Here is a 144,179-nt window from a genome sequence, read left to right as displayed (position 1 = left end):
GAGGAGGGCGTAAACTGTAGTTCCCCAGGCTTTTGGACACGGCTTTTGTTGAGGCGATTCAGAGAATGGTGAGGAGCACAAGAGAGCCAGTAGAATAGAGACAGAGCTGAGGTGGGAAGAAAAGATGGAGCAAGACATAGCAGTTGCTGTCCAGGCGCTGTGGCTCGTGCCTGTAATCCCAGCACTTTGGGAGGCCAAGGCAGGTGGATCACCTGAGATCAGGAGTTCGAGACAAGCCTTGCCAACATGGTGAAACCCCGTATCTACTAAAAATTCAAAAAAATTAGCTGGGCGTGGCAGCAAGTGCCTGTAAACCCAGTTACTTGGGAGACTGAGGCAGGAGAATTGCTTGAACCCAGGAGGTGGAGGTTGCAGTGAGCCAAGATTGCACCATTGCATTCCAGCCTGGGCGATAAGAGTGAAACTCCTTCGCAAAAAAAAAAAAAAAAAAAGTAAAACAAACAAACAAACAGAAAAAACAACATAGCAGCTGCTGCAGGAGTGAAATTTCAAAAAGTGGTGATGAGACATTTAGAAAGGGTGTATGATATGTAAATTTCTCTTTAGTCTACAAACAAAATTACAACGAAACTCTGCCTGATTAAATGTTGTGCTGGTTATTTGACTGTTTGCCTCCAGATCCATCCTTTGTGTCTGCTCTGGATATATGACTGTTGCAAGCTATGATACCCAGGCTCTCTTGACCACCTTTTTTAGCCTCGCTTAACCAGCGAGAGGTACTGTTGGAGATTGGAGGTTGGGAGGAAAGGGGAAGCCAAGGTATTTCTTGTCCTCTTTTTCTGCCATGGGAGCATATCTGGCAGCAGCTGCCCTCCTCTATGGCTCCGGCTCTTGCCTGAATATTTCTGTTAGAATGCTAGTGTCTATCAAGGGACCCCCAGATCCTTTGTCTTTCAGTCTTAAGGGTGGGTGGTGGCTTCCCACTTGCTAAGCTTTGGGATGCCTCATCTACCCTAGTGACTAGTTTAGCTCCTCTAACACCTTTGTAATTCATTCTCCATATTTAATGCCTTCTATTTAATAACCTGATGGGACGCTGATCAATACAGAGGAGAGGTACTTTTTTTCCTCTCCTGGTTTCTATAACGAGGAAATTCTCCATGCACATGTTTTATTTCCCTTAGCCCTTTTATTCATCCCACCCCTTGGGCTCTGGAGTGAGCAATTGGATGGTAATTTTGGAAGAATCGCTGAGCATGTTGGATCAACTTTGCTGCTTCCTACTGAGAGTGGGCATTCCAAGAATGCACAGTGTCTCCCTGTATTGCAAGTCTTGCCTGGGCAAGCCTGCTCTAGCCTAGCAAATGCCTGACTATGGGCAAGTCTGTCTAATTTTAGCCCACTTGACCACCAGACCTAAAACCTAGTCTTCCAGCCTGGCCTCTGCTGGTAACAAAGGTGATCCCCATTTGCTCTACCTTTATTTCTTCAACTTGTTCAGGATGCAAGTGAGCAAAAAGAGCGCCATTTATTGCAGCTCCCTCCTTCAGAGACTTTAACATTATTCATCAATTCTTTTGGAACTGGATTTCTGATTTTTTAAATATGCTACAGTAACAGAGAAGGCCTAAAGGTAGGGGGGGCTGGACTGAGCTGATGAGACAATGCTTCCCTCCTTAGCAATCTGGGACTCACCAGTTGAACCCACATGTAGGTCTAAGGATCAGCCCTGCTTATTGCTTACTTCCCAACTGCACGCTCTCACCCAACAGGACTACATTGGTGCCATTGAGCTAGAATATTATTCTCAATGGCCAGATGCTTTGACCAAAATTAACGTCTGCTCATGCAGTTGGAACCCTACCTTATGATGTTGCTGTTGGAAGTAAAGGCCTACTGTACTTCAGTGTCAGTAAGGTTGATTTCCAGTGTATTTCCTTATGATTTCTGGAAACACTGTCATCCCTAGCTCCCAAGGCAAGACCTTCCTCCCTCATGCAGAATTCTTCCATGGTCATCCCCATCATTCTTTCTGTAATCTGTCTGCTTTGGAACCACCTGGCATGATTTGAACACATGTATATATGTCTAGTCCCCTCAGATGTATGTGGCTGAGATTTTTTTCTCCCTAGGAGGCTCCTCAGATTCTATATAACTCAGGGGTTCAACGTATATACCAGGGGAGGGTTATCCCTACACTGCACTCTCCAGAAGCATCTAAGTCTCAGCTATGACCTTGTGCCTATATACACACACACACACACACATATATATATACATGTATTTTTTTTTTTGAGATGGAGTTTTGTTCTTGTTGCCCAGGCTGGAGTGCAATTGGCACAATCTCAGCTCACTGCAACCTCCACCTCCCAGGTTCAAGCGATTCTCCTGCATCAGCCTGCCAAGTAGCTGGGATTACAGGCACGTGCCACCACGCCCAGCTAATTTTTTTGTATTTTTAGTAGAAACGGGGTTTCACCATATTAGCCAGGCTGATGTCGAACCCCTGACCTCAGGTGATCTGCCTGCCTCAGCCTCCCAAAGTGCTGGGATTATAGGCGTGAGCCATTGTGCCCAGCGGCCAACATATATTTTAAAGGTTGAGCCCAAGGTAAAGAATCCTGCCTTCTAGACACTATTTTCTCCATTTTCTATTCTCTTTGACTAATTCCCATAAATGTAGTGGAGAAAACGTGAGTTATTGCAATAGTTAGACAAGAATGCCTTACAAAAGAGCACATTTCTGACAGGGTGTGGTGGCTCACGCCTGTAATCCCAGCACTTTGGGAGGCCAAGATCACCTGAGGTGAGGAGTTCAAGACCAGTCTGACAAATATGGAGAAACCCCCTCTCTACTAAAAAATACAAAATTTGCTGGGCGTGGTTGTGCATGCCTGTAATCCCAGCTACTTGGGAGGCTGAAGCAGGAGAATTGCTTGAACCCAGGAGGTGGAGGTTGCGGTGAGCCTAGATCGCGCCTCTGCACTCTAGCCTGGGCAACAAGAGGGAAACTGTCTCAAAAAAAAAGAAGAGCATATTTCTTCAGCTGTATTTGAATACCATGATGGGGTCAGGATTCTGGGACAAGAAGTAGCCAAACTGAGAAACAGATTAGGACCCTGCTGCAGAGGATGTACTTCAGCCCCAAGCCTGATGGAGTCAATGGAATTGAGGTCATTTATAACAATTCTACACAGAAACACTGCAGGTTGACTTAGAGCCACTTGCATTTCTAATGAAATTTCAGTGATAGGGAACCACTGAGCATGTGATGGATTCTTTCTTCCTTCTTTATTTTATCCTTGTGGAGCACCAGTGCGTGGCATCCAATATGGGAGTAACCAGTGACGAAGGAATCAATGAAGTTTTAGGGAATTTCCAAGCAGATCACATTGCTCTCATAAAGAAGGACAACCACATTTGGTGCAGCAGTTTAAGACCACTTATTTTTAAAATGCCGATTTAGCCCTTTTCTTCTTATTTCTTTTTTTTTTTTTTTGAGACTGAGTCTGGCTCTGTCGCCCAGGCTGGAGTGCAGTGGCCGGATCTCAGCTCACTGCAAGCTCCGCCTCCCGGGTTTACGCCATTCTCCTGCCTCAGCCTCCGGAGTAGCTGGGACTACAGGCGCCCGCCACCTCGCCCGGCTAGTTTTTTGTATTTTTTAGTAGAGACGGGGTTTCACCGTGTTAGCCAGGATGGTCTCGATCTCCTGACCTTGTGATCCGCCCGTCTCGGCCTCCCAAAGTGCTGGGATTACAGGCTTGAGCCACCGCGCCCGGCTCTTCTTATTTCTAAAACCCTAATTTTTCTTCTACCCTTTTGAATCTTTGTCCTTTTATGTTTACCACCTTTCTCCCTCTTATCTATGGACAACAAACTCCTTGTTATGTGACATGATTAAAGAAGATGGATTTTCTTTTTTTTTTTTTTTTTTTGAGACGGAGTCTCGCTGTGTCGCCCAAGCTGGAGTACAGTGGCCGGATCTCAGCTCACTGCAAGCTCTGCCTCCCGGGTTTTTACGCCATTCTCCTGCCTCAGCCTCCCGAGTAGCCGGGACTACAGGCGCCCGCCACCTCGCCCGGCTAGTTTTTTGTATTTTTTAGTAGAGACGGGGTTTCACCGTGTTAGCCAGGATGGTCTCGAACTCCTGACCTCGTGATCCGCTCGTCTCGGCCTCCCAAAGTGCTGGGATTACAGGCTTGAGCCACCGCGCCGGCCAGATGGATTTTCTTTTGATTAATGGATTCCAAAAAGAATGGAGCAATTCCTCCTGCTACTACCAACCTCCCTGTTCTTAAGCAAGTTGTTTAACCTCTCCAGGACTTATATTTCTCACTCTTAAGTGACATTAGTAAGAGGAATTCTATGGATCTCCTGAAAGGCATGAGTGGAAGATTAAAAAAAAAACAGTTGGAAACTTTCTTATTACCTGGTTGTGGTGATGCACACCTGCAGTCTCAGCTACTTACTCCGGAAGCTGAGGTGGAAGGATTGCTTGAGCCTGGGAAGTTGAGGCTTCAGTGAGCTGTAGTAGTGCCACTGCACTCTAGCCTGGGCAACAGAGTGAGATCAGAAAGAAGGAAGGAAGGAAGGGAGGGAGGGAGGGAGGGAGGGAGGAAGGAAGGAAGGAAGGAAGGAAGGAAGGAAGGAAGGAAGGAAGGAAGGAAGGAAGGAAACAAAACACTTTCTTGAAAGTTAAGCCAGGTGCAGAGGCTCACACTTGTGATCCCAGAACTTTGGGAAGTGGAGGCGGGGAGATGGCTTGAGGCCAGAAGTCCCAGACCAGCCTGGAAAACATAGCAAGTGGCTCCATCTCTACAAAATAAAGTCAGCAGAGTGTGGTGGTGTGTCTGTGTAGTCCTAGCTACTCAGGAGGCTGAGGCAGGAGGGTTGTTTGAGCTCAGGAGTTTGAGGCTGCAGTGAGCTAGGATTGCAACACTGCACTTCAGCTTGGGCAACAGAGGGAGAACCTGTCTCTAAAACAAAACAAAAAGAAAGGAAAAAGAAAGTTAAAAGTCCTGTATTTTATACATAGATCATTGTCACCAGTGTGATCACAAAGGGCCAAGTGTGATCACCAGTACAGTGAGAGCCAGATATAGTATGGTTTTCTTCTTTGAGGTCCATAGGCCCCCACAGTTCCTGTGTGTATATCTTGCTCATCAGAATCTTCTCCTTTGAATGAGAGACACAGAAAAACATATTCAAGAGAGAAATAGCGATGAAAAATGTGTGATTCTGATAATGGTTCAGGAAGGAAACACCTTTCTTTGGATGTAAATTGAGGTTACCTGGGAGCTGAGGAGAGAGGTTCCTGTGTGACTCCAAGATCTTTTGGGCAGGTTTGTGTGATGTGGCCTCGTCCTTATAGTAAGGAGGATAAGAACGACTGGGAAAGAAACATTAAAGATATGTGTGAGAGTGGGGAAATTGATGGTGTGATAATGATAATGACAGCTACTATTTATCTAATGGCTACCAAATGCCAGGCGCTTTACTCAGCTTTGTACTACATTCATCTCTCATCTTCCCACTGTACTATGCGTTAGGTGTTATGATTCTTTGCAGATCAGGGCATAGGTTGAGACAGGGTTGTTAACTTGCCCAAAGTCATAAAACTACTAAATGGCAGAACCATGATGAGCCCAGACGAATTTAACTGTTTTTGTTTTTTGCTTAGCTAGACTGATGTTTCTAAGTTCCAAGGGAAGGTGGGAGCCACCAATCTTTGAAAAGAAGAAAGAGGGGAAAAGAATGACAAGATGACGAGGACTCCAAGACATGTTCTAATGGCCTCCAGGCCTCCAGAGGGAAGGAGCTGAGTCTGTATTTTCACTGTCATATCCTCAGCACCCAGTCCAGTCCTGACAAAAGTTAAGTGCTCAATAAACATTCGTTGAGTGAGTAAATAAGTGAAGGAAAAAATAAATACATTGTCACAGAGACTTTTTGAAGGGTAGAGAAGAGAAAATGAGAAAGTTTGGGTTGATTTTGTATGTTGCATGTCTTTAGCAGAGATATGAAGGGGTGAAAAAAAGTAGGTAAGATTCTGAAAAGCCATTTGGGGAATGCAATAGAGAAGCCAACTAAAGATGAAAGCAGGAAGAGCTGATCAGTGACAATAACCCTCTGGAAGTTTGCATGAATTTGTCAATTATTTGTCTCTTGGTCAGGGGGCTATAGAAAGGGATTTAGAGTTTCTTTCTATTTCATGTAATAATCTGCTATCACTACCATTAATTTTTTTTTTTTTTTTTTGAGACCGGGTCTCTCACTCTGTCGCCTAGACTGGAGTGCAGTGACGTGGTGTCGGCTCACCTCAACCTGCACCTCCCAGGCTCAAGTGATTCTCCTGCCTTATCCTCCTTCTACCATTATTTCTTTCTTTCTTTCTTTCTTTTTTTTGAGATAGAGTCTCACGTTATTGCCCATGCTGGAGTGCAGTGACACAATAGCGGCTCACTGCAGCCTCCTGCCGCAGCCTCCTGAGTAGCTGGGATTACAGGCTCCCGCCACCATGCCCGGCTAATTTTTGTATTTTTAGTAGAGATGGGGTTGTGCCATGTTGGCCAGGCAGGTCTCAAACCTCTGACCTCAGGTGATTCGCCTGCCCTGGCCTCCCAAAGTGCTGGGATTATAGGCGTGAGCTACTGCGCCAGGCCCGAACTACCACTAATTTTTTTAAAAACCCACTAATTAAAAATCTGTCATGGCTGGGCACAGTGGCTCAGGCCTGTAATCCTAGCCCTTTGGGAGGCTGAGGTGGGCGGATCACCTAAGGTCAGGGGTTCAAGACCAGCCTGGCCAAACCCCATCTCTACTGAAAATACAAAACTTAGCCAGGTGTGGTGGTACGCACCTGTAATCCCAGCTAGTTGGGAGGCTGAGGTAGGATATTGCTTGAACCCGGGAAGCAGAGATTGCACTGAGCCGAGATCATGCCATTGCAATCAGCTTGGGTAACACAGCAAGACCCTGTCTCAAAACAACAACAACAAACCTGTCACATGCAACGTAATGCAACATATTTTATAAAATGAGGATTTGAGATTACAGTCTCAGTTAAGTGGTTGAAGAAACTCACAAGTAGTGCCCCAGAGTAATAGGAGTCAAATTAGGTGTGCTTTAAATGCACATCTTTAAATGTCTATTTAAATAATAATTATTGCTATATATAGTTTCAATTTCACTCATAAATATTTCAGTATATGTCTATAAATGGTACAGATTCTTTTTAAAAACATAACCACTGTATAATTTTCACACCAAAAAGAAATTAAGGCCGGGCACGGTGGCTCATACCTATAATCCCAATGACTTGGGAGGCTGAGGTGGGAGGATCACGTGAGCCCAAGAGTTCAAGATCAGCCTGGGCAAGATGGTGAGACTGTCTTGAAAAAAAGTTTTTAAAAATTAGCCAGGTATGGTGGTGTGTTCTTGTGGTCCCAGCTACTCAGGAGACTGAGATGGGAGGATTGCTTGAACCCAGGAATTTGGGGCTGCAGTGAGCTATGATCGTGTCTCTGCACTCCAGCCTGGACAATGGAATGAGACCCGGTCTCTAAAAGCAAATGAACAAACAAACAAAAAACCCAAAGAAACAAGAAATTAAAATGACTTTAATGACATCGAACATCCAGTGAATGCTCAAATTTTCCCAATGTTTATTTTTTAACAGATATTCTATCAAATCAGAATCCAAGTATGATGTACACATACAATGTAATTAGTTTATATGAATCTTTTTATCTATAAGTCCCCTCTCTCATTGTCTCTATTTATGTGTGATAGAAGTGAAGTCTTCCATCTGTTGAGTTCCCCAGTCTGGAGTTTGCTGATTGCATCCCCAGGTGTCATGTAACATGTTCCTCTGGTCTCTTGTGTTATCTGAAAACAGAATTTGATTCTAGAAACTTGAAGAGATTTGACTTTTCTAGCAAGAAACCTTCATAAGCTCCAGGTGCGGTGGCTCACGCCTGTAGTTACAGCACTTTGGGAGGCGGAGGTAGGCGGATTACTTGAGGTTAAGAGTTCGAGACTAGCCTGATCAACATGGTGAAACCCTGTCTCTGCTAAAGATACAAAAATTAGCTGGGCATAGTGGCAGGTGCCTGCAATCCCAGCTACTTGTGAGGCTGAGGCAGGAGAATCACTTGCACCTGGGAGGTGGAGGTTGCAGTGAACCGAGATTGCGCCACTGCACTCCAGCCTGGGTGACAGAGCAAGTCTCCATCTCACAAAAAAAAAAAAAAAAAAAAAAAAGAAAGAAAGAAAAATCCTTCATAAGAGGTAATGTATGCTTCTATCAGAAAGAACATAAAGCCTGGACATCTCTTTTTTGAGAAATTGGCATCCACTGATGGTCATGGTCTAGGTTTATTATTTCATCAGAGGCTGCAAAATGATAATACTCTATCACTCATTCATTTATTAGCTAAAATTCTCTTTAAGAGAGAGATTCTTCTCATCTACTAGTTACTCTGAGGTATAGTTTATATATGTAAACACAGGACAAATGTTTTACTCTTCCTTTTTAACTTTTTTTTTTGAGTGGGTTGGTTCTCTAGCATCTGCCAGAGGTTACCAGCAACAAGTACAGATTCTGTACACAGCCAAACTTCCTGGGATCAGAATCCCAATTTGGCCAGTTGCTAGCCAGATAATTGAGAGACAGGCTTTTTTTTTTTTTTTTTTTTTTTTTTTTTTTTTTTCATGTCTCTTGAATCATATGAGCTAGGCTTTTAAATCTTCTGAGTGTCACCTTCCCCATTTGTAAATTGGTGAACTCAGTGGTATCTTCATCCAAGGTTTATTTTGAGGATTAAATGAGAATATATGGAGAGAGAGCCTCATTTGAATATAAGCGTATGTTAGTGTTATATATATTAGAGAGAATATATGTGTGCATGTGTGTGTCTATATATGTTAAAGAAAGCCTTGGCACATAGTAACACTTATATTGAGCATATAGTAAGCCCAATGTAATATTGGCTGCCATTAGCGTTGTTATTATTGTTCTTTTAAGGTAGTCTTGGGTGGATTCTAGGCAATGGTATTTTGTGAAAAGACCCCAAGTGATTCTACCATGAAGCCAGGGTGGAGAATCACAATATTGTGAGGTTTAAAAAAATAATATTTACAAAGCAGGAGAATGAGATGACTCTAGTTGTGTTTTTTTAAAGCCAGCATGGAGATTGACCCTCTGCTCTTTCACTCACTAATAGTGTGAGCTTCTGCAAGTGAATTAACCTCTCTAAGCCTCAGTTTCTCCATCAGAAATAAGTCTAATAGTGCACAGCTCATAGAGCGGCTGCGAGGATTATCAGTTCTGCACAATGCCTGCCACAGAGTCAGTGCTCAGTAAGTGTTAGCTGCAATGTGTTGAAAAACTGCAGCACAGGCCAGAGTCTGTGTCCAAACGACACTTCTCTCTGTGCCTAAATTTTTCTCTCCATATAACTAGTGTGTTCTGCCTTTTCACCCTTTCTTTATTTAAAACAGAAAGGTAAGCACTAGGAATTTGAGAAAAATATATTCCACACAAACACATAAAATGGAAAGGTATCTGTGCTGGGTGTGATTAACAGCTGGGTGTTAACAGTAGTTCATGGTAGAACATTTTAATTTAAATGGTATTTTAAAGGGAGAATCTTCAAATTGGCTAAGCAAATAAATAAAGGCCACCTGAACAGCTCAGTGACCAAGTCCAGATGGATTTTCGGTTATCTTATTTGTACTTCCTGCTTTATCAAATGTTTCATCCCTCTTCCTGTTTCACAGCTTTAAGTCACTTCTTTTGTTGTTCTCTACACACTATAAATTCCGGGCATTTCATTCAAGATGCTGTGCTTTAAAAAGAAGGTATTTTGTTTTCGCAATATCCTAATTCATCATTCATAAAGACAACAGACAAGATAGTCTTTAAGACACAGATGTTAAGGAATGAATTATTGATCACACCATAAACAAGTTGAAAGATAAAACACATTAGACAAAGCAATTTTTTTTTCCGAAGCTTTCACACTCCAACCCTGGAGATCTAACAGTAATAGAGAAAAATACCGTATGTACAAGTAGGACCAACTGGAATAATCAGAGGCCATATTTTTTTTAAGGCAGTGGTTCCCAATCTTTCCAGCACTGAGATCCCCTTTTACGGTTTCCCCTCCCAAAGGGCTCTGTGTTTTGAAAAGCTGAATGCACCGGACTACATTTATCAATATTTAATTTCTTTCCCCATGTTTTATTAATCAAAGGCATCTGGAACTGTCAAGCAGAACACCCAATCAGTATGAGACAATCTGGGCGACTAGATTGAATCGCTATAATTCTAGCTAAAAGCAAGAAAATATTTGAACTCAAACCATCTTTAATCTGAAAATAGACATTGTATTTTCTCTCCTGGCGTTAAGAATGTGGATGACAATCCTGACATTCAGGGCCTTTCCATTTTTTGGTTCCAATCTAAAATTGGAACAAAAATTTTGGTAGCAGAATAATGGCTTCCCAAAGATGTCGTAATCTCAGGAGCCTATGAATATGTTGTTTCCTGACAAAAGGGAATAAAGGTTGCAGGTGGAATTAGGATTGCTAATGTAAAGTGAGATTACCCTGGATCATTGGTGGACCCAATGTAATTACAAGTGTCCTTAAACGTGGAAGCAGGAGGCAGAAGATGTGATGTGATGTGATGTGATGTGAGAAAGACTCCACCAGCCATTGCTGGCTTTGAAAATGAAAGGGAGTTACAAGCCAAGGAATGTGAGCAGCTTCTGCCTGCAAAAGGCAGAACAATGAATTCTCCTGTAGGGCCTGCGGGAAGGAACACAGCTCTGCTGATGCCTTGAATTTAGCCCAGGGAGGCCATTAGAGTTCTGACCTCCAGAACTGTACAATAATAAATGTGTGTTGTCTTAAGTCACTCAGCTTGTGGCGATTTGGTTGTTTTATTTATTTATTTATTTATTTATTTAGACGGAGTTCATTCTTGTTGCCCAGGCTGGAGTGCATTGGTGCAATCTTGGCTCACTGCAACCTCTGCCTTCCAGGTTCAAGCAATTCTCCTACCTCAGCCTCCCAAGTAGCTGGGATTACAGGTGGCCACCATCACGCCCAGCTAATTTTTTGTATTTTTTGTAGAGATGGGGTTTCCCCATGTTGGCCAGGCTGGTCTCAAACTCCTAACCTCAAGTGATCCACCCAGGTTGGCCTCCCAAAGTGCTGGGATTACAGGCGTGAGCCACTGCCCCCAGCCTTTTTTTTTTTTTTTTTTTTTTTTTGAGATGGTCTTGCTGTGTCATCCAGGCTGGAGTGCAGTGGTGCATCATAGCTCACTGCAGCCTCAACCTCCCAGGCCCAAGTGATCTTCTGGTCTCAGCCTCTCAAGTAGCTGGGACCACAGGTATGCGCCACAATGCTTGGCTACTTTTTAAAATTTTTGTAGAAATGGGGTTTCCCTATGTTGCCCAGGCTGATCTTGAACTCCTGGGCTCAAGCAATCTGCACGCTTCGGCCTCTCAAAGTGCTAGGATTACAGACATGAGCCACCACACCCAGCCAGTAATTTGTCACAGCAACCAAGAAAACGAATACATACCCTCTTTCCCCAAATGAGTTGACCTTTACTCCCCTCCACGGGCCTTTTGCTCTGGCCCAACTAACGTCTTCAGTGGTCCCTAGACATGCCTTTCTACCTAGTTCTAGATCCTTGTGTGTGCCCTCCTTCATTTGGCTATCCCGCCTCCTCATGTCGGCAGAGGCGAATTTGGTCCATCTTTCACCATGCAGCTCAGATGCCTCCTCTGCCACTGTTTCTACTGTTCCTGCATCTATCGGAGGCATGCATGCAATCTCTCCCTCCTTTGAAACTCCTGTAGTGCTGTAGCTGTCTCTTTGTCCTGCCACTTAATACATTTTCTCCTGGATTAGAGTTATTTGTGAACATGCTCTATCTTCTCTATCAGATTTAAGCTCCTTGATTATAAATCTAGTGTTTGATTCATCTCTAAATCTTCTATAAAGCTAAGCTTAATACATTATGTCCTATGAACTTAGCATATAATCTGAGTCCTTTATAAGTGTTCATATGTACATATATGTGTGTATGTATATAAGTATATGCCTATATGCAAATGGCGTTCTAGAACAAGCATATGCCTTTGCAGGAAGGAATAGAAGGAAAAAAAACCTAAGGTTTTCCACCAGCTGCCACACAAATGTTAAGCATAGGAGCATCATTATTTCAGACCATCTTGTGCAGTTGTCTGTTCATAAAACTGAGGTGGAACAATGAATAAGTAGAGGGAGTTTATTCCTTGTTGAAGAGTTCCATATTAAAAACGGGGAGCTGGATCAGAAACGCTCTGTGGACATGCACAGGATCTGAGCAAAGAGAGAAATTGAAGTATATGAGAAACAAGAAGGGGTTCTTGGGCCTAAGTTTTCATTTTGTTTGAGATCCAGCCACCAAAAATGAATGTGAAACATTTTTTTAATGTGGGTGTTTAAAATCTTTCTTTTTCGAAAGAAACTAAACAAGCGACAACATCCAAATGACTGACGGCATACCTGACTTTTTTTTTTCACGTTTCTTTTCTTTTTAATTATTTTATTTTACTCTTTACTTTTCTGTTAAGATTTTTTAAATTTTTTTTCATAAGTTATTGGGGTACAGGTGGTATTTGGTTACATGAGTAAGTTCTTTAGTGGTGATCTGTGAGATTTTGGTGCACCCAACACCCCAGCAGTATACACTGCACCATATTTGTAGTCTTCTATCCCTCGCCCCCTCCCACTCTTCCCCACAAATCCCCAAAGTCTATTGTATCATTCTTATGCCTTTGTGTCCTCATAGCTTCTTAGCTCCCACATGTCAGTGAGAACATACGATGTTTGGTTTTCCGTTCCTGAGTTACTTCACTTAGAATAATATTCTCCAATTTCATCCAAGTCACTGCAAATGCTGTAATTCATGCCTTTTTAGAGCTGCGTAGTATTCCATCATATATATATATATATACACACACACACACCACCGTTTCTTTATCCACTAATTGACTGATGGGCATTTGGGTTGGTTCCGTGATTTTGCAATTGTGAATTGTGCTGCTATAAACATGCGTATGCAAGTATCTTTTTCGAATAATGACTTTTTTTCCTCTGGGTAGATACCTAGCAGTGTATAGCTGGATCAAATGGTAGTTCTACTTTTGGTTCTTTAAGAAATTTTTACAGTTTTCCATAGCAGCTGTGCTAGTTTACATTGCCACCAGCAGTGTAGAAGTGTTCCCTGTTCACTGCATCCATGCGAACATCTACTGTTTTTAGATTATGTCCATTCTTGCAGGAGTAAGGTGGCATTGCATTGTGGTTTTGATTTGCATTTCCCTGATCATTAGCGATGTTGAGCATTTTTTCATGTTTGTTGTCCATTTGTATATCTTCTTTTAATAATTGTCCATTCATGTCCTTAACCCACTTTTTGATGGGATTGTTTGTTTTTTTCTTACTGATTTGTTCGAGTTCGTTGTAGATTCTGGAAATTAGTCCTTTGCCAGATGTATAGATTGTGAAGATTTTCTTCCACTCTGTGGGTTGTCTGTTTACTCTGCTGACTGTTCCTTTTGTCTTGCAAAAGCTCTTTAATTTAATTAGTTCCCAGCTATTTATCTTTGTTTTTGTTGCATTTGCTTTTGGGTTCTTGGTCATGAAATCCTTGCCTAAGCCAATGTCTAGAGGGTTTTTCCAATGTTATCTTCTAGAATTTTTATAATTTCAGGTCTTAGGTTTAAGTCCTTAATCCATCTTGAGTTGATTTTTGTATAAGGTGAGAGATGAGGGTCCAGTTTCATTCTCCTACAGGTGGCTAGCTAATTATCCCAGCACCACTTGTTGAATAGGGTGTCCTTTCCCCACTTTATGTTTTTGTTTGCTTTGTCAATGATCAGTTGGCTGTAAGTATTTGGGTTTATTTCTGTGTTCTCTATTCTGTTTCATTGGTTTATATGCCTATTTTTATACCAGTACTGCACTGTTTTAGTGACTAAAGCATTAGAGTATGGTTTGAAATCAGGTGGTGTGATGCCCCCAGATTTGTTCCTTTTGCTTAGTCTTGCTTTGGCTATGCAAGACTTTTGGTTCCATACGAATTTTAGAATTGTTTTTTCTAATTCTGTGAAAAATGATGGTGGTATTTTGATGGGGACTGTGTTGAATTTGTAGATTGCTTTTGGCAGTATGGTCATTTTCACAATGTTGATTCTACCCATCCATGAGAATGGGATGTGTTTCAATTTGTTGGTGCCATCTATAATTTCTTTGAGCAGTGTTTTATAGTTTTGCTTGTAGAAGTCTTTTGACTCCTTTGTTAGGTATATTCCTAAGTATTTTATTTATTTATTTATTTAGTGCAGCTATTGCAAAAGGGGTTGAGTTCTTGATTTGATTCTCCATTTGGTTGCTCTTGGTGTATACAAGAGCTACTGATTTGTGTACATTAATCTTGTATCCAGAAACTTTGCTGAATTCTTTTACCAGTTCTAGGAGCTTTCTGGAGGAGAACTTAGGGTTTTCAAGGTAAATGATCATATCATCAGCAAACAGTGACATTCTGACTTCCTCTTTACCGATCTGGATGCCCTTTATTTCTTTCTCTCGTCTGATTGCTCTGGCTAGAACTTCCAGGACTGTGTTGAAGAAGAGTGGTGAGAGTGGGCATCCTTATCTTGGTCCCAATTTCAGAGGAAATGCTTTCAACTTTTCCCCATTCAGTATTATGTTGGCTGTGGGTTTGTCACAGACGGCTTTTATTACATTAAGGTATGTCCCTTGTATGCCGTTTTTGCTGAGAGTTTTAATCATAAAGGGATGATAGGGCCGGGTGCAGTGGCCCATGCGTGTAATCCCAGCACTGAGGCGGGCAGGTCACCTGAGGTCGGAAGTTCGAGACCAGCCTGGCCAACATGGTGAAACCCCATCTGTATTAAAATTCAAAAATTAGCTAGGCATGGTGGCACACATCTGTAATCCCAGTTACTCGAGAAGCTTAGGCACAAGAATCGCTTGAACCCAGGAGGCAGAGATTTCAGTGAGCTGAGATTGTGCCACTGCACTCCAGCCTGGGCGACAGAGCGAGACTGTCTCAAAGGAAAAAAAAGGATGATGGATTTTGTCAAATGCTTTTTCTGCATCTATTAAAACGATTATGGGTTTTTGTTTTTAATTCTGTTTATGTGGTGTATCACATTTATTGACTTGCATATGTTAAACCATCCCTGCATCCCTGGTATGAAACCCACTTGATCATGGTGGATTATCTTTTTGATATGTTGTTGGATTTGATTAGCTAGTATTTTGTTCAGGAGTTTAGCACTATGTTCATCAAGAATATTGGTCCGTAGTTTTCTTTTTTGATTATATCCTTTTCTGGTTTTGGTATTAGGGTGATGCTGGCTTCATAAAATGAGTTAGGGAAGGTTCCTTCTTTCCTATCTTGTAGAATAGTGTCAAAAGGATTGATACCAATTCTTCTTTGAGTGTCTGGTAGAATTCTGCTGTGAATCCACCTAGTCCTGGACATTTTTTGTTGGTAATTTTAAAATCACCATTTCAATCTCACTGCTTGTTAGAGGTCTGTTCAGGGTATCTAATTCTTTCTGATTTAAGCCAGGAGAGTTGTATTTTTCCAGGAATTTATCAATCTCTTCTAGATTTACTAGTTTATGTGCGTAAAGGTGTTCATAGTAGCCTCGAATGATCTTTTGCATTTCAGTGGGGTCAGTTGTGAAATCTCCTGTATCATTTCTTAGTGAGGTTATTTGGATTTTCTGTCTTCTTTTCTTGGTTAATCTTGCTAATGGTCTATTGATTTTATTTATCTTTTCAAAGAATCAGCTTTCTGTTTCATTTATCTTTTGTATTGTTTCGTTTTGTTTCAATTTCATTTAGTTTAGCTTTGAACTTGGTTATTTCCTTTCTTCTGCTGGGTTTGGGTTTGGTTTGTTCTTGTTTCTCTAGTTCCTTGAGGTGCGACCTTAGATTGTCTGTTCATGCTCTTTCATACTTTTTGATGTAGGCGTTTAAGGCTATGAACTTTCCTCTTAGCACCACCTTTGCTGTATCCCAGAGGTTTTGATAAGTTGTGCCATTATTGTCATTCAGTTCAAGACTTTTTAAATTTCCACCTTGATTTTGTTTTTGACACAATGCTCATTCAGGAGCAGGTTATTTAATTTCCATGTATTTGCATGGTTTTGAAGGTTCCCTTTGGAGTTGATTTCCAGTTTTTTTCCACTGTGGTCTGAGAGAATGCTTGATATAGTTTCAATTTTCTTAAATTTATTGAGGCTCGTTTTGAGAGACAGGACTAGCTGGATTTCCTAGGCTGACTAAGAATCCCTAAGCCTAGCTGGGAAGGTGACCACCGCCACCTTTAAACACAGGGCTTGCAACTTAGCTCACACCCAACCAATCAGATAATAGAGAGAGCTCACTAAAATGCTAATTAGGCAAAAACAGGAGGTAAAGAAATAGCCAATCATCTACTGCCTGAGAGCACAGCAGGAGGGACATCGATGGGGATATAAACCCAGGCATTTGAGCCAGCAACAGCTACCCTCTTTAGGTCCCCTCCCTTTGTATGGGAGCTCTGTTTTCACTCTATTAAATCTTGCAACTGCACTCTCTTCTGGTCTGTGTTGTTACGGCTGGAGCTGAGCTTTCTCTCACCATCCACCACTGCTGTTTGCAGCCGTCGCAGACCTGCCGCTGACTTCCATCCCTCCGGATCCAGCAGGGTGTCCACTGTGCTCCTGATCCAGCAAGACGCCCACTGCCACTCCTGATCAGGCTAAAGGCTTGCCATTGTTCCTGCAGGGCTAAGTGCCGGGGTTCGTCCTAATCCCTAGTCACTGGGTTCCACGGTTCTCTTCCATGACCCACAGCTTCTAATAGAGCTATAACACTCACCGCATGACCCCAGATTCCATTCCTTGGAATCTGTATATATATATATCTGTATATCTATATCTACATATCTATATATCTATATCTATATCTACATTTATATCTATATCTATATCTATATATCTCAGGGTTTCTGCTGAGAAATCAGCTGTTAATCTGATAGGTTTTCCTTTCTAGGTTATCTAGTGCTTCTGTCTTACAGCTCTTAAAATTCTTTCCTTCATCTTAACTTTGGATAACCTGATGACAAGGTGCCTAGGCGAAGATCTTTTTGTGATGAATTTCCGATGTGTTCTTTGTGCTTCTTGTATTTGGATGTCTAGGTCTCTAGCAAGGCTGGGGAAGTTTTCCTCAATTATTCCCCCAAATATATTTTCCAAGCTTTTAGAATTCTCTTCTTCCTCAGGAACACTGATTATTCTTAGGTTTGGTCGTTTAACATAATCCCAGACTTCTTGGAGGCTTTGTTCATATTTTCTTATTCTTTTTTCTTTGTCTTTTTTGGATTGGTTTAATTTGAAGACCTAGTCGTCGGGCATGGCCCAACACTTTGGGAGGCTGAGGCGGGCAGATCACCCGAGGTCAGGAGTTTGAAACCAGCATGTCCAACATGGAGAAACCCCATCTCTACTAAAAATATAAAATTAGCCGGGCATGGTGTAATCCCAGCTACTTGGGAGGCTGAGGCAGGTGAATCGCTTGAACCTGGGAGGTGGAGGTTGTGGTGAGCGGAGATAGCACCGTTGCACTCTAGCCTGGGCAGCAAGAGGGAAAGAGCGAAACTCCGTCTCAAAAAAAAAAAAAAAAAAGACCTTGTCTTTGAACTCTGAATTTCTTTCTTCTACTTGTTCAATTCTATTGCAGAGACTTTCCAGAGCATTTCACATTTCTAAAAGTGTGTCCAAAGTTTCTTGAATTTTGTATTGTTTTTTCTCTAAGCTGTCTATTTCCTTGAATATTTCTCCCTTCACTTCTTGTATCATTTTTTGGATTTCCCTGCATTGGGCTTCAACTTTCTCTGGTCTCTCCCAGATTAGCTTAATAACTAACCTCCTGAATTCTTTTTCAGGTAAAGTAGGGATTTCCTCTTGGTTTGGATCCATTGTTGGTTAACTAGTGTGATTTTTGGGGGGTGTTGAAGGGCCTTGTTTTGTCATATTACAAGGATTGGTTTTCTGGCTCTTTCTCATTTGGGTAGGCTCTGTCAGAGGGAAGGTCTAGGGCTGAAGGCTGTTGTTCAGATTCTTTTGTCCCACAGGGTGTTTCCTTGATGTAGTACTCTCCCCCTTTTGCTACGGATGTGGCTTCCTATGAGCTGAACTGCAGTGATTGTTGTCTGTCTTCTGTGTCTAGCCACCCAGAAAGTCTACCCAGCTCTGGCCTGGTACTGGAGGTTGTCCGCACAGAGTCCTGTGATATGAACTGTCTATGGGTCTCTCAGCCGTGGATACCAGCACTTGTTCTGGTGGAGGTGGCAAAGGGTGCAATAGACTTACTGAGGGTCTTTAGCTTTGGTGGTTTAATGCTCTATTTTTGTGCTGGTTGGCCTCCTGCCAGGAGGTGGCACTTTCTAGAAAACATCAGCTGTAGTAGTGTGGAGAGGGACCAGTAGTGGGTGAGACCCTAGAACTCCCAAGATTATATGCCCTTTATCTTCCACTACCAGCATGGATAGGGAAGAACCATCAGGTGGGGGCAGGGCTAGGCACATGCTCAGACTCTGTTCAGGAGGCTCAGACTCTCTTTGGGCAGGTCTTGCTGTGGCTGCTGTGGGGGATGGGAATGAGATTCCCAGGTCACTGGAGTTGTGTACCTAGGAGGATTAGGGCTGCCTCTGTTGAGTCATGCGGGTTATCAGGGAAGTGGGGGAAGCTGGTAGTCACAGCCCTCACCCAGCTCTCATGCAAACCGAAGGGCTGGTCTCACTCCCACCATGTCCCCACCAACAGCCCTGAGTCTGTTTCCAGGCAGAGGGCGAGATGGGCTTTAAAACTTGCCCAAGGATATCTGCCTCAGCGGTGAAAGAAAAGGGCTTTAGTTCTTCCCCTGTGTGTGAAGTCTGCACACTGGATTCATGCCCTCCCCTGAGTTCTGGCCAGGAGGCTTCTCACCGTGTTTAAATTCGTAGAAATTTTGGCCAGAGCATTCCTTCTCCCTGTGGAGTTTTACCCCCTGCATCTCTGGCCACCCTCCCAATGGATCCCTGTGGTGCCAGGCAGGAATGGGCTACATGGGCACCCAGCGAGCTCCCAGGGCCTTTCTGCTGCTTCCTCTACCCCTGTTTTTCGCTTAGCTCTCTAACTTGACTCAGCTTCAGGCAAAGTCGAACTTCTCCCGCAGACCGACCTTCAGCTTCTCCAGTGGGTGTGTGTTCGGGAGAGGAGGCTCTCCCTTTCCCACTTCTGCAGTTGGGGCACTCACAGGATTTGGGGATCTCCTGGGTCCTGCAGGAGCAGGCTACTTCCTTCAGAGAGTCTGTGGATCCTCTCAGGATTGCTAGTTTGTTCTTGCAGTCGATCTGGAGCTAAAATTCACAATGCAAGCCTCTGCATGCTGCCCTGTCTGGAGCTGTAATCTAGTCCTGCCTCCCATCTGATATGATCCCAGGGGTGGCATACCTGACTTATGTATCTGCAATACAAGGCCATTTTTTAAAAATTGAAATGTTTTGGCTCTAAGATAAGCAGGTATTTTTGTAGCACCATAATTTCTGGTTCTGTGAAAATTTAAAAAAAAAAAAAAGGTTTTGTAAATATGTTGCCCATTAAAGCAATTATTCAGCTATTTTTTCACTTTTGTCTTTCTAAAATAAACATTAGTCCCAAGAATATACATCCTTCCAGAAACCATTTTGATCCTAGTACATTTTTAGTTCCTTTCCTCTCTGAGTCAGGAAATGATAGATCATGGATGCATTTTTAATTGTTTGTATTTATTGACTATTTACTATGTGCCAAAGATTATGCCAAGTGCCTTACAGATATTATGGCATTTTAAACTAACAATCCTGTGAGGTGTGTGTTTTTATTTTCATTTTAAAGTTTAGGTATCTGAGCCATAAAGAGTTTGAGGTTCTTGCAAAGCTCCCATTGCCAATAAAGGGGATAGACTCAATTTTCTCCAAGATGTGTGCATCCCCAAGCCCATGTTAACCTCGATACCATCCATACCCTCTCTGTGGGCTACATACCAGATAGCAGAGGCAGTTACATCACTCCTATATGCAGACGTCACCTTCTAACCTTAGATATTCAAATTTTAAGAAAACTCCAGAGCAGGACTTTTCAGTTTTTTTCAACAACAACTCATAATAATAATAATGATATTTTATTTCTAGTCACAGAATACACACATAAACACACACATGCACACACAAACACACACACATGCCATGGAATAGTATCATTATTACTTGATTTGTACTCTGATATTTTTATTCTGTTCCAGAGAAATTCTGGTCAGGATGCACTAAATTTATTTTTACAATTTACTAATGAAGCATTACTTTAATTTTGAAAACTACTGTACTAGTGCATAGCCAGTCTATCTTATAGTTACCTGTTTGAAGAGAGCTCTACCATCGTAGGCAAGTTATTTAATTTCTGAGTCCTCAGTTTTCTCATCTCCCAAATGAAAAGGCCGAACCAGATTAGTGATTTATTTATTTATTTATTTATTTATTTATTTATTTATTTTATTTTTTGAGATGAAGTCTCCCTCTATTGCCCGGGCTGGAGTGCAGTGGTGAAATCTTGGCTCACTGCAACCTCCGCCTCCTGGGTTCAAGTGATTCTCCTGCCTCAGCCTCCCGAGTAGCTGGGACTGCAGGCACGTGCCACCACACCTGGCTAGTTTTTGTATTTTTAGTAGAGACGGGGTTTCACAATATTGGCCAGGCTGGTCTCGCACTCCTGACCTCGTGATCCACCTGCCTTGGCCTCCCAAAGTTCTGGGATTACAGGCATGAGTCACCGCGCCTGGCATTAGTGATTCTTAATCCTGGTTGCACATTAGAAATACCTGGAGAACTTTTAGATACACTTGTCTCCAGGTTTTTGCCCTCAGAATTTCTGATTCTGAATCTGATTTAATGTTTTTAGGGTGGGGCCTGTGCACTGGTACTGTTTTTTTTTAACAAACATCTTAGTGATTCTGATGGAAGTGGTCTAAGAAATACTGCATCACATCATCTCAGCAACTGCTTATAGTTTCCACAGTCTGTAGCGCCTGGCACTGGGCCTGTGGTCAGTGCTCTGAAATGTGTGTTAAGTGACTGCACCAACCAGCCTGGTCACTCTGGCAGCCCTCTGCCAACACCCTGGGCTTCGTGCCATTTCCATCCATTCTTTGATCTCTTTTCTACCTTAGCTCAAATAAAGAATCACAATCTCCCCTCTCTCCTGCTCAATCCATAATTATGTCCTTAAATATTAAAATCACATTCAAACGGGATTGCTAATACTCTGAGAGGCAATTACATGGTAGTAGCTAAAACAATAGCATGAACTTGGAACAATCTTTAATCTTATTTGACAATTTTTTTTTTAATTTTAGTTTTTGAGATGGAGTTTTGCTCTTGTTGCCCATGCTGGAGAGCAATGGTGTGATCTCAGCTCATCGCAACCTCTGCCTCCTGGGTTCAAGTGATTCTCCCGCCTCAGGCTCCTGAGTAGCTGGGATTATAGGCATGCGCCACCACGCCCGGCTAATTTTGTATTTTTAGTAGAGACGAGGTTTCTCCATGTTGGTCAGGCTGGTCTCGAGCTCCTGACCTCAGGTGATTTGCCCACCTCAGCCTCCCAAAGTGCTGGGATTACAGGTGTGAGCCACCATGCCCAGCCCTATTTTTTGAGAGAGTCTCTTTTGTCCACTTTGGAATGCAGTGATGTAATCACAGTTCACTGTGGCCTCTATCTCTTGGGCTCAAGGGATCCTAATTAAAAAATAATCTTTTGTAGAGATGGGATCTCCCTATGTTGCCCAGATTGGTCTCGTACTCCTGGACTCAAGCAATCCTCCCACCTGGGCCTCCCAAAGTGCTCGGATTAACAGTGTGAGCCATTGCACCTGATGGACAAATATTTTTATAGTAGTAACTATGTGCCAGTCACAATTCTAAGGGCTTTATAAATATTACTTTAGTTGTCCATAATAATCCTATAAGAGATGCTATCATCCCTCTATTTTATGGATTAGGACTCTAAATCCCACTGCATTTTTGCTCAATGTTTTGCACTGATTTTACTCAATGTTTTGAAGGGCATTATGATTATTATTATTTTTAAAACAAAGGATGCTGCATGAAGTAAACAGAGAATTTCAGTTAATATTTTATGTGAGGCTTGAAATTAATTTAATCCTTGGAGTGGCTGCAGCAGGCAGACCTCCTATATATATGGGTTTCATTTCCACCATTACAGGTATTTCAGTGGAATTGTTTGAGAACCTGGTATTAAGGAATTACTCAATAAAGCACTTTTAATTTGATACCCTCCGATAAGGCCCAGTGTGGTGGCTCACGCCTGTAATCACAGCACTTTGGGAAGCCGAGGCGGGCGGATCACCTGAGGTCAGGAGTTCGAGACCAGCCTGGGAAACATGGCAAAATCCTGTCTCTACTACAAATACAAAAATTAGCCAGCTGTGGTAGCGGGAGCCTGTAGTCCCAGCTACTTGGAAGGCTGAGGCAGGGGAATGCGTGAACCTGGGAGGCGGAGGTTGCAGTGAGCCGAGATCGTGCCATTGCCCTCCAGCCTGGGTGACAGAGCAAGACTCCCATCTCAAAAAGAAAAAAAAAGAAAAATACACTCTGACAGCAATTTTCTTGAATACTCTTATAATAATGGTTTTCTTATTAAATCTTTTTATCTAGCCATGAACATTTTATGAAGTTCCCCATACAAAATCAACATTTTTTGTTGAGTTAACAAATATGTACTTGCCAATAAACAAATAAGAGACCAGTATATCATTTGTCAACTCAAAGATACACAAATAACTTCACCTTGATGTGTAAACATTTATTTATTGGTTGATTATAAAAGACACAATCCCAAAGTGAAGATGACTCAGCATGCAAACGAGTGTTTTTACCTTTTGCCTTTACTAACTGGCCCAATGGGCTAGGTTTATAAAGTATAGGGAGGCTAAAGATCACCTCTACCTGTCTTAGTTCTTAAGAAGGATCTTCAGCTGCATCTAGGAATCAAATTGACACAAGGCAGATTAACAGAACAAAGACATACAAGTTTTATTCTTCTTATTATCATTATTTTGAGACAGCGTCTCGATGTGTCACCCAGGCTGGAGGGCAATGGCGCGATCTCGGCTCACCGCAACCTCTGCCTCCCGGGTTCAAGCCATTCATTCTTGTCTCAGCCTCTCGAGTAGCTGGGCGTACAAGTATGTGCCACCAGCCCAGCTAATTCTTTGTATTTTTTTTAGTAGAGACGGGGTTTCACCATGTTGGCCAGGCTGGTCTCGAACTCCTTACCTCAGGTGATTCACTCATCTTGGCCTCCCAAAGTTCTGGGATTACAGGCATGAGCCACTGAGCCTGGCCCAGTTTTATTATTTTTACATGTGTACTTGGGGACCCTCACGAGAGTGAAGATCTGAAGAAATGGCCAAAGCAGAGAGCTTTTATATGTTTTAGAAAAAGAATCATAAATTTGTGAAGAGATGGGCCAGGGGCAGTAAATTCAAGGGGAGTCATTAGGAGACCTACGGGAGTGTGTAAAGCTAGTGGAAGACAAGGGTTTCTTCAATAAGTTAATTTGTACAGATCCATTGCAGCAGCAATTCCTAGTCTTTGGAGGTAAGGGTTATTTTCTTGCCACAGTGTGAGGAAGGCAATCTCCTCAGAGGAATTTTTATGGCTTGCCACATGAAGGAAAAGACAGATCAAATAATTCTTTCTGCAATTACAGTTTCTCAAGTGCTTGTAGCTTGAAATAATCAATGTATCAAATTGGCATATGTTGGGAGTGGATCATCCTTAACTCCTTCAAATGCCATACCTAATTCCCAATCTTTGGCTTCTTTCCATCCTTGAAACCAAGACCAGTTATCCTCTATGTGCAGATTCATCTCCACCATTGATGTACATCTCTGCTGTCTGTCCAGTTGTGAGCTTATTTCCCCATGCTGATAGTGGGCTTTTGGGTTGTTTCAAAGACCAACTTTTAAATAAAACCTCATTTCAGATGAGTGTCATGTCTTTTTCCCCTGCCTGGGTCATAGTCAATAGAGCCCCAACTAACTGGGAGGGGTAGTCTGAGGGTACAGTCCTGTTATACCCACTGTCATACTTCATGGTAGCCAGGCTTTCTGTAAGAAGTGTATCTTGGGGTAAACAAATAGCCCCAGTTGATGACAAAAAGAATATCTCTCTCTCTTTTTTTTTTTTCCCAAGATAGAGTCTCACTTTGCCGCTCAGGTTGCAGCGCAATGGCGTGATCTCCAATCACTGCAAACTCCGCCTCCTGGGTTCAAGGGATTCCTGTGCCTCAGCCTCTTGAGTAGCTGGGATTACAGGCGCCCATTACCATGCCCGGCTAATTTTTGTATGTTTAGTAGGGATAGGGTTTTGCCATGTCAGTCAGGCTGGACTTGAACTCCTGGCCTCAGGTTATCTGACTGCCTCGGCCTCCCAAAATGCTGGGATTACAGGCGTGAGCCACTGCGCCTGGCAAAAAATCTCTTTACAAGAGAATGGCAGCTAAGAAATGTATAAGGAATGGTAAAATGAGAAAAATGAACATTTTCCCACCCCTAATGAAGTCATTGTTTCAAACAAGAATGATCAATCGGTGCTAAAACAGTTATGTGAAAGAATAGGAAGCCAGGCGTGTTAGCTCGTACCTACAATTCCAGCTCCTCAGGAGGCTGAGATGGGAGTATCACTTGAGCCCAGGTATTTAAGACTAGCCTGGGCAACATGGCGAGACCTCATCTCTACTTTTATTTTTTTTTTAAAGATTGATGGAGAATTGAAATATGTATATGGTACCAATGTATCACCCCACAAGATGCTTGGTGGTTGCAACTGGACAAACGAAATTTTTTTTTTTTTTTTAGACAGAGTCTCGCTTTGTTGCCCAGGCTGGAGAGCAGTGGCGGGATCTCGGCTCACTGCAAGCTCCGCCTCCCAGGTTCACACCATTCTCTTGCCTCAGTCTCCTGAGTAGCTGGGACTACAGGTGTATGCCACCACCCCCGACAAATTTTTTGTATTTTTAGTAGAGACGGGGTTTCACCATGTTGGCCAGGATGGTCTCGATCTCCTGATCTTGTGATCTGCCTGCCTCGGCCTCCCAAAGTGCTGGGATTACAGGCGTGAGCCACCACGCCTTCCCCTAAACAAAACTTTTAAGTAGAGGCTTCTGGCTGTTTTCCTTTTTACTTGGTGATCAATCTTAGCATCTAATTCTGGGAAAACCATTCATGTGCCTCTGGTTGTGGTGCAATGCGAAGTACACTGTCTTTCCTATGAAATATCCTAGCAAAAATGTTTCACTTGAATCTAATCAAAACTTAAGATCTAACATTCACTTTATAAGAAATACAGGGGATAGGCCACGTGTGGTGGCTCACACCTGTAATCCCAACACTTTGGGAGGCTGAGGCGGGTGGATCACGAGGTCGGGAGTTCAAGACCAGCCTGGCCAAGATGGTGAAACCCTGTCTCTACTAAAAATACAAAAATTAGCCGGGTATGGTGGCAGGAGCCTGTAATATCAGCTACTTGGGAGGCTGAGGCAGAGAATTGCTTGAACCCAGGAGGCGGAGGTTGCAGGGAGCCAAGATCGCACCACTGCATCCCAGCCTGGGCAACAGAGTAAGACTGCATCTCAAAAAAAAAAAAAAAAAAAAAAAAAAAAAAAAGAAGAAGAAGAAATACAGGGGATAAAATAAAATTTAGATAACACCATGAAGAAATCATTAGACAAACCCAGAAAGTGGAATATTCTACAGGATAAGTCTTTTCAACAAGTTAATGTCTTGGAAAAAAGAAAAAAAAGACACAGTGGTGTTGGATTCTATTCTAGCTTAAAAGAGATCTGAGAGACATAAAAGCCAATGCAATGAGTGATTCTTTAGTGGATCCCAGTTTGAATAGATGCAGGAAACATTTCTGGGACTGAGTATCAGATAATATCAGCAACTTATGTCAATTTTGTTAGATATGATACTAATCCTGCAGTTATGTGGGAAAATGTCCTTATTTCCAACATATGAAATATTTATAGATGAAATATTATGAACTAATTTACTTTAAAATACTTCAGAAAAAAGATGAACTGGCAAAATGTTAACAATGGTTAAATCTGGGTTATGGCTACACGATTCTATGTTTTGTTTCTTTGGAAGAATAAAAAAAAGTGGTGGTTTTCAAAGTGTGGTCCTCCTCATCTGAGAACTTACTGGAAATGCAACTTCTAGCGCTCTACTCTAGACTGAGTCAGAAACTTGGGAAGTGGGGTGGTTGGGGGATAGCAGCAGTGTCCTAACAAGTCCACCCGGAGATTCTGATGCACAATAAATAGAGTTTGAGAGCCACCGCCTTAGGGCTGGTGCAGGTAGGGAAGAGTGGATGGTAGGGAAGGAATCAATCTGGTGGTGAGACATCATTATCCAGAGGAAATACAAAATCAAAGACTACTTGCCAAAAATTAGCCCATGCTACGTAGACATGGGAGTAAGAAGTAAAGACAAGTCCAGCTCAAGAAGCCAGCAAATGGTCAAGTCAAAGAGGTATCATGATTACAGGGCACAAGAGGGTACTTTGCCCAGAGTCTAGATGAGACTTGTCAGGTCACATGGGCTGGTTATGTCTTTTCTTCCAAGGATGTCTAGCTTATCTACAGGAGCTCCTGCTGGTGCTCTCCTTTTTCTAAGATAGGCCCTTTCCTAGGGACTGGAGTCTGCTCCTAACAACGTTGTTAAGTGTTGATAGAGTGTGCTGCTGTTGAATGACTCTCTCTGCTCAGCCTCGGAACACTGTTTATTCTCTACTTCCCAATTACCATGTTCCACTGGGATATGTCTTGGGATATTCTGTGACCCTGTGCCAAGCATTGAATACCTGGGCTGGAACACTTCTGCTGCACACCACACTCCACAGGCTGGACTGGAATTGGCCCAGAACTTATTATAAAGATTGGCTGTCTCCGTCTCCCATTTTAGAGGAAGATGAGGGCAATCATTTTTGGTCCAGTTTATCGTACTTCAGCTAATCAGCCATTTCCACACTTGTCCCAGGCTTACCTAACAAATATTAGCTCCTGTTTGGGCACTGCTACATCAGAAAAGGGCTTCATATATAAAATATCACTCACAAACCTTCTTTTCTCTTCACTTACCCTAACCATTTTATTTGGCATTCTCTAGACTACTATTTCCCAAAATACATTTTTAACAAGATGCTAAGGCTGGGCACGGTGGCTCATACCCATAATCCTAGCACTTTGGGAAGCCAAAAAGGGAAGATCACTTAAGGCCAGGAGTTCGAGACCAGCTTGGGTAACACAATGAGACCCCATTTCTAGAAAAATTAAAACAAGCCGGGCACAGTGGCTCACGCCTGTAATCCCAGCACTTTGGGAGGCCAAGGCGGGTGGATCACAAGGTCAGTAGATTGAGACCAGCCTGACCAACATGGTGAAACCCTGTCTCAACTAAAAATACAAAAATTAGCCAGGCCTGGTGGCAGGCGCCTGTAATCCCAGCTACTCCGGAGGCTGAGGAAGGATAATCACTTGAACCCGGGAGGTGAAGATTGCAGAGAGTCGAGATAGCACCACTGCACTCTAGCCTGGGCGACAGAGCAAGACTCAGTCTCAAAAAAAAAAAAAAAGAAAAGAAAAGAAAAATTAAAATAAACAAAAAAATAGTTGGGAGTGGCGCCTGTAGTCTCAGTTACTTGGGAGGCTAAGGCAGGAGGATCACTTGAGCTAGGAATTCACGGCTGCAGTTAGCCGTGATCATGCCACTGCACTCCAGCCTGGCGACAAGTGAGATCCTATCTCTAAAAATAATAAATAAATAAAGACACAATGTATGAAAATGGTTCTGGGTTAAATACATCTTGGGAATACTAAGTTAAACACACTTAGTCAAGTTTATTTCATGCAGAACTTCTCAGAGCCTCTAATCTATTAAAGGTCATTGTGAATTTCCACGTAAAGCAGTTATAGAAAGAATCCTTTTACAAACATCCTCGCCTATAGAATGCATATGGAGTAAAACCAAGGGGCAAAGTCACATGTTTTAGGAAATGTTTCTTTAAAGTTAAATGGGTAAAGTCTTGTGACAAAAACTACAGATGTTCCTCAACTTACAAAGGGGTTAAATCTTCCAATAAAAACTACAGATGCTCCTCAACTTACAAAGAGTTTATGATCCATCATAAGCTGAAAATATTGTAAATCAAAAATGCACTTAGTTCCCCTAAACTTCTGAGCATCATAGCTTAGTCAATCCTACCTTAAATGTGCTCAGAACAATTGTATTAGCCTACAACTGGGCAAAATCATCTGGCAACACAGGACACTGTAGAGTATCTATCAGTTGTTACCTTAGTGATGGCATGGCTGACTGGGAGCTGCTGTGGCTATGCTGCTCAGCATTGAGAGAGATCATTGGGCTTTTTGTTTTGTTTTTTTCAGAGAGGGTCTCACTCTGTTGCCCAGTCTGGAGTACAGTGGTATGATCATAGCTCACTGCAGTCTCCAACTCCTGGGCTCAAGCCTCAGCTCCTAACTCAGCCTCCTGAGTAGCTGGTACTACAGTTACTTGACACCATGCCTGGCTAATTGTTTAAAATTTTTTGTATAGAGATGGGGGGTCTCACTATGTTGATCAAGCTGGTCTCAAACCTGGGATCAAGCCTGCCAAAGTGCTGGGATTACGGACGTGAGCCACCACACTTGGCCTTTAGACCACTCTTTAATGAATGCATATTGCTTTCCCGCCATCGTAAATTTGAAGAATCGTACATTGAAAGTTCGTAAGTCAGAGACTGTTTGTATATCTATAAAATTAAGCATGCCACTGTTTATCTATAAAATTAAGCATGCCATGGTAGAGCTCTTTCTTGAGTTATGAGAATGAGAATATTATTCCTGGAGTTTATGGAAACAAACATACAATAGTTTAAAACAACGGTAATTTCTTTCTCTCACATTCACCTTTTTTTATTTTTTGAGACGGAGTCTTGCTCTGTCGCCCAGGCTGGAGTGCAGTGGGGCGATCTCAGCTCACTGCAAGCTCCGCCTCCCACGTTCATGCCATTTTCCTGCCGCAGCCTCCCGAGTAGCTGGGACTACAAGAGCCCGCCACCACGCCCAGCTAAGTTTTTGTATTTTTAGTAGAGATGGGGTTTCACCGTGTTAGCTAGGATGGGCTCGTCTCCTGACCTCGTGATCTGCCCGCCTCGGCCTCCCAAAGTGCTGGGATTACAGGCGTGAGACACCGCGCCTGGCCTCACATGCATCTTAATGATCTAAGTTTTTGAAACAACTTACCTTTGCAGAAGTCGTGAACATAAAATTGTCGAAGAGAGGGGCTGCCGCTTTGTACAACTCCATATTTAGCCGTGAATGTTGCCTCCTGGCAGCGAGAGCAAGAGCTGACCGTGGCTGACCGTGAAGGGCTGTTGTTAATCCTACTCTGGGAGGGAAGGTTTGTTTTGTTTTCAAATGCTGGACCTTGCTTTCTTTGTACATATGGAAAAATATTGTTACAGCTTTAAAATCTGGCCTTTGGTATAATATATTAGTATAGAATCCTGTGAGAAACATGCTGCTTCGCTGATGTCAATGTAATCATTAATTTTACTTTTCCAGGAAATTTAAGACGAGACTCAAGTATGTAAATCTGTGAGTGCTGTTGTTTCTTGAGGATGGAAAATAGGCCAAATGAACCCTGCATTCTAAACCTCAACAGTGGAGCAATAATTTCTCTCACGGATGCTGAATAGTTTTGGTTCTTTTTACCAGACAAGAGCTTGATTGCTTTGCTAGGTTTCCTCATTTAAGGAGCAAGGTGAAAATAGCAAATATGGGCAAAGAAGAAAGCCCTAGGCTGGAAGATAAAAGCCAGGATATGTATGAAATTAAAGGCAAGCATTCACTGAATGTGCTGTCTGAGTCTTACTCCCAGTGGGTGGAGGGGTGGGGTGGGGAAGAGGGCTAGCTAGCCAGCATAATTTAGGTAAAGTTGTGGGAATGTTCTGTAGACATTTTCTAAGTAATCAAATGCTGCTCAATTATTATTTTTTCACAATAGCTGTTTGGGCTGATGTTGCTCAATCTTAATACAAATTGCATTCTTAGTTGATTACTGAATGTGAGTGAATTATGTGCTTGAATATTTAACTAAAGCATAAATACTTGAAAACCTCTTTATCAGGCACTGTGCTAGTAGGCCTTGGGAAGTCCAGAGTAAACAAGACTCATGGAACTTTCATTCTAGTAGGGAGGCTAACAAGTAACTACTGAAGCCATTGCAGAGTGAGGTAAGCCATACAAAGAAAGTATAGAGTGCTATGACAGAACATCATGGTACTTTCAGATGAAATGGTCCTGAAAGGCCTTTTAGGAGGGAACTTGCAAAGTGAGAATGGAAGGATGAGTTAGGAATTAAAAGACCTAGGAAGTACGGCATATAGAACAATGCGGTAAAGGAAACAGCAAGTGCAAAGACCCAAGTTATAAAAGAGCTTGTTGTGCTGTATGAATGGAAAGAAGTCATGTGTGGTTCAAAGAATAAAGAGCAATAAAGAGAGTTCCAGAAGATGACATTGCCAGGGCAGGTAGAAGCCTGATCATGTTATACAGGTGAGGACATAGTAAGGGTTTTATTTTGGAGTGATGGATTTCAGGCTTCTGACTTCCAGAATTAGGAGATAAATGTGTTATTTTAAGTCACCAAGTCTGTGGTGTTTTTTTATTACAGCAGCCACAGGAAATTAATACACCTTTGAAGGAAAAGATTTCCCCTGTTCGAGTCTCCCTGCACTCCTACCCATCGGAGAGAAACAGAACTTTCTCTGTTGAGTAGTTGATGCAATTTCATCCATAATATTGTGGATTCACCATTGATTCAGCGTCTGATCCTCAGCACTGTATATCTAATAAGTCATTCTCCTTGGTTCATCAGGCATCATCAGATTAAGGATTCAGACGTACTGACCTAACTCACAAGAGAGAGTTATAAACCAGAACACCAATGTATTACCTTGTTCATGGGAATAGAAACGCTAAATGTGTCAGCTTACTCAGATCAGCAGCTAAACACTGTTTGGTGTTGACTGGGAAACATAAAGGCAGAATGAAGGCAGCTAGCTCGTCTTGATGGCAAATGTTACCAAATCTCATAGTCTGCTGCCCTAATCTCCATGGGATTAGAACATTTACATTGACCAGACAGGTTCTCTTTCACCTGACGATGCTGGGACATTCTGGCAAATTCTGACTCATCACTCCCTTTCTAGAATCCTTAAAGACCATCATCATGCTATTTCAATAATATTCCTTCAGATGTGTTACAAAGATTAAATGTTGATTTATGGTAACTCTAGAGATTTGGACTGTAGTCTCATCAGAAACATTTATTTATAAGCCATCTCTTTATTCACTCATTGATTCATCCAGAAATGCTATTCAGTATTTATTAAGTGCCAGGCGTTGTGCTAAGATTTGAGACACAGAGATAAGATAAAGGTCCCATTCTCCAAGAATCTTGTTTTTTTAATGGATTAAAAGCTGCTAATGTATTCCTTCTGTAGATATATATAATTTCACCAATTTCTTGTGACTTCATGAACCTAATTTTTGCAAGACAGCATGTCCTAATTCTTGTCAAATTTAGGGATGGTGGTATTGGGGAGCTACAAACCAGTCAAATCAATGCAATGAAAAATCCTATTATTTGAACAATTTTAATCACATCTGAATTTGACTGTTTTATCTAAGTATTAACATTTCATGGCCGGGCGCGGTGGCTCAAGCCTGTAATCCCAGCACTTTGGGAGGCCGAGACCGGCGGATCACGAGGTCAGGAGATCGAGACCATCCTGGCTAACCCAGTGAAACCCCGTCTCTACTAAAAAATACAAAAAACTAGCCGGGCGAGGCGGCGGGCGCCTGTAGTCCCAGCTACTCGGGAGGCTGAGGCAGGAGAATGGCGTGAACCCGGGAGGCGGAGCTTGCAGTGAGCTGAGATCCGGGCCACTGCACTCCAGCCTGGGCGACAGACCGAGACTCCGTCTCAAAAAAAAAAAAAACAAAAAAAAACCCACAAAAAAACATTTCACTAGTTGAGTGATACAGTGAGCCTAGCATTTAAACGGTCTTAGTTATGTTAACATTCTTAAAAACAGAGAAGTGGTGGCTGGGCCCGGTGGCTCAGTCCCAGCACTTTGGGAGGCCAAGGTGGGCGGATCACCTGAGGTTGGGAGTTTGAGACCAGCCTGACCAACAGAGAAACCTCGTCTGTACTAAAAATACAAAATTAGCCAGGAGTGGTGCTGCATGCCTGTAATCACAGCTACTTGGGAGGCTGAGGCAAGGGAGTTGCTTGAACCTGGGAGGAGGAGGTTGCGGTGAGCTGAGATCGTGCCATTGCACTCCAGCCAGAGCAACAACAACAAAATTCTGTCTAAACAACAACAACAACAACAACAACCCATCAGATCTGGTGAGACTCACTCATTATAATGAGAACAGCATAGGGGAAACCACCCCCACGATTCAATTACCTGCACATGGTTCCGCCCATGACACATGGGGATTATTACAATTCAAAATGAGATTTGGGTGGGGACACAGAGCCAAAACATACTGAGAACTAATTGTTTAATGGAGAGGCATCCATTAAATATAGACATGCAAAACCCACAACTACTTTTGTGCAACTTCTTTATTTCAATTTTAGTTTTACACAAAGGCAAAGAGAATAGGGAGTGGGGAGGCAGGAATAATGCTGGGTCAACCCCAGGAAGTGGGGAAGAGGCTGCAGCCAAGAAGAATGAGTCAGACTGCTCCTCCTTGGCTTTCTTGGTAACAGCAATGAACAAAAAGAAGACCAGGCATGGACTCCAGGCTTAAGTTAACAAGGTCAGTCTGTTCAGGCCAAGCAATGGAAAGGAAGTGTCAGATCTGTCCAATCCATGTTCCTAAAGAGGAAATAAGGCCTAGGTCCATCTATTGAGGCCTTGGCTCGGGGTTGGCTAGGGCCCTTCTCTTTGAAGGTCGAGGCTGCTGTCCCCAGGGCACATAGGGGCCACGGGGACGATACCTGCCAAAACCCCTATGGACCACAGGGGCAGGCCGCTGATAACGGGGTGTGGGGAAGAAGGGCATAGGCAGCTGGGGACCAATCGCAAAGTTGTCTTGGAAGAAGAAACCTGTATGGGCTGATGAGGGGACATCTGAATGGCAATAGAATTGATCTGACTGGAAAGTATGGTCTGATGAGAAACAGGCATCTGGGGGACCCTGTGGGAACCGGGGCATTCCCTGGTGAAGGGGAATGGGAGGAGGAGGCTGTGGGGGCAGGAGCGGGAGCAGCGGCAATTGCTGGGGTGGGAACCCAAGCAGGGGGCAGTATGTGGGGGAAGGTAAGGGTGGGGACAGAGGTAAGGCCGGGTGATTTCTGTTGCCCTGGGGCGGCCCTTCAACTCTCGGGCCAGGTTTTTTCTTCTTGATCCACTTTCCCACAGGATGGCGCTGGGGCAACTCCACACCCCAGGCGTCAGCCACATGGGCCAGCAGCAGCTGGGAGAGGCAGCGGTGCACGCGTCCATTCCAGTGCACCCCGTCGAAGTGCAGGTTCTCCCTCGCGTGGCGGAAGTAAAAATGCAAGTCCAGTACATCGAAGTTATATTTACGTGCCTCGGTGGCGCTATAGAAGTTGGCTTCGACCACTCTGTTTTTCAGGAAGGTGGCCTTCTGCTGCCGGAGCTCGGGCGGAAGAAAACTCGCGTTGACTTCCTCGCCCACAGGCATGGCCGTGTTCCACACCAGGAGGCAAGACTCCGGCAGCACCTGGCCCAGGCACCGGAACAGGTTCTCCAGGTTCTCCAGGTAGCTCCACCAGGAGTTCGAACCATACCTGGAGATGTCCCAGAGGCAGGAATTCATGATGACCAGGTCGGGGGCATGCTCGCCCGACTGCAGCTCTTTCAAGATGGTCTTGAGGTAGTCGGAGTACACGCGGGTGAGGAAGTAAAAACGCACCAGATGGTGGTCGGAGCGGAACTCGCGGACCTCACGGTAGTTACAGCCGTTGTGCATGTGGCCCCGCTGGCCTCCGTCCACCAGCTCATCTTGTTCGAAGTTCAGCTCCCCCTTTGCTTTGAGCTGCTGGGGAGTGAGCAGGCAGTCCTTCTGCAGCAGAAGTACCAGGTCCTTGTATACCGCCCTATGCACAGAGTCCCCCAGGATGACCACGAACTTATTGTGGAGCAGCTGCCGCACTTCGGAGGCCCTCAGGAGGATCATGACGCCCAGGGCGCACGGCCTAGCTCCTTCCCTTGCACAGGGTGGGTCTGCGGATGGCTAGGACAGAAGGAGAGAACGGCTGGGAGGGACTCACCTCTGGGCGGAGCGCCCAGTGCAGGTCGGGGGTAGGGAGACCATGGGGAAGGGGATGGCGCAGTGGCCTCTGCCCCGAGGGGGTGGACCTGGAATGCCCGCATAGCAGGCTCCACCAAGCCTGGACCTGGGAGATGGGCGAGAGAGCCAAAAGCCTTCTTTGTCTAGTCGCAGTTTCGGCCTGGGGCTTGACCTCTGAATGGCCTGAGGCTGCTGTTGGAGGCTCAGGTTCCACCTGGTGGGGAGGAGCCAAGTACGGATCCACCCTTCCTAGGGCTGAGAGTGCTAGCAGGATGCCTAGCCAAGAGCCTGGAAGCAGCCCAGAAGCCTAAGTGGAGATGGTTAGCTCTATGCCACTGTTAGATAATGAGGACCCCAAGTATGCAAGAACATGGAGAATGTTTGTGATGTAATGTTAAGTGGAAGAAGTTACATCCCATACTGAATGCTCCATCACTTAAACTATATAAAAGAGATATGCATAGATAACATTGAAAGGAAATATGTAAAAATGTATCTTCATAGAATAGGATTCTGGTTGACTTCCCTTCCCTTTTATTTTTGTAAATATCCTTTATAGTCTTAAATTGCTTGCTATAGCTTTAAAAGAATTAAATGAAATGCAACAGGTAACACAAGGAAAGAGTACCTGTGCTAGGTCAAGAACATAAAAACAGGCCGGCACAGTGGGATTATGCCTGTAATCCCAGCACTTTGGGAGGCCAAGGCGGGCGGATCACCTGAGGTCGGGAGTTTGAGACCAGCCTGACCAACACGGAGAAATCCCATCTCTTCTAAAAATACAAAATTAGCCGGGTGTGGTGTCACATGCCTGTAATCCCAGCTACTTGGGAGGCTGAGGCAGGAGAGTCGCTTGAACCCGGGAGGCAAATTTGCCAGTGAGCCGAGATCGTGCCATTGCACTTTAGCCTGGGCAAGAGCAAAACTCCGTCTCAGAAAACAAACAAAAACAAAAAACAAAACAAAAAAACCCGTAAAAACAGACTTATTTTATAAGGAAGTAGCTGTTTCTCATCAATAGGACTGAAAAAAATCAGGATAAAACGAAATAATTTGAATACGTTTCAGCTGTAATATTATTTGCTTTACATTTGAAGAGAATCGGAATATGCCACTCCAAAATGTGCACTTTAGCATGAGGATTATTTTGAGCAGAAAGCAACTGAAAATTGACAGATGCAGGAAGTTATCTGCCCTCCTTTTATCTGCCCTAGAATCAGGGCATATATTTCCCTTTGAGGAAGGTAAACACCCTTCCCCCAACCAGGGAAACAAGAGCAACTCTTATCAATCAGACAGGTTATCATCCTTTTCACCGAAGACAGGGAATAGACACCAAGATGATTTTTCATAATAGACCTTACTATAACAGCCCTTATCTTCCATGAGCTCCCCCCATTTATTTCCCAGTCACTTCCCCACAATTCATCATCCCTTAAAGCCCAAAGCCCTAAGTTTCACTGTTTTCTGGTGCACTCCCTGCCTGCCAATATTAATTTAAAAACTGTGGCTGGCGCGGTGGCTCACGCCTGCAAACCCAGCACTTTGGAAGGCCAAGGTGGGCGGGATCACTTGAACTCAGGAGTTCGAGACCAGCCTGGGCAACATGACGAAACGCCATCTCTATACAAAAATTAACCAGTCATGGTGGCGCACGGCTGAGGCGGGAGGATGGCTTGGGCTCAGGATGTTGAGGCTGCAGTAAGCAGTGTTCCAGCCACTTCACTCCCGCCTGGGCCACAAAGTGAGACCCTATCTCTAAATAAATAAATACATAAACAAATACAATGTCTAGATCTGTATCTTGGCAACACACACAAAATAAATAAAATTGTATGCCTTTTCTCCCGTTAATCTGTCTTTTGTTAGTTTAATCTGTATGCCCCCAGGTACTGAAGCTAAAAGAGTAGAGAAAAAGTTTTTTCTCTCCAGCACATTGGATGCAATGTTAAAAGCTGTGAAACTCATCCTCAAAACTTCAGATTATTTCAAGCTGCCATTTACAACTCATATCCACAGATGACTAAATAGTAGAAACACTAAAATACTGCTAGAGATTGCAAATGGGAGGAACATGGCATCCATTTCATCTACTTACACAAAGCCATGAAAATCCGGTGCAGCTTGAAACTTGTAAGATTTTATGCATTAGTAAACATTTTAATAGGTGTGGGTGGATAGCTATTATTAAACTACACATTCAAGTTTTAAAAGCTATATATCCTATTTTAGTTTTAAATGGATATAAACACAAAAATGAAAATATTAAAATAGGTAGAATATTGTTTCATAAGAGAACAGTTGAAAATATTGACATCTTCCCCACAAAGAATCTTCATTAAAATATTTTTGCTATCAGAATAAAAGTTTTGGCTGGGTGCGGTGGCTTATGTTTGTAATCGCAGCACTTTGGGAGACTGAGGCAGGAGGATTGCTTGAGACCAGGAGTTTGAAACCAGCCTGGGCAACATAGCAAGACCTTCATCTCCAAAAAAAAAGCAAAGAAAAACGAAACAAAACTGAAGCAAACTCCAAATCCCTTTGGGACTCAAGCATGTTCATTTCTTTAGATTCATGTATTCCTCCAACTCACACTTAATAAGTGCCTACCATATGCTCCACATAGGGAGCATAAAAATAAGTAAAATATGATCTTGCCCTCAAAAAGCAGACCAGAAATACTGGTTGATAGCTGTATTATCATGTAGAAAGTGGTAAGGGCCAAGAACTGTGAAAGTCTAGGGGTCTTTGGGAAACGTATTCCTTCCCACTCTAGACTCAAGTCTCCAAAGTGCAAAATGTGAAGACGGAAACCCTTTCCTTTTGTGTTTTCAGGGCTCCTGTGCCAGCCCAGCTCTCTGTGCCTTCTCTGGGCCAGCACTCTGGCCATAATCTGTGCCCTAATGCACCTCCCCGTTAACACAGTTCTGTCCGGAAGCTGGCAGATCTGATAATTATTCAGTGCTGTCTCTGCCACAGTGTTGCTTATGGAATCCCCTAATGCGCTCCTTCTCTGCCAGCCAAGTGCCCTAGACTTGGAAAGATATTAACTTCAAGTCCACTACTTAAAGACTGTCGGAGGCACTTAAGAGTTGAAGGAAACTAGCGTATGTCACCCCAAAATATGCCTCTCTGATATAAATATTTTTGAGCGAAGATGCTTGAGAATCAGCGGTGGCAGAAAGGGCCTCCAGATCTGCTCTTTCTTATCAAGCCATAAAAATTCCTGTGAAAAGGCGGCCTTCTCTGCACCAGAGCGAGAAGATAACCCTTGTTTCCAGTGATTTAAGAAGTGACCGCTGCAATGGAGCTGTATAAATAAACTGACCAAAAAAACCCCTTATCCTCCACTAGCTTTATACCCCCCTTCCATTTATCTCCTAGCGACTCTCCTGGAATTTACTACCCCTTGCTCATACCCCTTTGTCCTGTCATTTCTTCACAAATTGTGTAGTTCTTTGTCTAAAAGGTATAAAAGCTTTCTGCTTTGGCCATTTCTTGGGGTCTTCACTCTCTTAAGAGGGTCCCCATGTTCATGTAAAAAATTAATAAAACATACATGCTTTTCTTCTGTTAATCTGTCTTGCATTAATTTGGTTCCAAGCCCACCCGAAGACCCCACTTAAGAAGATCCACTTAAGAAGATAGCTAGAGGCTATCCATAGCCCCGTCTACAGAGTACTAGCAAAGAGCATTGTGTTTGGAATCATACTACCTGGGTTTGAATCCTAACTCTCCTATTTGCTAGCATTTTGAACTTGGGAAAGTTATTTAGCCTTTCTCTGCCCTAATTTTCCAGATCTGTAAAATGGACCTATTAGTAGACTTCATACATCTGATGTAAGGATTAAATGTAAACTGTTTATAATAATACCTAACGAGGCTGGGCACGGTGGCTCAAGCCTGTAATCCCAGCACTTTGGGAGGCTGAGACGGGCAGGTCACGAGGTCAGGAGATCGAGACCATCCTAGCTAACCCCGTGAAACCCCATCTCTACTAAAAAATACAAAAAACTAGCCAGGTGAGGTGGCAGGCGCCTGTAGTCCCAGTTACTCGAGAGGCTGAGGTAGGAGAATGGCATAAACCCAGGAGGCGGAGCTTGCAGTGAGCTGAGATCCGTCCACTGCATTCCAGCCTGGGCGACAGAGCGAGACTCCGTCTCAAAAATAAATAAATAAATAAAAATTAAAAAAAAAAAATAATAATGCCTAACGAGTAGTAAGTGCTGATAAGAGTTAGTTATTATTATTAAAAGTTGAGCATCCCTAATTCAAACTTCCAAAGTTCTTCCAAACCCAAAACTTTTTGAGAGCCAACATGATGCTCCAAGTTACACTGAACACATTACTTTTTCACTATATATATATATATATATTTTTTTTTTTTTTTTTTTGAGACGGAGTCTCACGCTGTTGCCCAGGCTGGAGTGCAGTGGCGCGATCTCGGCTCACTGCAAGCTCCGCCTCCTGGGTTCACGCCATTCTCCTGCCTCAGCCTCCTGAGTAGCTGGGACTACAGGCGCCCGCCACCGCGCCCGGCTAATTTTTTGTATTTTTAGTAGAGACGGGGTTTCACTGTGGTCTCGATCTCCTGACCTTGTGATCCGCCCGCCTCGGCCTCCCAAAGTGCTGGGATTACAGGCTTGAGCCACCGCGCCCGGCCTACTTTTTCACTATATTAATGGTATGTTGGCCAGGTGAGGAGGCTCACACCTGTAATCGCAGCGCTTTGAGAGGTCGAGGCAGGTGGATCACTTGAGACCAAGAGTTCAAGGCCAGTCTGGCCAACATGGTGAAATCCTGTCTCTACAAAAAATACAAAAATTAGCCAGGCATGGTGGCACATGCCTGTAATCCCAGCTACTCGGAGGCTGAGGCAGGAGACCCCTTGAACCTGGGAGGCGGAGGTTGCAGTGAGCTAAGATCGTACCACTACATTCCAGCCTGAGCGACAGAGTGAGTCTCTGTCTCAAAAAAAGAGAGAAAAGTATGTCATATTTTCTACTATTAAGTGCTTACGTGTTAATAAGTGTAAGAAAATGATTACTTGCTGGGCGCGGTGGCTCACGCCTATAATCCCAGCACTTTGGGAGGCTGAGGTGGGCAGATCATGAGGTCAGGAGATCGAGACCATCCTGGCTAACATGGTGAAACCCCGTCTCTACTAAAAGTACAAAAAAAAAATTAGCTGGGTGTGGTGGCGGGTGCCTGTAGTCCCAGCTACTCTGGCAGCTGAGGCAGGAGAATGGCATGAACCTGGGAGGCGGAGTTTGCAGTGAACCACGATGGTGCCACTGCACTCTAGCCTGGGTGACAGAGAGACTTCATCTCAAAAAAAAAAAAAAAAAGAGAGAAGAAAATGATTACTTGTCAGTTGCCTCTAAACATATAAACTGAGTCAGAAATGATGGTGACGTCAAACAATCACAGTCCACATGAGTGGTTAAGATTGTGACACTTTTGCTTTCTGATGGTTCAATGCACACAGACTTTGTTTCCTGCACAAAATTTAAAGTATTGTATAAAATTACCTTCAGGCTATGTGTATATGCTGTATATGAAACATAAACGAATTTTGTGTTTCCACTTGGGTCCCATCCCAGCCTATGTATGGGCATCCCCACATACATGCAAATATTCTGAAATCACCCAAAAATCTGAAATCCAAAACACTTTTGTTCTGATTTCTCTTCTTTTTCTTTTTTCCTTTTTTTTTTTTTTTTTTTTTTGAGGAGTTTCACTCTTGGTGCCCAGGCTGGAGTACAGTGGTGCAATCTCAGCTCACTGCAACCTCTGCCTCTTGGGTTCAAGCGATTCTCCTGTCTTAGCCTCCTGAGTAGCTGGGACTACAGGCATGCGCCCACCACGCCTAACTAATTTTTTATATTTTTAGTAGAGATGGGGTTTCACCATGTTGGCCAGCTGGTCTCGAACTCCTGACCTCAGGTGATCCGCCATCCTCAGCCTCCCACAGTGCTGGGATGACAGGTGTTAGCCACTTTTTATTCCAAGCATTTTGGATAAAGGATGTTCAACCCGTACTTAGGAAGTTTGAGAATACCAGGTTAATAATGAATAAAGGAGAGATTACAATATTTGTTCTGCTTGTTTGTCAGGGTTCTATGAAGATCAAATTAGATGATGCAAGTGAAATATTTTGGCTAAAACAAAATTAATGTTTATTGAACGCTACTAGATCCCAGGTGCTTTACCAACATTACCTTTGTTTTTTTGAGACGGAGTTTCACTCTTGTTGCCCAGGCTGGAGTGCAGTGGCACAATCTCGGCTCACTGCAACCTCCGCCTCCCAGGTTCAAGCAATTCTCCTGCCTCAGCCTCCTGGGTAGCTGGGATTACAGGTGCGCATCACCACGCCCAGCTAATTTTTGTAGTTTTTTAGTAGAGACAGGGTTTCACCATTTTGGCCAGGCTGGTCTCGAACTCCTGACCTCAGATGATCTGCCCGCCTTGGCCTCCCAAAGTGCTGGGATTACAAGCGTGAGCCACCACACCCAGCCCTTTATGAGATAACTCTTATTCCCATTTTACAGGGAAAGATATCGATGTGATAGAGCTAAGATTTAGTCCAAAGTCTATCTCTAATAGAAGAAGGATCTTTTCCTATCTTTTTCTTATTCATAGTCAGGCAACCCTCTCCTTTGCCCAGGAGAGGTGGTCACGAAGGGAGGGGATGGGTGGTGAATGAGTATAATCCCATATCCTAATCTCAAGCAGGAGACATAAAAGCACATAAAGACTTTGAATTCAGAAGAACCCAGGCAGGGTGAGGTGGCCACGCCTGTAATCCCAACACTTTGGGAGGCCAAGAAGGACAGATCACCTGAGGTCAGGACCAGCCTGGGCAACTTGGTGAAACCCTATCTCTACTAAAAATACTAAAAATGAGCTGGGTGTAGTGGCACACGCCTGTAATCCCAGCTACTCAGGAGGCTGAGGCATGAGAATTGCCTGAGTCCAGGAGGTGGAGGTTGCAGCAAGCTGAGATTGCACTACTGAACTCCAGCCTGGGCAACGGAGTGTGACTTTGTCTCAAAAAAAAAAAAGTAAAGAAAAAGCGAAGAAAAACCAAAACACAGTTCTATAGACTGACAACCTCATAGTGTCTGAGGACTTCTGGAGGTACTATATCCTAACCAGTTAACTTAACCCACCCAAATGTTGCTACAAGAGCTCAGGGCCAATATCTGACAAAAACATTTACCTGAGAATGTCTTCTTTTCTGAGTCAGAGTCTTGCTCTGTCACCCAGGCTGGAGTGCAGTGGTGAGATCTCACTCACTGAAACTTTTGCCTCTGAGGTTCAAGCAATTCTCGTGCCTTGGCCTCCAGATACTTGCAATTACAGGCACTTGCCACCATGCCCAGCTGATTTTTGTATTTTTAGTAGAGACGGGGTTTCACCGTGTTGGCCAGGCTGGTCTTGAACTCTTGGTCTCAAGCGATTCACTCATTTCACCCTCCCAAAGTGCTGGGATTACACGTGTGAACCACCGTGCCTGGCCTTATTATTCTTCTCTAATGGAACATGCAGCTATGATGGTGGGAAGGAAAGAGAGAGGAAAATGATTGGGAAGAAGTATTCCAGTTAGAACGCAAAATGGGGCCAGGCACGGTGGCTCTTGCTTGTAAGCCCAGCACTTTGGGAGGCCAAGGTGGGTGGATCACCTGGGGTCAGAAGTTCAAGACCAACCTGGCCAACATGCTGAAAGCCCCCCTCTCTACAAAAATACAAACATTAGGTGGGCATCATGGCAGGTGCCTGTAATCCCAGCTACTCGTGAGGCTGAGGCGGGAGAATCGCTTGAACCCTGGAGGCAGAGATTGCAGTGAGCTGAGATCTCACTGTCTTGCTGCTGCACTCCAGACTGGGTGACATAGCGAGACTCTGCCTCAAAAACAAAAACAAAAACACAAAAACAAACAAACAAACAAACCTGAAATGGAAATGAAATTCTTGATAAAGAGGAGCACTGTAACTGTAACAGGATTAATGAAATCTGACACCCTCAAGACTATCATTTTGGGAAAGAATCATTTAAGCTAAGAGACCAAGCATTAAAAATAAAACTTAACAAAACCAAAATGACACTTTTAGGGGAGTGAGTAGAGAAGAATAATTTGGAGACATAAACCTTTTCTGATTTTAAAAAAAGGTCGATAGCATCCATTTTCAGAGCTCTTTTTATTTATAAAAAATAAAACAAAAAAAGGATTTGAAATGGCCAGATCAGTGATCTTTATAGCCTAGGCATCTTTCTTTGCTTCAGATTTGATAAGCACACTTACTCATTTTGGTAGCTATTTTATAGATTCACTCATTCACTTAATAAAGATCACAGAGAGCCAAATAGTGCACTGGGTGCAAGGAGTAGGTATGAAAAGGCAATTTCAGCCAGGTGTAGTGGCTCCCACCTGTAATCTCAGCACTTTAGGAGGCCAAGGTGGGCGGATAACTTGAGATCAGGAGTTCAAGACCAGCCTGGCCAACATGTTGAAACCCCCGTGTCTACCAAAAATATAAAAAATTAGCCGAGTGTGGTCACGCGCCTGTAGTCCCTGCTACTCAAGAGGCTGAGGCAGGAGAATCGCTTGAATCCGGGAGGCGGAGGTTGCAGTGAGCGGAGATCGCACCAAGGCACTCCAGGCTAGACGACAAAGCGAGACAAGTATCAAAAACAGAGGCAATCTCGGCCGGGTGCTGTGGCACAGGCCTGTAATCCCAGTACTTTGGGAGGCCGAGGTGGGTGGATCACGAAGTCAGGAGATTGAGACCATCCTCGCTAACATGGTGAAACCCCGTCTCTACTAAAAATATTTTAAAAATTAGCCGGGTGTGGTGGCGGGCGCCTGTAGTCCCAGCTACTGTACTTGGGAGGCTGAGGCAGGAGAATGGTGTGAACCCGGGAGGCGGAGTTTGTAGTAAGCCGAGATCGTGTCACTGCACTACAGCCTGCGGGACAGAGCGATTCTCAGAAAAAAAAAAAAAAAAAAAAAAAAAAAGAGAGGCAATCTCTTCTCTCAAGAGGAGGGGTGGGAAAATCGGCACTTAAAGAGCAGGTTGCTAAAATTGATGTATGTAAATGAAGTACCTGAGACTGTTCGAAGAGTCTAAGCCAGAGGAGGGAGGTTTATGATCATTGCAACCTGATTCCAACTTCGAATTAAAACATAATTTTTTTTAAAGTTTCGAGATGATTTTAAAAATCATAGTTATGGCCGGGCACGGTGGCTCACGCCTGTAATCCTAGCACTTTGGGAGGCCCCGGCGGGCGGATCACAAGGTCAGGAGATCAAGACCATCCTGGCTAACACGGTGAAACCCCGTCTCTACTAAAAAAATACAAAAAAAATTAGCCGGGCGTGGTGGTGGGCGCCTGTAGTCCCAGCTGCTCGGGAGGCTGAGGCAGGAGAATGGCGTGAACCCGGAATTCAGAGCTTGCAGTGAGCCGAGATCGCGCCACTGCACCCCAGCCCGGGCTGCAGAGCAAGACTCTGTCTCCAAAAAAAAAAGAAAAAAAAAAAAATCATAGTTATAAATAGTTCCATGTTTTTTTCTGTTTTCAAAGTAAACTTTGGGCTGAGGCTAGCGCTGTCACAGAAATATGCATTAATAATGTCTACTACCACAATAAATTATGGTATCTTGTTTATATTTCCCTGTTTGGGGATAATTAATTTTTTAACAGCTTCATAAGCTATGAATTACAACTCATTGACTATTGCTTTACAATGATCACAAACCAAACACGTAGCATTTATCTTTCATTGAAGTTTTGTAATAATTATGTTGATTTTTTTCTTTTCTGATTGATCTTTAGTGACAAGAAGAGGTACATTGAAATAAGCCAGTTGCTTTAGAGATCCTGCAGAGAAGTTTTAAATCACAGAGACAGTTACTAACAATCAAGATGTTTTGATTCATTGTGGGAAGTACTTGTAACTATAAGTTTCTTGCATATGACTATCTTAATACAATACCGTACTGGGAATATTGGGGGATCCAACCAATAGTTTGAACTTTCCAAAATTCTGTTAAATTTTAGTGGACTGGATGGTACAGATAAGGGATTATTTTTAATGCGCTCACCTGTATAATTTATCTATCTATGTCTTGGCATTTGCTTAGTTTTCTAAGTGAATTTAAACTTGCCAAAAATTAAATTACATGCCAATACAGTTCTGAGAGAAAAAAGAAAAGCAAACAATTCGAACTTTTCTTTAGGAAAACTTATGTGGACTGGGGATTCTCTAGAGACTCATATTTTGATTTGAGGCCAGTCAGTGAACATCCATTGACACACACAACACCAAAGTGGAAGAAGTAATGCAGGCCTATTTTCAAAAGCGGCTTTAGGAGCAAAGGAAACATACAGAAAAGTACTGGGAGATGCTATGCTGTGGTAAGTAATGCAATAGAAAAATGATTGCCAGGCCAGGTGCAGTGGTTCAATTTTGTAATCCCAGCACTTTGGGAGGCCAAGATGGGTGGATCACTTGAGATAAGGAGTTCAACACCAGCGTGGCCAACATGGCAAAACCCTGTCTCTACTAAAAATACAAAAATTAGCTAGGCATGGTGGCACGCGCCTGTAATCCCAGCTTCTTGGGAGGCTGAGGCAGCAGAATTGTTTGAACCTGGGAGGTGGAGGTTGCAGTGAGCCAAGATTGTGCTACTGCACTGTAGCCTGGGTGACAGTGTGAGACTGTGTCAGAAAAAGAAAAAAAAAAGAAAGAAAAAGAAAAAGAATTGCCAAATAACCACTGGAAAGATTGTTAACTGATTTGAATTCCCTTTCTACATTGACCTCACTTGCTATGTAGGTCTCGGATCTGCAGTCCATTAATTAATTGAGTAAAAATGTAGAGAGCACCTGTGTCTATCTACAGCTATGACAGCTGTTACTGCACATTTGGCTCACACCCCTCAACATCGATCATGATTCCCCTATGAATCCCTGCATCATGAAACCACACCATAAGGCCTGTATTTCTAAGTTCGTTATCCAGGTAGTCCTTAAACACATCTAAAATCATGCAAGATAAGTGAAAAACGGAAACTAGAATAAAGATCTTCAAACTGGGCTCCATGTAATCACAGGTTTACTTTGTGGAGGCAGGAATCACTGTGGGTATATTCAGTTTGTATTTATATCATCCCTACCAGGCCACAATCTGAAATTTGTAATTCTTTTAAAATAAATTACCAACAGAAGAATCTCAAACACTTTGAGTCTGAAAATTACCAAGTTTAAAAATTCTTAAAGCAGCATATTTTCCCATAACAATAGTCTAATATAAACAACTCCTATGAATTACAGAAAGAAATGCAGAGGGCATTTTTATGAATGAAGTGGAGGTTCTTAATAAGTGATATACAGGTAACTTCTATAAAAACAAAAGATAAAACTATGGACCATTAATTCCAGTGACCTCACTTTTTTAAGCTTTTGTTTTATAGCCTTTTGTAAATATTCCCTAAAATAAATAATCAAAGCATTTCATAGACACAAAAGTACGATTTCAATCAAGTACAGTCTATAGTAAACATCTACATGATGGTCTTGCATCCATTATTCAAAGTATATTTGCTAACTTCCTACCTATTACCCCTTTAACACAAATGAAAGATACCGAAGGTGGTGATCTGGCTTTCAACTCCAGGCAAAGAAGCCAGACAGGGACTCTCTCCCTGGACAGCTGCGTGCTCTTGGGCCGGTTGCCCACAGTTTTGAACCAGTTTCCTCTTCTGTAAAAAGGGAACAATATTACCTACCTCGTTGAATAATAGTGAAGATGAAAAGAGATCTCATACATCAAGAGCCTAATACAAGGCCTGCCAGGCAGTAGGCCCTTCTAATCCTTTGACTCAGCAAGCCCTCCCACAATGATTCCAGAGAAAACACAGGCCTGCAGACAGAACCCTGCCTCGACTCCCTCCTCAAACCTTCAAATCCTCACCCCGCTTCCCACTCTTCTGCAAAGGCAGAGAGGTACCTTCTTAGGCGTAAAGCTTCCTCAGCAGCTCAGGGACTTTGCTCCCGGATATCCCCCAGTGAGGGGATAATTTGCATTCTGCATTTTCTTTACCCTACTTGGCTTGGATCCTTCTTTTTAGCATTAAACACATTCTAGCTTCTTGCTTTGAAAAACAAAGGAAACATCTTTGACTCCACCTCCAGGACAGTCCTATCTATTGCCTCCGCTCCAAGGCCACATTTAAAAACAAAACTTGCTTGCACTGACTGGGTCTAGGTCTGGGCCCCACCTCCCACTCACTCCTCCGTTTACTTCAATTTGGCTCTGACTGCATCAAAGCAAAGGAATGTTTGTTAGTAAATCGCCGATGATTTCCTTGTTGCTCCTTTCAGTGGTCACTTTTTGGTTCTTACAGTATGAGGGGTGGGGGCATGACTGACTGCTCCTTCTGAGAAACCCAGCCCTCAAGTCCACGTATCTGTGACACCCTTGCATGTTGTCCTTCCCTAGTATCTTTTGAGGGTTTGTCTTTCTCTTGCAGTTCCCCAAATGCCCCTAGTATCTTTTGAGGGTTTATCTTTCTCTTGCAGTTCCCCAAATGTTGGTCTTTCTCTCTCTCTCTCTTTTTCTTATTTCTCCCTCCCTTCCCGGTCTTTCTCAAGGCCCACTGAAGGGGTCCTTTCTTCTCTTCTTCAACATTCTTATCCTCGTGTGTCCACCCATTTTCAGAGTGTCAGGAAATGAGGTAACCATATGTCCCTATTTGCCCCAAACAGTTCTGGTTTCTGCCTGTTTTCTCAGAATGATTAGTAGCACCCCAAACCCTTAAGAGTCCTGGTTTGGATGGTAACAACGGACCATCCCCTTATCAATTCCTATTTGTATGCAGATGACTGAGAATTGGGGCAATAAAGCACATTGGCTGAGAGGGAGGGGCTCTGGGGTTGGCCCCTTGGGTTTAGATCCTGCTCCACTGCTTACTAGCCCTTGAGTCCCTGAGCCTATTAAGCAACCTCTCTGCCCTGAAGAAACCTCGTCAATAAAATGGGAACAATATAACTGCAGTTTTCCTAACAAGTGGGGGTTAAATGAACACATGTAAAGTTATTAGCATGACACCACCACATTTCTAAGTGCTCAGTGAATGTAGCTATTATCTTTGTCTCTAGCCCAGACCTGTCTCCTGAGTTTCATACATATTCAGGTGGAGAGAATAAAAAGTTCTCTGGGGTTGAGGGGTAGAGGGTAGGAAAAGCAGTCTATGCAGGCCCCTATCACTTCCCAATTCTTTTTTTTTTTTTTTTTTTTTTTTTTTTTTTTTTTAAGAGATAGAGTCTCACTCTGTCACCCAGGCTGGAGTGCCATGGTGCGATCACGGCTCACTGCAGCCTTTATCTCCCGGGTTCAAGCGATCCTCCTGGCTCAGCCTGCTGAGTAGTTGGGACCACAAGTGTGCATCCCATGCCTGGCTAATTTATTTTTTTATTTTTTTGTGGAGACAGGCTCTTGCTTTGTGGCCCAGTCTGGTCTTTTTTTTTTTTTTTTTTTTTTTGAGACTGAGTCTGGCTCTGTCGCCCAGGCTGGAGTGCAGTAGCCGGATCTCAGCTCACTGCAAGCTCCGCCTCCCGGGTTTACGCCATTCTCCTGCCTCAGCCTCTGCAGTAGCTGGGACCACAGGCGCCCGCCACCTCGCCCGGCTAGTTTTTTGTATTTTTTAGTAGAGACGGGGTTTCACCGTGTTAGCCAGGATGGTCTCGATCTCCTGACCTTGTGATCCGCCCGTCTCAGCCTCCCAAAGTGCTGGGATTACAGGCTTGAGCCACCGTGCCCGGCTCCAGTCTGGTCTTGAACTCCTGGTTTCAAGTAATCCTCCTGCCTTGGCCTCCCAAAGTGCTGGGATTACAGCCATAAGCCACCGCGCCCAGTCTCCGAATTCTCTAAACACTTATTTATCTTCCCATCAAACTATGGCTGAATTCCTCAAATAATTGTCTCTCCCAGTCTCCCAATTCTCTAGAGACTCATTTATCTTCCCATCAAACTATGGCTGAATTCCTCAAATAATTGTTTCGTGACCTTTGAACAGTCTCCCTAAAGGTAAATATTGCATTGACCAACAATGGGAATGATGGCAGCACATTCTCACCATGCAATTTCAGAGAGCTGCTGTATAATTTTGCTTGAAGCACTGGCTGGGAATACATAATTGGGTGGAAATAAACTTTACTTCTGAAATGTGTTGATAAAGTCATTTTTATTTTTGATGACTGGTTTTGTTTTAATTGTGAACAAATCCTTAAGCTGATCTGTATCCAGGCAATCATTTAAAATTTTTGATGTTGGCCGGGCGTGATGGCTCACCACCTGTAATTCCAGCACTCTGGGAAGCTGAGGCGGGAGGATCACTTGACCCAGGAATTCGAGACCAGCCTGGGCAACATGGTGATATCCCTTTCTCAAAAAAAAGAAAAAAAAAAAATTTTTGATGTCTAACGAATATTGGAAACAATATATATATTTTCAAGATATAGTTTAGGGAGGAGGGGAATGTTGCAATATATTTTGGGAAGCTGAGCACAGTGATCAATGTCACATTTGTTTTTGGCTTTATGGTTAAATATTTTACGTTCCCTCAATTTTTCTTAGTCTTTAAAAAGTTTGTCTTTGATTAAAACATTATTTTTTAAATGGTATAGTTTTAGTTTTATATGTTTTCTTACATAAAACTTCATCATCTAAGTTTTAAAATTTCAAATTCATTTAATATGTTAGCATAATTCTAACATTTTGCATTCTGTAAACTTTTTATATTTTGGGATATGATCCTTTCTTCTTGGGATCTTCTGAAAGACTGCAGGGAACGATAGGGTTTGTGTAAGCCCAGAGGCCTTTTTCTCATGTCTTTATCTTTGTTTCTATGACTCACCTTTGAATGTTCCCCCACACTTTCCTCTTACTAAAATTCTGTTCTTTCAGTAAGACTCAAGTTAAAAGACAATTTTGTCAGAGAGCCTTCCCTAATCTCCCAAGTAGAAAACTCTCTCCTTCCTCTGAGGGATGCCTCTACTTAACCTTTGGTTCTGTTTTGTTCTATAATTAACTGCCCATGTGCCATTCTATCCCACTCTATGCTAGTTCTGGATGGCAGAAGTGGGTCTTACCCATGTTTGTACCCCTCAGGGCCCAGTGCCTGTGCCTAATAATCATCTGCACTCACTGAGCACTCACTTTGTGACAGGCCTACTCCATTCTCATAACCCGGTGAGGGAGGAACCATTATTATCTCCATTTTATAGATGAGTAAACTGAGGCATGGAGAGGTAACATAAATTGCCTAAGGTTGGCTGGGCATGGTGGCTCACGCCTGTATTCCCAGTGCTTTGGGAGGCCGAGGTGGGTGGATCACCTGAGGTCAGGAGTTTGAGACCAGCCTGACCAACATGGTGAAACCCGGTCTCTACTAAAAATACAAAAATTAGCCCGGCGTCATGGCACACACCTGTAATCCCAGCTACTCAGGAGGCTGAGGCAAGAGAGTTGCTTGAACCCAGGAGGCAGAGGTTGCAGTGAGCCAAGATCGTGCCACTGCACTCCAGCTTGGACAACGGGAGACTCTGTCTCAAAAAATAAATTAAAAATAAATAAATAAATTGCCCAAGGTTGTCCAGCTAGTAAATGGCAGAACTATTCTTTTGACAATGTATCTTCTTCTCCTTGTTCTTTTTTTTTTTTTTTTTTTGAGGCAGGGTCTCACTTGGTTACCCAGGAATACAGTGGCATGATCACCACTACTGCAGCTTCCACGTCCCAGGCTCAATCAATTAATCCTCCAACCTCAGCCTCCTGGGTAGGTGGGCTCATGCCACCACAGTCATTAATGACAGTGAATCTTCCGAATAATTAGATAAGCTTAACGTTTCCTTTTGTTTCTTTAGGTGTAAGTATGGCTCCAAAGCCTGAGCTTTTAATCTCAGCTATAAATATTTGTTTAAATTAAGAGAAAAAAAAATAATCTTATCTAGATAGAAATATTTGCATGTAGCTTTCCTTGTTATTCTCTGTTGAAAAACAAAATAATATTTTGTGCACAGCTTTAAAATTTTCCGTGAGAAAACAAAGCAGGTGTGAAATAACTTAGTTCAATTTTCATCACTCTGTTAGCTAGTCTTCTTAAAAGCCAATGGAAAACCCAGTGCTGCACTAAAGCTATATTTGTGTTTCAAATGTTTAGGCTTATGCTGACTACTCTAGATTCTAACCAGTGGCTGAATTAAAAGTTCCCATGGATAAAACACAAGGGCGATGGGAGAGCTAATAATGACGAGTGCTTTCAACTGATGAACAGGTTGGATTGTGACAATTCTGCTCCAGGACTAGCTACAAAAGTCCATTTACTCAGAACAAGAACCCGGGGTTGAGTCAGCAGGCCTGGATTTCTTCCACCTCTAATGCTTACTTTATCTTTGTGCTGCTTAGTTTTTCACTTATTAAATAGGGGAAATAGCACCTATGCTCCTCTGAGGGGATTACACAAAAGAGTTTTAGAAATGGATATTGTTTTATTATTGTTGCTATCATTCTTGTTACCATTTTTGTAGTATTTAAATTCTACGTGTAATAGTGTTTCTATGGAAAAAGAAATTTTTTTCTTTTTGTTTTTTGAGATAGAGTCTCACTCTGTCGCCCAGGCTAGAGTGCGGTGATGTGATCTTGGCTCACTGCATCCAATGTCTCACGGGCTAAAATTATTCTCCTACCTCAATCTCCGGAATAGCTGGGATCACAGGCATTTGCCACCATGCCCAGATAATTGTTCTATTTTTAGTAGAGATGGAGTTTCACTGTATTGGCCAGGCTGGTCTCGAACTCCTGACCTCAGGTGATCCACCCACCTAGGCCTCTCAAAGTGCTGCGATTACAGGCCTGAGCCACCTTTTTCCATAGATAGCCCACCTATGGAAAACATTTTTTGAATTTAAAAATGAGATTATAAGAGCAAGTCTCAGCCAGGTAGAGTGGCTCACACCTGAAATCCCAACACTTTGGGAAGGCCACGGAGGAAGGATTGCTTGAGATCAGGAATTCAGGCCAAGCCTGGACAACAAAGCTACATCCGTGTCTCTACAAAAAAAACAAAAACAAAAACAATTAAAAATTAAAAATTAGCAGGATGTGGTGGCACACGCCTGTAGTCCCAGCTACTCAGGAGGAGGCTGAGGTGGAAGGATATCTTGAACCCAGGTGTTTGTAGCTGCAGTGAGTTGTGATGACACCACTGCACTCCAGCCTGGATGACAGAGCAAGACACCGTCTCTGCCTTGGCTTTTACTCACACTATGTTGTAGAGGATTCTGGAAACTTGAGTTCCCACTGCTTTGCCTGTTGGCAGTGCAACTGAGGACTCGCCAGTTTCAAGCTCCATGGCTTGGAGTGGAAGAAAGGACAAGCAAGGTCCAGGGACTAAGGAAGCTGAGGACCAAGAATCTGTGCTAGTGAAATGAATGTCCTATTTCCCAGGCACACCAATTAACTTCTCACATTAGGCCTTTCCCCAGGCCATGGTTTTCCCCACTTCAGTGCCAACACGGACCTAGGGGCTTTTCTCCCTGCTGCCATGTCCAGCCGAGTTTCCGCTTCTCTCTTCTCCTCCAGCTCCAAAAATAAGTCAACAGCTCTGCACTGCCTACCTTAGAGTTAACTGTGGAAATCAAATGAAATGCTGTGTAAACTCTACAAATGTTCACTGCTATTGTTATTCGGAGCAACCTTAACATATCTGGAAAGTGGGCTTAGTGGTTAAGGGAGATTTCTAGTTAAATGAAGCATTTAACTTATTATTTAGCAATATTAATTATTTAGTGGCATTATTTAGTATACCCTCCAAAATGTGTTTACATGTTTTACCAGTTTATCTCTTTATTCTTCTTAAGAACTCTAAGAAGGCCGCAGTGGCTCACGCCTGTAATCCCAACACTTTGGGAGGACAAGGGGGTCAGATCACTTGAGGTCTGGAGTTCAAGACCAGCCTGGCCAACATGGTGAAACCCTGTCTCTACTAAAAATATAAAAATTAGCTGGGCGTGGTGTTGTGTGCCTGTAATCCTAGCTACTTGGGAGGCTGAGGCACGAGAATCACTTTAACTCGGGAGGCGGAGGTTGCGGTGAGCTGAGATAGCGCCACTGCACTCCAGCCTGAGCAACAGAGTGAGACTCCGTCTCTCACACACACACACACACACACACACACACACACACACACACAAACCCTAAGAAATTCTTTCTTTTCTTTTCTTTCTTTCTTTCTTTCATCTCGCTCTGTTGCCCAGGTTGGAATTCAGTGGTGAGATCATAGCTCACTGCAGCCACTCTGCAGACTCAATCAATCCTCCCACTTCAACCTCCCTAGTAGCTGGGACTACAGGCCTGTGCCACCATGCCCGGCTAATTTTTATAGGTTTTTTTAGAGACAGGGTTTCATCATATTGTCCAGGCTGGTCTTGAACTTAGACTCAAATAATCCACCTGCCTTAGCCTTCCAAAGTGCTTGGATGACAGGTGTGGGCCACTGCACCTGGACTACATACTCTTAATTTTCTCCATTTTATACATTTAAAAATTAAGGCTAAAAGATCGAGTAATCTGCCCAAGGTCATCCATTTCATAAGAAGCAGTGCTGGAAGTAAAAACTGATGCCAAGCCTTTGTGGTCAACCACAACATACAAGATTTCAGACAACAAATGCCTCACGTCCCTTCTGCAGTTCACGACTAAATTGGTTGTTTCCTTTCACTGTCCATTTTAATAAATTTACTAGTTTATCAATCACTAATTTTTTGTTATTGCCAAGCACCAGTTGTCTCTTTAGCGTTACATGGGGTGGGCTGGAGGAGGCTAGGGTACTGATTCCTCTCTACAGTAAGTGCCCCAAAAATGACAGTCTCAAGAAAGGCTGGTCAGAAATGCCAACTTAATGTTTCAAATAAAATGGAAAAACTGAAAAGTACTTACTCATTAAAGTAACTGGTGATGTTTAAGCATCTCTCTCAGTTGATTCTAGATTCGTCCCTAGATAGCTTTCTTCCTCTCCTGTAGATCATTGTGGCCAGACGGGAGATCTCTGAGCTTGGGCTATAGGGGAAATAGGTTAGCCTTTGGGTGCTGCTATGCTTGCAAGCCAGCGTCTGGGGAGAAGATGACATTTCCGGTGGCATCTGGGGCAAATGACACGAGTCAGCATTTACTTCTTGGAAGCAGAAGACTAATGACCGAAGCTTCAAGACTTTGACATGTATGAAAACATGAAATGGTAAGTCAATACAAAGACAGCATCTTCCTGGAATTTGTTTTTGAGCTTGTTTTCATTTCACTTTTCTCAGTAATCTGGGTGTAGCTTATTTTGACTCTTCTTTTGATTAAACAATTCAGACCCTCGGCTCTTATTGTTCTTGCTGGTGTGGTGCGTTCACGGCTGAGGAGGTGGTCAGAAGAGGAAAGGAGGAAGTGAGAAGAAACACGGAAATGGTAAGAAGAACTCTACTTTTCTAACTAATATTTCGTAGTAGTAATCTTGTGTTTCTGTGCAATGTGTTACAGTTTACAAACCACTTTTATTTTTATTTATTTATTTTTTTTGAGATGGAGTTTCGGTCTTGTTGCCCAGGCTGCAGTGCAGTGGTGTGGTCTCGGCTCATTGCAACCTCTGCCTCCCAGGTTCAAGCAATGCTGCTTCAGGCTCCAGGAAGCTGGGACTACAGGCACCCATCACCACACCGGGCTGATTTTTGTGTTTTTAGTAGAGACGGGGTTTTGCCATGTTGGCCAGTCTTGTCGTGAACTCCTGACCTCAGGTGATCCACCCGCCTCAGCCTCCCAAAGTGCTGGGATTATAGGGGTAAGCCACCGCGCCAGGCCACAAACCGCTTTTAAATCCTTTCACTTCATCTCTCCACTGCCCTCTTGATGGAAAAATAGCCCAGTCCACACTACAGGAAACCACAGGCCTGAGCCCTGGCCTCAGCTAGATCCAGTATGTGGCAGAGCAAGACAAGAACTTTCTGCTTCCTCCCCTAGTGTTCCACTTGAAACCAGCAGGTAACTCAAGGGGACAGTGTGCTTAAAAGGGAGACTGTTCACCTGGCGCCGTGGCTCACGCTTGTAATCCCAGCACTTTGGGAGGCCGAGGCAGCTGGATCACCTGAGGTGAGGAGTTCGAGACCAGCTGGCCAACATGGTGAAACATTGTCTCTACTAAAAATACAAAAATTAGCTGGGCGTGGTGGCGGGTGCCTGTAATCCCAGCTACTCGGGAGGCAGAGGTTACAGTGAGCCGAAATCACCCCGCTGCACTCCAGTCAGGGCGACAAGAGCAAGACTCCATCTTTAAAAAAAAAAAAAGCGGGGGTGAGGAGGTGGTCTTCTGATCGATTAGATAAGTGTAGGCATTTGTTTTCTTTTGTCTGGAATAATATGATTTCGGGGAGGGGAATATCACTTTCCCTACAAATACCAAGATGAAAAAGAAAAGGAAATAATGAATCAGAAAAAAAAGAGAGAGAAAGAGAGAGAAAATGCATGATTACAGAAGATCCCAATGCATGACTACAGAAGATCAGAATGTGCCACCCCCAGGTTCCCGTAATCCCAGCTCCTTGGGAGGCTGAGGCAGGAGAATCGCTTCAACCCAGGAGGTGCAGGTTGCAGTGAGCTGAGATTGCACCATTGTACCTCAGCCAAGGCGACAGCAGGACTCCATCTCAAAAATAAAAAATATGCCACCCCAAAATATAGGTTATTTGGCGTATTTCGAGCTGATTATTCTGAGCAACTGCAGACACAGGGGTATCTCTGAAAAGCTGTCCTTTTGTAAAATAAATTTATATTTATAAAAGAAATCTACATTAGTCAAAGTATCTGTATCAGGAAGAGTCCTGCTCTCAGACAACTTTTATTACCTGGGAGACTTTTCATTTACATAACAAGACAACCTTTATTCACCATCCATTTCTTCTCATCACCCTCCTATAACTTGTCACTAGTTCTCTGCAAGCCCCAAGTCCCTATTCCTTCCTGTAGCTCAGGATAAGCTTCCATCATCTGGCCTTTCTTTGAGTCTCATGTTTTGTGGGATTCCAGTGTGTGTGCATATAATTAAAAATGTTTTCTCCTTTTCTTTTTTTTAATTGAGATTTGGTCTCATTATGTCGCCCAGGCTGGTCTTGAACTCGTGGGATCAAGTGATCCTCCCTTGATCCTCCCTTGATCCTCAGCTTCCCAAAGTGCTGGGATCACAGGCATGAGCCACTGAGCCTGGCCAAAAATGTTTTTTCTTCTGTTAATCTGTTTTGTGTCAATTTAATTTGTATCCCAGCCAAAGAACCTAGAAGTATGGAAGAAGCCATTTTCCCTCCCTTACAGTACAAAATAACTAACCAACAAGAGTAAGAGATTTCAAAACAGTCCTGAATTACATGCTCTGAAGACTTAGTTTATTTTTAATGGTATGCTATTTATGTAAACTGGATTATAATGTGACATAATTGTCTTTCCTTGAAAAATATCATTTTACTTTACATCACTGTCTACTCAGTGTGTGGCTTAAAATTAATTCCATACATTGTGCATTGTTTTCATCCTCTTGTCTATGGCCATCAATAATGTTATCTTGCATTTCCCCATGAATTTTAGTACAGTCATTACCATGAAATTTAATACAATCAAGGCAGAACCCAACTGATAGCCTTAATATTTTATAATTCAGAGTAATCTATTACATATCTTTGAAAATCTGCCATTATTTAGTTCTAGCAATTCTATAAATGAATTGCAAATCTTCCTAGTCCTGTAGATTTCAGCTGGTCTGTGCACTGTGAGAATAGAAGAACAATCTCTGTAATCATCCCAAGACCAGAGAACAGAGGAGCTATAATAATGCAAATGATAATTCCACTTATACTCTTTAAACTTAAAGTTGTTTGAGATCAACAGATTTTCAACTGATTTTCTGGCTTCCAAGAACTTATTATGCTCTATGTAGACAGCTACTATTGCTATTCTGGCTACTAGTGCTATTGTGGCCCTATTGCATGTTTCAAAGCTCAGTGAGCCATCTCTTTTTTTTTTTTACCCACCAAACTTGGCTTTTTCTTAAACAGTAATGACAACTTATGCACATATAATGTTTTACCCTGTGAATGTGCTTTCACACAGATATCCTTTAATATTAGCAGCTCGTTAGTAGTTATAGCCACAGAGAAATTTAAACTTTTCTTTATGCAAGCCATTATCGTTTTATCCACATTTTCTAACTTAAGGAATGCAATTATTTTTCTTATCTTCTTGGGAATCCTACAAGTGGGCCGGAAATCAGCCCATTAAATACATACATATATACATTAATTTCAGTTGGCTGGTGTGTGTATGTGCTTAAATCTATTCCCGGGCTGCCTTAAACAAATGGGCCAAATTTGGCAAATAACAAAACTATGCTTTTGCTTTGCTTGTCTGACTTAAACAGTCCACATATTTTTGATAAGTCCTCTTCCAAGCACTCACATTTAGTATTTTCAAGCACATATGAATAATGAATAATTTGTTTCCATTAGGGTACAAAATCTTCTCTGATAGCATATTAGGAACTTTGAGATTCTGGATTAAAACTCCTCATGAGTTCGATTTAGTAACAGAACTAAATTTTGCACTAAGTACGTGCAAACTTTGTGCTGATGAACAAGGCAATAGTTGTTGGGATTTGAGATGTTACAGATTGAGAAGAGCCAAATCAGTGATTTCACTATTCAGGATGGAGGGAATGAGAAATGTCAATTTATAAAAGATCCCATTCTGTCAGGATTTCTTAAACGTTTCCACAAAATTCTTAGAATTCTTATGTTTTATGCAAGTTCTGTATTCTGTTCCAGTGTAGCTTAGTGGTTCAGAACATGGCCTTTGCAGGCAGAAAAGCTGGAGTTCAGAGTCCCAAATTAATAACCCACAAGCTGTGTGACTTTGGGAAAGATACTCAACCCCTCTGGCCCACTTCTACTTGTGAAGTTTAAACATGCAAAGTGCTAAGCAGACTGCTTGGCACTTAGTAAATGCTCATTTTATTCCAGGGATTAGTATACATGCATCCATGCTTTAGTAATGCCAAATAGTTCTTTAAATGACTAACCACTAGAAAAAAATGTAAATACTGACAAGTACCTTGTTTGATGGGCACTGTTCCGTGGGCTGGTATGACACCATCACTGCAGGAAGAGACTGCGCAAGTGGAAGGGAGATGACAGAAATCATCGTTAGGTCAAGTTGAAGCTCGGGGAGATTGAGCAGCTGCCTCAATCACACAGGTTAACTACCGAGCTTGGACTAAAGACCAGGCTTCCTGGGTACCGGACTCATAGTTCCAAAGCCATAGTTCATGAATTTTTTTCTCTGTAAGAGAAAAGGCTGTAAGCTCTTTCACAGAGAATAATTTAATACCCTACAAGAATTGGGTCTTACATTATTTAGCAATGTCCCTTACCTTTAAACCACAGTTTAGTTTTCTAATTCCAGTTCTCCTTTTTTCTTTTTGTTTTTTTGAGACAGAGTCTTTCTCTGTCACCTATGCTGGAGTGCACTGCTGTGATCTCAGCTCACTGCAACCTCCACCTCCAGGCTCAAGTGATCCTCACACCTCAGTCCCCCACCTACCCCCAGTAGCTGGGACCACAGGAGTGAGCCACCACGCCCTGCTAATTTTTTGTATTTTTGGTAGAGATGGGGTTTCGCTGTGTTGCCCGGGCTGGCTTCGAACTCCTGGGCTCAAGCCTCCCAAAGTGCTGGGATTACAGACCTGAGCCACTATGCTCAGTTCTTTTTTTTTTTTTTTTTTTTTTGAGACAGAGTCTCAGTCTGTCTCCCACACTAGAGTGCAGTGGTACGATCTTGGCTCATTGCAACCTCTGCCTCCTAGGCTTAAGCAATTCTCCTGCCTCAGCCTCCTGAGTAGCTGTTATTATAGGCATGTGCCACTACACCTGGCTACTTATTTTTTTTTTAAGTAGAGTTGGGGGTTCACCATGTTGGCCAGGCTGGTCTTGAACTCCTGGTCTCAAGTGATTCACACGCCTCAGCTTCCCAAAGTGCTGGGATTACAGGCGTGAGCCACTGCGCCCGGCCATAAGGTTGTTTTGTCAAGGAAGATGGAAATAACTTAATATTTTTGGATGTGTGTTATTCTTCCTTTCTTACTTTATTAGATAAACATTCATCAAGTGTTCCCTTGGTCAGGCACAGTGCTTAGCACCTGAGATATGAGGTTGAGTAGGATATGGTCTTCTCTATGTCCTGTAGCTCGCAGTGCAGGGAGGGAAAAACACAGAAGCAGATAATTAGAATTCAATGTTGGGAGTGCATTGATGGCTTTATGTTAGAGTATCACCTCTATTACTGAAAAGGGACTTTTAAAATTCTACTGAAAATGTGAAAATGACTGAAAACAGCACCATAAAAAGTAGCTCCTAGTCATATTCTTTTCTGATGAGTATTTACTGTGTACATACGATTGGCCCACATTGCATCCTTTGTTTTATAAATTAATCGTATATCACTATTCTATTTTATTGGTAAAATAGTAGGCTTTTAAGTATTTTTCCCAATTATCACTTACAAAAATATTGTTACAGCTTACTTTTTTTGCTCTTCCTTTTTCTTTTAGGGTGCTCTTTTCCTTAACATAGTTTGTTGTTGCTTCTCTGAAATACATTTATTTATTTATTTTTTATTATTATTACTTTTTTCAGACGGAGTGTTGAAAGACTGGAGTGCAATGGTGTGATCTTGGCTCACTGCAGCCTCCACCTCCTGGGTTCAAGCGATTCTTGTGCCTCGGTCTCCCAAGTAGCTAGGATTAAAGGTATGCACCACCACGCCCAGTCAATTTTTGTATTTTCAGTAGAGGTAGGGTTTCACCATGTTGGCTAGGCTGGTCTTGAACTCCTGACCTCAGGTGATCTGCCTGCCTCGGCCTCTCAGAGTGCTGGGATTACAGGCATGAGCCACCAAGCCCGGCCTGAAATACATTTAAATAAATGAAGATGGAGAATCAGACATTAGTTTCATTTATCTGAATCTGGTGCAGTTTAATTAATCTATAATTGTAAATCTTAGAATCATATGTCAGTATTCTATTTTGTTAGTCATGATTTCTAAGTGTTACATAACTGTGGCCCCAGCCACTTTATATTTTGGTATCATGACAAAAGACTGATTGTGGTTATTTTCTACCTATGCATTTATTCTTAGTGATATATGCTGGTTAAATTATGGGATAGTTTAAAAATACATGACAAAAATAGCTAAGAGTAAAGAAATGTCTTTGTTTCTGGTTGAATAAAATGACTACGCAAGGTTCCAATTTAAAATAAATTCTAAACGAATCATGTTATTTTCCAAAACTGCTCCTCCTCTCAGAAAATGAAATCAATATCTACCCGGTTGCCCCAAGACAGAAATCTCAAGATCATCTGTGACTCCTTCCTCTTCATCTGCCACAAGTAGAGTAGCTTCTGTCTCCAAAGCCAATCTTTGATCAGTCCTCTTCCTATAGCCTCTAACTATAGCCTCTGCTTTAGTTCAAATCTAGAATCCTGCTGTGGTGGTGCTGTGGCTTCCAAGTTTATCTTCCCACTAATGTTCCTTTCTTCCTCCAATCCATTCTGTAAACCACAGTCTTGCTCTTTCTGAGACGCAGATCTTATAATTTTACTTCCCTTCATAGGCTGAATTTGACCTGCTAAATCATGTCAAAATTTTTCTGAAGATACCAGCCTTTCTGCCTTAATCAAACACGTTAGAAAATCCATAGCATTACTGGGAAAAAGCCTGAAGATCCCAAATTGATAAGGCATCTGGATTCCCTTTGATAACAGTATTCAATAACAATGAACACCTACTGAGTATACTATTCCAAGCATTTAAAGTGTATTAACTCTTTTTACAAAATCAACAATAATCATTATTGCTACCATTTATTGAGAGCCTACTTTACCAGGTGTCACATATTCATTTATTCATTATTGTTACCTTTTCTTTTTGAGACGAAGTCTTTCTCTGTTGTGCAGGCTGGAGTGCGATGGCATGATCTTGGCTCACTGTAACCTCCACCTCCCGGGTTCAAGTGATTCTCCTGCCTCAGCCTCCCGAGTAGCCGGGATTACAGGGATGTGCCACCACGCCCCAGTAATTTTTATATTTTTAGTGGAGGAGGGGTTTTTCTACGTTGGCCAGGCTGGTCTCAGGTGTTCCTCAGGTGTTCCTTCCGCCTTTGGGATTACAGGTGAGCCTGTTGTTACCTTTAAAACCACCCTGCGGGGTAGCTCTTACTGTCTCTGTGAGGAATACCAGAAAAGGGAAAGGACTTCCTGGAGGGCTGGTTCTGCCTCAAGCCAATCAGCTGACACTAAGCAGTGAAGCCAGAATCTGAGGTCTCTCTGCCTGCCCTGGTCTTTGCTCACCCTGACACCAGACACCTCACTGTGTCCTGAGCAGCACAGATGCCACACCCACAGTGTCACATAGAGAAGGGTGATGTAAATGAAAATGAAAACACTGTGACAAAGTCAAGGAGGGCATTTGTTTTTGTTGTTGTTGTTATTTTTGGTAGAGACAGGGTCTCACTATGTTGACCAGGCGAGGCTGGTCTCGAACTCCTGGGCTTAAGCAATCTGCCTGCCTCAGCCTCTCAAAATGTTGGGATTACAGCCATGAACCACTGCACCCGGCCAGTGTCAGGCTTTGTTCCCTACAAGTCAAATCAAAACAGCCAGCAAGCTGGGTTCCACCGGGTGGCTCACGCCTGTAAACCCAGCAGTTTAGGGGCCCAAGGTGGAAGGATTGCTTGAGCCCAGGAGTTTGAAACCAGTCTAGGCAACATAGCGAGACCCCGTCTATACAAAAATAAAAATAGGCTGGGCAGGGTGACTCATGCTTATAATCCCAGTACTTTGGGAGGCTGAGGGGGGGTGCATCACCTGAGGTCAGGAGTTCCAGACCAACCTGGCTAATATGGAGAAACCCTGTCTCTACTAAAAATACAGAAATTAGCCAAGTGTGGTGGTGCATGCCTGTAGTCCCAGTTACTCGGGAGGCTGAGGCAGGAGAATCGATTGAACCTGGGAGGTGGAGGTTGCTGTGAGCCGAGATCGTGATACTGCACTCCAGCCCGGGTGACAGAGTGAGACTCCGTCTCAAAAAAATAAAGTAAAAATAAAAAAGTAGCCGAGGGTGGTGGTGTGTGCTATACTTACCTACTCAGGAGGCTGAGGTGGGAGGATCACCTGAGCCCAGGAAGTCAAGTCTGCAGTGAGCTATGATTGTGCCACTGCACTCCAGCGTGGGAGAGGAGACCCTGTCTCAAAACAAACGAACAAACAAAAACCGAAATCACTAAGTTTATCCCCCAGCACCAAGTCTGTCCCTTAACAGTATGGCTGCTTTGAGTTCAGGCATGTGTCTAAGGCAGCTGCTTCAGAGACCTTGACACCTGGTGGAATCACAGAATGAAGACCCTGGGAAAATTTCTTATAGCTCATTTATTTAAAGCTTTACAATTGTTTACACTGCTCAGGAAAAAAAGAGAGAGAGAGAAAAAAAAAAAAAACCGAACAAACTATGGGTGTTCAGAGAGCTGTGTTAGCCCACAAAGTTCAAAGGAGAAACTGTCATTCACAGAGCTTGATTAACCAGATTTAAATTTCAGGAGGAAGTAAGCTATGAAAAATCTGTATCCTTTGCCTGTCATATGCCTAGTTTGTTAAAGAAAACTAGAGAAGGAGCTTGTTATTCTTTAAATAGAAAAGCTTTAAATCAAAAAAGCCCTGAAATGTTTTATCTGAATAAGTTCTCTCAGCAGGTGTCTTAAGAATAATTGATTCTAGTCAGGTCTTAGGGGCCAAGACCCAGATCACAAGGCTGGTGCAAGTTCTTCAAGTTGTGATTGTATCTGACGAAGAGGAATGCATACTTACATATTTGTGTAAGGAAGATTTCCTTATTGTCATTTCCTTCCATGACAATAGGTCCTGAAAGGATATTCCCTCAAGGCCCTGAGCTAGAGACCACAGGGTAACTCTACATGCTCTTCTCCTAATAAGATTTTGGTAACATCTGATTGTTTGCTAAAATCCCATCGAAGCCCCTTCCTGCTTGGTCCACAAAAGCAAAGAGGAAGGAAGGGACGTCAGTGGGCATACACACTGTCACCCATGCTAAGAGAAAAGGTAGTTGAGAGCTCTGCTTGCCCACACGCCCATCTGCTGGGTCATCCTTGTCCTATCAGGAGAGAAACAGCACTTCCTTTCCTCAGTGGGACTGGGAGGAGGCAGCAGCCTCAGGTAGCTGGAAGGTGTGCCCCTGGGCCTCAGACAGCTCAGGGGAGGTGGCACAGGGCTTTCTCTTTCATAGAGCTAATTAGGTTCTTATCTGTGCTACCAGATGAGCCCAGCTGCCAGCTCCTCACTTCATCTCAACCAATCCAACAGGCTAGTCAAACCAACACTGATATTATCCTAGCAATTTGTTTTACATATTTTGGACAAACATTTAAAGTAATTTAGTCCTCCATCTGTCACCTTCAGGCTAAAGCCCTTTATTTTCTTGGTGCATTGACCATGGGGTTCCATCTAGGTCCTGAAAGGATATTCCCTCAAGGCCCTGAGCTAGAGACCACAGGATAATTCTCTTCTCCTAATGAGATTTTGGTAACATCTGATTGTTTGCTAAAATCTCATTCAAAGCCCCTTCTACCTGGGCAGAGCCAGCCAAGTTGAGTTCAGCTTCAGTTGGATGCATATGTCAAAGTCCCTGGCCATTTGAATAGCCTTAACCTAAGGCAAGAGCAAATGCTGGCTAAACTATCTAATCACCATTTATTTATGTTGGTGGTGTTGGGATTTGAGAGCACAGAGTGGAAGGTAGAAACAGGGTAGTGTCTGTAAGTACTGTCAGGTCTATTTCCTCACTTTCCTTTTTAACATACAAGGTCCTTAAAAAAACCTTGGATTTTTTTTTTTTTTTTTTTCAGGGGCAAGGGAATGTAGAGATGGGGTTTCGCTATATTGACGAGGCTGGTCTCAAGTGATCTTCCTGCCTCAGTCCCCCAAAGAAAATCTAGGATTTAAAAAATGATCAATTCATATAAAGAGAGACTGAAAAAAATGGAAGTGAACTTTTGCCTTGTCCCCAGCAGGCTGAGGAATTACCAAGGAGGCAGGAGGTGGAGCAAAACACACTAAGCCTGATACCAATCATTGACAATATTATGGTTAGTACTTATTGAGTGCTGACTACGGTTGAAACTGCCCTTGCAAAATTATGATGGAGACAGTGAGAGATCTAACTTAACCAACGCTATCTTGCCTCTAACCTCCAAGCTGTCCTTGTTCATTCCTGGGTGTAGGCTGAACTAACTTTGGGAGAAATTTAGTTTATAGTTTAAAACAAAGATGATAACAGCCCTTTCCCAAAGCAGACCTCCTTCTTGTCTGGGGACTAGATGGCCTTCGTAGGATTAACATGAACCACAGATTAGAAGTTATGGATAGGAGTCATGCAGCTGGAGGCTCCAAGATTCTGACCCTCCCTAAACTGCTCCTACGATCAATGCTTGAGATATTTTGCAGACCCTGCATGTGATGGATCAGCTGACGCCATCCAGTTCGGTAAACTGGTTCATCTGATCTTGTGCCCTGCACCCAGGAACTGACTCAGCACAAGAAGACAGCTTTGACTCCTTCTGATTTCATCCCTAACCAATCAGCACTCCTAGCTCACCGGCTTCCTCCGACCCACCAAATTGTCCTTAAAAACTCTGCTCTCCAAATGCTGGGGGAGACTGATTTTCGTAATAATAAAACTCTGGTCTCCCACACAGTTGGCTCTTCGTGAATTACTCTTTCTCTATTCTAATTCCCTTACTTTGGTGAATTGGCTCTGTCTAGGTAGTGGGCAAGGTGAACCCCTTAGGCGGTCATATGGTTATTGACCCTTCTTTTTCCTTCCTTCCTTCCTCTCTCTCTCTCCCTCTTTTCCTCTGTCCTCTTCTCCCTCCTTCCCTCTCTTTATTTCTTTCCTCCTATTCATAAAAAACTATTGAAACTGCCTTTGCAAAAATTACAACTAAGAAAATTATGTCTGGGCCGGGCGCGGTGGCTCACGCCTGTAATCCCAGCACTTTGGGAGGCCGAGGCGGGCGGATCACAAGGTCAGGAGATCGAGACCACAGTGAAACCTCGTCTCTACTAAAAATACAAAAAATTAGCCGGGCGCGGTTGTGGGCGCCTGTAGTCCCAGCTACTCGGGAGGCTGAGGCAGGAGAATGGCGTGAACCCGGGAGGCGGAGCTTGCAGTGAGCCGAGATCGCGCCACTGCACTCCAGCCTGGGCTGGGCGACAGAGCGAGACTCCGTCTCAAAAAAAAAAAAAAAAAAAAAAAAAAAAAAAAAAAAAAAAAAAAAGAAAATTATGTCAGTGAAAGAAATCTGACCTAACTGACTCCACCTTGCTTCTAATTTCCAAGTTGTTACACCATTCCTGGGTATAGGCTAAACTAACTTTGGGAGGAACTTAGTTTATAGTATAACTTTGAAACAAAGACGATAACAGCGCTTTGCCAAAACAAACCACCTTCCTACCTGAATACTAGACTGCCTTTGCAGGACCACCACATTAGCTACCAGATTATAAATTATGGTTTAGGAGTCATGCAGCTGGAGGCTGCAGGATTCTGAATCTTTCCAAATTGCTCCTGGGGATAACATCACTATAATAAAACCTAAGATCAGTGCTTGAAGTATTTTGTAGACCCTGTACTCCATGGATCAGCTGGCACCACCCAGATCCATAAACTGGCTCATCTGATCTTGTGGCCTCCATCCAGGAACTGATTCAGTGCAAGAGGACAGCTTAGACTTTTCATGATTTCATCTCTGAACTGATCCATCAGCGCTCCCCACTTTCCAACCCCCTACCCATCAAATTATCCTTAAAATCTCTGATCCCTGAACTCTGGAGAGGCTGATTTGAATAATAATAAAACTTCAGTCTCCCATACTGTGGCTCTGCATGAATTACACTTTCTCTGTTGCAATTCCCCTGTCTTAATAAACTGCTTCTGTCTAGGCAGTGGGCAAGGAGAACCTGTTAGGTGATTACACTAGTGGCTAAATTAGTTTATGGTTACAGTATTTACATATAACCTCAATTACGAGGAAAATTAAATGATTATGGAGGTAACTGAACTAGAGTATACAGATTCTCTTATACTAAGAGTCACTGAGTATATAGTATTCATTGCTAAATTAGAAAGAAATGTTATGGCCCATCTGTAGACAATAAGGCAAATTCAGAGGAGTAATTAAGAGCCACCTGGAACCTTTACTTTTAGATGCATGACCTGTCTCCCCTGGTCTGTAGGGAGTGGAGGATTAAGGAAACAAGGCACAAGGTAGCCCTGGGAGTAAATTAACAGCATAATACACACTTCAAGAACACCCAGAGGTCTGTGAGTGAGACCAGGAGTTGCAAAGTTAAATGGCTGTAGGGACCAGACATGAGATATAAATGAGTAAATGAGCAGTGTTTGTTCTTTGTACATAGATTCACTTTGCATATTAAACATGGAAGAGTATCAGGAAGTGAAGGACCTCTTCAAGAAGAACTATAAACCACTGCTCAAAGAAATTAGAGAGGACACAAACAAATGGAAAAGCATTCCATGCTCATGGATAGGAAGAATCAATATCATGAAAATGACCATACTGCCCAAAGCAATTTATAGATTCAATGCTATTCCCATTAAACTACCATTGACATTCTTCATAGAATTAGAAAAAAAAAATTTAAAATTCATATGGGGTCTGGGCATGGTGGCTCACACTTGTAATTCCAGCACTTTGGGAGGCTGAAGCAGGCAGATCATTTAAAGGTCAGGAGTTCTAGACCAGCTTGACCAACATGGCTAAACCCTGTCTCTACTAAGAATACAAAAATTAGCCAGGCATGGTGGCACATGCCTGTAGTCTCAGCTACTTGGGAGGCTGTGGTGGAGGATCGTTTGAGCCTGGGAGGCGGAGGCTACTTTTAAAAAGTCAAAAAACAACAGATACTGGTGAGGTTGTGGGGAAAAAGAAATGCTTTTACACTGTTGGTGGGAGTATAAATTAGTTCAACCATTGTGGAAGACAGTGTGGCGATTCCTCAAAGAACTAGAGGCAGAAATACCATTAGACCCAGCAATCCCATTACTGGGTATATACTCAAAGGAATATAAATCATTCTATTATAAAGACACATGCATATGTATGTTCATTGCAGCACTATTAACAATAGCAAATAAATGAAATCCACCTAAATGCCCATCAGTAATAGACTGGATAAAGAAAATATGGTACATATCCACTGTGGAATACTATGCAGCCATAAAAAGGAATGAGATCATGTCTTTTGCAAGGACAGAGATGGAGTTGGAGGCCATTATTCTTAGCAAACTAATGCAGGAACAGAAAACCAAATATTGCATGTTCTCACTTATAAGTGGGAGCTAAATGTTAAGAACCCATGGATACCAAGGGTAGGGAACAACACACACTGGGGCCTGTCGGAGGGTGAAAGGTGGGAGGATGGAGAGTATTAGGAAGAATTGCTAGTGGATGCTGGGCTTAATACCTGGGTGATGGGATGATCTGTGCAGCAAATGACAATGGCACATGTTTACCTATGCAACGAAACTGCACATCCTGCATATGTACCCCTGACTTAAAAGTTGGAAATAAAAAATTTTTAAAAATTAAAAAAAGAAAAGAGAAGACTGGGCACGGTGGCTCATGCCTGTAATCCCAGCACTTTGGGAGGCCGAGGCAGATGGATCATCTGAGGTCAGGAGTTTGAGACCAGCCTGGCCAGCATGGTGAAACTCCATCTCTACTAAAAATACAAAAATTAGCAGGACGTGGTGGCTGGTGCCTGTAGTCCTAGTTACTCGGGGGGCTGAGGCAGGAGAATCTTTTGAATCCGAGAGACAGAGATTGCAGTGAGCCGAGATCATGCCACTTCACTCCAGCCTGGGCAACAGAGCTGGACTCTGCCTCAGAAAAAAAAAAAAAAGAAAAGAAAGAAAGAAAAGAGAAGTACTTCTTTATCACAAAGAATATACAGAGGTGAAAGTATGGTGGTAAATGAAAATTAATAGCCTCAGTGTTGGGAACAATTGGGATTAGTGAGGATTGTGGCAAACTGGAGACCACATGTATCATTTAAGAGCACAGTGGTCACTCTGCTCTAGCAGATTACTTCATGAGGGAATATGGCTTTAAATTGCCAAAATTCCAATTTTTCAAAAATAAAAAAACTGTGAATATATATGTTTGGTCAGGCGCGGTGGTTCACACCTGTAATCTCAGCACTTTGGGAGGCCAAGGCAGGCGGATCACAAGGTCAGGAGTTCAAGACCAGCCTGGCCAACATGGTGAAACCCCGTCTCTACTAAAAAATAAGTCAGGCATGATGGCAGGTGCCTATAATCCCAGCTATTCAGGAGGCTGAGGCAGGAGAATTGCTTGAACTTGGGAGGTGGAGGTTGCAGTGAGGTGAGATCGCACCACTGCACTCCAGCCTGGGTGACAGAGCGAGACTCAGTCTCAAAAAAAAAAAAAAAAAAGTATATATATGCACATATACATACATATATATATATATATATATATATATATGAGCTGTATCCCGATTTTTAAACATTTCCTCAAATAAAAAGGTACTGCATAGGTAAAACCAAACAGTTTTGCAGCTTTGCAATTTTTTTCTTTTTTCCTTTTTTTTTTTTACTTATGTCTAGACCTGAAGGAGTCAAATTCAGGCAAATATCTGGGAATCAGGGACCACACAGAATCAGATCAACCTGGGGCTGTGTGTAGAAGACATGTGAGCAGTGAGGACTGCAGAAGCTATGGAAGAACTAGAGACAGAAAGTTCTGAAACTATCTTCGCCTTAGGAACAGACTTTCTCTTCTAGCTGTAGCAAAAACCAGTAATGGTTTCCCAGGCAACATCCAGTCTGGCATAACCTGGAAGTTCATGTGTTTCTGCAATGCAGTATCATCTCCTGATGGGCAAATTTTGACATAATTTTCCAGACTTTTAACCAATCCAGGAATGGAAGCTTAGAATGTTCTACTGAGTATCAACTCCCTGTCGTGGCAAATATTAACCCTTCTGTTATGTGCAAAGAGCTCTTAATGAATTCTCATTATCTTAGTAGCACATTAGAATCAGGTTCTCAAAGCCTGAATGCTTCATAAGTATTCTCTAGGTGATATTTATATTTTATTTGTGGTGCTTACAATGAATATAGATAATTGTATATTTGTAACATCAATGTACTAACTAATGTGGTACTTGACCTAAATGGCTTTAAATATTTCTTCGTAATTGGGCAGAGCTTAGTGGCCTGTTTTCAGATAGATGCTCAGGTTTACACACACGACTCCTCAAAGACAGACTTAAAAATATTTGCTTCCAGGCCTGGTACGTTGGCTCACACCTGTAATTACAGCACTTTGGGAGGCCAAGGCGGGCAGATCACTTGAGCTCAGAAGTTCAAGACCAGCCTGGGCAACATGGTGAGACCCCCATCTCTACAAAAATACAAAAAATTAGCTCTGTGTGGTTGCGCACACCTGTAGTCTCAGCTACTCAGGAGGCTGAGGTGCTAGGATCACCTAACCCTGGGAGGTTGAGGCTGCAGCGAGCCAAGATTGCACCACTGCATTCCAGCCTGAATGATACAGTGAGACCTTGTCTTAAAAAAAAAAGAAAAAAAGAAAAAAAAATTCTTCCTTTATTAAGGAATAACAATAAAATACTGCTGGGTAGTGTCAATAACCATACTATCTGAAACTTTTTAAAAGCCTTTCAAATAACTTCAAACAAACATCTATATTGTTTTTTAGAACACTGGGGAAATAGAATTTAAATGAACAACTGTGTCTTTTAATCCACATTGCATATGTCTGTTATTATTTAAGTCTCATTATTATTTTTTCCACTTACTCTGCAGTGATCTGAACTGACATGGCCTAGCGTTACTGGTCCAGCAAAGCAGTGGAATTCTGTAAGCACACTGCACTAATATCAGCAAGGCATTTGGTGAGGGCATTTGCTGCCAAGTTTCGGAAATTATGATAGAGCTGCTACAAATATTCAAATGCAGGATTTGGGGTGGTCGTTAAGTCTTTAGCTCATTTGGATAAACGCCAACTCACTTGGGTAAATGGGAGTACTATTGCTGGATTCTATGTTAAGACTAAGTTTAATGTTGTAAGAAGCTGCCAATCTGTCTTTTGAAGTGGCTGTGGCGTTTTTCATTCCTACCAGCAACAAATGAGAGTTCTTGTTGCTCCACATCCTCACCAGTATTTGGTGGTGTCAGTGTTCTGATTTTCTAACCATTCTAATAGGGGTGTAATAGTACCTCATTGTTTTAGTTTGTAATTCCCTAATGACATATGATATTGAGTATTTTTTCATGTGCTTATTTGCCATCCGTCTGTCTTTTGGTGAGGTGTCTATTCAGGTCTTTTGTCCATTTTTTTTACTTGGGTTGTTTGCTTTCATATTGTTGAATATTAACACTTTACATATTTTGGATAGAACTTTTTTTTTTTTTTTTTTTGAGGCAAGATCTGTCTCTATAGCCCAGGCTGGAGTGCAGTGGTGTGAACTTGGCTTACTGCAACCTTCTAGGGCTCAAGTCATCCTCCCACCTCAGCCTTCTGAGTAGCTGGGACTACAGGCTTGTGCCACCATGCCTGGCTAATTTTCATATTTTTTTGTATTGTAGTGATGCAGTTTCACCATGTTGCCCAGGCTGATATTTTGGATAATACTTCTTAATCAGATGTATTTGCAAATATTTTCTCCCTGTCTGTGGCTTGCCCTTTTATTTGCTTAACAGTATCTTTTGCCAAGCTGAAATTCTTAGTTTTATTGAAGCCTCACTTATCAATTTTTCTTTCATGGATTGTGCTTTTGGTGTTGAATCTCCAAATTCGCAACTAAACACAGGTCATCTAGAGTTTCTCCTGTTATCTTTTAGGAGTTTTGTAGTTTTATATTTTACGTTTAAGTCTATAATCCACTTTGAGTTAATTTTTGTGAAAGGTGCAAAGTCTATGTTAGATTAATTTTTTTTCTTATTTTGCATGTGGATGTCCTGTTGTTCTAGAACCATTTGTTGAAAAGATTAGTCTTTCTCTATTGAATTGCCTTTGCTCCTTTGTCAAAGATCAATTGACTGTATTTATATAGGTTTATTGTTTTATTTGTCTTTTCCTTCACAAATGCCACACTGTCTTGATCATTATAGCTTTATAGTAACGCTTGATGCCAGATAGCGTCAGTCTTTCACCTCTGTTCTTTTACAATATTATGTTGGCTATTCTGGGTCTTTTGCATTTTCTTATAAACTTTAGAATAAAATTATTAATATTCATAAAATAACTCTCTGATATTTGAATGTGGATTGTGTTGAATCTATAGATCAAGTTATCAGGAAGAACTGGTAGCATGAGGAATTTGAGTCTTCCTATCCATGAGCATGAAAATAGCTCTTCATTTATTTAGTGATTTGATTTCTTTCCTCACAGTTTTGTAGTTTTCCTTATATAGGTCCCAAGATTTATACCTAAGTAATTTTTTGGTGCAAATATGAATGGTCTATTTTTGATTTCAAATTCCAGTTGTTCACTGCTTATATATAGGAAAGCAATTACATTTGTATACTAACTTTGTGTTACGTGATCTTGCTATAATTACTTACTATAATAGTTTCAGGATGGTTTTTTGCTGTTGTTGATTCTTTGGGATTTTCCTTCTTTTTCTTTTCTTTTCTTTTCTTTTCCTTTCTTTTCTTTTCTTTTTTCTTTTCCTTTTCTTTTTTTTGAGATGGAGTTTAGCTCTTGTTGCCCAGGCTGGAGTGCAATGGCACAATCTCAACTCACTGCAACCTCTGCCCCTTGGGTTCAAGAGATTATGCTGTCTCGGTCTCCCGAGTAGCTGGGATTACAGGCATGCACCACCATGTCTGGCTAATTTTTTGTATTTTTAGCAGAGACAGGGTTTCACCATGTTGTTCCCCGGGCTGGTCTCAAACTCCTGACCTCAGGTGATCCGCCTAGCTCGGCCTCCCAAAGTGCTGGAATTACAGGCGTGAGCCACTGCGCCTGGCTTCTTTGGGATTTTCTACATAATCACATCATCTGTGAACAAAGTTTTATTTCTTTCTTCCTTCTCAATCTGTTTACCTTGCTTTTTGTCTGTTTGTTTGTTTGTTTTTTGGTCTTATTGCATTAGTTAGGACTTCCAGTACAATGCTGAATAGAAGTAGTGAGAGGGAGGGGACACCCTTGCCTTGTTTTTGATCATAGGGAGAAAGAATCTAGTTTCCTAACATTAAGCATGATGTTAGGTATAGTTAGTTTGCAGTTATCCTTTATGAAGTTGAGATCCAGTTTCCCTCTGCTCCTAGTTTGTTTAGAGTTTTTTTTCTCTAAACTATGAATGAGTGCTGGATTTTGTCAAGTGCTTTTCTGCATCTGTTGATATGAGCATATAAATTTTTCTTCCTTAGCCTATTGGTATAATAAATTACATTAATTGATTTTCTAATCAATTGAACCACTCTGTATACCTGGAATAAAATACATTTGGTAGTGGTGCATAATTCTTATACATTGTCAGATTTCATTTGCTAACATTTTGTTGAGAATTTCTGGATTTATGATTGTGAAAGATATGAGTCTGTAGTTTTCCTTTCTTTTAATGTCTTTGTCTGGTTTTGGTATAGGATTAATGCTAGCCTCATAGAATGAGTTAAGTGTTTCCTTCACTTCTATTTTCTGGAAGAAATAGTAGAGAATTGGTATCATTTCTGCCTTAAATATTCAGTAGAATTAGCCAGTGAACCCATCTGGGCCTTGTACTTTCTGTTTTAGATGGTTATTAATTATCAGTTAAATTTCTTTAATATATTTTGGCTAATTCAGATTATCTGTTTCTCTTTGTGTGGGTTTCAGTAGACTGTGTCCTTCTAGAAAATGTTCTATTTTCATATAAATGATCATATTTGTGGGCATAGAGTTGTGACTAATATTCCTTTAATATTCTTTTAATGTCCATGGATCAGTAACAATGGCCCCTTTTTCATTTGATATTAGTAATTTACATCTTTTCCCTTTTTTTGTACGTCATTGTATTTTATTTTATTATTTATTTATTTATTTACTTTTTTGAGACGGAGTTTCACTCTTGTTGCCCAGGCTGGAGTGCAATGGTGTGATCTCGACTCACTACAACCTCTACCTTTTGGGTTTAAGCGATCCTCCTGCCGTAGCCTCCCGAGTAGCTGGGATTACAGGCGTCCACCACAATGCTCAGCTAATTTTTTGTATTTTTAGTAGAGATGGGGTTTCACCATGTTGGCAGGCTGGTCTCAAACTCCTGACCTCAGGTGATCCACCTGCCTCGGCCTCCCAAAGTGTTGGGATTACAAGCGTGAGCCACTGTACCTGGCTATCATTGTATTTTAATATGCTTTTTTTTTTTTTTTTTACAAGTGAGGGCAGATATGTTTTTATATCTTTTTTTATTTTCTTTCTTTTTTTTTTTTGAGACAGAGTCTTACTCTGTTACCCAGGCTGGAGTGCAGTGGTGCAACCTCGGCTCACTGCATCCTCTGCCTCCCAAGTTCAGGTGATTCTCCTGCTTCAGCTTCCTGAGTAGCTAGGATTACAGGTGCCTGCCACCATGTCCGGCTAATTTTTGTATTTTTAGTAGAGATGGGGTTTCACCATATTGGCCACACTGGTCTATCATCTGTTTTTTTTTTTTTTTTTTTTTTTTAATAAACTGTCAATTTGTGTACTTTGCCTACTTTTCTATTTTATCTAAAGAGTATTACATAATTAAGTGTATTAACATTTTGGCCTGCCATCCATGCTGCAAATGTTTTAATTTCAGCTTATTATTTTTCTGTTAATTTTATGTTCATATTTTTTCATATATAAACTTATTTATTTATTTATTTTTGAGATGGAGTCTTGCTCTGTTGCCCAGGCTGGAGTGCAGAGGCGTGATCTCGGCTTACTGCAACCTCTGTCTCCTGGGTTCAAGCAATTGCCCTACCTCAGACTCCCGAGTAGCTGGGATTACAGGTGCCTGCCACTACGCCCAGCTAATTTTTGCAATTTTAGTACAGACGGGGTTTCACCATGTTGGCCAGGCCGAACTCCTGGCCTCAGGAGATCCACCTGCCTCAGTCTCCCAAAGTGCTGGGATTACAGGCGTGAGCCACGGCGCCCGGCCCATATATAAATTTTAGATGAAGTTTTTCAGTGTTTTTAAATTGTTTCTTCCTTTGCTACTGTGCTAAATAATACCTAACATTTACTGAGCATTTACTGTATGTCAGGCAACATAGTGATTTATATGTATTATATAAGTTCAGCTTGAACGATCCTTGAGTTAGGTACTATTATCTCCATTTTATGGATCAGAAAACTGAGGCGCAAATAGGTTGAGTATCTTGTTTCTGGTAGGCACATCTAGTAAGTGGCAAGGCTGGGATTTGAAGCTAGTTGCTCTAATGCCAGACACTTAACTACAAAGTTCTACTGCCTCCTAGAAAAGCACTCTAAGTTGAAAATGATATTATTTACCTACTTTTTTATGGTTACATATTTTTAAAAAGTTACACACATAAACACTCTACTTTAAAAATGTCTATATATTCAAATTTCGTAACACAGTGTTATATGTAATAGTCTTTGCAAAGTTAAAGGAATTCATTTATTTTGGAACTGAAATTAATACATCACCTGGTTTGACTAATCTTTGGAAAATTCGGCTAATAGAATATTGGAAGGTGTGGGAAGAACTGTAATAGAGACCAGAAAACTAAGCAGTTTTTTAAAAATGCAATTATTAAGTTCAAGAAAAAAGCAAATGGTTAATAAAACATAACCATAACCAGTATACTGTAACATTAAGTTCTGACTGCTATCTGCATGGGCATAATAAAATGAATAATGAATATTTAACTATACATAAAAAGTGAATAGAGGATGAGGAAATGAAGAATGAAAAAGTGGGAACAGACAACTCTGGTAGACTCAGGTTTGATTTTCTTAGATCTTCCTGACTCACCTCAATATCTGATATTAAACTCTACTGGGGCTGTTGTGAGCAATCTTCTTGTTTCTGGCCCTTACTGCAGCATGTTACTTACAGGGACTATACCTTCCTTAACACATTACCCATCACTCCTCTACTCTACTATGGTGGGGTTTTTTTGGGTAGTTGCTGCCTGTAAGTGAATTTAGAAAGATAATCAGAGGAAGGAGGGTGGGTAGAGGGAAAATGAATAAATTTATAGTCACCAAGTATTAGATGGATTTGGATTGTACACATAATTAATACGGAGAAAAACTGTTTCATTTTCTCATGATCCTCATTTTCTCCCTCGAGACATAGCTGTCACTTCTAGAAATATTTCTTCTTTTCTTTTTTTTTTGAGATGGAGTCTTGCTGCATTGCCCAGGCTGGAGTACAGTGGCACGATCTCAGCTCACTGCAGCCTTTGTCTTCTGGGTTCAAGCGATTCTCCTATCTCAGCCTCTGGAGTAGCTGGGACTACAGGTGCGCACCACCACATCCGGCTGATTTTTGTATTTTTAGTAGAGACGGGATTTCACCTTGCTGGTAAGGCTGGTCTCGAACTCCTGACCTCATGACCCACCCGCCTCAGCCTCCCAAATGCTGGGATTACAGGCGTGAGCCACCACGGCTGGCCTACTTTTAGAAATATTTCTGAAGATGAATTCCAAAAGACTAAAACAGGCTTTACTTCCCCCCTCTCATACAAGAACACATTTCTTCATTTAACAAGTTAAATATATAATACTAATAAATAATTCACAATACTCAAAATGAAGATAATAACCTTAAAGCAGAGGAATTATGAAACAGGATAAGTGGCCAGTGTTGTTTCTGAACACAACAATTTCATTTACTATCTAATTTAGCCACATGGTACCTTTCTATTCCTCATTAAAACCCTGGCCACATATTGCTGCTTCTCCCATCTAAGGTCTGTTCTTTAAATAGCACATGGAACTCCTACTGGTGTGACCTTTCTTCTTGGCAGGTCGTCCGAGAATATTAACTGGAGTACTTTCTCCCACAGTTCCCAGAAGAGCAGGAGACCTCAATATTCTGAGAAGCTTCATTGTTGAAAGTCTAAGTAGTTTGCCAAAAATGACCGATTTTCTTTAAACTAAGGAAATTTCTCTTGTGTTTGCAATAAGTAGCTATCAAAGGGACATTTATGGTTCTAAATTAGTTTCAGTACCTGTAAAGAGACCCATCCCAGCCAGGCACAGTGACTCACACCTGTAATCCCAGCACTTTGGAAGTCCTAGGCGGGCGGATCATGAGGTCAGGAGTTCAAGACCAGCCTGACCAACATGGTGAATTAGCTGGGCGTGGTGCCACACACCTGTAATCCCAGCTACTCAGGAGGCCGAGGCAGGAGAATCGCTTGAACCCAGCAGGTAGAGGTTGCAGTGAGCTGAGATTATGCCACTGTACCCCAGCCTGGGCGACAGAGTGAGACTTCATCTAAAAAAAAAAACAAAAAAAACCTATCCCTGAGAGGAGGCAGGCAGTGGGGAGACAGATGTGTTTCGGGAGCATGGAGGGAAGTTATCTGAAAAATGCTGGCTGCAAAGGGCAAGCAGCCAGTCCTGCAGGGAGGTCTCAACACAGTATGACCAAGGGCCCTCTAGGTGGCAGAGCACAGCAAAAGCACAGCAAGAGCATGTGATATTTATTCAAAATCAAGGGAGGCAGGCAGGAAACCAGAATGCAGCTTAGTGAGGGCAAGAGCAAGGCAGGGCCCCAGTCCCAGCAAGACTGAGCAATGAAATGGCTTTAAAATAACAACAATCTGCAGTTATCAAAACTGGGGCCAAAATGGCAGACACCCTGAAATAAACTGGTGAAATGCAATCTTAAAACAGATGAACAAAAAATGAGCTAGAATCTTGGAGACTATTTGGTTGCCTCATATGATTTATAGGACTGGAGCAATGTTGCTGATCCTCATACTGAAATTTATGTCACAGGGAGAAAATATAATTCTAACTTACTAGAGAACCATGATTGAAGCTGCTCAGGGCTGAGTGTGCAGAAGTATATCTTTGTCTCTAAGGGAAATTGTAAGACAGGCTTGTAGTTTATAAAAGTCATCCATAATTTTTAATCTTTTGTTTTGGGGGTCAGCCAAAATCCTATACCCTAACTTTTGTTGTAATCCAGGTGAGTTAAGGCAGTAATCTGAATTACCATGGCGATTGAGGGTTGGGAAGAAGGTGATGGGTTGAAACAATGATTGGAGTGGAAAGGGGGAAGGGGGCAGGAATTGGGAGCAGGGAATTATTATAAGGAATGGTTCCCTGGTTTCTGCATTGGCTTGAACAACTGAGTGGACAGTTGTGCTCATAGGGAGCTGGGATGGTCAGATGCCTGAATGCAAAATCCAGTCTCACTTTGTACTTCCTGTGTGTACATGAGTCAATTACTTAACCTCTCCGAGGATATAACAAATTAGAGAGTTCATGTTTTGGTACATATCAGAGTCTACTAATTGTTAAGCCCTACGGTAAGTGCTGAGAGTAATCAGACAAATAGAATACAGCTCTTGAATTCATTGTTTGCAGTCAGCTAGGAGAGACATGCAAAAACAATTCACAAGACACAGTGTGAGAAGCGCTAAAATACCTGTGTGCATAAAGCATTCAGTGAGCCCAGAATAATGTACTCTGCTTGCAAATGTAGGGATAAGGAAGGTCTCATGTAGGTGTGAGGAAAGAAGAATGGACATTGGAGCTAGGCTTGAATGAATAGTTTCACCAAAATAAATTTTCTTTGTGATCTTAGACAAATTAATCTCTCCGAGCCTTAGTTTCCTCATTTGGGGTTAATGATAGTACTTGTCCCAAGGAAAGATGGTTAAATGAAATAATGCATGAAAAATGCTCAGCACAGTGCCTGTTACACAGCAAGAACTCCATGAATGTTCGCTATTTTTATTACCATTATTACTTTGGAGAGGCCTGGGAGTCAGTCAGCTCTGATGGACTCAGTGATGTATCAAACTCACAGCTAGTTAGTACCAGAGACTCGACCAGTATCCAGGCTGCCAATTTTATGCTCTAAAATGAAAGGAGAGCTCTGCCCTCATCCAATTCCACTTTTTCCACTGAAGGTTAAATTGGATTCTTTTATGTAAAGTGAACACTCCCAAGTGACTTTTCCCCAAGGAAAGTTTTGAATGAAATCATTTACCATTTGTATGAGCTCATATCCAAAATGAGCACCCACTTGGATAGAGCTGATCAGTCTGCAGTATACAATTTCACTTTGCTTACTGGGTATCTCTTTTTTTTTTTTTTTTGAGGGGGGAGGGCATCTCCAGTTTTTTCCAGGCTACGTATTTCTCCTATTTCAGCCTTTTAAACTCCCGTTCTCTGCAGCCTATTTCATTGACTTTCATATCAAAGGAAAGTGAAAGCAAAAATAGGTTTTACTTTTAGCAAAATGCATTTGCTGTCTGTTGTGATTTAGAAGCTCTTTGCTGGCACTATGGAAAGAGGCAAAAACAAAACAAAACAAAACAAAACAAAAAACAAACAAACAAAAAAACACAAACGTAGCCTCCATATCTGAAATAGTTAAAGCAAACCAGATCCATATGAAATAAGGAAACAGTAATTCTAGAACAATGTATAGATATTCTACAGTGATATGGGGTGGATTTGAATACATTTTTACAAAGAAGGCAAATTAAATTGATGTTCTACTGATTTGGAGCTAATGAGGATGTACAGAGAGAAAAAAACATCAATCATTTATGTGGCAAGCGCCGTGTTAGGTGCTCCCATAGAGTATCTGGAGAAAATGATGTCTGAATTAGCCCAAGAAAATGGTAAAGGACTCAGATTGGCAAAGAGAAAGGCAGGCAAGTGGTTCTCATTAGAATCACCAGGTTCTAAAAAAACACAACACAACAAAACCAAAGAAACAAAAAATCTCCAAAACTTTTGTGTCCAGGCTGCACCCTCAGCGATTCTGCCTCAGTTCCTCAAGGTGAGCAGCCCAGGTGTCCAGCTTTATGAAAGTTCCCTGGGGAATCTATTGTGCAACCTGGGCTGAAAACCTCTGCTTTAGAGCAAAGACTGAATGATGACTATGCCCAAGTCCTGGGTGGACAGAGGCAGGCCTGCGGTGAATATTTCTTCTTCCGGATTGCCATGGAAACATGACTTCCCCCAATTTGCCTAGGATAAGAGTAAAGTGAATGCATTGGGTTGTGAATACGTGAATGTTTGCCTGGGGAAGGACAAAGTGAGGATTTGGGAGAAATAATCTTTTGAGATCTTACAGAACGGCTGAATGCTGACACTGGGGTATAGAATTAGGAAGAAACTTAGAGATTTTAAACAAAAATTGTGGTCTCTGAGGACTTAAATGTATGAAGTTGTAAAGCTGGCAAAAGGTAAAGGAGTGAAAAAAGTCTGGAAACAGACAGCTCAGGGCTTTAGGGTAAGTGGTGTCTCTTTGTGGAAACTGCTTCAATTCAACCTCATTTGTAAATGAGCATACTCATAGCAGCCCAGTGTGTCTGTTGGGAAAGTGATGGCCCCAAGCCTATATTACAAAAATCATAAGATGTTCATTTTACTTCTTCCTCTTTCTTTGACCTTTTCTTCTTCCATGCATGCTTGCTTGCACATAGTCATTTCGGTAGTGGGTAGTCATTAATAAGTGATTAACTTCATGTCCTAACCCCCAGGAGCTGCCTGCAAGATTAAAGAACTGGTTTTTCTTTTAAAGAACAATGATCCTCAGGTCACGGAGACCTCCTTGATGGCATCCAGAAGTTCAATTGACTGAGGGACACAAGCAGCTTTCATCATCAGAGAATCTCAACTCCTACATATCTACCTTACTCATAAAAGCCCCCCAGTTATGTTCAAAGGCAGATGGGGTTTGAGAGGTGCCTCTCGCACCCTCATGCTGTAGCCAATTTGAATAACCTTTTTGTGCTCCTAAGCACCGATGTGTCAGTGTTTGGCTTACTGGCATCAGGTACTCAACCTAAATCTACAACAGTATGAGATAGCATGCAGAGAGCACAGAGTGCCATGCCTGCCACACAGAAAGCAGTAAGCATGAGTTAATATTACTGTTGTTGTTTGAAGGGATCAGGATTCTGTGTGAATGAGTCACAGGTATCCCAGAAGCAGGATTTGTGTAGCTGCTATAAAGAGGGCTTCCCACTGAAACTGGTGTAGGCATAAAGAACCTTGTGTTTCTTGTACAAAGGGAATTGAGAGAAACCACTTCATCCTTAGCCTGCAGGGAGTTGGAGGAAGAAAGGCCTCAAAGAGGCGACCAAAGTGAATGCATGGGGGCCGAAGGTTGGAGACCAGGGCAAGGAGGAAGTGGGTCAGAACAGATGGAACTTGGGCAAGGTCTGTATCTATTTTGGAAACTGAAGCCCAGAACTGGGGCCACAGTGGGGCAGGCTTTCACTTGCTCCCTTTTATGAACCAACCAGCACCGTGGAAAGAACGGGGTGGGATAGACTGAAAGATGACTGAATTGTATGCAGTTTCACTTTTTGGCTGATTATTCCAATTCAAGATTACACGAGCTAATGCATGTGAAAGCATTTCCTAAAGAGCAAAACGCTATGCAAATAGAGTATTAACATTTTTCTTCTGTGTAGAATTTATACCTAAAGATTCCCTCAAGTGATACTAAACTAGTCTGTGCGCTTCAAGCAGGTGTCCAGCGCAGTGCATCGAGGAGGGTCTGTGGGACTGGGAGTGGCCAAGGGAGGAGCCAAGCAGGGCTGGAGGAGCTGACCCAAGAGGCAGCTCTTTTGTGGATCCCAAGCCTGGAACAGCAGAAGTTATGCCGAGGGTTTGCCAAACATCCCCAGAGTCTTCTGTTTGGAAGTTTCAAGGATACGCATTTTGTAAATAGTGTTAGATGAAGTGAAAATGCCAAGCTGGAGATAAACAAAAGTTGTGCTTCAAGAGTTTGGCTCCTAGTCCGTGTTTATGAATTGTTTGCTGAAATGAAGACAAGTGTGAGATGGTAACATAACACTAAAGCAGGCCAATAAGTCCATGGTGCTATGCTGAAAGTGCGAATAAGACCTTGCAAGTAAGTCCATGGTGTTTTGGATTTGGTGTTAGTGGCAGCAGAAAGCCGCTGATATAAGCCTTGAACGGTGTTCAGGGATCTTGTAAACTACTGAAAAGTGAGGAAATAAATGTGTGTCCAAGGTCATTCATTTATTAAGCGGCCTTTAAAGAGGAACATTTTCACTGTGAGATAATAGTTGCTGTAGTGACTTATTTAAGCAAGATTACGGGCTCTTCTCTAAACAGAGCTGTACCTCTCCATTCATGGCACAAGAATGCACAATAGACTTGGTTTTGAAATCAGTCTGCCTTCTGCTAACCAAGCCATGCACCCCAGTGTAGGGCTGCATCTCCTCAGAAAAAGGGACACATTTTTCCACTTTGCACAAAGGCATCCAATGGGGTAATGGCAGCCCTGTCTTGAACAATCAAAAAACACAATGCATGCATTTCTGCTTAGACAACTTCTCAGGGTCACTTCCAGACTCTGGGCTAAGAACCAATGAAACAGGCAATAAAGCTGAAGAAAAAGAAGATAAAAAACAATCAAAATGTAAAGTAGAGGAAATGAAAAAGAACAGCAAAGTGAGCTGAATCATGAACAGTAGGAATTCTCGAGATAAGTGGAGGCTGTCCCTACATATTTCTGGTACTTCGAGTAAACATGGAGAGAAAGTTCACAGTGACCTAATCAAGAGCAGAAATGAAAATGGGGCAAAATGCCATGTGGGGACATTTTGCACGCAGAAGCAACATGAGTCTGGCACCTCCAGGTTACCAGCAACATGACTGCTTTTTATGGAGAATGAGTAAAATGAATATGCTCCCAATGGTCCTCTGAGTTCTTCACATTCATCCCAACTCCCTTTCTCCTCTGCTCCAGCACTGCAGTGGAACTGCATGGCTACAGTTTACATTTCACATTTCAATTTGGGCAATGGATGAGATCTTCTGTACTATATTTGCATCTGCAAGACTCTGCTACTCTTGTTTTTAACTTCTGGATGTTCAGGTACACATTGAAGAAAGGAAGTCCTTAACTCTGAGAAGCAGTATGGTCCTGAAACTACCTAAGAAATGGCTCAATTCCTTTCAATTTCCAAGGAAAGCAAAAGTTACACATTAGAAAGCGAGATGACAATACCTAACCATAGAATTTCATTGAGAGAGATTAGATTAGCTTCAAGGACATATATGGCTCACAGTATATTCCATGCTTTTCCATAGGCCAGGAAGATTTGCAGCTAACACCCTTCCTGAATTCTTGTCCCTATAGGGCTTTCGTGTGGGACATCATTGATCCCTATGAGTTCCAGCTGAGGAATTTGTGACATATTCTATTCCCCCTTGAGATTAGCTTTTAATAATTCATTTATTCATCCAACATTTAAGAGACCCCAACAGTGTTAGATGCTGGGAACCCAAAGATAACTAAGGCATGATCTCTGTCCCCAAAGTCCTTAGTAAGGGGAGATAAGACATGTAATTTTTAAAAGCCACAAAATGCCATGGTGCCATGACAAAAGTATATCTGGGGGACAGATGGGACTCCAAGAAGGAAGAGGTGATTCCAGGTAAGACATACTGTGGAAATAAAGCAGCTATGGGGCAAAGAACGTGTTGCAGTTAGGAAGATGCAGGTAGATCAGTTGACCAATTAAAATCCTGTTCTTGGAGCTGGTAGGATAAAGGATAGGTCCAGGTGGAAGAGGCCCAGGTGAAAGTTTTGCTTCTCCTCGGAGCAAAAATATGACCTCATCTTAACTCATTACATTTGCATTCCAAATAAGGCTACATTCACAGGTATCTGGGTTAGGATATCAACATATCTTTTTTGGGGACACAACCCAGGCCCGTCTGGGTTGAAATGTGGAGGAAGACCCCAGGAGAAGCATAACTTTCCTTTAACCCATAAATCACAAGACTTGGTTGCCTTATGATGAAGCTGTATAGTTCCAACATATGTCTTCAATGAAGAAAATTTAATGTTTAGGAATTCTAGAACTTGCAGAATTGGGAGTTGCCTGGGAGATGAAATGTTCTCTCCATCACCTCTGGCCCTTGGTGCTGAGTTCATTCGCATGTTTAGTTCTAATTTTAGCTGTGAAAAAATATACTTTAAAACATTAACACATTTATTATTTAGTGCTGGATTTAACCGTTTACACTTTCACTGATAAAAGATTAAAAATATGTCTTACTATACGCTGCTACCTGTAGTTAAAAGAGCATTCCTGTTTCTCTTTTTCTCTCTTGTTCTCTATTTTTGAAACTGAGTTAATAATCCCCTTGATGTAGAGATGGGGGATTTTCATCAGTACCAGATCATTTCACCTGCCTTTTCTCCTCCGTGAGATTTCCAATTTCCTGACACTTTCTTTTCACTACGTTTACCATCCATTTCTTGGTTTTAGATGAGATCCCATGGTCTCTCCCTGTGAACACTGCCTCTCAGATACTGTCAGCATTTCTAACTTCTTTTTTTTTTTTTTTTTTTTTTTTGAGACGGAGTCTCGCTCTGTAGCCCGGGCTGGAGTGCAGTGGCCGGATCTCAGCTCACTGCAAGCTCCGCCTCCCGGGTTCACGCCATTCTCCTGCCTCAGCCTCCCGAGTAGCTGGGACTACAGGCGCCCACCACCTCGCCCGGCTAGTTTTTTGTATTTTTTAGTAGAGACGGGGTTTCACGGTGTTCGCCAGGATGGTCTCGATCTCCTGACCTCGTGATCCGCCCGTCTCGGCCTCCCAAAGTGCTGGGATTACAGGCTTGAGCCACCGCGCCCGGCAGCATTTCTAACTTCTCACCCTGGAGCTATCCACCTGGATCCTTTACCTAAACTCCTGAGAGAATGTAAAGATCTGTTTTGAGATGAATCTCAAACACTGTTAAGTAGGGTAGCATTTCTAAAGTCCACAGAACAGCACAAAGGTCCACCTTCAAGTGTGATAGTCACTACCCATTACCTCCCCAAGAGCCATTTTCCCTTCTTTCAGTATGTTCAGGTGGTGAGGAGGGATTTTGCTTCCAAGGAGAGTGGTCCCTGACTCCAGGATGGGCCTAACCAGTCATGGAAATCTCTCTCCCCTTGTCTATTTGTGGTTCTTGGTTTGGGCATTTGACCTTGTTCTGGCCAATAGGTTATAAAAAGAAATCAGCTGGAGATAACCTAAGTAAAGGCAAGATTTTGTGTTGTGTTAATTTCCTTGGGCTGCCATCACGAAGTATCACAAACTGGGTAGGTTACAATAGAAATGTAGTGTCTCACAGTTCTGAAGGCCCTCAGACTGAAATAAGGTGTCAGCAGGCCCATGCTCCTTCTGAAAGCTGTAGAGGAAAAAACCTCTTTTTTGTCTCTTCTTGGCTTTTGATACTGGCCAATGAAGGGGTTTGGATTATGCCACCCCACAATATGCCACTCTGGCATATGGATTATTTTGACCCAAAGGCAACTGAGAAAAAGCAGACACAGGATGAGGTCTCTGTCCACCTCCTATCTGCCTGAAAGCAGAACATAAGCTCCCCTTGTGAAAGTGTCGCCCTCCACCCCCCTACCAGTAAAGGGATAATGTAAAGGGATAATGTAAAGGGAAAACACCTTATCACTGGAGACAAGATGTCATCCAGAGGAATCTACAAAAACAAAACGTATCAACTAGCCCTCATCTACCATAAGTTTCCCCATATATTTGCCTTCCCACAATTTGCTGCCCCTAGAAGCTCAAAGTCATTTTCCTTTGTCTTGCCAGTTCTCTACAAAATTATTGTTCTTTGCTCAATGCTATGTAAATTCAAGTTCCTTTTTTTTTTTTTTTTAGATGGAGTCTCACTCTGTCGCCCGCTCAAGCTAGAGTTCAGGGCTGTGATCTTGGCTTACTGCAACCTCCGCCTCCCGGGTTCAAGCAGTTCTCCTGCCTCAGTCTCCTGAGTAGCTGGGATTATAGGAGCCCACCACCACACCCAGCTAATTTTTGTATTTTTAGTAGAGACAGGGTTTCACCATGTTGGTCAGGCTGGTCTTGAACTCCTGACCTCGTGATCCGCCTACCTTGGCCTCCCAAAGTGCTGGATTACAGGTATGAGCCACTGCGCCAGGCTAAGTTCAAGTTCTAATCACTCCTCTGAATTACTCATTACTGAATACTCCTGTGTGTCTGTGCAATGCATATTTCAATAAACTTGTTTGTTTTTCTCTTGTTAATCTGTCTTTTGTCAGTCTAATATATAATCTTTTTTTTTTTTTTTGAGACTGAATCTAGCTCTGTTGTTGCCTAGCCTGGAGTGTACTACCACGATTTCAGCTCACTGCAACCTCCACCTCCTGGGTTCAAGCAGTTCTCCTGCCTCAGCCTCCTGAATAGTTGGGATTACAGGAGCCTGCCACCCAGCCCAGCTAATCTTTGGATTTTTAGTAGAGATGGGGTTTCAACTTGTTGGCCAGGCTGGTCTCGAACTCCTGGCCTCAAGTGATTCACCCACTTTAGCCTCTCAAACTGCTGGGATTACAGGCCTGAGCCACTGTGCCCGGCCACTCTAATATACAGTCTTATTCTTCCTAGCTGGAGAACCTAAGATGGGTACAGAAAAGATAATTATTTTCCTCTCCTACACCAGCAATACTTGGCATTCCTCGGCTTGCAGTTTCAATACTTCAACTTCTGCCTCCTTCTTCACAGGACTGTCTTCCCTCTGTGTGTGTCTGTGCCTTCACATAGCATTCTCCTCTTGTGTTTCTCTCTGTTTTTTCTTTTTGTAGGGACATCAGTTATTGGATTAGGGCCCACCCTGGTTCAATATGACCTCATCTTAACTAATTACATTTGCATTCCAACTAAGGCTACATTCACAGGTGTCTGGGTTAGGATATCAACATATCTTTTTTGGGGACACAGTTCAATCCATATAAAGGCCTTTTGCTCCTGCCTTTCATTTGTCTGGAGATGCAGCAACATCTTGTGACTATGAAGCTACAAACATGAGGAAACAAGTTTACAAGCTAAAGCTGGTGGAAAGGAAAGCTAAGGTAAAGGTAGGAGTCTGATAGCATCACTGCACAGTTGAACTACTGCCCAGCAACCACGCACCTCTAGACCTCTTGCTAGGTAAGAAAAATAACTCCAGGTTACTTAACCCACTGCCAGGTTTCTTTCACTTATAGCCAAAAACATTGCAATGCATGCACAAAACTTTCCTTACTTCATAATAAAATTAGAAAAATAAGTAAGGTAATAAAATTTTCATAGATCTGGATTCATTAAATTTAAAGGACTAATCTTTATTCTGAAATTATGTTGTTCCCATTTTTTAAAAATTAAAATATCCTTTCTTTTATGAAATGATGGTATTTGTAGATTGTAATTGTTATTTTTTAGTGTCTTTGGTAAAGGAAGGAAAAAGGGAAGGGAAAAAGGAAGGAAGAGAAGAAAAAAGATTTCAGAAAGTTAGTCTTTCTCTAATTTTTAAAAATTCTTTTACTTAGCTTCTGAAACTCAAAAGTCTGTGATGAGAAGAATGCTGGTTAAACTTGCTTTGAAGGGCTAGAACCAGTGGTGTGTGCTGGAGCCGCTGGCAGCAGCTACCGAGAGCAGATGGTTAAATTTCCAGGAAGCTACTTGGCATCACCCGGATGGTTTGAAATCCAATGTGGCGGGAGTATTTGCATCATGGAAATCTGCAAATGTTATAAATCAAACCACCTCCCCTTCCCCCGCTGGTCGTTTACCAGCACACCACTGTCTCCAGCCTGCGTCTTGCAAGTAGCCAGAGGGTAAGCATGCAAGGTACAGCTCACACCAACTAAAACACACATAGAATTGAGGTAAACTTCATTTACTAATTTATACATTTACAATGGAAAATATTCTTGGCCACGTGCGGTGCAATCCCAGCACTTTGGGAGGGCCAAGGTGGGAGAATCGCTTTAGCCCAGGAGTTCAAGACCAGCCTGGGCAACACAGGGAGACCCTTTCTCTGCAAAAAAGAAAAAGAAAAAAAGAAAAAGAAAAACAGTCGCTCTCATTGCTGGTTTAAGTACTTAATGGTCTATTTTCCTCAGTAAAATGTCAGCTCTGCCTCAGCAGGAACCATATTTGTTCTGTTAATGCAATATCCCCACTGCCTAGCATAGCACCAACTGGGTGCAGGGGCCCTTGTCTTCCTTGGAGTCATGATCACAGATTCCATAGTTATCAGAACACTGAGGGAATCAAAGTCTATTACAGCACACACAAAAAATTTATGAGTGTGGGAAGTCTGTAGACAGATGAGTCCCTGTCCTCATATGGCACACAATTCTAAGATGGCTGAGCAAAAATATGCAATTAACAAAAGCACTTTGTAATTTCAAGTAGTGAAAGTTACAAGGATGTGAGTTTTAAACAGTCTACTGTAATGTGTTCAGTAAAATACTGGTTCAAGGGGTGATATATAGGTATTCAAAAAAAAGAAATGGTTCTGTAGCCAGTATATTTGGGAAGTGTTGGTTAACCCAAGTTAAATCGAAATCTTTATTGTTAAACTTCTCTGAGCCTTTAATATGATGTTGATATGTGGGAGTCTATTTTGAGCATGGAATCCAATTTTGAGATGCATTGCCTATTTAAGTGTCTCACAGAGCACATTTTAGGAAACACCAGCACATTGCCATCTTAGATTTCTCAAAAGGTCTCTACTTCCTTGAGGTAATTTTCTATTAGGCACTAGAGTAAAATATATTTAGAAATTCCATCCCTAGACAGCAAGAGATAGACAGTTCGGAAGTTTTCTATGTACATTCTGCCCACTTCTTTACCTATATACAATCACTATGACATACATGTTTACCTGACTATTAGAATTTGTGAGTACCTGAATTGTAGCACTCTATTTTTCCCTAACTGGCAAAAGTTCATTCCCTAATTGGGTAGCTAACACTCCCAAGATATCAGATATGTTATTTGATCAGGATGTTAATCCTCTTTATGTCACCTGTTTGCCAAATGGTATAAAGAATAAAAACCATCCTTTTAATCATTGCCAAAAAAAAGAGAGACCCCTGAAGTCATTCTAATCTAGTTTTTACCTGTTGGGCAGAACTAAACTCTGTCTATCCCAGTAAGACACTCCATTTGCATTTATACTCTCTGGAGTGATGAGTTTTAAAATCTTGTTTGTTTATATGTCCTCATTTTTGCATATCCTTATGGGCAGTTGGATGTTTCTACTCTTAAGACAGTATGCTGTGGCAAGTGAGAGCTGGGATTCTGGAGCCAGTCTGAGTTCAAGTTGCAGCTCAACTGTTACTAGCCATGTGGCCTTGTGCAAGTTACTTAAGCCTCAGTTTTCATCAACTGTGCAATGGGAGTAATAGCACTAATAATCTGCCTCCTGAGTTACTGAAAGGGTATTAAAAAGATAATAGGTATAAAGCACTGAACATAGTAGTATTCTTTTTTTTTTTTTTTTTTGAGACGGAGTCTCATTCTGTCACCCAGGCTGGAGTGCAGTGGCATGATCTCGGCTCACTGCAATCTCTGCTTCCCAGGTTCAAGTGATTCTCCTGCCTCAGCCTCCCGAGTAGCTAGGATTACAGGCACGCACCACCACGCCCGGCTAATTTTTGTATTTTTAGTAGACATGATGTTTCACCATGTTCGTCAGGCTGGTCTCAAACGCCTGACCTTGTGATCCGCCTGCCTCAGCCTCCCAAAGTGCTGGGATTACAGGCGTGAGCAACCGTGCCAGGCCAGTAGTATTCTTATCACTCTAGCTCTCTCAATACTGTAGGTCTATTGCTTACAGTGATTCCCAGTGAATTCTAAGTCTTCTCTCTTATCCAACCAAATCAGGTAAATACATTTGGTTCCTCAAGCACCCCCTCACTAGAAGGATCTCCCAGGCTTTCAGTCATTTCAGCTGTTCTTTTCTGAATCATCTTCAAGTTTCACTGGCGCTCTTCAGTTTTAGGATTTCTAACTGGACGCAGTCCTCTGAAAAATGCCTGCTTAGAGAAACAGAACTGTTCGTGACTTCAAAATTACATCAAAGTGTTCTTTGAAAAGGTTTGTGAAGCCTTCAGCCTTTCCATTAGGACTAGGAACGGGCTATTATTAGAATGCACTTCTGCACTGATCTTGTTGGATTTTTCTGATTTTGAAGGGGGAAATTACAGGATGTTTCTTTTGACAGGATTGGAATCACAGAAGGTTGTGATGGTTGGTAATGATGTGTTGTCCTTTGTTTAGTACTGACAAAATGTTGAATTGTTTTACGTTTTTTTTTTCAGTAGAGGAGATAAATTAGACTGAGAAGAAAAATGTTCTGAATTTAAAAGAATTTAGAAAGCCAGTATTCTTTCTAATATATATTAGAAAGAATCTATCTCAGCCAGGTGGGGTGGGTCATGCCTGTAATCCCAGCACTTTGGGAGGCCAAGGCAGGCGGATCACCTGAGGTTGGGAGTTCAAGACCAGCCTAGCCAACATGGTGAAACTCTGTCTCTACTACAAATACAAAGAAAATTAGCTGGGCGTGGTGGCACATGCCTGTAATCCCAGCTACTTAGGAGGCTGAGGCAGGAGAATCACTTGAACCTGGGAGGTTGCAGTGAGCTGAGATTGCACCATTGTACTCCAGCCTGGGCAACAAGAGCGAGGCTCCGTCTCAAAAAAAAAAAAAAAAATTAATGAAAGAATCTATCTCATTCTAATGTTCTTTCTGATACACATTCGAAAATACTGCACTGAAATATATATCAAGAAAATACTGTTGAGGCCAAGTGCAGGGGTTAATGTGTATAGTCTCCGCACTTTGAGAGATGAGGTGAGAGGATTGCTTGAGGCCAGGAGTTCAAGACCAGCCTGGGCAACATGGCAGAAACCCATCTCTACAAAAAATACAAATAATTAGCCACACGTGGCAGCAGGTGCCTATAGTCCCAACTACCCAGGAGGCTGAAGTCCAGGAGGTTGAGGCTATAGTGAGCCATGATTGTGCCACTGCACTTACAGAGTGAGACCCTATCTCAAAAAAAAAAAAAAAAAAAAAAAAGAAAGAAAAGAAAAAAAAAGCAAGCAAGCAAGAAAAAGAGAATATAGTTGAAAATACCTTAACTAATTGGAACCTAACTCCCTGGAAGCATTATATACATATATGTATGTATGTATATGTATACTGTCTCCTGAAAGTATTGAATAAAAAACTAGTTGACCTCAGTGGTTAAAAAAAAATCAACTGCTTTTTTTCCCCATATGTTTGTTGGCTGCACGAATGTCTTCTTTTGAGAAGTGTCTGTTCATGTCCTTTGCCCACATTTAAATTTTTTTTTTTTTCTCATGAATTTGTTTAAGTTCCTTGTAGATTCTGGATATTAGACATTTGTCAGATGGATAGATTGCAAAAATGTTCTCCCATTCTCTAGGTTGTCTGTTCACTCTAATGATGGTCTCTTTTGCTGTGCAGAAGCTCTTTAGTTTAATTAGATTCCATTTGTCTATTTTTGTTTTTGTTGCTCTTGCTTTTGGCGTTTTTGTTATAAAATCTTTGCTCATGCCTATGTCCCAAATGGTATTGCCTAGAGTTTCTTCTAGAGTTTTTATAGTTTTGGGTTTTATATTAAAGTCTTTAATCCATCTTGAGTTAATTTTTGTGTAAGGTGTAAGGAAGGGGTCCAGTTTCAATTTTCTGCACATAGCTAGCCAGCTCTCGAGCACTATTTAGTAAATAGGGAATCCTTTCCCCATTGCTTGTTTTTGTCAGGTTTGTCAAAGATCAGACGGTTGTAGGTGTGCAGGCATATACACCATGGAATACTATGCAGTCATAAAAAGGAATGAGATCATGTCCTTTGCAGGGGCATGGATGGAGCTAGAAACCATTATCCTCAGCAAGCTAATGCAGGAACAGAAAACCAAACACCGCATGTTCTCACTTGTAAGTGGGAGCTGAATGATGAGAACACATAGACACATAGTGGGGAACACCACACACTGGGGCCTGTTGGGGGTGTGGGGAGAGAGAGCATCAGGAAGAATAGCTAATAAGTGTTGGGTTTAATATCTGGGTGATGGGTTGATCTGTGTAGCAAACCACCATGGTACATGTTTGCCTATGTAACAAACCTCCACATCCTGCACAGTGAGCTGAGATTGCACCATTGCACTCCAGCCTGGGCAACAAGAGCTTAAAATACAAGTTGAAGAAAAAAATTAACTCAAAAAAAACATTTAAACGTGGGCAAAGGACATGAACAGACACTTCTCAATAAGTCAATCCAATGTCTTATTTCATATATATATATGACACTGACATATTGATATATACATGTCAACATATATATAATATTGACCCAAAATTTAATCTCAATAGAAGAAGAGATTATTGTCTGTTTTGCCTCTGCTGTACCCTCAGTCTCTAGAAGAGTACCTGGCACAGAGTAGGCATTCAGTCAAGATTTGTTAAATGGATTGATGAATAAATGAATGAATGAAAATACTGTGTTTGGTACTGGAAAAATGAGAAGTGATGTTCAGAATTATGAAGCAGAGGCATTGTGAGGTCTGTAATCATCAACATAATATTAATCATGTCCCAATGAAACTGTACCTCTTAAAGCAGAGCAGTTGTTTTGTAAAGTATTTAGAAATATGCTGACAAAATACTGCTTTTTAAAAAGAAAGTTGATTAACCGGAAATATTATTTCGCCAGAATGGTCCACATTTGCAATTAATTGAGGCTTCAAATTTAAAGAAGAAAGATGCAGACTCTGAGAGGATGAATTATTATATTGGTGCAAATTTTGCATTTGATAATAAAGCTTTATGAAAATCTCCCCCTCGGCTAGTATGTCCAGATGTTCTGATGAGCTTTGATGTTCCCTTGTGTCATCTTTGAGAACAGACCTCCCTAGTTTAAGGTCCATGTTAGTTTTCTTAATTCAAACTAAATAACATTGGCACAGAAGGTCTTGTATGAGCCTTTCAGAGATGTAGAAGATCAGAAACAGAGAAGGGGAAGGTAGAGATTAGTTGTTAGGTTCTAAATTGTGGTTGCAACCTCACAGTAGATAATTGGGCATTTTACAAAGCAAATTAAGGCAAATTATGGTAATGCTCCAATTTGCAATTTGTATAATCTAGACACAAATTTATGTAATTACTTTTCAAAGTTAAAAATGATAGACAATTGCCTCAGGGCCTGTTGTAAACAATGGTAATGCATTTTTATACCTTCAGCATGAAGAGAATCAATCTACGTTCATGACACTGGTACATTTGGGGTCACGTCCCAATTTTCTTTGCTTTTTTTCCCCTTTATTTTTTGAGATGGAGGCAAGAGCTACAAAGGCTACCTGGACTGTTGCCATTCCATTGTTTGAAAGCATAAGCCTGATGTTATCTGTCCTCACCAGCCCATGAAATTTCCTGAGGCAGCACTCCACCTGCTTAAGTAGTAACTTAGCACTGCCTCCCAACAATGTGTCCCTACTTATGCTGGGGACTTTTTACAAGTGGGTGCTTTGCACCTGTCCACATACCAGTCTGTCAAATGCAGTCAGCACATGGCATCCACTGGGTCCTCCTCCAGCTGCACTTCCTGATGCCTGTCCGCCATCTAGTTCCTACCACAGCCAACCACCACAGCCAGCCACCACTGTCTGAGGTGAGGATGCTGGTGTCTATGCCAAAGGTGCTGTATTCTCGGGTATGAGTGTGGTGTGGGATTTTGTACAGAGGAAGGGAGAAAGGCCTCTTTCTAATTCTCTGCTACCCTTGGTCTTGTGGGCCCTTAAGCAGATCTGATTACATTTAGAGTCCTTTCTATTCTTCCAGCTTCTGGCCTTTACCCTCTCCCAGAACCTTAAAGTCTCCCAAGAAAATAGATCTGTCAGCATCTGGCACTAATTCGATGGCCAAAACCTCAAACATTCTTTTTTTTGAGACAGGGTCTCACTCTGTCACCCAGGCTGGAGTGTGGTGACGCGATCTTGGCTCACTGCAACCCCCACCTCCCGGGTTCAAGCGATTCTCCTGCCTCAGCTTCCTGAGTAGTACAGGTGTGTGCCACCATACAGGGCTAATTTTTGTATTTTTAGTAGAGATGGGGTTTCATCATGTTGGCCAGGCTTGTCTCAAATTCCTGACTTCGGGTGATCTGCCCGCATTGGCCTCCCAAAGTGCTGGGATTACAAGTATAAGCTACCGCGACCGGCCCAGAACCTCAAACATTCTTTTGGGGACATTCCTCCAGTTTCTAGTTCCCCCCCCGACCCCACCACCAGGCTGGACTAAGGCATCAGTACAACATAGGTGCTATAATCATCATCTCTCCCCTGTCTTTTGAGACATTCTCTCAACAAAACTCATGTCCTCTAATCAGTCACGAAGCAGAAGACTCCATATACATCAAAGGCTACATACGGGTTTAGTGTGAGGGTGATTGGAAACACAGTGAGGAATGGGGTGAATGTGTCAGTCACGACATTAGCAGTCAGTCAGCCAAAATGCTCTCTTATATGAGGAGATATTTCTCTCCAATTTCTCCAATGATGAAATAAAACCTGACAGTCTTAATCTCAACACACAAGATAATTTCCCTCAGTGAATCATTTAGGTAGGCACTGCTAGTCCTTCCAGTGCCGAGGGTTAGTCATCCCTTTGCAGCATTTCCTCATATGCCCCCAGATGAGTATTTGTGTTGATTGGGCACTGTATAGCTGGATAGCATCCCCTTTCCTGTCCTCCAGAGCCTCGATGAACACAGCCTACGCTACTCACTCCTGCTCTGAGGCGTCTCAGAGTTCACATCTGGCGTTTCATGGGGGACTGCTCAGTTTATTCCAAGGAGACAGTCCTTTTGCTTTCTCTCCGCTACTTCTTTCTTTACTCAGTCACAACTGTATCTTCCTGCCATCCCCATTGGAGATAGCTTTGACTTCCGGTTTAGTGAAAAATCTGGTTTTTCTTCCTACCGTACTCTCAACATTCAATGCTTCTGTGAACAGATGTGTGGATTTTTTTTTCCCCACACTGACCCATATTCCGACACCAGTTGACACTGGAAATAGTGTCAGATCCCACAGGCGAAGGGCTCAGTCCCATGAGGCTATCCACCACTTCAGATGCCAACTGCAAGTAGTAGATCCTCAGGTTACCATAACTTCTACTGGACTTGGCTACAAATTGGAGGTTCCCATGACTCCGTCTCAGGTTCAATAATTTATGAGAATGGCTCATAGAACCCAGGAAAACAGTTTACTTGTTATTGCCAACTTATTAGAAAAAAATATTTTAAGAGACACAAATGAACAGCCAGATGGAAGAGATGCATAGGACAAGGTATGGGGCATGGGGCATGGTCATGCCACCCTCCCAGCACCTCCAGGTATTCAGCAATCCAGAAGGTCTCTGAAACCTAGAGGATGGAGAACGAGTCTGAAGTTTCCAAGCTTCTAATCATGGCTTGGTTTTTCTGGTGTCCAGCCTTCATCCAAGAACCTACTGAGGGTTGCCTCATTAGAACAAAAGACACTGTTGTCACCCAGGGGTTTCCAAGGGATTAGGAGCTCTGCATCAGGAACTGGGGAAAAAAATATTGGGAACAAAGATGCACCTAGCACCCCTATTGCTTAGGAAATGACAAGGGTTTTAGGAGCTCTGTGCCAAGAATTGAGGATAAAGACCAAAATATGTATTCCTTATTATAAATCACAATATTGTAGTTCTCTTCCTTATGTTTTCCTGATTTTAGTATGAAATCCAGCCACTTTTTAATAAGGATGATATTGAGCAGTAATATTATTTAAAGAACCATTGGCTAGGGCATACCAGTATTAAAAGGAGCAAGCTGGGTGTGATGCCTTCTGCTTGTAATCTCAGTAACTGGGGAGGCAGAGGTGGGAGGATGGCTTAAGCCCAGGAGTTCAAGACCAGCCTGAGCAATGTAGCAACACCCTGTCTCTAAAAAAAAAAAAAAGAAATGAAATTAAAAATGAAATAGGCCCGGCACGGTGACTCACGCCTATAATCCCAGCAGTTTGGGAGGCCGAGGTGGGCAGATCACCTGAGGTCAGGAGTTCGAGATCAGCCTGACCAACAAGGTGAAACCCTGTCTCTACTAATACACAAAATCAGCTGGGCATGGTCGTGGGTGCCTGTAATCCCAGCTACCTGGGAGGCTGAGGCAGGAGAATTGCTTGAACCTGGGAGGCAGAGGTTGCGGTGAGCCGAGATTGCACCATTACACTGCAGCCTGGACAACAAGAGTGAAACTCCATCTCAAAATACATACATACATACATACATACTGAAAGAAGTAAACAAAAAGGTTTCTGAATTCTGAAATGAGATTTCTGTATACTAGAAATTTCTATAACCTGACATTTAGAAATTGTTACAACATTCTAGATAACAACCAAATAAAATTATTAATGAGGTTTGGCTCCTTTGGAAAAAAGCTCTGAATTAATTTAATTCATGGATATAAAGATACTGTGTAAGTTAATATCAATTTGCCATTCAAATTAATATGAGTCCAAAAGTGAATAAATACTTTTACATTCAACTTGTTTTTGTTGCCCAGATATTATGAGCACTTTTCCACTTTGTATCTAAGATAATGTAATCTTTTTCAAAGTCAATATACATCTCTAGATTATAGTTCTAAGATAAAGCCAGCACCATATATTAACTGTAAATATTCTACTCAACTAGCAATTATATTTCTTTTACAATTTGTGATTCACTTTTTCTATTCTAAATATCAAAACTGCAGAATTATAGGAATTTAGGGAGGGATATTATAAGGGTGTTTAAAAATAATTATAGATGTATATTATCTAGATATATATGGTATATAGTTATTACAGTTACACACGCTATAAGTCACAATACTCAGCATTGCTTATCAAGGCTTACTACGCATCTGACACCTTGCCACATCTTTACCTACATTATCTCATTTGAAGTACAGAGTTTTAACTCCCATTTTACAGATGAGGAAACTAATGCTCAGTGATGCTAAGTAACTTGCTCAAGTTAATAGTCTAAGTGGGAGGCCCAGGATTTGAACTTGCATCTCTCTGACCCCAGGGGTTAGGCACTTCTCATCTCTATGCTCTGAGGTAGAAAAGGCAGAGAACCACTTAAAAAAATTAAATTCCAGATGTGCAAAAGTGTATATAAATTACTTTTGTATCCTTTTACCGAACTGTCATATTCGTTCCTTTTAGGCATGGGTCTAAAAAAGGTAAATGCTGGAATAGATGAGGCACTAACAGCAAGAGGACCTGAGGCCTACCAGGACCAGTAGGCAGAGTGTGCCAATGCACAGCCAAAGGAAGCAGAAGTCTTGATGGTGCTTCAGATTACATTTGGGTTAAAGAGCTTAATGTGATTTCCCTAACATTGTATTTACTTATTTATTTGTTTATTTTGTTTGTTTTGTTTGTTTTTCAGATTGAGTCTCACTCTGTAGCCTAGGTTGGCGTGCACAGTCTCTGCTAACTGCAGCCTCCACCTCCCGGGTTCAAGCGATTCTTCTGCCTCAGCCTCCCGAGTAGCTGGAATTACAAGCATAGGCCACCATGCCTGGCTAATTTTTGTATTTTTTCCTAGAGCCGGAGTTTCTCCATGTTGGCCAGGCTGGCCTTGAATTCTTGGCCTCAAGTAATCCACCCTCCTCAGCCTTCCAAAGTGCTGGGATTATGGGTGTGAGCCACCTCACCAGGCCATATAAATATATATATATATATTTATAGAGACAGAGTCTCACTATGTTTCCCAGGCTGATCTCAAACTCCTGGTCTCAAGTGATGGGCCTGCCTCAGCTTTCCAAAGTGCTGGGATTACAGGTGTGAGCCACCATGCCTGGCCCCTCCCTAACATTTATTAAACTTGTTGTTTGCTGGCCATCATGCTAGACACTTTTGCATACATATTTATTTTAATTGATCTGAGTAAGAATAGTCTTCAAAGCATCTGCAGCATTTACCATAGACATTTTCTTCAGCCTTTTAAAACATACGATATACCTGAGAAATATTTGTGAGCTTCGTATAATCATTTTTTTAAAGATCTGAAATCTGTCCTTTTAGATTAATACTTAAACAATTGATGAAGATAGTATCTCTTATTTGGGCATTACATTTTTCTTCTGGTACTTCAGAGATTAATCATATTCATCCTAAAATTAGTGACTATGAATCTTCTTTGGCAGGATGGCCCAACTTCCGTTATAAATATCATAGACATTTCACTTTTTTATGTTTAAGAAAAAAAAAAGTATGTGTATATGTAGAGTTAAGGAGCTAAAAGACTGGGCACGGTGGCTCACACCTGTAATCCCAGCACTTTGGGAGGCTAAGGCAGGCAGATCACAAGGTCAAGAGATTGAGACCATCCTGGCTAACACAGTGAAACCCTGTCTCTACTAAAAATACAAAAATTAGCTGGGTGTGGTGGCGCACACCTGTAATCCCAGTTACTCAGGAGACTGAGGCAGGAGAATAGCTTGAAACCAGGAGGCGGAGGTTGTAGTGAGCCAAGATTGTGCCACTGCACTCCAGCCTGGCGATAAAGGGAGACTCTGTCAAAACAAACAAACAAACAGGAGATAAATAATTCTGAACTTCGAAAAAGTTACTTTAAGTTACATATCAGCTTCTGAAGGAATCTACAACTTTTTTGGTGGTTGGTTTCTTCCTTCTACTACCCGCCATAGTTTAACCATCTGATTTAATGCCCGATAGGTCATTCTGTGACACTTTCTATGTCTACTACATGGCTGCTTTGAGTCAAAAATGTGAAGGAAATCTTGAGTTTCTTCTTACTTCACTGTCTCAGTTGATTTTCTCCTCTTTATTGTCCTGTCTTCCCCACTGCCTTTTCAACAACTTGTCTCTCAAAAAACTGCCCTCACAAACACACAAATACATTTTGGTACCTTCTCAGCCTTGTCTGTTTCAAAATGATTTCTCCTTGTCACATTCTTAACCTCTTTCCCTCAACAACATTGCTGTTTCCTCTAGGCAGCTGATCTGAGCAGGATCTCAGTTCATCCCCAACTCAATACCGCCAGGAAAGGAAGACAGGTTCAGTCCTGTGCCAGTCTTTATCTTTTACACATATGACCTCCTAATAAGAGATCTGGAGGAAGGCATAGCTATCTCCATTTTACAGGATCAAGGTCAGAGAATTAAGCAGTTTGCCCAAGTTCATAAAGCTAGGAAATGCCAATTAGTTCATGCTCTTTCACTTTGAGCCAAAAAATTCATGCTATTTCACTATGTCATCTTGCTTTCTACCATATTCAAGATGAAACTCAAAATTTATCAGTCTAGCAATCATAGATTTCCTTGATCAGAATCAAGTTTTTTCTTTTCTTTTTGAGATAGGGTCTCACCCTCTCACCCAGGCTGGAGTGCTATGGTGCAATCTCAGCTCAGTGCAGCCTCTGCTTCCTGGGTTCAAGCAATTCTCCTGCCTCAGCCTCCTGAGTAGCTGGGATTACAGGCATGCACTCCCAAGCCCAGTTAATTATATTGGAATTTTTAGTACAGATGGGGTTTCACCATGTTGGCCAGGCTGGTCCTGGACTCCTGACCTCAAGTGATTCGCCTGCTTTTGCCTTCCAAAGTGCTGTGATTACAGATGTGAGCCACCGCTCCCTGCCAGAATCAAATTTCATTCAACCAATTTTATGTGCCATGACTCCCAGAAATTCCATTCAGGGTAATCATCACACAGGGTTTCCTGATTTTATGTCTTAAAGTAGGCTGTATCTACTTTACCTCTTCCTTTCACAGTTCTAAGTCTACCCGTTCTTTAAGGCTCAACATGTCCATCTTCCACAGGACCTTTCTGACTCTTCTAGTTCCAGCTTTTCTCCTACTAAACACTTGAGAAGTTTGGAAGATAGTGTTCCTCATTCCTCCTCTATCGCACCAATCCAATTGCACTCCTTTATGAGCTCAGTGGTTCTTGCAGTTGGAAGACAGGCCGAGCCTGGAGGAGTGGAGCATGGCCTTAATCTAAGTAGTGATGGATGGAGAAATCTGGTAGCTGGGGCAGGAATTTTGTCCTATAGTTGGAATCAGAGCCTGGAGGCCAGTATCAGATTGGCTCTGAGGAGATTTGTAGCTCTCTGTGTGGAGACAGACGGCACTAGCACAGGTGGGTGTTCCTGAAAAGCCTGCTGGTCTCTTTGGCAGGAGAGTTAAACAAATGGGCCAAATCTACTCCTTCTCCGAGGCTGAAAGGCCACTGATCTTTGTAGCAAGAAGACCACCAGGATGTTCTTCCAGTGCTCTGAAAAAGAGCCAGCAACTTGCTGAACTTGCTGTATACCACCTACCTCCCTGGTGGAGCCAACTGTGGCTCTTACCTTTGGCTTGAGTGTGTACACATAAGGTGCCCCAGCAGCTGGACCTGAGTTCCATCTGGAGTAGTGGATCTCAAAATGTGCATCACAGACCAGTAGCATCAGCATCACCTGGGAATGTGTTAGAAAAGCGAAATCCTAGAAGAAATGGGTAAATTCCTAGACACAAACTACAAAGATTGAATCATGAAGAAATCCAAAACCTGAACAGACCAGTAACAAGTAATGAGATCAAAGCCATAATAAGAAGTCTTCTGGCAAAGAAAAGCCCACGACCCAATGGCTTCACTGCTGAATTTTATCAAACATGTAATAAATAATGAACATTAATCCTACTCAAACTATTCCAAAAAATAGAAGAGGAGGGAATACTTCCAAACTCAGTCTATGAGGCCAGTATTATCCTGATACCAAAATCAGACAGAGACACAACAAAAAAAGAAAACTACAGGCCGATGCAGAAATACTCAACAAAATACTACTAAACTCAATTCAACAATACATTAGACAGATCATTTATCATGACCAAGTGGGGTTTATCCCAAGGATGCATAGATGGTTCAGCATATGCAAATCAGTCAGTGTGATACATCATTTCAACAGAATGAAGGACAAAAAACATATGATCATTTCAATTGATGCTGAATGAGCATTTGATAAAATTCAACATCCCTTCATGATAAAAACCTTCACAAAACTGTTTATAGAAGGAACATACCCCAACGCAATAAAAGCCACATATGACAGACTACCCACAGATAGTATTATGTTACATGAGGAAAAACTGAAAGCCTTTTCTCAAAGGTCTGGAACAAGACAAGGATGCCCACTTTCACTGCTATTATTTGACATTGTACTGGAAGTCCTAGCTAGAGCAATAAGACAAGAGAAAGAAATAAAGGGTAGCTGTATTAGTCCATTCTTGCATTGCTATAAAGGAATGCCTGAGACTGGGTAATTTATAAAGAAAAGAGGTTTAATTGGCTCACGGTTCTGCAGGCTGTACAGGAAGCATGATGCTGGCCGTCTGCTCAGCTTCAGGGGAAGCCTCAGGAAACTTACAATCATGGCAGAAGGCAAAGGGGAAGCAGGCTCATCTTACATGGTCAGAGTAGGAGCAAGAAAGAGAGTGGGGAGATGCTACATACGTTTAAACAAGCATATCTCACAAGAACTTCCTCACTATTATGAGAACAGCACCAACAGGGATGGTATTAAACCTTTCATGAGAACTCTACCCCCATGATCCAATCACCTCCCACCACGCCCTACTTCCATCATTGGGGATTACAACTCAACATAAGATTTGGGCAGAGACACAGATTCAAACCATATCAGCATCCAAATTGGAAAGGAAGCAATCAAATTATCCTTGTTTGCAGATGATATAATCTTATATTTGGAAAAATCTAAAGACTCCACCAAAAAATCTGCTAGAACCGATAACAAATTCAGTAAAGTTACAGGATACAAAATCAACCTACAAAAATCAATAGCCTATCTATTTGCCAATAGCAAACAATCTGAAAAATAAATCAAGAAAATAATTTCATTCATAATAGCTACAAATAAAATAAAATACATAGGAATAAACTTAAAGAAGTGAAAGCTCTCTATAATGAAAACTATAAAACATTGATGTTTCAAATTGAATAGGACACTATAAAATGGAAAACATATATATATATTTTTTGAGACAGAGTCTTGCTCTGTCGCCCAGGCTGGAGTGCAGTGGTGCCATCTTAGCTCACTGCAAGCTCCGCTTCCCGGGTTCACGCCATTCTCAGCCTCCTGTGCAGCTGGGACTACAGGCGCCCGCCACCATGCCCGGCTAATTTTTTGTATTTTTAGTAGAGATGGGGTTTCACCGTGTTAGCCAGGATAGTCTCGATCTCCTGACCTTGTGATCCGCCCATCTTGGCCTCCCAAAGTGCTGGGATTACAGGCATGAGCCACCGCGCCCGGCCTGGAAAATATTTCATGTTCATGGACTAGAGGAATCAATATGGTTAAAATATCCATACTACCCAAAACAATCTACAGATTTAATGCAATCCCTATCAAAATACCAATGACATTCTTCACAAACATAGAAATAATAATTTTGAAATTTATATGGAGCCACAAAAGACCCAGAATAGCCAAAGCTATCTTGAGCAAAAAGAACAAAACTAGAAGAATCACATTACTTCACTTCAATTTATACTACAGAGCTACAGTAATCAAAGCAGCATGGTACTAGCATAAAAACAGACACATAGACCAATGGAACAGAATAGCAAACCCAGAAATAAACCCATATATCTACAGTGAACTCATCTTCTACAAAGGTACCAAGAACATACATTGGGGAAAGGACAGTCTCTTTAATAAATTCTATATATATATAACTATATATAGATATTTGAATACTTGATCTTTCTGTCTCTGTATTTATAAGATTTGTCTTAATCCTTGGAGTTCAGAAATCTTACCATATTTTTGTACCCATTAACCATCACCACTTTCTCCCCCACCTGGGAGAGAAAACTAGATATCAGTTTCCCTGGGTGCTGGGAAAACTAGATATCAGTATGCAGAAGAATGAAACTGGACCGCTATCTCTAGCAACATAGAAAAATCAAATCAAAATGGATTGAAGACTTAAATCTAAGGCCTCAAACTATGAAACTATTAAAAGAAAACATTGAAGAAACTCTCCAAAACATCTGGGCAAAGATTCTTTGAGTGATACCACAAAAGCACAGGCAACCAAAGCAAAAATGAAAAAATAGTATCGCATCAAGTTAAAATTTTTCACAGCAAAGGCAACAATCAACAAAGTGAAGAGACAATCCACAGAATAGGACAAAATATCCGCCAACTATTCATCTGACAAAGGAATAATAACCAGAACATATAAGGGGCTTAAACAACTGCACAGGAAAAAATGTAATAATTTGATTAAAAAATGGGCAAAAAATCTGAATAGATATTTCTCAAAAGAAAACATACAAATGGCAAACAAGTATGTGAAAAGGTGCTCAACATCATTGACCATCAGAGACATGCAAATACAAACTACAGTGAGGTATCATCTCACCCCAGTTAAAATGGTTTTTATCCAAAAGGGAGGCAATAACAAATGCTGGTGAGAATGTGAAGAAAAGGGAACCTCCATACACTGTTGGTGGGAATGTATATTAGTACAACCACTATGGAGAACAGTTTGGAGTTTCCTCAAAAAATAAAAAATAGAACTGCCATGTGATCCAGCAATCCCACTGCTAGATATACACCCAAAAGTAAGTACATCAAAGCAATATCGAAGAGATATCTTCACTCCCATGTTTATTGCAGCACTACCCACAATAGCTAAGATTTGTAAGCAACCAAAGTGCCCATCAACAGACATATGGATACAGAAAATGTAGTATATATACACAACCGAGTATTATTCAACCACAAAAAAGAATAATATCCTGTCATTTGCAACAACATAGGTGGAACTGGAGGCATTACGCTAAGTGAAATAAGCTAGGCACAGAAAGACAAATTTCACATTTAGCACTCACTTATTTGTGGGTGCTAAAAATTAAAACAATTGAACTCATAAATATAGGGAGTAAAATGATGGTTACTAGAGGCTGGAAAGGATAGTTGGCGGAGGTGGGGGAGAAAGTGGTGATGGTTAATGGGTACAAAAATATGGTAAGATTTCTGAACTCCAAGGATTAAGACAAATCTTATAAATACAGAGACAGAAAGATCAAGTATTCAAATATCTATATATAGTTATATATATATAGAATGAATAAGATCTAGTATTTGATAGCACAATAGGGTGACTACAGTGAACAATAATTTATTGTACATTTTAAATTAACTAAAAGAGTAGAATTGGATTGTTTGCAACACAAAGAAAGGATAAATGCTTGAGATGATGGATACCCCATTTACCCTGATGTAATTATTACACATGGTATGCCTGTATCAAAATATCTCATGTGCCTCATAAATATATATACCTACTATCTCCACACACACGCACAAACACACACAGCACACACACACATGAAAATGAAATGCAAATGTTCAGGCACTATCTGAGACCCACTGAATCAGAAACGCTGGGAGTAGAACCAATGATCCCATTTTAATAAACCCTTTAGGCAGTTCTGATGTATACTAATGTTTGAGTGCTGTGTTACTGGAAGTGTAGTCCATAGACCAGTAGCATTGGCATCACCTGTTAGAAATAGGTGTAGAAATATTGGCATAACTTGTTAGATATGCAGACACTCAGATCACACTCCAGATATTCTGAATTTGAATCAACAGTTTAAGAAGATTCCTGAGTGATTCATATACACATTAAAGTTTGAGAAGGACTGATTTAGAGAATAAATGCTCTAAGGCTAAAATAGCATAACCTTCACAGCAGGAGTTCCATGCAAAACATAACTGCTAGAGGAGAGAGGCAACAACTTGATCTAGAAAAAATTAAAAGTGAACTTAAGGGTATTACTTATAATATTTAAAAGTATAAAAAATGAAAACCCAAACAACAATAACAAAATAACTGAACAATGACCGAAAAAAAAAAAAAAAAAAAAAAAGAGCAACCCATGACTTTTTAACTGAACAAGCAAGTGGGTGAACTGAAGAAGATGATTTATGTTGGGTTCAAATTAGTAGCCTGAAAGCACAACTGGAAGAAGTATCTCAAAATAAGGAGCAACAATTCAAAGAGGTAGAAATCATGAGCAAAAAGATAGCAGAGTTGGAAGAAAGATCCAGGAGACCTACATGTAAATATTAGAAAAACGTAAGAGCACAGATTGAGGAGAGGCAAAATTAGTTAAAATTAGATTTATTCAAGTCAGCAGATGGAAATGTACTGCCAAGATCCACACACTTAGACATATTCTGGTAAGATTTCTGAACTCCAAGGATTAAGATAAATCTTATAGATACAGAGAAAGAAAGATCAAGTATGCAAATATCTGTCTATAGACACATATATATATATATATACACACACATATAGAAGAGGAAGAAAAAGAAGAGGAAGAAGAAGAAGAAGAAGAAGGAGGAGGAGGAGGAGGAGGAGGAGGCGGAGGAGAAGGAGAAGGAGAGGAAGAAGAAGAAAAAGAAGAAGAAGGGGAAGAAGAAGAAGGAGAAGGAGGAGAAACATTAGACTGATACAGGACTGTGTCATCTACAACTCAGGAGCTAATAAAAATTACTAATATCAGAGAGAAAAGAACTACAATCTAAGAATTTTATATCTGAGGCAAGATATTATCATACTTTTATCATTAGAAAAAATGTATTTGTGGCTATGCAGGAATTCATAGAAAATATCATCCTCCTATTCCATCTTAGGGAAACCAGGTCAGAGTAGAAGATGAAGAGAGGAAACAAGAATGGTAAGCAGTATAGCTTGCAGTAAGTAAAGTTAGATGCAAATAGGTGTTAACAGAGTGAGATTAATATAATAGCTAAATAAGCAATCTTAAAAAGAAGAATTTACTGCAAGAGAAATCTAATAATAGCCTAGAACCCAAAGTATTAAGCCGTATCAGCAAAAAAGGTATTTGAAAGTAGAATAGGGCCGGGCGTGGTGGCTCACGCCTGTAATCTCAGCACTTTGGGAGGGCGAGGTGGGCGGATCACCTGAGGTTTGGAGTTCTAGACCAGCCTGAGTAACATGGAGAAACCCCATCTCTACTAAAAATACAAAATCAGTTGGGTGTGGTGATGTGTGCCTGTAATCCCAGCTATTCGGGAGGCTAAGGCAGGGGAATCGCTTGAACCCCGGGAGGCAGAGATTGCAGTGAGTTGAGATGGCACCATTGCACTCCAGCCTGGGCAACAAGAGCAAAACTCCATCTCAAGAAAAAAATAAAATAAAATAAAAAAGAAAGTAGAATAGATTCTATTCTGTAGAGTAAAAATTTAAAGGTAACCTGGCAGGAAGAACGGAGAAGTAAAGGTATTCAAAGGTCTCATTTATTGGTGGGAACAGTGAGAAAAGGAGTGATTTGGTTGAAAGGAAAAAGCATGAGGATTTCATATGATAGTCCAGACACTTGTGTGTGATGATAAAGGGAAGGTAATTAATAAGAAAATGAGAATGTAGAGCAACCTGAACAAATCAGCAAAAATGAAGAAAGAAAAAAGAGGAAATGCAAAGTAAGACCGAAGATAAATATTAAATAAAATAGAATGAATAAAATAGTTGTTATACTTAACATGAATGGGCTAAACTTTTCTATTGAAAAACAGAGACTGGCGGGTTGAGTTAAATAACAATATCAAGCAATACACTGTTTATTGTTTTTTAATGCTTAAAATAGTGAGTTTTTTAAAGACTGAAAAATGAAATGGACAAAGAGATATCACAAAGAGAAAGCAGAAATTCACGTTAATACCAGATGGGCAGAATTTAAGCTTAAAACCACCAATGAAATTAAAGATGAATAATACATAATGATAAAAAGAAATTTTTTTTTTTTTTTTTTTTTTTTTTTTTTTGAGACAGGGTCTCACTTTGTTGACCAAGCTGAAATACAGTGGCATGATAATAGTTCACTGCAACCTTGAACTACTGGGCTCAAGAGATCTTCCTACCTTGGCCTCCCAAAACACTAGGATTACAGGCATCAGTCACCATCCTAGGCTAAAAAGTACAATTTAGGTAAAAGATATACTAGTCATTACTTTGTATGTATTAGATACAGCAGTTAATATATAAAGTGTTAGAAATGCAAGGATAACTTCATTTAGAAATATATACGTCTTTCAGAATCATCCAAATCCAACGGGGCAAAAAATAGTAATAATGACAAGCAGAATTTAAACAGTAAAACTATTGAAATGATGGGGTTCAGGATATACTACCCCAAAATATGGCAGCTTGCCATATTGAATATTTCAAGCTGAAGGAATCTGAAAAACGGCAGGTAGAGGAAGGACACTCTGACTCTTTCTTCTTCCTGAAATACGACATAAGACCCTCACATGAGAGGTACCTTCTCGATACTCAGAGAGAAGCACATCTTTAACACTGAAGATGGGAAGATGGAGGGATGTTGAAAGTAATTTAAACCAATAAGCCTTGCTGAGTTTCCTCCAGTTTGCTATCCTAGCTCAAACCCTCTCTGCCCCATCATATTTTTCGACAACTTTCTGCTCTTTGTCAAACCTAGTATAAAAATACTCAGAGTTAACTGTTTCTTTGGGTCTTCATTTCCACTTCTGTGTTATGTAAAACAGATTTTAAATAAATTTGTATACTTTCTCTTGTTAATCTGTATCTTACAGCCTCAGCAAACAACTTAGAAGTGAGAAGATATTCTTCCTACCCTACAATATTAAACCATATATCCTTTGAGTAGAAAGTATTAAGTAGAAAATATTCATAGTTTTGCATGTTCATGGAGTATTTATGACATTTGGCCATACTCTTGGTTGAAAAAACGTAACTTTTTTTTAAAGGTCAATTTTACAGGTCATATTCTTTAATAAAACTCAGAAATAAGAAATAAAGAATGACAAAAATTCTAAACACTTATGAATTAACAACAACACTTTAATAAAGTAACAACACTTTAATAGCTCTGGGTCAAAAAGAAAATAAAAAACAAAATTAAAAATGATTTCAAAGCAATGGCAAGAGCTACTATTTATGTCAAACCAGTAAGACATATGGAAATCTATGAGAGGAATATTTGTAGCTTTAAGTGCCTTTGCCATTAAAGATTAAGAGCTGAAAAGTAAAGAACAATACTCATCTTTAAGAAATTAGAAAAAGAAAACAAAACCAGACAAAAGTGGAAAGATTAAAGTAGTGAAGAAGGAAAATAATGAACGGGAAAGCAAAATAATAAGTAAAATAGTAGAAAGGATAAATAAACCTAAAAAGGAAAGTCAATAGAAGGCTGACTAAGAGAAACATACACAAGATAAGAAATGAGAGAGAGACAATCAAAGATAAGACACTGAAAACATTCTAAGAGAATATTAGATTCGATGGCAAGATTTCAAAAAACCTAGAGGGAATAAATGATGTTCCTGCAAAATATAAACTAACACAATTGACCCAAGAAGAAACACAAAACTTGAATAGATCAAATGCTACAGCAGAGACAGAAGGAAGCTTAAAAGACCTACTATCTAAAAAATTACCAGAATCAGATAGATTCAGAGGTAAGTTCTAGCTAATCTTTAAAAACAAACAAGTAAACCAGGTAATTCATATGGAACTGGTACTTTTCCAGAGTATAGAAAAAGCAATCTCTGGCCTCTCCTTTTTTCTCTTCATCATTTTTCCTCTCTTTAATGTTCGTCTCCCCATCTACCTCACCCAAATATTTTGGCACATTTAACTGACTTCATAGACTTGCTGGTTTCAACATCACTGCTCCTTGCCCCCTTGCTGACCACCTTCCCTCATCAAAATGTCTGCCTCCTCTGGCAGCTGGTCAAGCTGGGACTTAGGAGAGCAATGTTGGCCTGCCCAGGTACTGCTCGAGAGTTTAACTCCAGAGGTGCTCCTTTGAGCTAGAAGGCCCACCTTCCCTCCATGGAGAACACTGACTCCTTCCGTGGGCTCTGTTGTTTTTAGGCTTCCAGTAACAGAATACGAACTCAAAATGTCCTAAACCATAAGGGAATTTATTATCTTAAGTAATTCAATCGATTCCATGGTTCAGCAATATCATCTAGAATCCAGCTTCCTTCTCCGTGCTGCTATTTATGATACTCACTTCGTTGTAGGGTTGCTTTTCCTCATTGTCATAATATGGCTACCAGCAAAACTGGGTACATGTGTGTCCTTGTCCATGTGCAGGATTCAAAGACAACTGGCTCTTTCCCCTGACAACTTTGGTGAAAACATCTCACATTTCTTTAGCCCAATCACAGGTAGGGGACAGTTGGCTTTGAGTGATCATCTGAGGAAAGACTGTTAGAGAGACAGCCACAATGCCCTTTTCTGTTCCCACCTCATTTTCCCAGTTGGTCAGCAGGGAAATCTAGCACTAACCCCTAGGAATGCCCAACAGAAATGGAATTTGTCACCACAAAGGGTACCAAGATATGCTATACCCCCCAAAATATGCCTTTTTGTTACGTTGAATATTTTAGCTAAAGGCCATCAAGACCAACAGACACAGAAAAAGCTTTAAAAGTAGGGCACAAATTTTCCTTTAATAAAGGAAATTTAGAAAATTTCCATCTTTAAAGGTGTCTCCTTTTCCCTTACGGAGAAGAGGACTCAATAACTCTTATCAGTGGAGAAAGCACTAAACAATCCTTGTTTACCATACTTTTCTTGGTCACCTTCCTATAACTTGCCTGCTAACCTAGAAGTCCCAAATTCCTTTTCCTTTGTTTAGCTAAAAATGGAATACTGTAAAAGCCTTAACCATCTGGCTACCTCCTTGAGGAACATTTTTCTTTATAAACTCTGGTGTTTACGTACATAGCTATGTACATAATTAAAACTGTTTTTTTCTCTTGTTAATCTGTCTGTTATTTGTTTGATTCATGGACTCCAAGCCAATAAACCTAAAAGGGGTAAATAAAAAATGTATTTTTTTCTACTCTGATAACCAATAGAAAAATTAATACTTTGACACAGGAGATGCTTTTATTATTATCATTGTTTTTACTACACCTCATCTTGATTTGTTACTTGTTTGTAGAAAGACTTCCCTCTTTGATTCTTTTGTTTTATAGTGGGAATGATTGAGATGAGCAGAGCATTATTTCAAATTCTCTCACAAGACTGGATTGTAAATCACTTACTGTCATGACTGTGGCCAGCTGCCGTTCAACTATACTTAATTCATACACTATTGCTATTGACATGTTTCTCAGGTGAGTGAAAAGTTTCTATGCCTCTGTATTTTAATTGGTTTAGCTCAAGTTTTGGCTAAATGTGTTAAAGAAAAACAAAGCCAGATACTAGTTAAAGATTATGAAGACAAACCAGTATGGAAATGAGCTCAACTCCAATCCATATAGAGACGACCAGGCATTTTAAAGGGAAAATGAGAGAGTGAAGAGACAGAAACAGCCTGTCTCAACCAAAGTCACGGAAGTGAAAAATTACAATAATTGGGTAAAAGGGGTTGGCCAATGTGATTAGACCATCTGGGTTTGTTAACTAGTGCTTATTGAAGTTAGGCTCTTACCCTCCCACAGAGCCTAGGAGACAGGGGCCAAGTCTTCAGATGTTGGCTAGAGCAAACAGTAAATTTTTCAACAACCTTGAGATTTCCCAGACAGGAACTTGAGGAGGGCTGGGTTGATCCCAGGTCAGGGCCTTGAGCTATGCTAGCGTTTAATCAAGTCTCTTGGTGGGGGAGTGGGAATGACAAAATCATTTGTGATGACAGGAAAGAACAGTTCTCAGATGTAGCCTAAAGAAATCATGCTACAGTAATGATTTTAATATTATAGCTGTTGACATATGATTCTGCTTGGTCACTAAATTTATAATTTTGCCTACTAATATAAGGTCAAATTAATACTGTGTATTGAACTTTTAATTGAATAGAGGACTAATTTGCACATTATGCCTTTGTTGTCCCTGAACACATTCTTATGTAACAGAATAATAAAATCGGCTCCAAAGAGAGCCTTAAATCCACCATTTGGAAAAACTTTTTAAAATGGAAGAACAAGGTTTTGTGTCAAATAGTCAATATTTGTCCATTAGCTTTAAGTGATGATAGAAAATCATGGAGTTAGTAATAAAAGCCTATATAGACATTTGCACAAGTAAATTAAATACAGAATATAACTTTTTAGCCTTGTGAATTCTTTCATTGTAGAAACATTATTGAAACAACCGACAATAAATGATATATGTTCTCTCTTGAGTTGTTAAAATATGTGCGAAATTAATTCTCAGAATCTTTCCCCATGCACATTCACTCTTTGGAAACATATACGTGAAAATGTGAAAACTTTTATAAAGCTGACAAAAATGAAAAGCAATTCTAGTAAAATTGCCCATCATTCATTCATTATTGGCTGTAAAACAGTGGTATCTTTGCAATCACAAGCAGTACTATGTGGAATAATTTGCTGTAGGGAAATGGAGTAAATGTTTTGCTAACTCAGATATGTCTCTGGTGGGGTTTGTTCTATACTGTACGCTGAAAGTCCAAAAGGAAAAAAAAAATGTGTCTTATTACAAACCACAGTTTGGACTTAGAAGATGATGATAGATCATCTAAGATGAAAATTGAGCAAAACAATTCCAGTTGGGAATTTGCAAACCCGAGCTCAAAGGAGCCCCTCTAGAGTAAAACTCTCGAGCAGTACCTGGGCAGGCCAACATTGGTCTCCTAAGGCCCAGCTTGACCAGCTACCAGAGGAGGCCAGAGGACGTCTAGGAGATCAGAATGGTTTCAGGGGACAGTTCCAACTATTCCCCATAGGCACACTGCCCAGGGTTGCCTCAGGACACTGCTCACTACATCCTGGCTGTTTCAGCCAATCCGTTGTGACTCAACTAGCCACATATACAGCTTGGGCTGCTGCTCCAAAGGGTACAAGCCATAAGCCTTGGCAGCATCCGGGTCCACATGGCACTAATTCTGCAGGCATGCAAAATGCCAGAGTGATGGAGATGTGGAGGTTTCCACCTAGATTTCAGAGGATGTAATGGAAAACCTGGGAGCCCAGGCAGAAACCTGCCACAAGGGTGGAGCCACCAGAGAAGCTCCCACAGGGGTGATGCCTAGTGGATCTGTGGAAACATGGCCACTGTCAAGACCACAGAATTGTATAGCTACTGGCAGTGTGAAACATTTACCTGGGAAAGCTACAGGCACTAGCCTCCAACCCATGCAACAAGGCCATTGGGGTGGGGCTTTCTGAGGCCTTGGGGACCCAATCCCCATACCAGTGTGTCCAGGAGGCAGCATATGGAGTGAAAGATTATTTTGGAGTGTTAAGATTTAATTGTATGCCCTGCTGGTTTTAGATTTGTATGGGGCCTGTTCCTCCCTTCTCTTGGCCTATTTTTCCCTTTTGGAGTGGGAATGTTTACCCAATGTCTGTCCCACCATTGTATCTTGAAAGTAAGTTTTAAAAACATTTTCACAGGCTCTCAGATGAGACTTTGGACTTTTGATTTGGTGATGGAGCACGTTAAGACTTTTGAAACTATTGGGAGCAAATGTTTCTATTTTGTATGTGAGAAGAACATGACTTTTGGTGCCTGGGACAAAATGCTATGGTTTAGATGTGGTTTATTACTCTCAAAACTGATGTTGAAATTTGATCCCCAGTCTGGCACTGTAGGGAGGAGGGGCCTAGTGGGAGGTGTTTGGGTCATAAGGATTAATCCCTCATAAGTAGATTAATGCCCTTCCATAGGAGTGAGTGAGTTGTTGCTCTCACAGAATGGAATTATTTACCAGAAAGCATGTTGTTACAGCGGCGAGTTTTTTGCTTCCCAGACTCTCTTGTTTCCTCCCTCACCATGTGATCTCTTTGCACATGCCTGCTCACTTTTCGGCTTCTCCACCATGTTTTTAGCCAGACTGTAGCCTCGTCAGAAGTTGGGTGCTATGTTATTGAACCTCCCAACTTACATAATTGTGAGCTAAATAAACCTCTTTTCTTTATAAACTATCCAGCCATGGGTATTCTGGTATAGCAACACCAAATGGACTGAGACAAGACAAAGGGAAAAAAAAACACATGATTATCTCAATTGATGTAGAAAAAGCATTTGACAAAATTCAACAGCCTTTCATAATTAAAAAAAAAAATCAACAAATTAGGAATAGAAGGAAACTGCCTCAGTATAATAAAAGCCATATGTGAAAAAACTCACTATGAACATAAAACTCAATGGTGAAAGACTGAAAGCTTTTTCTCTAAAATCAAGCACAAGGCAATGATGCCTATTTTTGCTACTTCTATTCAACATAGAACTGGAAGTTGTAAACACAGTATTCAGGGAAGAAAAAGACGTAAAAGACATTCAAATCAGAAAGAAAAAAGTAGAATTGTCTCTGTTCGCAGATGATATAATCTTATATGTTGAAAACCCTAATTCATCAAAAAACTGTTAGAAGTAATAAATAAATTCAGCAAAGTAGCAGGATACAAAGTCAAGGCATAAAATTCAGTTGCATATCTATACACTAAAAATGAACCAACTGAAAAGAAAATTATAAAAACAATCTCATCTATAGCATCAAAAGAATTAAATACTTAGATACTAACTTAAGTGAGAAAATAAAAATGTAAATATTGAAAACTACAAAACATTGCTAAAAGAAATTAAAGAAGACATAAATAAATAGAAAGACATCCCATGTTCATGGATGGAAAGATTTAATATTGTTGAGATGTCAGTGCTTCCCCAAGTCATCAACAGATTCAATGCAATCCCTATTAAAATTCCAAAGATAGGTTTTCAGAAATAGAAAAACCCATCCTAAAATTCACAGGCAATCTTACGTGGTCCCTGAATAGCCAAAGCAATCTTGCAAAAAAGCAAAGCTGGGTGTAATATAATTTGGATATTTGTCCCTTGTAAATCTCATGTTGAAATGTGATCTCCAATATTGGAGGTAGGGCCTGATGGGAGGTGTTAGGGTCATGGGTGTAGATCCCTTATTAATGGTCATGGGTGTACCTCCCTTGCAGTAATGAATGAGTTCTTATTCTATGAGTTACCATAAGATCTGCTTGTTAAAAAGAGTCTGGCCCCTCCCTCGTCTCTCTCTTTCTTGTTGCCTCTCTCACCATGTCGCATGCCTGCTCCCCCTTTGCCTTCCATCGTGATTTTAGGCTTCCTGAGGCCCTCATCAGAAGCAGATATTAGCACTATGCTTCTTGTACACTCTGCAGAACTGTGAGCCAAAATAAACCTCATTTCATTATAAATCACCCAACCTCAGGTATTTCTTTACAGAAATGCAAAGTAGACTTCTTGTACACACTGCAGAATTGTGAGCCAAAATATACTTCATTTCTTTATAAATCACCCAATCTCAGGTATTTCTTTATAGAAATGCAAAACAGACTTCTTATACACTCTGCATTGTGAGCCAAAATACACCTCATTTCCTTATAAATCACCCAACCTAAGTATTTCTTTATAGAAACACTAAATAGACTAATATAAAAGGACTCACACTTCCTGATTTCAAAACTTACTATACAGCTGTAGTAATCAAAACACTGTGGTACTGGCATAAAGTCACACACATCCACCAATGAAATAAAATAGCCCAGAAACATACCTCACATATGTGGTGAAATGATTTTCAATAACAGTACTAAGATCATTCAATGGGGAAAACACCATCTTTTCAACAAATTGTGCTAGAAAACTGGATATTCACATATAAAAGAACACCCAGTTTTCTGACACTATATATCACCTTATCTAACACAATATATAAAAATTAACTGGCTGGGCGTGGTGACTCACGCCTGTAATTCCAGCACTTTTGGAGGCCAAGGTGGGCAGATCAAGAGGTCAGGAGATTGAGACCATCCTGGCTAACATGGTGAAACCCCACCTCTACTTAAAATACAAAAAATTAGCTGGGCATGGTGGCAGTCGCCTGTAGTCCCAGCTACTTGGGAGGCTGAGGCAGGAGAATGGCATGAACCCGGGAGGCGGAGCTTGTAGTGAGCAGAGATCATGCCACTGCACTCCAGCTTGGGCGACAGAGCGAAACTCTGTCTCAAAAAACAAAAAACAAAAAACAAAACTAAAAATGGATCAAAGATTGTCTTTGACTTCTTTGTGTTGCTATAACAGAATAACTGAGACTGAGTGATTTATAAAGAAAAGTTTACTTAGCTCATGGTTCTGCAAGCTGGTAACTTCGAGAAAGATAGCGCCAGCATTCATTTGGCTTCTGCTGAAGGCTTTTGTGTTGCAACACCACATGGTGGAAGGTCAAAGGGGAAGTGAAAACATGTCAAGAGGCAAAACCTGAGGGGCATTCTGGCTTTATAACAACTCACTCCTGAAGGAACTAATCCATTCCTGCTATAAGCAATTCAATTTTGTCAGAATGAGAGTGCACTCACTACTGCAAGAACAGCACCGAACCACACACAAGGGCAGAGTCCTCATGACCCAAATACCTCCCACTAGGCTCCACCTCTTAGAGGTTTCACTTGCCAAAATTGCCACACAGGGAATCAAGGTTTCAGTACGAGTTTTAGCAGTGAAAAACCATATTCAAACATAGCAAATAACTAAATGTAAAATCTAAAACTGTAAAAGTCTTAGAAGAAAACATGAAAATAGCATCAAAACTTTGGATTTGTCACTGATTTCTTGGATAAGACATGAAAGATGCTGGCTGGGTACTGTGGCTCACACATATAATCTCAGCACTTTGGGAGGCTGAAACATTGAAGATTACTTGAGCCCAGGAGTTCAAACCAGCCTGGGCAATGAGTAAGACCCAATCTCTACAAAAATATTTATTTAAAAAATTAGCTGGACATGGTGGTGCATTCCTATAATCCTAGATACTCAGGAGGCTGAGACAAGAGGATTGCTCTTGAAGCCAAGTGTTTGAGGCTTCAGTGAGCTGTGATTGCACCACTGCACTCCAACCTGGGTGACAGTGAGTGATCCTATCTCAAAATTAAAAAAAAAAAAGAGAAGTAAAGGAAAACATAGCCAACAACAACAACAAAATAAAAAAATTGGATTTCATGAACATTTAAAAATTTTGCAAGCAAAAAGAACAATGCTAGAAGCATCACACTACCTGACTTCAAAATATATTGCAAGGCTATAGTAACCAAAATATCATGATATTGGTATACAAAAAGACCCATAGGCCAATGGAACAGAATAGAGAATCCAGAAATAAATGCACGTATATACAGCCAACTGATTTTTGACAAAGGTGCCAAAAACATACACTGAGGAAAGGACACTGTCTTCAATAAATGGTGCTAGAAAAATTTGATATCTCTATGCAGAAGAATGAAACTAGACCCCTATCTCTCCCCACATACAAAAATCAACTCAAGATGGATTGTAGACTTAAACATAAGATCCGAAACTATAAAACTACTAGAAGAAAATATAAGAGAAACATTTTAGGACTTTGGTTCTGACAAATATTTTATGATTAAGACCTCAAAAGCACAGGCAATGAAACCAAAAATAGACAAATGTAACTCTACTAAACTAAATAGCTTCTGTACAGCAAAGGAAACAATCTACAGAGTGAAGAGACAATCCACAGAATGGGAGAAAATATTTACAAAATATTCATTCAATAAAGGACTAATATCCAGAATATACAAGGAAATCCAAGAGCTCAACAGTAAAAACAAAAATAAAAACAAACAAACAAAATTACTATTAAAAAGTGGGCAAAAACCATGAATAGATATTTATCAAAAGAAGACATACAAATGGCCAACAAAATGCTCTACATCACTAATCATCAGAGAAATGCAAATAAAAACCACAATGAGATATCATCTCACCCCAATTAGAATAGCTATTATCAAAAGACAAAAAAATAACTAATGCTGGCAAGGATGAAGAATAAAGGGAACTCTTACCACTGTAAGAGTGGGAATATCTGTAGGTGGGATATCTACAGTGGGATATTCCCACTGTAGGTGGGAATATCAATTAGTACAGCCATTGTGGAAAACAGTAGGGAGATTTCTGAAAAAAACTAGAAATAGAACAACTACCATACAATCCAGCAATCCCACTACTTGATGTTTATCCAGAGGAAAATAAATCAGTATATTAAAGGGATATCTGCACTCCCATGTTTATTGCAGTATTCACAACAGCAAGGATGTGGAATCAACCTAAGTGTCCATCAACGGATAAATGGATAAAGAAAGTGTGGTGTATATATATACATAATGGAATACTATTCAGCTGTAAAAAAATAATAAAATCGGGGCCAGGTGCAGTGGCTCACGCCTATAATCCCAGCACTTTGGGAGGCTGAGGTGGGTGGACCACGAGGTCAGGAGATGGAGACCATCCTGGCTAACATGGTGAAACCTTGTCTCTACTAAAAATACAAAAAATTAGCAGGGCGTAGTGGCAGGCACCTGTAGTCCCAGATACTCAGGAGGCTGAGGCAGGAGAATGGCATGAATCCGGGAGGTGGAGCTTGCAGTGAGCCGAGATTGCACCACTGCACTCCAGCCTGGGTGACTGAGGGAGATTCTGTCTTAAAAAAATAAAATAAAATAAAATCATGTCATTTGCAGCAACATGAATGGAATGGGACATGATGTTAAGTGAGATAAACCAGGTTCAGAAAGACAAATATTGCATGCTCTTACTCATACATGAGAGCTAAAAAAGTTGATTTCATGGAGGTAGAGAGTAGAAAGATAACAGAGGCTATGTGTGAGTGGGGGCAGGAGATAAAGAGAGGTTGGCTAATGGGTACAAACACAGTCAGAAGGAATAAGTTTTAATGTTCAATAGCAGAGTAGGGTTACTATAGTTAATAACAGTGTATTGCATATTTCAAAATAGCTAGAAGACTTGAAATGTTCCCAACACATAGAAGTGATAAATACTTGAGGTGATGGACACCCCAATACCCTGACTTGATTACTACAGTCTACGCATGTAACAAAATATCACCTGTACCTCATAAATATGTACCAATATTGTGTATCAATAAAAATTGTGCATCAAAAGACAGTATCAACAGAGTAAAATGCAACCCACAGAATGGAAGAAAATATTTGCAAATGATATATCTGATAAGGGATTGATATCCAAAATATAAATGGAACTCATAAAACTGAACAACAAAATAGCAGACAACCCAATTCCAAAACGGGCAGAAGACTTTATAGGCATTTCTTCAAAAATATGCAAATGGTCAGTAAGGACATAAAAAGATGCTCAACCTCACTAATCATCAGGGAGATGCAAATCAAAAACCGCAAAGGGAGAATACCTCGCACCCATTAGGATGGCTACTGTGAAAAACAAAACAAAAAATTCCAGAAAATAACAAATGTTAAGCAAGGATATGGAGAAATTGGAACCCTTGTGCATTGTTGGTGGAAATGTAAAATGATATGGTTGCTGTGGAAAACAGTCACAAACTGAAGACAGAATTACCATGATCTAGAAATTCTACTTCTGGGAACACAGACAAAAGAATTGAAAGCAGGGATTCAAAGAAATGTTTGTATAGCCACATTCATAGCAGCATTATTCATAACAGGTAAAACGTGGAAGTAACCCTATTATTCATCAACAAATATATTCATCAACAAATGAATAGATAAGTGAAATGTAGTACATATATATTTGAAGATTATTTTGATTATTTTGATTGAAGATTATTTTGATTGAAGATTATTCAACCTTTAAAGGAAGGAAATCCTGACACATGCTACAACATGGATGAACTTTGAGGACTCTGTGTTAAGTAAAACAAGCCAGTTACCAAAAGACAAATATCATATGATTCCATTTATTTGAGGTACTTATAAGTCAAAAATCATAGAGACAGAAAGTGGTATGGTGGTTGCCAGGGACTAGAAGAAGTGGGGAATGGAGAGTTATTCTGTAACAGGTACAGAGTTTCAGTTTTACAAGATTAAAATAGTTATAGAGCTGGATCCTGGTGATAGTAGCACATTATGGGTGTGTTTAACACACCTTTACACTGATCTATACATTAAAAAATGGTTAAGATGATAAATTTTATGTTATATATACTTCCACAATGAAAAACATTAGAAAAAAATTTAAATTGGAATATTTCAATATAATATTTTTAAGAGACAGGGCCTTGCTCTATCGCCTAGGCTGAAGTGCAGTGGCTTTATCATGGCTCACTGCAGCCTTGAATTCTTGGGCTCATGTGATCTTCCTGCCTCAGCCTCCCCAGTAGGTAGGATTGCAGGCACACCCCATGCCTGGCCAATTTCTAAAATTTCTCATAGAGACAGGGTCTCATTATGTTGACCAGACTAGTCTTGACCTCTTAGCCTCAAGCCATCTTCCTGCCTTGGTTTCCCAAAGTACTGAGATTACAGGTGTTTCCTGCCTTGGTCTCCCAAAGCACTGAGATCACAGGTGTAGCCATCCCACCCAACCACAGATGGTTTTTGTCTTTATAATTCTGTATATTCCAAATTTTCACCAATGAATTAATTTTGTAATTAATATAATTAACAAGATGTTATTTTTTGTGTGTTCAGGGGTAAGCTCCACCTACAGGAAAAATTATATAGAGAAACCCATTCCTAACACAGTCTAACCATATTGTGTTAGACAATGAGGAAATGCTCTCCGTGTGCCTGATGTTTGTGAGGTCCTGAATATTCAAAAATAAAAGACATGGTCTCTGTCCTCACGGAGCTTAGACTCTAGAAGGAGACAAGTTTTACTATAATGTTTATTGAGAACTCATTAGCATTAAGCATTTTACTTAGATCATCTCACTTAATCTTCACAGTAATTCTGTGAAGTAGATATTATTTTTGTCCTTTTACATAGGGGGAAGTTGAGACTTAGAGAGGTCAAATGACTTGGCCAAGATCACAGCTGGTAAGTAACGAAGGAGAGCTTCAGACTCAGGCAGATCAGCTCCAGATGTTCTTTACCAAGATTGCCACAGGCAACTATGATCAAGGTGACATGTGCTAAGATAGAGTGTTATCAGAGCACTCAGAATATGTGCCTAACTCATACTGAATGGAGGAAAGGATGCTTAAGGCTTCCTGGAGGAGGTGGTATGGTCACAGAACAGAATAGGAGTAGGAGTTGGGGCTAGAATAGGTTCTAAAGGGTGTTCCAAGCAGAAGCAGCCCTGTGTGCCCTGAGCCCAAAGGCATAGACTGTGGCACACTCAAGAATGCAAGTGGTTCAGTGTGGATGGAGCAAGGGTGCAAGGGAATGTGATGACTTGGGAAGCAGGGAGCAAGACTGGAACCTTGTTAGAAAGGGACATATTTGCCTCATCCGATTTGCACGATTTGTATCGTGCAAAATGAAAATATTTCTATCAGCTTTGCACTGCTGGGTAAGAAAAAGGGTTAATAGGCTTGCAAAATCCCATTCCTGTTTGAGTGATTACTGCCATGGCAACTCAGCAGCAGCCAATATTGTCAAGGCCTCTTCTTTGGATACAATAATAAATAGCGATTAAACATTACCTCAAAGCTTTATATTCTTGCCATCAGTTAAAATTTTGTTCTTGGCTACGGTGAAGACTTTTTCAAATTACAGAAAAAAACAAAAAGAAAAAGTATATTTTGAATAATGTACTAGAAATACTTTATGCATGTGCTTTAAGAACTTGAAGCCCTAACATTTCAGGAGTTCTGAAGGGGCTTTCTCCCTGCTATGAATAAGGACTTGGCAGAAGGTAAACAATGATGCAGCACTTTGCAGTTTCACAAAACATTAGCCCCATTGTCTGTCATGATTTCTTTGGGGGTGAATAGCTACCCCTTCTCCCCTCCTTTCACTTTTAACTCTAGCTGAAACAGAGGAGCCAGTCTCACTATTATTACTGGGTGACAACTGTGTGATGGGTGGGAACTTGTTTCTAAAACAATCTACAAATATTTAGATAACAGTACCATTCTCAAAGGCATTCCCAAATCAGGCAGCTTCGTCAAAAAGAGCAATTCCGTAGAGTAACTGAAGGCATCTCAGCTTTGAAGGGAGACCTAGCTGGGTTCCAATCTCAGCTCTCACTCCTGGCAGCTTCACCTTCATACTTTATCTAACCTCTAGGAGCTCAACTTCCTGCCTTGTAAAATGGAATTTATACTTTCTTCCTTGCAATGTAGTTGAAAGGACTGGAAATAATGAATATAAATGTGACAAGCAACATATTATTTGTTCAATAATTGGTCATAGCTATTGTTATTTATTCAGGGTCACAGACTCATGATAATTCAGATCATGAAACACCATGAAATGGCTTCGGCAAAAAGTTTTGGAGCCCTTGATTTACATATCATATTTCATCAATTCTACAACACAAGGTACTTCATGTTTTCACATCTCTAAAACTGGGATGTCTCTCACAACATATGATGTGTCATAGTTAATTGGCAGTGACTTTTCTTTCTGAGTTGATCATAAAATAATAGAGTGTCTTACAATGGAGGAAACCTTAGATTAGATGAAATAGGGTAGCTCCTTTCAGCATATGGAGCATTTTACTTTGGTTATAAGCCAACAAATAAAAGAAGGAGCCAAATCCAATTTCTATGCAATATATCTCTGACAGAAAAGATAAGATTCATGGCAAGTACTCATCTCATCTTTCTGAACTACTGCAACCTGGCAACACATCTGTTCCTAAGAGAAGACCTGTCAGAATCATCCATCCACTCAGTCTCCTATGTGATCCATACCATCTGGTGCCCTCTTTCTGCATCTCCTCACCCTTCTTCTCCACACCCCATGGATTCCTGCTAAAACACAACAAAACAAAAAATACTTAGTTTGAGATTTTCAAAGTTGTTTCTAAAATGGAACCAGGCAAGAATGTAATGAATATAATTTTACAGGCTTGCAGAAACAGGCTACTCACAGTCTTATTGTTGGGGGAGGCAGTAGGAAGATGCACACACACACACACACACACACACCCACACACCCCTCTGTCCTACACTACATATTTCTGCCTTGAGACTTCACGTGACAATCCCCAGAACTAGGGCTCTAAGGGAATATGAGTAGTTGGGACCCCAGAGTTGCTGTTGTCACCTGCTTGGAAACAGGAGGCCCACACACATACATTTACTCTTTTAGGTAGCAGAACCAGACTATAAGTAGGTTAGGAGGCACTTGACTGGGGAATAAATCTATGGAAGTGTTAAAATATCATTGGCGTAAATTAGGACTATGATACCAACTAAGATTTTTAAAAGCAAAAACCGGTGAGGTTTTTGAAAGTGACTGTACATGGTGGCTGAAACATAAAGTTGGTCCTTTACCTGGAAATGAGACACTGACCTCTAGGAGAAATGGTTAAAAACAAAACAAAACAAAACAAAACAAAACAAAACAACACCCCAGCTCCCTCAGGTGCTAAGCATGATTCAAATGAGTGTTTTCGTAGTGATCATAAGGAAGTCATATGGTACACTTATGGGATGAGCCACCAATCCTGAAATTCTGTGCCTGAAATGAATACTTGTAGTAAGTTAAAAGGACTACCAGAAACTGCCAAGGACCTACCATGTCACTCTCCTTGCAAGCTAACAAATTAGCCTGCTACTGTTTCATGGAGGCTGGTAGAAGATACGAGTCTCCTGGGTCAAATGGTTTGGAACAAAGGGCAGTCAGAGCCTTGCTTGCAAGATGTGTAGAGACCCTGGAGAACTGTCTCCCATCAATGATGTAATATGTTAAATGCATGTGACATAGTGGAATATAGCATAGTAGGTCCCACCTCACTAAACAAACACATATTGAAACACATAGAGAAAGAATATTGGTATAAAGGGGCACAGACTGTAGACTATCTAGAAAGTCCACATGGTCCATCCAGCTCTAGCCTGGAGCACAGCAGGTCTAGTCTTCTCATGGAAATGAACGTGAATGAAAAGGTCAATTCATGGAGAAGGAAATAGGACAAAAGAAACAGAATTGTTCTTTTATTCTTTGTTCAGAGACATACATATTATGTATTTCATAATTCAGAGGAAAGAATAAAACTGACTATTTAAAAGTGTAGTAATTGGAAAAGTCTTTCCCTAAAGGCAATGCAAAGGTTCAAAGTTTAGTTATGGAGAGCTAATAGGTTCAAAGTTTAGTTATAGAGAGATAATAGGTTCAAAGTTTAGTTATGGAGAGCTAATTTTTTTCCTCTTTCTGTATAGATGACTTTTCCTTTCCTTTGATTATATCTAACAGTTCACAGTTCTTTGTCCTTATATTTAAAGGACTTGAATTGGGAGATAAAGTTGCCAGATTTAAGATGTATGGAACTTGAATTATTTTAAATATGCATATCAAATCGATTGGAACATTTTGTATGATTTTTAAACTGTGTAATTCATTACAACTTGAATTTCTAAATTTTTATATTCTAAACATGTTCTCCTTTTCCTAGAATCATTACATTTCATTATAGTCTTCTATGTAATAATCATTTTCTAAATAACTTTTACTAACTGGCAGCCTAATGTTATTTTATTTTATTTCTTTGATACAGAGTCTCACTCTATTGCCCAGGCTGCAGTGGAGTGGCACGACCTAGGCTTACTGCATCCTCTACCTCCCAGGTTTAAGTAATTCTTCTGCCTCAGCCTTCCGAGTAGCTGGGACTACAGGTGTGCGCCACCACACCTGGCTAATTTTTTGTGTATTTTTAGTAGAGACGGGGTTTTGCCATGTTGGCCAGGCTAGTCTCGAACTCTTGACCTCAGGTGATCCGACTGCCTTGGCCTCCCAAAGTGCTGGGATTACAGGCCTGAGCCACTGTGCCCAGCCCTAATGTTATTTTATAAGATAACATTGATACAATACTATTACCTAATCTGTAGAACTTAATCAAATTTCTCCAGTTATCCTTTTTCTGCTCTAAAATTTAATTCAGGATCCCACATTGTGTGTAATTTTCCTGTCTCCTTATTCTCCTCCATCTGGATCAATTCCTTTATCTTTACTCTCTATGACCTTAATATTTTGAAGAGTCTTTCAGTTTTGGTTTGTTTGATGTTTTCTCATGATTCAACAGAGGTTATCAATTTTTGGCAAGAAGACTCCAGAAGCAATATTGTGCCCTTCTCAGTGTACATCTCAGGAGGTGCATGATTTCAATAAACCTCATATTACAAATAGCAATATTGACTTTGATTATGTGGTCTTGACCAAGTTTCTCCACCTGGAATTTATGATTTTTTCCCTGTTGTAACTAAAAATTATCTTGTGGGGAGATAATCTGAGACTCTGCAAATATCCTATTTCTCATCACATTTTTGTTTATTAATTGTAAACATCCATCAACATTGCTAGCCTGTAATAGTTATTACTATAGTGTTTACCAAAGAGTGATTTTCTATATCTACCATCTGTCTGCATTTATAAATTGGAATTGTACTGTAAAGAAGACATGAATAAATAACTTATTCAGTTATCTATGTATATCAGTTGTCTTTGTTTTACAGTATATGACGTTGATTTTACTTGTCAACTTGACTGGGCCACAGGGTTCCCAGATACTCAATTAAGCCTTACTTCCGGTGTGTCTGTAAGAGTGTTTCTGGATGGGGTTAACATTTGAGTGGACAGACTGAGTGAAGCAGATAACCCTCTTCAGTGTGGGTGGGTCTCATCTCATTTGGGTGAAGGCCTGAATAGAATAAAAGACTAAGTAAGAAAGAATTCTTTCTCTCTATATGATGGTCCTCTAGCTGGGACCTTGGTCCTCTCTGGCCTTCAGACTTGAATTTAGACTAGAATTTATACCATCAGCTTTCCTGCTTCTCAGGCCTTCAAACTCAGACTGGAATTATACCATTCGCTCTCCTGAGACTCCAGCTTGTCAATGGTAAATCTTGTAACTTCCTGGCCTCCATAACCACATGAGCTAACTCCTTATAATACATCTCTTTATATATACAGTCACACATTGCTTGATGACAGGACAAGCTTTGAGAAATGTGTCATTAGGTGATTTTGCCTTAGTGTGAACATCGTAGACTACACATACACAATCTAGACGGTATAGCCTACTACACACCTAGGCTATATGGTACAGCCTTTTGCTTCTAGGCTACAAACCTGTACAGCATGTGACTGTTCTGAATACTGTAGGCAATTGTAATACAATGGTAAGTACTTGTGTATCTAAACATATTTAAATGTAGAAAAGGTACAGTAAAAATACAATTTAATCTTATGGGATTGTTGTTGTATATGCAGTCCATAGTTGACTAAAATGTTGATATGCAGCCTATGACTGTATATTTATAAATATATGCATATGTATGTGTGTATATATTACATATATATAGAGAGAGAGTATATATGTATAATAATAATATCCTATTGGTTTTGCTTTTCTGGAGAACTCAGAATAAAACACAGTATACAGTCAAAATACTATCTTCCAAAGTTACTTATGTTAATTCTTTTCCTCTGTGCTCCCTTTATGTCATGTTGTTCATTTGTAATTGTTCGCTTATTACCATTTATATTAATTTTAAAAATTAAGTCCTATCCTATCTGCACAAAATTCTCCAGGACTTTCTACCTCACTCAAAGTCAAATTAGAAGTCCTTTCCACATGGCCTAAGCCTACATGATCTGACCCTATTATGCCTCTCTAACCCCATCTCCTTACCAGACTCTTCCTAACCCCAGTCAGGTCACACTGGCCTCTGTGCTGCTTCATGAGCTCCTCGTTGCTCAACACACCCCACGAGCTCCTACCTCAGTGCTTTTCTACTTGCTCTTCTCTCTGCTTGAAATGCTCTCCCCCATGTATCAACATGGGTGAGTCCCTCACTTCCTTCAGGCTTCTGTTCAAGAGGCATCTTATAGAGTTATTTCTTTTTTCTTTTTCTTTTCTTTTTTTTTTTTTTTTGAGACAGAGTCTCACTCTGTTGCCCAGACTGGAGTGCAGTGGCACGATCTCGGCTCACTGCAACCTCTGCTTCCCGGGTTCAAGCAGTTTTCCTACCTCAGCCTCCCTAGTAGCTGGGACTACAGGCACCCACCATTGTGCCCAGCTAATTTTTGTATTTCTTTTTTAGTAGAGACGGGATTTCACCATGTTGGCCAGGCTAGTCTTGAACTCCTGACCTCATGATCCTCCTGCCTCGACCTCCCAAAGTGCTGGGATTACAGGCTTGAGCCACTGTGCCCGGCGTATTTCTTTGGCTGCCTTAGTTACATGAATATGAGCTCCATGAGGGCTTTATTTTATTTACTGTCATACTCCCTGAAGTAATAGTTTCAGTGCCTGGAACTATTCTAGTAGCAGAAACTAAATACATATGTATATATTTGTTATTGAACATTTTCCCCCTCCAACTTTGTTAAAATATGATTGACAAATGAAAATAGTACACATTTAAGGTGTACAATATGATGATTTGATATATAGATATATTGTGAAATTATTATTACAATCAAGCTAATTAATACTGAACATTTGTTGAATTAACAAAATTCATATTTCATTAAGAAATATCTTCTAAATGCTTGAGGGGATGGGTTAAAAAAGGAAATATCTTAAGATGTTTTAGCTGTTAATAATAAGTGTCAACTGATAAACTGCCAGCATAAGGACTGACAATCTGTATTTCTGCCTTGAATCCATATTACAGTAACTGTGTGAGTACAGAATGTGATTTAGTCTATTCATTAGAATGTTTGCCTTCAATATACTCCTCCGCATCTCTTCTAACAGCTGCCTGTCCTTATATAAATGAAACATGTTTTCTCCCAAATTCTCCACAATGAATAAGTATTATTTTTGTAATCAGAGAAAAAGAAAAAGCTATTAAAACAAAAAGCTCACATGTTAAAGCATAAATCTTTGCCATAAAATGATTGTGATACTCCTAACTCTTCGCCCTTCAAGTTGACAGGCTTCAGAGTCAACTTTTAAAGACCTGTCTGAAAAAATTACCCTGAAACATAAGTGCACCTGTAGGTAGGCCATTTACTAATGTGTAAGCCAGCCTGAGAAAGGCAGTTATCTCAAATCACTTAACAGGGACCGGCAGAATAAGGAACTAATAACAGGTAGCAGAAAGTGTGAGGCAACTATTGTGCTGCTTCTCAGGGAATTAGACAAAGGGAGAGAGAATGGAGCCATAATTGGGGTGAGGATGTCAATGTTTCTTCCTGTAGTTTACACACAATGAAGTGGGGATAACTCTGGAGGGAAAGCACTTAAGGTAAGTGAAGTGTATTGTCAGCTCTGGGTTAGAGTATTTGGAAGCTAGATACAAAATACCAAATTATGAAAGTAATTGAGTGATGTCTAAACTGAGAAAGAACAGCTAGAAAGTCGTTTCCATTTGCTGAGAGCACAGATTTATTTCTGTAAATTGAAAAGACTGGAAATAGCCAAAAGGATTGTTAGACTAATGGTATCCTCCACTGAGCTTCCTGGGGAAGATTCTCAGCAGTGCCATTTCCCTTAGAACGTTACCAAGCCTAAAGGAGTGAGGACAGTGGAAAATGAAATGGAGATGGGGAAGGAGAAAAAAAGGGGACAACAGGTGCTAATTTTGTAAAATCCCATGAAATAGAGAAAAGATTCTTAAGGGTGACAAATGTTGAAAACAGCTATGATCCCTCTGGTAACAGAGATACTCAAACAATTTAAGAGACTCTAGTCAGCAGCACCAAAATCTGGAAGATGGAGTAGGCACATCTGAAATAATGATGAATAAATTTGTAAAACTAAGGGTGCATTTCCTTCCTAGAGTAGAGAAGGCTTTCCTTTGTGGTGAACAACTGGACAAAGTATTGAAAAATAAAGCCTGTATGAACATCAAACTTGGCTCTTTGGGTCTTTTTTTTTTTTCTCCTAGGAGTCATTTAACTCTAGAAAACTGAGGCGACACAAATAAACCCTGGATTAAGACTGGGAGTTTCAGGGGCTGTGGTGAATTGCTTCTCATGTTGTGCTACTCTGCCTGTAAATTTGCTGTAGCAGATACCTTTGGTTGCCTGCCCTATAGCTAGTCCGTACTCACTCTCTTCTAACAGAACTCTAAATCTCTAAATTTTTTCTAGTATCCACACTTTTTCAAGAAACCATGGGCATTAGGAATAGCTGGTCCCATTCTCATTTCCAAGTGTTATAATTTGATTATACTAACTGCTGTGGATTTAATGTCCCCTCTAAAATCATGATAAAATTTAATTATCAATGGGATGGTATTAAGAAATGGGACCATTAAAAGGTTATTAGGCTATGAAGGCTCCCTCATGAATAGGTTAATGTCATTATTGTGGAAGTGGGTTCATTATTGTGAAAATGGGTTGTTATAAAAGTAAGTTTGGTGCTGTCTGTTTGTTGCTCTTGTCCTCATTTGCTCTTCTGTCTTCCACCATGCGATGGCATAGCATGAAGACCCTCACAACATGCCAGCAACTTAACATCAAACTTTCCAGCCTCCAGAACTATGAGAAATAAATTTCCTTTATTTATAAATTACTGGGCCTGTGGTATTCTGTTATAGCAGCACAAAAGGAATGAAGAAAATTGGTATCCAGAAGTGGGGCTGTTATTATAACAAATAATGGGTAACATGGATGTGGTTTTGGAACTGGATAATGAGTAAAGGTTGTAAGAATTTGGAAGGGCAGGCCAGAAAAAGCCTAGTTTGGCATGAATAAAGCAGTAAAGGCAATTCTGGTGAGGGCTTAGAAGACTCCAGAACTAGGGAGAGCCTAATTCTTCTTAGGGATTACTTAAGTGATAGAATATCAATAGAATACAATATATCAATAGAAATATGGATGGGTAAATACATATCAATAGAATACTGATAGTAAATAGTAAATAGATATCAATAGAAATAGGATATGGATGGTAGACAGATAGAAATAGAATATGGATGGTAAATAGAATATGGATAGACAAATAGAAAATGGATAGACAAATAGAAACAGAACATGGATGGTAAATAGATATCGACAGAAATATGGATAGTAAATAGATATCAATAGAAATAGAATATGGATGGTAAACAGATATCAATGGAAATACGGATGGTAAAGGCCATTCTGAGGAAATCTCAGATGGAATTGAGGAACAACGAATTGGAAACTGAAGTAAAGCCCATGCTTGTTATATAACTGCAAAGAATATGACTGAATTGTGTTTATGGCTGAGGGCTTTATGGAAGGTGACATTTAAGAGCAATGAGGCCAGGCACAGTGGCTCACACCTGTAATCCCAGTACTTTGGGAGGCCGAGGCGAGCAGATCACTTGAGGTCAGAAGTTTGAGACCAGCCTGGCCAATATGGTGAAACCCTGTCTCTACTAAAAAACAAAAAACAAAAATAAGCCGTGCATGGTGACACATGCCTATAGTCCCAACTACTTAGGAGGCTGAGAAAGGAGAATTGCTTGAGCCCAGGAGGTGGAAATTGCAGTGAGCTGAGATTGCACCACTGCACTCCTGCCTGGGCACCAGAGCAAGACTCCATTTCAAAAAAAAAAAAAAAAAAAAGAGCAATGAACTAGGATATCTAAATAAATTTCTAAACAAAATATTGTAGAAGCTATTAGGCTACTTTAAACTGCATACAGTAAGATGCAAGAGGAAAGAAATGACTCAGAGATGGAATTTATAATTACAGTCATGTTTTAGTCAACAACCAATCACATACAGGTATATCTGAGAAGTATTGTGGCTTTGGTTTCTGACCACTGCAATAAAACAAGTATCACAATAAAGTAAATCGTATGAATTTTTGGGTTTGCCAGCACATATAAAAGTTATGTTTACACTATACTTTAGTCTATTAAGTGTGCAATACCATTGTATCCAAAAAAAGTACATATCTTAATTAAAAACACTTTATTGCTAAAAATGCTAATAATGATCTGAGCCATCGGCAAGCTGTAATCTTTTTGCTGGTATAGGGTCTTGCCTTAATCTGATCAGGGTGGTAGTTGTTGAAGATTGGGGTGGCTGTGGCAATTTCTTAAAATAAGACAACAATGAAGTTTGCCTCATCAATTAACTCTTCCTTTCATGAAAGATTTTTTTTCTGTAGCATGAGATGCTGTTTGATAGCATTTTACCCACAGTAGGACTTCTTTCAAAACTGGAGTCAATCCTCTCAAATATTCTAAATCCTTTGTTGTCATTTCAACAACATTCACAGCATCTTCACCAGGAGTAGATTCCATCTCAAGAAACCACTTTCTTTGGTTATCCATAAGAAGCAACTCCTTATTTGTTCAAGTTTTATCATGATGCTGCAGTAATTCAATCACCTCTTCAGTCTCCACTTCTATTTCTAGTTCTATTGCTATTTGCGCCACATCTGCAGTTACTTCCTCCACTGAAGTCTTGAATCCTTAAAGTCACCCATGAGAACTGGAATCAGCTCCTTCCAAACTCTGTTAATGTTGATATTTTGACTTCCTCCTATGAATCATGAATGTTCTCACTGGCATCAAAGAAAGGTAAATTTTTTTCCAGAAAGTTTTCGATTTTCTTCGTCCAGATCAATCAGAGAAATCACTGTCTATAGCAGCTGTAGCCTTATGAAATGTATTTCTTAAATGACAAGACTTGAAAGTTGAAATTACTCCTTGATCCACGGGCTGCAGAATGAACGTTGTATTAGCAGGCACAAAAACAACATTTTTCTCCTTGTACATCTTCATCAGAGCTCTTGAGTGAATAGGTGAATTGTCAATAAGCAGTAATATTGTAAAAGGAATTTATCTTTCTGAGTAATAGGTCTCAATAGTGGACTTGAAAATATTCAGTAAACCTTGCTGTAAATAGATGTGTTGTTATCCAGGGTTTGTTCCATTTCTACAGCACAGGCAGAGTTGATTTAGCATTATTCCTAAGAGCCCTAGGATTTTCAGAATGATAAATGAGCATTAGCTTCAACTTAAAGTCACCAGTTGCATCGGTACCTAACAAGACAGTCAGCCTGTCCTTTGAAGCTTTGAAGTTAGACACTGACTTCTCTCTAGCTATGCAAGTCCTAGGCGGGATTTTCTTCCAATTGAAGGCTGTTTTATCTACATTGAAAATCTTGTTTAGTGTAGCTGCCTTCATCCATTATCTTAGCAAGATCTTCTAAATAACATTCTGCAGCTTCTACATCAGCACTTGTTGCTCTACCTTGCACTTTTATGTAATGGAAATGGCTTCTTTCCTTAAACCTCATGAACCAGTCTCTCAGCTGGCTTCAACCTTTTCTTCTGCAGCTTCCTCACCTTTTTTCAGTCTTCATAGAATTGAAGAAATTTAGGGTCTTGCTCTGGATTAGGCTTTGGCTTGAGGGAACGCTGTGGTTGGTTTGATCATCTATCCAGACCTCTAAAATAGTTTCCATATCAGAAATAAGGCTGTTTTGCTTTCTTATCATTTGTATGTTCACTGAAGTAGCACTTTTAATTTGCTTCAAGAATTTTTCTTTCGCATTTACAACTTGGTTAACTATTTGGCACAAGAGGTCTAACTTTCAGCCTATCTCAGCTTTTGACATGGGTTCCTCAGTAAGCTTAATCATTCCTAGCTTTTGGTTTAAAGTAAGAGACTTGTGACTTTTTCTTTCACTTAGAGGCCATTGTAGAAATATTAATTGACCTAATTTAAATATTGTTGTCTCAGGGAATAGGAAGGCCCAAGGGATTTTGAGACAGGGGAATGGCCACTTGGTGGAGCAGACAGAACATACACAACGTTTGTTGATTAAGTTTGCTGTTGGTGGTCCTGTAAGATGATAATACATTATTTTCACCTTACTTCTTTTCTATTTAGATATGTTTAGATACACAAATAGTTACCATTGTGTTCCCTTGGGTCCATCATGTAGCCTAGCTGTGTAGTAGGCTATATCACATAGGTTTGTGTAAGTATACTCTGTGATGTTCAGATGATGACAAAATTGCCTGACAATGCCCTTTTTAGAAACGCAATGTATGACTATAAAGGAGAAGCAGAACGGAAAAATTTTGAAAAATTTCAACGTGGCCATGTGAAGAATAGAAAAGCCTATTCAGGAGAGCAAACCAAGTGTGTGACCAAGAGACTGTTAAGGAGATTAGTATGAACAGAAAGGATCATCAAGACAATAAGAGAATGACCTCAAAGTCATGTGGAGATCCTTGAGGCTGTGTCTCCTGTTACAGGACCAGAGCTCTAGGAGGGCAGAATAGTTTCAAAGGATGATCCTGAGAACCCTCTGTGGGCTCTCTACCCAGAGCCTCCTAGGTGTCTCCTTCCCACTTTTCAGTGCAGTGCTCCTCAGCTGTCTTAGCTATGGCTCAAGTGGGACCAGGTGTGGCTCAACCCACCACTCTACAAGGTATAAGCCATAAATCTTGGTGGCATTCATGTGGTGCTAATTTTTTAGTGCCCCACAGCAAGAACTGTGGGGGCACGGTTTCTTTTACCTAGATTTCAAAGGATGTCATAAACAGCCTGGGGTCCCTGATAAAATTTTTTTGCAGGGGTGGAGTAACTACAGAGAGCCCCAACTAGGGCAATGCTAAGTGGAAATGTAGGGTCAGAGCTGCCATAGAGAGTTTCCACTAGGGCAATGACTAGTAAAGTTTATTTCTGGGCTCTCTATTCTGTTCTGTTTATCTATGTGCCTATTTTTACACCAGTACCATACTCTTTTGATTACTACAGCTTTGTAACATGATTTGAAGTCAGGAAGTATGATCCTCTAGCTTTGTTCTTCCTGTTCAAGATTGTTGTAACTATTCAGGGTCTTTTTTGTTTACAAGTAAATTTTAGGATTTTTTCTTTTTCAGTGAAAAATGCCATGGGAATTTTGATAGGGATTACACTGAACTTGTAGCTTGCTTCAAATAAAATGGAAATTTTGGCAATATGATTTTTCTGATTCCATGACCATGGGATATCTTTCCATTTGTTTGTGTCTTCTTTATTTCTTTCATCAATGTCTTATAGTTTTCTGTGTACATATCTTTCACCTCCTTGGTTAAATTTATTTCTAAATATTTTATTTTTTGATGCTATTATAAATGGAATTGTTTTCTAAGTTTCTTTTATGAATAGTTTTTTATTCATGGAAGCTTGTCATTCATGTATAGTAACACAGCTGAGTTTTGTATGTTAATTTTGTGTCTTGTAACTTTACTAAATTCATTTATTAGCTGTAATAGTTTGTTGGTCAAATATTTAGGACTGGCTATGTACAAGATCATGTCATCTGTAAAGAGAAACAATTTACCTTTTACTTTTCCAATTTAGATGCATTTTATTTCTTTTTCTTGCCTAACTGCTCTGGCTAGGACTTCCAATGCTATACTGAATAGAATCGGCAAGAATGGGTATCCATCCTTGCCTTGTTCCTGATCTTAGAGGTAAAGCTTTCAGTGTTTTACAGTTGGGTATGATGTTAGCTGTGGGTTTACTATATATGACCTCTATTATGTTGAGGTAAATTGTTTCTATACCTAATAAGTGGAGAGTTTTCATCATAAAAGGATGTTGAATTTTGTCAATGCATTTCTGCTTCTATTGAAATGATCATACAGTTATTTTTATTTTTGTTAATATAGTGTATCACATGTATTGATTTGTGTATGAATTTCTTAAAATTAGTGTTTTGCCTCTTTTTCTCTTTTGCTTCTGTTCCCACAATTTGTAAATTCATTTGCTTGATAGTGTCTCATGGCTTCTTTATGCTTTCTTAATTCTTTTAATTTCTTCTTTTGTTTTTGTTCCTCTAATTGGCTAATTTCCAATAATCTATTTTTGATTTGCTGATTTTTTTCTTCTGCAGGATCAACTCTGTTGTTGAAGCTCTCTATTGAATTTTTTTTTTCAGGTCTGTCATTATATTCCTCAGCTCTAAGATTTTTGTTTGGTTCTTTTCTATGGTTTTTATTTCTTTATTAAACTTCTCATTTTGTTTATGGATTGTCTACATGATTGCATCTGTTTTTGTTCTCTTGCATCTCGTTGAGTTTTTTAAAGATACAGTCAGGAAGTATTTGGAATCATTTGTCAGGCAATTCATACATATCCATTTCTTGGGGGTTGGTTACTGGAGCTTTATTAGTTTCTTTTGGTGTCATGTTTGCCTGATTCTTCTTGATCTGTGTAGCTTTGCATTGGTGTCTGTGCATTTGAAGGAGCAAACACCTTTTCCAGTCTTTATAGATTGATTTCAGCAGGTAAGGACCTCTTATTAGGTCCATGGGCTGATGGAATTGCCACCAGGATTGCAGTTGAATGGGGTTGGAGTTGGGCAATGTGACTGCTGCTGGCTCCAGTGTGGGGTCTGAAGTTGGTGGGCCTGTTACCAGAGGCTCAAGTGAGAATGGATCCTCTCCGGTCCTTGAGTGAAATCAACTGTCTCTAAGTCTTTGGTCAGTAGGTCTGGTTCTGGGACAAGGGTCCACTTCAGGGTTCAAAGTTTGGTCTACAGCTGGCAGGCCTGTTGCCAGATGCATGGATTGGTATTCTCGCAGGGTCTCAGGGAGGGTTCCCACTGGTTCACTGGGCAGAAGAGAGGGACTAAAACTGAGTCACAGGACTGCTTCAGGGTCCACACACAAGCTCAAGGCCTGCCTCCTGGGTCACGGATGAAGGTGCCTCCTCCTGGGTCCTTTGTTGGGAAGGACTGCCCTGGGACTGCAGCTGAGTGGTGCTGAAGCTGGGTCACAGGGCTGCTTCAAGATCTGGCCTAAGATTTACTTAGGTCAGTGAGTCTGCCTCTAGTGACATAAATGGGTATGTCTTCTGGCACATCCCTGGGATGGGAGGACTGCAGTCCGATTGCAGCTGAGAGGGCCTGGAAGCAAGTTTTAGGGCTCTTTGAAGGTCTGCTGTGGAATGCAGGCAAACAGGTGGGCCTCTCAAGGCATGGATGGGCATGTTTCCCAGCAGGTTCCTGTGTGAGCAGGACTGCTCTCAGACCACAGCCAAGAGAGCTTGGAGCTGGGTCCCAAGCTGCTTCAGGATCCACAGCCAGGTCACAGGCCTGTCACCTGAAGCACAGGTGGGTGTGAGTCCTCCCAGATCCCCTGGTAGATGGCTCTGGTGGCAGGACCAAAGCCAAATGGGGCTGTAGCTGAGTCCACAGAGGAACAGAATGTATCTGATTCTGTCACAGGACCATAGTTGGTGGGCGTACCACCTAGGTGTGAGTCTGCCCTTTCAAAGGAGCCATCTTTGGTCTTAGGCTGTGCTTGGGTTTTGCAAACTGGGGTCCACAGCTCCCACAAAGGCACTTTTGTCCATGGATGGCTACCAAATTCTTGTTGCTCTGGGGAAATATGATCAAGGGACCTCCTATTCCATCATTTTTTCCTCCCTGTTATATCTTAAACAGACACTTAGTGAGGAACAAATTAAGCAGCCTTCTCAAGGCTCTATAACTAGTAAAGAGCAAAGCCAGGACTCAAATCATGATCTTCTGCTTGCCCAGCTGAAGTGATCAACCATTATACAGCCTCATCCTTTTAAGTACCTCCAATGAATTCAGTTTCTTAAGTATGAAACAACTTAAAGGCACGTAGAATGTTTTAGAAATGATCCCTAGTTGAAGGCCACTTCAGTGAATACACTCATCTTACCTAAGAAGGTTTTGTTTTGTTTTGCTCAGGATATTCAGTAGGTAAACATATTTTGGTACACATAGGGACAAACTAGTCAACTGTATTAAATAGAGAAGGGAGATTCACTTCTTTTGCATCTTTCCCTGTTTATTCATTGTATTTTGGATATATTTTCTTTTTTTGCGTGCAACCGCTACAATTATGATTAGAGGAAAATTCTGTCCTATCTTTTGTCAAGACGTGAGGCATTTTCACTGTCGTCTGAGATAACTGAAATATCAGCAGTGAAGCAAATCATTAGTATTTCAATCTTGGTTGTGTTTTCTATGTGGGTCAGAATGGAGACAGTATATCATCCCATTCCATTGATCGAATGAGAAGAGAGATTTTAGGTACAAATATTAATGCATAAAACAGAGTTGAAAGTGACAACATATTTTGCTGTCCCTGACACTTTGATATATATATTTCTTGGCAGTTCAAGATGCCAGGGGCATAAAAATCTAGATAATATAGGTCAAGAATCCCTGGGTTTTCAAACCCACATTTTACATCAAAACTATAACCAAATGAATCTTAAAACTCTGTACTTATTTAAATTATGGATTTATTTTAGAATCTGTGCTTTGCTGCATTATATATTTACAATGTTGAAAAAGATTAGATTTCAATGATCAGGATGATGTAGCAAAAGCAAAACAATGTTCTTTTTCAGAAAGCATCAATCCATTATTAAAAATCTAGGCTATCTGATAAGGAAAATTCCTCATTAATGTGCAGTAACACATGCAAGGTAGTCTTTTAATCCTGGAAGCTTGTTCAGAAGGAAGCACCAAAAAATGGAATGCTTATTTTATTTTCAAGCTGGGTTTTTCAATTACCCTGGTAGGATGAGTTTTAATCAGCTTTTGTTGTAACATGAGCAGTAACTTCAATGCATACCACACACACACATCATCTAATATTTTATTCCCTATCCACATCAAACACACACTATATACCATACACATGCCACACCACACAGATACATACATAAATACCGTGCTGCATATGTATACTCTCCTCTCCATCAAGCACAGAAAAATATGCTATACACATGCCATCATAGCACACACACAATAGCATATACACACATACCTCTCACACCAAACCCATGTACACACATACCATACCACACACATATACATACTATGTGCACATACACCACACAAACGCAATACTTTGCCACACATGCACTACCGATACCACATCACACCTACATTCCCTTTCATACCCAGCACACATACACATATATCCCACATAATCTGGCCATTGGCTGCCTTCCTGACCTTATTTCCAACTCTCCCCTTTTCACTGTACTTGAGCTACACCTTCCTCTTTGCCTTGTCTTGAGCACACCAAACACACTTCTGTCTTAGCCCATTGGCATTTGCTGTTCCCTCTGCCCGAACTTCTCTTTTCTTGAATGTGCACATGGTATATTCCCTTTTCCTTAGAGATCCTTTCCCTGACCCTCCCCCAGTGCAGGATAGCACCCAGATCACTTGTTCTCTGCAACTGTCTGCTGCTCTCCATTACTGTCCTGACTGGACTTAGCTACCTGTATTCTGAATTCCAACCATAAAATGTAAGCGGTTCTTAGAAATCATCTAATTTAGTCTAACATCCTCATTTCGCAAACAACAAGAGGGAAGCTTCAAAAAGAGAAGTAACTTGTCCAAGGTTACAAAAATCATTCATTCATCCATTCAGCAAATATTGAGTAAACATCTATTATGTCACTATTCTTGGTACTAGGTATCAGAGGGATACAAAAAGGGCAAGGACTTTGAACTCATGAAACTTACAGTCTATTTAGGGAGACAGATAATAAACAAACAAATATATAAAATAATGTCAGGTAGTGATTAATGCTTAAAGAAAAAAACAAGGAGGGAAAAGGAGGTAGAAGTAAGAAAGATCCAAGAATAGTTGAAAAACATTGTCCAAAAGGCACAAGGACATACAGTCTATTGGAAATTCTTCAGATGTTAAAGCATCTGTTTATTCAAGATGGTAAACAAGTGGCATCCTGGTTTGCAAATGCAGAAGGCTTAGCTAGGGGGTCATTTGGACTTGAAAAGGAGGCATGGTTTCTGAGTCTTGGCTCAAGGCAAGGATGGTGTAGACCTTTATATGTTATGATGACATTCACAGTGACAATAACTGCAGTTAAGATAATGGTGAAATACACACTGGATCCATACAAAGCATTGTATACAATGAGGCATCATAGAGTTTAGATACTCCTGTTAATGTCAGGTACTGATAGTGGATAGAGCTAATCTGAAAGCCAGGAACATATAGAATCTTCTAAGAAAATAATTAATACTCTAAAAACATGAGCCAGGCTACTGAAAGTTAGGAAGTCAAAAGCGGTCATGCATAAGGCGAGACCAAAATCAGATTACTTGCCTAATAATGTCCAGTTGTATACTTATTCTGGAAAGATCGAAGTCTACTACTGCCATCATGAGAAGAGGCCAAGCAAAACAAAGGCTAAGAAGGGCAGATCTGATCTGGGAAAAAAAGAGACCAAGAAGCAATGGCTCCTAAGAAAATAACCTACCAGCGTCTCAGAAACTCCCTCTGTCTTCTCATGTTTGAGGTTCTATTCAGGAAGCAGGCACCAAATGGAAATATGAGTAAGTGTATGTGTGTTTGTATGCATGTGTGTGTAAAAGAGGAAAGAACAGACATCTTTTGGAGGCATTGCTACCTATTGAACAGTATGTCCTGTTTACCATGTCTGGTACAATTATCCCAACTCATCATCTTTTTAAGGAAAATTTTTTAAGAAATAGTAACCTGAGTTTGTATGCTATGTGAAACTCCAGAATGAGGGCTGCTTCTCAGATTATTTGAACTGTTCATATGCAATTTCAAAAATGTCGACCATTTGCACTTAACTGATAATGTCCTTTTCAATGACAAGAAGTTATTCTGAATAAAGTTTCAAATCACTAAAATGGCTCACATCTCTTAGCTTCAATGTAAACATCTCTGGAAGTGATGTATATTTTGGGACTACCTAAGCCTTGTAAACTTTAAGTATTTAAATTATATCTTTTTTGTTTGTTTTTTGGGTTTTTTTTTTTTTTTCCTGACAGGGCCTCACTCACCCTGTCACCCAGGCTGGAGTGCAGTGGCGTGATCTCGGCTCAATGCAGCCTCAACCTCCAGGCTCAAGTGATCCTCCCATCTCAGCTTCCCAAGTAGCTGGGACTACAGGAGTGCACCACCGTGCCCAGCTAATTTTTGTGTTTGTCATAGAGATGGGATTTTGCCATGCTGCCCAGGCTGAAATGATTCCTTTTTTGAAAGACAGAATAGCTTTCCCTAAATGTTTAGAAATTAGGATAGAAACATCTTAGAAACACTTATGCAATAATTTAATAGCATTCTTTTAGGTCTTACATTATATAGCTTAAATATTTTGTCTCCCATAACAGATAAATTATTTTTGTAAGGATTGCCTTGGATTTGTTGATGATTCCAATTCTAATCACCTCTATATTTGAAGACATATATTGGACATGATGAAATAAGAAGCTAACATGTTTAATCAAAATATGCCATTAATTATTTAAATGTGAAGGAAATAAAAAATGAAATTAAGACTTTGTTTATATTCACCATGGGAAATTTTCAAAATAGATTTTGTAATCAGTACCAGAACCTTTCACAACTTGGAGAATGGCAATAAGACATTGCTGAAAGTAATCTACAGATATGTTACTTCCCAATGATTACAGTAATCGAGAGTGTTGCATAGTTTGCAAAATAATTCATGAGTTCTTTTAATTAGCAAAACAAGGTATTGGCTAGGAATACAAGTTATTATTATTTACAATTTATAGATGAGAAAATAGAACCACAGAAACTTGAGGGAGTTACCCATGTAACCCAAGGTTACATGGCAAAGGAGTGACGGGGGCACATCTGGAATCCAAGTCCACTGACTCTCATCATAATGGCCTTTTTATATCATGCTTCTCTTGCTGAACTATGACTTGTCTTCTAGCATATGTAGATATCATTTATACTTAAATATTTGCATAACACTATTTCATAATGAGGCTAAGATGATTAAAATGAAAATTAAAGTTTGTCAACAGCGTCACTTAAAATTTGGAAGATCAAGGAGTATGAAAGACACTGAGGAACTACTTTCAAAGAGTCATCTTTTAAAGTTCTGGTGTGCAAGTTTTGTGCAGAGTATAAAGGCATGAATATTTGGTTTCTTTTCCAGCTAGGATCACTCAAATTTCCCTTGGGTACATCATGCTGCCTTATTATTATTCACTTATCCTTTAAAGTAGGTGACAATTTGGCTTTTGTTATTGCCTATATCTCATTTTAAAGTGAAATCAGGCTGAAATTCTTTGTATAAGAGGGCTTAAGAAGTCTATCTGTTAAGATAAAGGGAAGAAAATAATTTATTTCAATCATTAGAAACTTTTGACAGATGGACAGGTTAATTTTCTTGATTTACAAAGAGCTCATTCAAATGAACTGAAAGGTGAGCAAATCAATAGAAAAATTGGCAAAAGATAAGATCATCCATCTTACAGAGCAAAAGTACAAATGGGGAAGAAAGATGTAAAAGATGATTATAATAAAGGAAATGAATACCAAAACATAATATATCTATCAAATTGGCAAAAAAAAAAAAAAAAAAAAAAAAAAGAAGAAAGAAAGAAGTTGAATGGTGAGTACTGGCAAAAGTACGGAGGAAAAAACACTCTTATACCCTTTTGGTGGAAGTGTAACTTTGAATGCTTTCCTGGAGGTAATTTGTTCTTATCTATAAAAATCTTTTTTTTTTTTTTTGGAGAACCATCCCAGCAACCCAAACACAGCTGGTTTTCCCTGGATACCATGAACCACACTGTCCAAACCCTCTTCACTCCCACCAACACTGGCCACCCCACCAACTATGAGACGCTCAAGGAGAAGCATGAGGTGGCTGTGTTGGGGGCGCCCCACAACCCTGTTTCTCCGATGTTCACCGTGATCCACATCTGCAGTGACACCTCCGTGCCTGACCACGTCATCTGGTCCCTATTCAACATCTCTTCATGAGCTCCTGCTGCCTGGACTTCATAGCACTCCGTGAAGTCTAGGACAGGAAGTCTATGGACAGAAAGGTGGTTGGCGACCTGACTGGGTCCCAGGCCTGTGTCTCCACTGCCAAGTGCCTGAACATCTGAGCCCTGGCTCTGGGCATCCTCCTGACCATTCTGCTCATCTTCATCTCAGTGCTGATCTTCCAAGTCTATCGATAGAACAGGAGGCAGCATCCAGGCCAGGAGCTCTGTCCACAACGTGTCTCCCATGTACTCCACCTTCCATTCCTTGCCCTGCCCCCAGAACCCAGTCCTGTATCAGCCCTTTATCCTCACACAATTTTCTACAATGTCATTCAATAAAGTGCATGTGTTCCTGGTGAAAAAAAAAATTAACTTTCTTTAATATACTAGCTGGTACTTTGGGATAAAAATCTTAATTGCATATATCCTTTGAAGGAGCAAGCCCATTGTATGAAACTTACTATAGGAATATAGTGATGGAAGTTGACCTAGATCTATGGACATGGACACCAAACTCATTAATTAAAGCATTATTTGTAATGGCAACAAACTAAATGACCAATTCCTATCAGTAGGGATTGGTGAAATAAAATACAGTTAAATCCATCAGTGTAAATACTGGTCCCTAAAAAGGGTAAGGTAATATACGTATATGAAATGATTCTCAGTATTTGGTAATAAGTTAAAAAAATGAGTGAAGAGGTGTGTATAGTGTGAGCTCTGTTCTATGGATTAGCAAATAAGAAAAATAGATTGAAAATATATCTGAACACATGTATATGCATATATGTATCTTTTTGAGATGGAGTCTCGCTCTGTCACCAGGCTGGAGTGCAGTGGCACAATCTCTGCTCACTGTAATCTTTGCCTCCAGGGTTCAAGCACTTCTCCTGCCTCAGCCTCCCGAGTTGCTGGGACTACAAGCGCACGTCACCACGCCTGGCTAATTTTTGTATTTTTAGTAGAGACGGGATTTCACCTTGTTGGCTAGGATGGTCTCGATCTCTTGACCTCATGATCCACCTGCCTCAGCCTCCCAAAGTGCTGGGATTATAGGCATGAGCCATGACACCCGGCCTAAGACTTTGTTAAATAGCAATTTTCTTTGAGGTGAAAGATTAGATGGGAAAGGGTCATTCAGGTGGGGAGAGGTAGCTTCAATTTCTGTTTTGTATATTTTTGCCCTGTTTAAAGTTAATATTTTCTAGCCAGATACATGTATTTTGTGTTTGTTTGTTTGTTTTAAATATTAACAAGGGATATCTTCTCTACATTTCACTGAATTGAAGAAAAATAATTGAAGGAAGTAAGGAAGGAAGGACAAAAGGAAGAAAAGAAGAAAGGAAAAAGTTTCATGTTGATAAGGGAATACAAACACACAATTATATCTACAAAGTAAATTTTGAAATCTCCTGTACTAATTTCATAAAGGCCTTGCACTTTCCAAATCTCCTTTTCATTCTCTGAGTGTTGCACAAAATGCCCATCATGTCACGGAATGTATCCTCGGGAATCTGAAGATACTCTCACATCTGGATTGATTATTCACATCATAATACAGTCAAAGGCTGTCTTAGTTCGTTCGAGCCACTTTAACAAAGTGCCATAGACTGGGTGGCTTATAAACAACAGAAATTCATTTATCACAGTTCCAGAAGCCCAAAATCAGGAGCCAGCCTTGTTGGGTTCTGGTGAGGGTTTTCTTCTAGGTTGCAACCTGCCATCTTCTCATATCCTCACAAGGCAGAAAGAGAGGGAGAGAGCTCCCTGGAGTCTCCTTTATAAAGGCACTAATCCCATTCATGAGGCTAGAGCCCAAATCACCTCCCAGAGGTTCCACTTCATAATACTATCATATCAGGGGTTAGGATTTCAATATATAAACTTTTTAGGGGACAGAAACATTCAGTCCATAACAAGGACCTTGGTTGCTGGAAATAGTATCTTAAAAGTCACCACTAGGATTCCTTTCTTTCCCTTGCCCTGACAAGTAATATATCTGAGTATAATTTTTGCTCATACTGTGATACTAAACACAGTTTGAGCTGTGGCTTATTTAATATGCACCAGGATTTTATTAGTGCACACTCTAAACAGGTTTCAGTTAGTATGAGATTATCAGGCTTCAACCCACATCTGACACAGTCATTCTTTCAAGTCTCATGGGCATGATATACCCACCATTCCCACCTTGCTCCACTCCTATAATTAAGCCTAAACCATTATTATTGAACTGAACATTACATGACTACTTTTGGTCCGAACATGTATAGATTTTATTTCTGTTTTTTCAGGGCCCTGTACAAGGGATGCCACATCAGAGGATCCATCACATCAAATCCTTCTAGGATAGGGATGGAATTGTCTTTAGTCTCTGAGTACAATCCCTACCACAGAAATCATGGACCTTGAAATACTTGGAAAATGTGTTTGTAGACATCATGTTGCCTCTTTTAGTTTAGCTTGTCAAGGGTTGAATTCCAAAATTTTTTGCGCAGATTTACCAATATACGAAAATAGTTACGAAATAATGTTTGTTTTCATGATTTAAAATAACTTTGCATTATTTTCTGGAGCTATATGTAAAGAAAACACAGTCCCCTTTGTAAGAAACAGGAGACAGGCCGGGCGCGGTGGCTCAAGCCTGTAATCCCAGCACTTTGGGAGGCCGAGACGGGCGGATCACGAGGTCAGGAGATCGAGACCATCCTGGCTAACACGGTGAAACCCTGTCTCTACTAAAATATACAAAAAACTAGCCGGGCGAGGTGGCGGGCGCCTGTAGTCCCAGCTACTCGGGAGGCTGAGGCAGGAGAATGGTGTGAACCCGGGAGGCGGAGCTTGCAGTGAGCTGAGATCCGGCCACTGCACTCCAGCCTGGGTGGCAGAGCAAGACTCCGTCTCCAAAAAAACAAACAAACAAACAAAAAAAAACCAAAAAAAAAAAACAGGGGACAATTATCTTATATATTTTTAAGCTTTACATATGAAAAATGTTAAGCATATTAAAGTAGAATAGTATATTGAACTATGTATCAGTGTTATGAGATTGCCATATCATCCTTTTCTCCCCTTGAATGTACTATATTTTGAATGATAATCTTTAACAAAAGGACTCTTTAACTTTCAAATATTCCACAAACATTGGCTAGATATTTGTACCAGTTAGATTTTGGTTCTCCTTTCATAGTGATGCTGATATTTAAGGGGATATTACTCTCCAGCCTCAGAAGGTCATGGCTTAGGTTTTATTGCAGTACCAATGCTGCACTTGGGCTGAGTCACATGACAGCACTGTTCTCCTACAAAACTTTAATGAAGCATAAAATGGTATCGTAATGCAAAAATGAATGTGCACTCTCAACAATCAAAACATATAGACAGGAAATCAGTGAGTATATTGAAGACTTGAACAACACTATCAATCAATTTGACCTGACTGGAACTTAAAGAACACTCCATCCAACAGCAGCAGAATTCCCATTCCTTTCAAATACACATGGAACATTTACCAAGATAGACAACATTCTAAGCCATAAAACATATCTAAATAAATGTAAAAGAATTTAAGTTTTATAAAGTAAACTATTTTACCAAAATCGAAATAAATTAGAAATGAAAAACAGAGGCCAGGCGCGGTAGCTCATGCCTGTAATCCCAGCACTTTGGGAGGTCGAGGTGGTGGATCACAAGGTCAGGAGATCGAGACCATCCTGGCAAACATGGTGAAACCATCTCTACTAAAACATACAAAAAATTAGCCGGGTATGGGGGCACATGCCTGTAGTCCCAGCTGCTCAGGAGGCTGAGGCAGGAGAATTGCTTGAACCTGGGAGGCAGAGGTTGCACTGAGCTGAGATCGTACCACTGCACTCCAGCCTGGGCTACAGAGTGAGACTTTGTCTCAAAAAAAAAAAAAAAAGGAAATAAAAACCAGAATGATAGCTAGAAACTTCTCAAGTATTTGGAAACTAAATAACACACTTCTAAACATCCCCTGGGTAATAGAATAAATCGAAAGGAAATTATAAAATATTTCAATTTGTATGTAAATGTAAACAAAATATTATAAAATATTTTAGTCTGAATGTAAATGTGTATCAAAATTTATGGGATGCAGCCAATGCAGTTCATAAAAGACAGTTTATAGTGCTAAAATGACTATATTCAAAAAGAAGAAGGATCTGAAGTATTAGAAAATAAAGAGCAAATATAACCCAAAATCAGCAGAAGAAATGAAATAATAAAGATCAGAATGAGTATGAGTGAAACAGAAAACTGAAAAAAAAAAACAGAGAAAATAAATGAAACAAAAAACTGGTTCTTTGAGAAAAATCAACTAAATTGAATAAACCTCTAGCCAAAACAACAAAAAAGAAGAGTGAGAGAAGAAACAAGTGACCAGCATCAAGAATGGAAAAGCTAACAGCACTAAGGACTCAACAGAGTGTAAAAAGAATAATTAGGGAATATTATGAAGAATTTTATGCAAATAAATTTGACAACTTAGATGACATAGATGAATTCCCTGAAAGACACAAACTATGAAAGCTCATTTAAGAAGAAATAAACAACTTAAATAATCCTATATCCATTAAATAAATTAAATT

General features: G+C 40.9%; 1 protein-coding gene and 1 pseudogene across 7 annotated transcripts; one reads left to right on the top strand and one right to left on the bottom strand.

The window, feature by feature from the left end:
- Positions 1–32,832: 32,832 nt before the first annotated feature.
- Positions 32,833–60,955, bottom strand: PCED1B (PC-esterase domain containing 1B). Of its 6 annotated transcripts, XM_077952576.1 has the most exons (5): positions 60,605–60,955; positions 59,314–59,591; positions 57,743–57,799; positions 53,549–54,008; positions 32,833–34,487 (listed from the first exon to the last, which is right to left on the bottom strand). In XM_077952576.1, exon 5 carries the CDS (start codon positions 34,428–34,430, stop codon positions 33,132–33,134), a length of 1,299 nt encoding a protein of 432 aa, XP_077808702.1. In that variant the 5' UTR covers positions 34,431–34,487; positions 53,549–54,008; positions 57,743–57,799; positions 59,314–59,591; positions 60,605–60,955; the 3' UTR covers positions 32,833–33,131.
- Positions 60,729–139,764, top strand: LOC107000844 (interferon-induced transmembrane protein 3 pseudogene; annotated as a pseudogene). Its single transcript, XR_013400671.1, has 5 exons — positions 60,729–60,857; positions 84,657–84,914; positions 86,318–86,605; positions 108,920–109,060; positions 139,314–139,764. The product of XR_013400671.1 is annotated as an interferon-induced transmembrane protein 3 pseudogene (transcript).
- Positions 139,765–144,179: the final 4,415 nt, after the last annotated feature.

Source organism: Macaca mulatta, chromosome 11, assembly GCF_049350105.2.
Source record: "Macaca mulatta isolate MMU2019108-1 chromosome 11, T2T-MMU8v2.0, whole genome shotgun sequence".
Lineage (NCBI taxonomy): Eukaryota > Metazoa > Chordata > Mammalia > Primates > Cercopithecidae > Macaca > Macaca mulatta.
Note: the sequence above shows the minus strand (reverse complement) of the source record. Positions and strands in the feature narration are given on the sequence as shown.

What these genes read in the sequence shown, in the direction of transcription:
- PCED1B (XM_077952576.1), bottom strand. Translation starts at nt 34,430, where the DNA reads ATGATCCTCCTGAGGGCCTCCGAAGTGCGGCAGCTGCTCCACAATAAG.